This window comes from Phascolarctos cinereus, unplaced genomic scaffold (genome assembly GCF_003287225.1).
Source record: "Phascolarctos cinereus isolate Bilbo 61053 unplaced genomic scaffold, phaCin_HiC Scaffold_4;HRSCAF=312, whole genome shotgun sequence".
Taxonomy (NCBI): domain Eukaryota; kingdom Metazoa; phylum Chordata; class Mammalia; order Diprotodontia; family Phascolarctidae; genus Phascolarctos; species Phascolarctos cinereus.
Window position 1 is genome coordinate 724,040,363 of NW_027555847.1, and position 142,763 is coordinate 724,183,125.

General features: G+C 46.2%; 4 protein-coding genes and 1 long non-coding RNA gene across 5 annotated transcripts in view; 3 read left to right on the top strand and 2 right to left on the bottom strand.

The window, feature by feature from the left end:
- The window catches only part of LOC110215196 (uncharacterized), a 12,311-nt gene extending 11,487 nt beyond the window's left edge, over nt 1-824 (bottom strand). Inside the window, exon 1 of the mRNA XM_020996454.2 lies at nt 745-824. Coding sequence (XP_020852113.1) covers nt 745-804 — 60 coding nt within the window. The 5' untranslated portion in view covers nt 805-824. The remainder of the gene's footprint in view (nt 1-744) is intronic.
- The window catches only part of LOC144457155 (uncharacterized), a 5,630-nt gene extending 4,205 nt beyond the window's left edge, over nt 1-1,425 (top strand). The window contains exon 2 of the long non-coding RNA XR_013486513.1: nt 492-1,425. This is a non-coding gene — a long non-coding RNA (uncharacterized LOC144457155). The remainder of the gene's footprint in view (nt 1-491) is intronic.
- A 14,123-nt stretch (nt 1,426-15,548) lies between these two features.
- LOC110215199 (uncharacterized) lies at nt 15,549-76,598 on the top strand. The gene is given in 7 exon segments (XM_078154477.1): nt 15,549-15,723; nt 17,362-17,458; nt 18,468-18,594; nt 19,049-19,144; nt 26,901-27,897; nt 70,072-71,162; nt 71,165-76,598. Coding segments are annotated over 6 exon segments (2,685 nt in total). The 5' UTR covers nt 15,549-15,723; nt 17,362-17,422; the 3' UTR covers nt 71,503-76,598.
- Nucleotides 63,340-68,550, top strand: LOC110215198 (zinc finger protein 69 homolog B-like). The gene is made up of 4 exons (XM_020996465.2): nt 63,340-64,204; nt 66,539-66,665; nt 67,196-67,291; nt 68,406-68,550. The coding sequence occupies exons 1-4, from the start codon at nt 63,968-63,970 to the stop codon at nt 68,489-68,491; spliced, it is 546 nt and encodes a 181-aa protein (XP_020852124.1). The 5' UTR covers nt 63,340-63,967; the 3' UTR covers nt 68,492-68,550.
- Nucleotides 76,599-95,474: 18,876 nt separating the features above from the next.
- CCDC188 (coiled-coil domain containing 188) lies at nt 95,475-110,255 on the bottom strand. The gene is made up of 12 exons (XM_078151852.1): nt 110,091-110,255; nt 109,934-109,982; nt 107,926-108,094; nt 105,225-105,338; nt 104,917-105,015; nt 104,124-104,201; nt 101,396-101,455; nt 100,788-100,852; nt 100,416-100,473; nt 99,074-99,105; nt 97,128-97,348; nt 95,475-95,623 (listed from the first exon to the last, which is right to left on the bottom strand). Exons 1-11 carry the CDS (start codon nt 110,110-110,112, stop codon nt 97,153-97,155), a joined length of 942 nt encoding a protein of 313 aa, XP_078007978.1. The 5' UTR covers nt 110,113-110,255; the 3' UTR covers nt 95,475-95,623; nt 97,128-97,152.
- Between the last annotated feature and the right edge of the window lie 32,508 nt (nt 110,256-142,763).

Sequence of the window (142,763 nt, forward strand, 5' to 3'; positions counted from 1 at the left end):
GGGGTTTTCCTGGCAAAGATACTGAGTGGCCATGCCCTTCTCCAGCTCATTTTACAGATGAGGAAACTGAGGCAAACAGGGTGAAGTGACTTGCCCAGGGTCACCCAGCTAGTCAGCATCTCAGGCTGGATTTGAACTCAGGAAGACGAATCTTCCTTATTCCAAGCCTAGTGCTTTATCCACTGGGCCACCTAGCTGCCCATTTTTGAGAAATATGGTGAGGAAAATAGCCCTAGACTTGCAAGTCAGGAGATCCCAAATTAGGTGCCTGCATATTCAAAGGCACAGTACTCATTTTCCATTAATAATCAAGTATTACTTCTACATAACTAACATTTAATTTTTTTTTAATTAACAGGCATTTAATTTCTCTCCCCTGTAAAATGAACTCTTAACCTGAGTTCTGTGACCTTGTTTTTAAAAATATTTTGATAACTGCATTTTAACATAAAATAAAAGAGAGGATTACCAAGGATTCCTTTTTATTTCAGGATGGGACGCAGATCCAACATTACAAGGATTCCTTCTCAATTCTGAGAAGAGGTCTGTGGGTTTTACCAGAATGCCAGAGAGGTCTATGACGAGGAATGGGTGAAGAACCCCTGGTCTAAGTGGTCTCTGAATGTGCTTCTGATAGGAGGTTCACCCCAGTTTGGGGGGTTATGGACTGTGATAAAGATGCGTGTCTACACTCTGAGGATAGCTCCAGAACGGCATTTCTCAGAAGAGGAAAGTCCCACTTACCTGGGGGGCCCTGGCCGTTAGCAGCACAGGGGCTGCTTCCTGCCTCTTTGACGCTCCCATCCCCGCAGACTCCTCTGACGGCCAAGCTGGGGAAGAAAAGGGAACAAGGGAAGGGACTGACTTGGCTTGGGAGGCCTCGACGCCGCCAGACCCGAGGCCGAGACGTCCCCCTCCACCTGCCTGTTGGCGGGCAGGGCAACCCCAGCTCTTGGACTGCCCTCGGGATTGATGCCAGCCAGCAGAGGTGAACTAAGCCTCCACTATGTGCAGGGCCGTGCTGGGCCCGGGCTGCCAACATGGCTTTCAGAGCAGGAACCAAACACGCACAGGTAAGTCAAGGCTGGGGCACTGAGGGGGTCCCCCACGGCTGAGCCCAGGGGCAAGGCGTGTGCAAAGGCACAGAGGTGGGAGACGAAATGTCAAGTTCAGGCATGAAGAATCACAACATTATGCAGGCCCCGGCGGGGGCCACCTGTCCTGACACTCCAGGTTGCTATGGATGCCAACCCCATCACCTCCTATTAACTTTGAACTTACTTATCATAACATTTCTGTCCACCACCACCAGAGGATGTACGCTCCCCTCCCCCGATCCCTCCACCCGTGGCACAGGCCGTTTTGTTTCTGTGTCCCCAGAGCCTAGCACACAGTAGGCACTTAATAAATGCTTGTGAAAATGAACAGGCCAGGTGGCCTGAAGTCTGGAAGCCCTGGATTCAAGCCCTGCCTCTGGCACGCGATCACTGTGAACTCAGGAGGGGGTGCCTTTTACTTTTGTCTTTTCAGCTTCAGGGTCTGGTATACCGGAGGTACTTAATAGATGCTGGCTGCCAGATGGGAGCCAGGGAAGGGAGAACAGAGCTTCGGCGAGAAGGGAAGCTAAGGCAGGGCGACAGCAGCGGTGTCTGATTGGCTCATGGTCCTAGCCCCGCCCCAGCCCTGTCCAATGGCGCGGCAGCTCTGGGAGAGGGCGTGGCGACGAGGGGGCGGGGCGCACGCACTGGGCCGCTTGGACCCCCCCCTCCTCCGCTGGCCACACGCGGAGGGGAGCGGGCTGAGAAGCATGGCGCCCGCCGCCCCGCAGCCCGCCGCTCGGCCGGTCCTACCTCGCGGTCCGCCCTCTGGCTGAGGTCTCTCCAGCCAGGCCCCGCGGCCTGAGAGAAGCCGAGGTCCAAGCGGGACCGAGGCAACCACAGTGGCGCGAGGACAAAAGCGTCTGGCTTCCGGTGCGGGGAGGGACTAGACAGGAAGTCACGCGCGCATGAGGTCCCGCCTTCCTCCCGCTCTGGGCAAGGGCTGCTGGGAGACGTAGTTCGGAGGCCAGAGGCAGCTCTACGCATGCTCTGGAGAGCCCAATCCCAGTCCCCTAGTATCAAGGAGGTGTGGACGACCGCAAGTCAATCCCAGCCTGGAGACGTCCCCGGTGCCCCACCCCACCGCGTGCTCCCCATGATGTTTCCATCTGTTCACCAGGTCCTCTGACCTCCCTATCCAGAATGCCCGGTCTTCCTTCCTCCTCTGTCTCCTCTGCCTCCTCCGGCCAGTCCCCTGGCGATTCCTCCGCGGTGTACATGTCCACCGCCGCGTAGCCATGTCAGGGTCGGTCACTTCTCTGCTGATAGGGACAAAAAGTTCCCCCCTGCTCAGAAGGCTCTCCCTCCTCATCCCCACGTTCTGTCTTTCTTCACACCTCGACTCCAGCCCCACCTTCCGCAGGACGCCTTTCCTGGTCCCCTTCAATTCAAGGGCCTTCTCCCTGTTGAGGGGATTGTGGGTGTGGAGTATATTCAGAAATGAAGGTGGTGTAAATGAGTCCACAAACATCTATTAAGCGCCTGCTGTGTCGTAGGCTCTCTGCTAAGTGCTAGGCTGGCACAGGACAGAGGCTCATACCTTTCTTCAGAGAGCGCATGCTATCAGCAAACATTTAAGCACCTGCTATGTGCCAGGCCCTCGTCTGGGGAACCATCTCAAATATACATGCTGCTATTCCTGCTGAAAAACAAACCATCTAACTAAGCCTTACCTTTCTCCTAAGGATTTCATGGTTCCGTAAACTAGATCCGGGATAGGCCCAGAAAAAGAAAAGTATCCGCTGTTCTCTATGAAGGCAAGAGATGAAAGAGATGTACCCCCTATCCTCTGCTGGATCAGATGCCCTCTTTGAATTGTTATTTTATGTTTTGTTTTTTGGTGAGGCAGTTGGGGTTAAGTGACAGATGGTGAGTGTTATGTGTCTGAGGCTGGAATTTGAACTCAGGTCCTCCTGACTGCAGGGCTGGTACTCTGTCCACTGCACTGCCTAGCTGTCCCCTGAATTGTTTATTGATCCTCTCTCCTCCATCCCTCTTCCATCCCCTTCCCTCATGTGCTCTTCTATCATCTCCTCTCCTCCCCAAGTTAGGAGAATGAGTTCCAGCTTCACTTGTATTACAAATTGTTGTCAGAGAAGAACTAAGGCTGGCCACGGTGGCACACAGCTGTCCTCTTCTGCTGCTGGGGAGGCTGAGGCTGATGGGTCACGTGAGCCTAACAGTTCAGGGCTGCAGTGGGCTCAGCTGATTGGCTGAGGTGTCCAAACTTTTGTTGTCCTTCGTTCTCAAAGAGGACCAAAATGATATCACTATGTTCGAGTCAAGTTACAGTGTGTCTGACTGTCGCCAATCAGACCAATACAAGCTCGGAATACTCTACCAGAGATTGGGCACAGATAGTCCATGTGAACATTTGGGCTGGATTCTTTAAATTTGCTCATCTCATGTTTCTTTCAAGGTCCTTCAATTCTGCTTCGCTCATGGAGCACAGCACCTTCTCTGATGTGGGCACACCATGCTGGGTGGTCCTGTGCCAGTGTCTCCCATGTCACACTATCAATCCCAAAGTTCTTAAGAGAGACCTTGAAAGTGTCCTCGTATCACTTCTTCTGACCTCCATGTGAACGCTTGCCCTGTGTGAGTTTTCCATAAAACAGTCTTTTAGGCAAGAATATGTTTGCCATGTTAACAATGTGGCCAGTCCATCAGAGTTTCACTCTCTGCAGTAGAGTTTGAATGCCTGGCAGTTGAGTTAGGGAAAGGACCTCAGTGTCTGGTACCTTATCCCCAGGTGATCTTCAGACTCTTCCTAAGACAATTCAAATGGAAACGATTCAGTTTCCTGGCATGGTGTTAGTAGACTGGCCAGGTTTCACAGGCATATAACAATGAAGTCAGCACAACGACTCTTTGGACCCTCAGTTTAGTAGTCAGTCTAATTCCTCTTCTCTCCCACACTTTCCTTCGGAGTCTCCCAAACACTGAGCTAGCTCTGGCAATGCCTGCATCAACCATATTATCAATGTGCGCATCCCTGGAAAGTACACTGCCAAGGTAAGTCAACCTATCCACAGCATTCAGAACTTCTCCATTTGCTGTAACTGATGGTTCCACATACGGATGGTGTGGTGCTGGCTGATGGAGCACCTGTGTTTTCTTGGTGTTAATTATTGGGCCAAAATTAGCACAGGCAGCAGAGAATCGATCCACACTTTGTTGTATCTCAGCTTCAGAGGCTGCACTGAGTGCACAATCACCTGCAAACAGAAAATCATGCACCGACACTCCCTCCACTGTGGTCTTGGCTGGCAGCCTTTTCACGTTGAAAAATGTATTATCAATGTGGTAGCTGTCTTGACTGAAGGCATTTGACACCATGGCAGAAAACATCCTGCTAAAAAGCCTGGGAGCAAGCACCCAGCCTTGTTTCACTCCATTGGTGACTGGGAAAGCACAAGAGCATTGGCCATTGTCCAGAACCTCAGGCAAGCACGCCATTATGGAACTGATGTACAATGCTGACGATGAGCTCCTCACAACCAAATTTTGACATAATTTTCCATAAGCCTTCATGACTGACAGTATCTTCCCAGTCCTTCAGGCGCACAACATCCTGGACTCCTCACTATCTCTCACCCCCACCCCATCCAATCTGTTACCAAGGCTTATCAATTTTAACTTCCCAACATCTCCTGAATATGTACCATTCTCTTTTCTGACACTGTCTCTACCCTGGTGCAGTCTAGACTCTGGCAATAGCTGCTGGGCGGGGGGAAGGGGGGGCCGCGGCTGTCTTCATCAAATCTCTCTGCACACCAATCCATCCTCCATTCAGCCACTAAAGTGATTTCCCTAACGTTCAGGTCTGACCATGTCACTCCCTGCTTAATAAACTCCAGCGACTCCTTATTGCCTCCAGGATCAAATACAAAATGCTTTGCTTGACATTCAAAGCCCTTCATAACCTGGATCCCTCCCCCATTTCTAGGCTTCTTACACCTTACTCCCCAACACACACTCCTCAATCCATTGACACCAGCTTCCTGGCTGTTCCACAAACAAGACCCTCCATCTCTTGGCTCTGGGTACTCTCTCTGGCCATCCCTCATGCCTAGAATGTTCTCTTTCCTCTTCTCTGACCACTGATCTCCCTGGCTTCCTTTAAGTCACAGCTAAAATCTCGCTTTCTACAGAAAGCCTCCCTCAACCTCTCTTAATTCCAATGCCTTCCCTCTGCTAATTATTTTCTAGTTATCCTGTATATAGCTTGCTTTGCATTATTTGTTTGCATGTTTTCTCCCCTATTAGACTGTAAGCTACATGAGGGCAGGCACTGTTTTCTTGTATTTTCTGCACTTGGCACAGTAACTGGCACCTAGTAGGCATTTAATAACTAAGTGCAAAGCACTGTGTATACAAGAAGAAAAATAAGCTAGTCTCTGCTGTCAAGGAGCTCAACATTCTAATGGGGGTTGGGGAGACAATACAGAGGTTTTTAGCTGCAAGTGGAATGGAAGTTCTCCACATCCTTAGGGTATAGCTGGAAAAGCTAGTAATGCCTTTTCTTTAGTGTCATTTCCACTGATAAAATCATGACTCAGTTTCTGATGTTGAAACATTTCCTGGGTCTTCAAGAGCCGAGGCTGCAGTACTCACAGACTGTTGCCAGGTTGCATCTCCAGGAGGGTCACTTCTTAGGTTGATGGCTGGGGGGAGGGGGGTTGAAGGGTCAGTGCTGCCACTGTCAGGGTTCTTGGGCTTCCCTGCCTGTACTTGCAGTGGTGCAGACAGCAATTCCCTTCTCCCCAGGGACTGTTCCTCTCAATGAATGCTGCCAAGGTTAGAAGCAGGGCCAGTGGGGTACAGCAAAGGGGGTACTGCTGCCCGTAAGACCCTCGAGTTCAGGGTCCTGGGCTTCTTCCATGAGGGTCTAAAGAGAGGAGGTGGCAGTGGTTCAGCTTATCTTGCAGATTTCTCTTTCACAAAGCTGTTGCTTCAGCCAGGTGACTTGCCTGCCGGGAGCAGCAGCTGGTGGCCGGTGGCTGTCCCCTCATCCCCAAGAGTGGCTTCCCCATGGGGCAGCAGGCCTGGGCTGGTGGCAGGCCTCACCGTGGTTCTACAGTGGCCGCAGTCTCTGGAGGGCCTGTTTGCAGTCAACATGCCCACACTCTGACTATTCAGACTTTTCCAAGGGTGACCCAGTGGCTGCCAGCATCCAGAGGCCGTTTCTTCTTCCTCAAAGCTCCTGCCTATCAGGGCTGGCAAAGCTGGGGTCTTAAAGGAAACCTAGGCCTCAAAATCCACTGCAGAGGGATGGAAGGGGGCCCGACCACAGTGGTGTCATTCCCCTGACGCAATACCAGAAGATCTCAGCTTGAATCCCGCTGAGCTGTGTGACCCCGGCCATGTCACTCAGCCTCTGTCTTCCTCCGTTTCCTCAACTCCAAAATGAGGATAATAACATTCCTCCTCTCCCCGTACTGTTGTGGAGACCAAAAGAGATCATCTTTGAAAAGCATTTTATAAGCGCTATTATAACGATGATTTATCTTTATTACATGGTCAGAGTTGGAACAATTTCTACCCTCCAGGGGCTTCCAGTCCATCATGGTAGGCAGCTTCGAGTTCGGGTCCTACTTTCAACCTCCCTCTCGGACGTCGCCCACGTTCCAACACCTGGAGCCCGGGGAGACTACGTGGCTACCAGGGACAGGTGAATCGGAAGTGGAAGGCACACTTCCGGTGACGCAGGCCACCGGAAGTCACGGGGCGGGGTCTCTTCCTCCAGGCTGGGCAGCAAAGACTTCTGGGAGAGGTAGTTTTGAAGCCAGGGGCTGTGTGTGGTCATGCCCCGCACAGCCTGGTTCTGCTCTCTAGTCCAGGGACTAATCCTGAATAATGTAGATTTCTTCCATCACAATCTGTTCCCATTCCCCAGAGGCCGCCAAGAAACGGGGAAACTGAGGCCTTTCAGGGATCCCCTTCCCCTAACTCTGTTTCGCCTTTGAAATGTCCCTTCTGAAGTGTTTTCAGATTGGCACGTCCTCTATGGACAACTGGGGCCATCATGAAATCATGATAGAGAGAAGGTGCGTAGAGATCCCCAGACCCAACCAGCCTAAGCCCCTCTGCCCACCAATCAGTTATTCAATCAGTCAGCAAGCTTTTTGCTGGGGATACAAAAACAAAGGGAACTTTGAGCGCTAAACCCTGGAGCTTGGAGTCTAGCCAGAGGAAGCAACATATGCGTAAGGGGGTTCAGCAGGGGCAGCTTGGACTGGGACCTGCCTTGCGTGTAACAGCCTTAGAGAGATGAGATGGCCACATGACGTGGGGAAGACTAGAACTCAGCCTACCACTTGACTCCTTGCTCCATATTTAATGTTCTCCTCCACATCTTGGAGAGTTTGTAGGGAGCATTTCTGAAGAATAAACTTGCAACTCCTCAATTAATCATCAATTAATGATTTCAAGTTCCCACTCTAATTAATATTATCCTTTTAAAGAAATGTATTGCTTTCATTTAAAATCGCCACAATATCCCTCAGTATCCCTCCTTCCCCTTCGCCCCTTTTGAAATATATATGTAGATAGATAGATAGATAGATAGATAGATATAGATATAGATATATATGTTCCTATATAACAAATACTGTTTTAAAAGACAAAAATGTCAATTATTTAATGAAATGAAGTCACCTTATTCCTCAGTGATTATCTTTATATTTAAACAAACATTTAGATGGCCAATTATGTATAATTTATTGACAAATGGAATTAAAGAAAGACAAAAACATATATAATTATGAGAAATATTTTGGCTGTAACTAATATCACCACCAGAGTCACTTCAAACCTTCAATATATCATCTATCTCTTAGGGTTGTTGTGAGGCTCAAATGAGGTAATATTTGTAAAAGCACTTAGAACAGTGCCAATCACAGGAGTGATTATAAATGCTTATCCTGCTTCTGGCCTTCACGTGTCAGTAATTGATTCCTTTTCAGTTATCTGTGAACTCATTCTCAAATCATTGAACTCATTTGAGATCATGATTAAAGTATCTTAATATTTCTCCTCATTATCAAGGGGTACTGATAATTCTTCTAAATTCCTTTCTAATTCAACATATACTATTCCAAGATGGCCCCACAGATAGTCCTTTCTCTTTTTTTCTTCAGGAAGAACAGGAAAGTCTTTCCAACAAATACTATACTGCTAATTCCTCACAGATTCTTCATAAAGTTCTCTTTAAAATGTTTCTTTAAAACGTATAATATCACAATTAAAATAGTTCTAACAGGGAAAAATTTCTTCTTACCTCCTTCCTGTATTCTCCACAGAGTCTTTGTACATTCACATGGATCAATGTAACCATGTAATTTCCCCCTGAATCCAAAGGAAAAAGTACAAATAGTACAAATACTTTATGGATTTCCATAGATCACAGAAAAAGACACGGTCTCCCTCATTCCATATAGATGTGCTTCAAATCAAGACATTTTTGAACTATAGCTTCCACGGTCAGCCTCCTCCCCCAAAAAATTCTGATTGAATTTTAAAGGTAGAATATCAACAGTAGAAGTTTAATAAATGCTTGACTGGCAATATCTGTAGTTTTTATAATCTAGACATACAAAGATTACAGTCCTCTCTGCTGCCAATAAAGTTTTGGCCCCCTGAAAATAATTGAAGTGTATATCAAATCTGTAGAAATCTTGCACTAACATTGCAATATATAATACACATTTGTTGTTTCAGCTGTGTTTGACTCTTTGTGACCCCATTTGGGGTTTTCTTGGCAAAGATAGTGAATGGTTTGCCATTTCCTTCTCTAGCTCATTTTACAAATGAGGAAACTGAGGTAAACAGGTTTAAATGACTTGCCCAGGGTCACAGATATAATACATAAATGTTAATGCAAAGTACCACTTCACACACAGCTTTAAACGTAGAAGAATAATGAAGGGCTAGCCCTAGTAATGGGCAGCTAGGTGGTACAGTGGGTAGAGTGCTGGGCCGAAGTAGAAAGTCATGAGTTCAAATCTGGCCTCAGACACTTACTAGCTGTGTGACCCTGGGCAAATCATTTAACCCTGTTTGCCTCAGTTTCCTCATCTGTAAAATGAGCTGGAGAAGAAAATGGCAAACCCCTCCAGTATCTTTGCCGAGAAAACCCCAAATGGGGTCGCAGAGAGTCAGACAGGACTAAAATTACCGAATGACAACAGACCCTAGTAATAATGATGATTGTTAAATAGAATTAAAAATACAACATAAGTAATTTTAATCATAACAGATAATAGGATGTTTATAAAATACTACAAAATAGTATTTATATATGTCTATATCACATATACATACACATACATACATCTACATACAAACATACATATCTATATATGGATATCTCTATCTATAACACTGACATACATGTAGCTGAAGGAGTAACCATTTCTCCTACACTATTACAACCTAATGTAGCTGTAGTTTGGGTTAGGTCTGATTCTTCTGGACTTACTGAACTTTCTAAATCTTTCTCTAAAGGGCTCAATGTTATGAACTCACTATCTTTTTTTTAATCTCTTATGGCTTTTTTTCAAATTGGGAAAGATGACAAAAAAGGAAAATGGCCAATGTTCAAGTGATCGTGGGACAGCAGACACATTGATGTACTGTTGGTGGAGTTATGAATTGGTTCAGCTGTTCTGGAAAGCAATTTGGAACTATGACTTCACATTTAGCAAGCTGATGGCCTTTGATCCAGCAATACTCTGAGTAGGCGTATGCCCCAAGGAGATAAAAGAAAAAGGTGCTATATGTTAAAACAAAAAAGAAATAATTCTGACAAAGATGAGAAAGAAGCGTTGTCAAAAGAGTCTAGTCAAATCAAGTCAAGAAGCATTTATTAAGCACTTACATAATGCCAGGCATTATGCTAAATTCTAGGAATACCACCAAAAAAAAAGGGGCAAAAGTCCCTGCCCTCAAGGAGCTTACAATCTAATGGGAGAGCCAACATGCAAACAATTATGTGCAAACAAGATGTAGACAGGATATATTATCGATAATCTACAGTGGTAAGGCACTACAATTAAGTGAGTGTGTTATTCAGCTGGGCACATGATTTACACTTAGGGGCCATCTCCAGTCATCCTGATCTATATCTTGCCACTGACCCAGACGATTTTGGAGGAGAAAGTGAGGCTGGTAACTGCACAGCCCTGCCTCACTTAAATATGATTCACTTGCAAGTCATGGCGTCATCTTCCTGATGTTATGGTCCTCTTTAAGAATGAAGGACAAACAATAACAACAATAATTCACATTTATCAAAGGTAGCCAAAACACAAAAACAAAAGCGAAAACAAAAAAAAATAACAAAAACAAAAATGGAGACAGTTCACATTGTCTTTGATGATCAGATCCAATCAAAAGGTTTTGATTTGTTCTGTCAGGTAGCTGTCCGGGGTTGCTTAATAAAAGGCATCTCACTCTTTCAATACTGAACATGGCTTTCCTTTAATTACAGCTTTCACTCCACTCCCTCTCTCGGTTAGCTGGTGTCCTATCCTGATAGGACATTTGGGGGGTGTACTTGCCTGACACTGCTGTCTCTGAGTCCAGACTCTTTCTACCACTTAAAGCTACACCCTTACGTCTCAGACACCGCCCAGGACTAATGCTCCAGATTCATATGGTTTCTAAGTGGCTCTTAGGAGGTTTATAAACTATAACAAGCATCAATCACAATAGGATTTTCTCTCATTTGGCTTCAGGCTGTAGCCAGGAGTGAGCCCTGGCAAATTAGACAGAAAGCCTGACCTTTTGTTTTTTTATCGCCTTCTGCCACACATTATTTATTCACTTCCCCCCTTCCCTTCTGTGTTCTTGACAAATAACAAAAAACAAGACCAGGAGCAGTGAGGATCCATTCTTTGCCTAGATTGCTTTGATGCTAATTAAAACCACCATTTGCCCTCAGACACTGTCAGACGCAGCCCAGGACCCTGAACCAAAGAGCCTTGGCAGCAGCCATACTTCTAACCCAGTGCCCCAGTCATCACTCTGGGGAGCCCCTGGGAAATGCAGCCCAGCAAATATTCCTGAAGGGCTGTAGCCATAGTCCGGAAGACCCACCAGTTTCAACTTGATTGACTTGTACTTGTGGTCAGAAGTTTTTACTGTTTCTTTGATTCTGAGGCTGAGATCCGGTTTTTCTCTCAGCCTAGTAAATTCTGAAAATGATGTGCCATGAGTAGATTCACAGGTGTTCCTCTCTGCTCTAATTTGGACCATATTTCCCCCCAACAGGGTCTTGCTCATTTCATCACCTATTTTATCCCTGTCCGTAATTCCCCAGATAGCTGGGATTCCCATCATTTTGCCATCTAAAGGCATCATTTCCTGGATTCGACTTTCCATTCTGCAGAGAGGATGCGTGTTTCACTTTGGATCTTACGTTCTCACTCAGTCTTAAGGCTAGCATAGCCTTATGGTTTCTGCCCTTCCTAAAACTGAAAAGGATGCATCATTTTTGTCTGTGCTCATCCACGTTCTCTCTTCATTTGCTCATGCGAATGTAGTGGCCTCAGCCTTTCCAGATCTTGATTCGAGACCAAGTGCACACATTCAACCATGGCCATTTTTAATGACAATGGCATTCTCTTAGACATGGTCTTCCAAGGTTTGACTGTGCTTTTGTTAGGTGAGCCTTCTCCTGACTTCTGATGTGGAAGAGCCTGAGGAATCTGCTTCTGGAAGAGTTGTAATGATAAGTAATGGAAGCGCCTTGGGGAGAACTGAGCATGTGTAGACATCTTGTCACTGGTTCTGGTCTGCTGGAAGTCTTAGGCATGAGCTAGGCAGCAAGAACTGGAGTTGCCTTCAGAAAGCACCAGCCACCAGAGCCTCTGCTTTTCCCCTTCAACTGCTCTTTCTCAGTTTGACTCTTTTGCTGAGGACATCTGGTAAGAGACAATGCTGTAGGGGAAAGGCCCTGGACCCTTCTCACTGAGGCTGCCATGTGGCACCTCAAAATGGAGCTCAATCCTTTGCCTCTGCATGGGTGCTATTCAGTTTTAGGCAAAGGGATTAGAAACCATCATCTCATGAGTTTCAAAAGCTCAGGAGAATGAGCACGTGGGAGTTCAGGTGTCCCAGCATCTGGGTCTTGAAGCCAGCTCAGCATTGATGCCTTGAAGAACGAGATACCACCTTTGGGACTCAGCCCAGCGGTAGCCCTGGGGTGTTCAGAGAGGACTAGCCTCTCTGGTGGCAGGGCTGCCGAGCTCTTTCTCAGGGCTGCTCAGCCACCTCTGGTATCCAGCTGCCATTCAACTCTTACCTGTGGCTCCAAGAAGTTGTAGCATGCACAGCAGCCACACCCTGGTAAAACATCTTGGCAGATGAGCTAAACCAGGCTGAGGGTAACCGAAGGGCCACAAACCTGTTGGCTAGTTAGGGGGGTTGTCTACCCCAAGCACGTGCAGATTTCCCCTAATGGAATGGGCAAATGAGAAAAATTTGTTCCAATGGCCACGAAGGCAGCTGAAGCAGGCACTGGGAAGCACTTAGAGCCTGGTCAGACATCAAAGATGCCAAGGTCATCCATTGCATCCTGGGCCATCTCCAATCATCCTGAACTTATTACTGTGGTAGAGAGAGTGAGGCTGATGACTTTGTACAACTCTGCCTCCCTTAAATCCAATTCATGTGCACGTCCTCACATCCTGTGATGTCATTGGTCCTCTTCAAAAATGGATAAACAACAACAGTGAAAAGGAAGATTCATGTACCGTTTACATCCCATCTGTTTGTAAACTTGATGGGATGAACGATATGCAGAAAACCTGTGCTCACGGTCAGCATGGTCTCTCTAGAGGCTGAGGGGGTTAGGAGAGAGTATGACCCAAGGCGTCGGGAAGAATGTTTGTCCTTTTATTATTGCACGTTTTATCATTGTAAAAGCTAATTGATGTTTTTCAATATAATTTTTATTGATATCTTTTTTTTTTGCATTGCCTAACTTTCCTCCTGAATCTGTCTTCTTCCTACCCTCCCATAACCATTCTATATAACAAAATAATATTTTAAAAAGAAATCAAGAACAGGAATGATAGAAATAAATTAGAAAAATGGATCCATATCTCACAAAAATCTGAAAATACAGATAATGTTCCATGCCTGTCTGGGTTTGCTAGGTTGCACGCAGTGGTTAGAGAATTGGACCTGGAGTCAGGAAGACCTGAATTCCAATTTGGCCTTGGGCACGTACTACCTGTGCGACCTTGGAACAAGTCATCTAACTCTGCCTCAGTCTCCTCATCTAGAAAATGGGGATAATAATATACTTGTCTCCCAGGGTTGCTGTGAGGATCAAATGAGATATTTGTAAAGTGCTTAGAGCCCTGCCTGACATACAGTAAGTGCTATATAAATGTCAGTTATTATTATTCATATTTATTCTTTAGTTTGTCACGTATTTATTCTTTAGTTTGTCACGAGGAATTTTATAATAACTTAGGAAACAAAGGCCAAACTATGTGATTTATTAGCAAAGCATGTAATTGAAGGACAAATTGGGCACAAGGACCCCAAATGCAGATTTTACACAGATACTTATACATTAAAAGAAAACAAAGAGACAGGATGTAAGTCTTGAGTAACCTCATCCCTTATTGGAGGAAAGATTTGGGACTTTTTGAGATGGTGAGTGAATGAGTATAATACCTCGAAATCAGGTGTTTTATAGGAAAGTGAAAACGAAGTCTCTAGATGGAGGCTGTTCACAAAATCAAGTCAGTTTGGTTCTCACCTGAGCCATAGCTGTTCGTGGTCATTTTGTAACATTTGCTTTCCATGGTTTTGTGGTGGCTGTCTCTCCCATTAACATTGTTGAAGTCATTGCATAGACTGTTATATTATTTTCTTGGCTCTGCTTACTACACTCTGTATCAATTCTCTGCACTTGTCATATTTGTCATTTTCATACAGCACCATCATATTCCATAACATTCACGTGCCATACTTTGTTTAGCCATTTCCCAGTTGATGGGGCATCTACTTTGTTTCTAATTCTTTGCCAAATATTTTGATGTTATGTAGAGACTTGCTTCACATCAGTAAGGCAGTTAATCGATGCAGTAGCATGCTGGCTCCGGGGTCAGGAAGACCTGAGTGCAAATCCAGCCACAGACACTTACTAGCTGTGTGACCTTGGGAAAGTTACTGAACCTCTGCCTCAGTTTCCTCATTTGTGAAGTGGGGATAATAATAGCACCTACTTCCCAGGACTGTTGTGAAGGTAGAATAAGATATTATTTGTAGTTTTTGGCATATAGCAGGAACTGTATAAATGCAATGATGCTGCTGATGTTGATGGTGATGATGATGATGATGTCAGTAGCCTCCTTAGAGCATAAACGTAGTAATGGAATCCCTGGGTCAAAGAGTAGGAACATTTACTCACTTTATTTGCAGAATTCCAGTTTGCTTTCTGAAATGGTTATATAGTTTCACAGCTCCACCAACGATGTACTAGCGTGCCTATGAATATGCTGGAGCCCATTCAAACCACCTTAAGAAAGCTGATTGTTAAATTTTCAATGTGAAGTTACATCTTAGAAATGGCCAACACTCCAAAACAGGGCTTGATTTATTGTTTTGTAGATTGTCTAGAGCTAAGAAAGTAAAGGAGAAAATGTTCATGATGCAGATTAAACTGAAAAGTGTATCGTGGTTTCTAGAAAGTCAGTAGTTAAAACATTTACCAGACTTCCCACAGGCCTCCCACACTGACTATTCCATCTTTTGTCATCTGTCAATTTGTAGGGTTGGAGATGAGACCTCAGGGTTGGGGAGCCTGTTATCAGTGATGTGGAGCATTCTTTCAGATGGCAGTTCATATACTTGAAGAATTTATCTCTCTGGTCGTATACAGGGTGACCCCAAAGTCTTTGTATCATTTTAAGCTCTAATAACGCTAATAGCTTAGATGTTAATTTAATAATTGATAAATAAGTTAATCGTGATCAATCAGTATTTAGTAGTTTAAACATCAAACTTCCATGGCTGAAAAGTGCACTAAAACTTTTGGGACACACTGCATCTTGGCCGGGAAAGGTTAGGGAAGAGAAGGCTGGGAGAGCACGTGGAGGATTCCGCAGACTCACCTCTGATTGGGCCAATGTTCTAGCCCCGCCTCCCGCGCTGGCCAATGGGCGCTGAGCAGCTCGGGCTAACTGACGACCCATTTACCACCTCCAGGCTGTTCCTGCCATCCTGGAAGAGTAAAAGAGACTCAAGGCCGCGGAGCCCAGGCCCCACCTCCCACGTGGTGCCCTTCTAGGCCCCCAGGTGGGGCTCTCGGGAGCATGCGCACCAGCTGCCCGCGGCCTCAGGACTACGTTTCCCAGAAGGCCTTGCCCGCCCGAGAGGACAGGAGGCGGACCCCACGTGGGTTTCCGATCCCTGGACGCCTACGTTACCGGAAATCATGCACGCCCCCTGCCTGCGCGCCACCTCAGCTAGGCGCGGCTGCCGAGTGGCAGAGGCCGGAGTGAAAGCGGTCAGTGCGGACCTCTCCGGACCTCTCCGGACCCGCCCGAGACCCGAGCCAGGCCCTGCCGGCGGAGCACGGCCCCGCCCCGTCCGGACCAACGTGGTGAGCTGCTCCTCCGGGCCAGGCCGCTGGGGGCGGCGTCCAAGCATCCCGGGAGCCCCGCACGGGCTGGACCGGCGGTGTGGAGCCCGACCCCCGCCCGGCTCGGGACCCCCGCCTGGGGCCCCCCGACCCTTGGTCTCCCCGCCCTGAGCGCCCTCCTTCCCGGGACCCCCCCAGTCCTCTGAGCCTCCCCAGAAGCCCCCTCCTCACTGGATCCTCCGAGCCTTTTTCAACCTCCCCCCCCTCCCGTGCCCCCTCGATTAACTGGACCCTCCGAGCCCCCTCTCTCCTGGCGCCCCTCCCTCCAAGAGTCTTCCCTTGTATATCTCCCCAGGCCCCTCTCAATCTCCTGGACCTCCCCAGGGCCCCTCCTTATAGGATCTCCAGGAGCCCCCTTCTCCCGCCCTCCGCGGACCACCCCAATCCCTTGCACCCTCCAGGAGCCCCCTCCCCCTCAATCTCCTGGACCGCCCCAGGTCCTCTTCTCATAGGATCCTCCGAGCCTCCTCCCTCCAGGAGCCCCCTTTTCCCACCCTCCGCGGACCACCCCAATCCCTTGCATCCTCCAGGAGCCTCCTCCCCCTCAATCTCCTGGACCTTCTGAGCCCCCTTCCTCCTGGAGATCCTCCTTCTTCAACTCTCCTCCCCTTAGGACACCGTTAATCTCCTCGACCTCCCCAGGCTCCGACCCCCCCCAATATCCTGGACCTCCCCAGGGCCCCTCCTCCAAACTTCCCCCCAAGATCCCTTCATTCTCCTGGACCTTCCTCCCCTTCTGCTTTCAGGAGTCCCTTCCTCCAGGCCTCCTACGAGGAGCTCATTTCTCCAGAACCTCCCAAACTTTTTCCCTCAGTCCCGTCCCCCAACTCCTCCAGCCTCCTCCCCTAAAACACCCTTTCCCTCACCCCCAGGCCTCCCTGCCCCCTCGATGCTCCTTAGTCCTTCCTTACTTTCCAGACCCCTCTCCCCGGGACCCCTTCCTCCAAATCCCCTTCTCCCAGGCTCCCCCCCTAAAACCCCCACCCTAGTCTCCCTCAGACACCCCTTTTTCTCTCCCCAGCCCTCCCACCTTGGTTCTTCTCTGGATCCTCTGAGCCCCCTTACTGCAGGACCCAGGCTGGAAGAGACCCCTCCCCCCTCCGGCTCCCCAGCCCCCTGGACCTCTCTTCCTTAGGCCCCTCCCACTGGGACCCCTCCTCCCTGGGAGGAGCTCAACTCCTCCCATCTAGATTGGAGGCTGTGTGAGTGGGAGGGTGAGGATGGGGTGGGTCTGAGCCTGGGAGCTGGAAAGCAGAGCAAGTCTGTCACTACAGTTGTCCCTTCCACATCTTGACTTTTTCTGTTGGGGTTTCAATATATAATGGGTAGGCATAAGAAATTAAATGAGAATTTTTTGGGAATGTTGTGGAAGCCCCAGATGACCCAAGACCAGCAGATGACATAGAAAAAGTTTAGAAACTCAGAAATGCACAAAATATATGTATAGTATTTTATAATATCAACATGTTTTATCTTATAATGCCATAATAATTCAGATTTATTTGGTATGAGGGGAACCTAGATTTTCCAGATTGGGGGATGCCATATCCCCAATCCTGGAGATACGGAGGGATAATTGTGTTTTCTTTATTTCTGCAGGCCTCCCTGCAGCCACCTTTACCTTCTCATGACAAGTGGTGGGACCTTAGTGGTATAAGCAATGGCCTCTGACCTCCTGACAACCAGGTTCCACCAGGTGAGTGGGAGTTCCATCTTTGAAATGTCCTGTCTGAAGGGCAGTCCTGGTGGTTGCCCTTTGCTGTGACCCAGGACTTTGGGGCTGTTACTTGTGGACTGGACACACTGAGGGAGAAGGGAGTTTAGCAATCTCGAGGCCAATTCCCACCATCAGTCCTGAAGCATTTATTAAATAAATTTTCTTGAATAAACGGATTCTACCTTCAGCATTCCAGTCTTTCCAGAAAGAATACTTTGGTTAAACTTCGCTGTGTGATGTTGGAAGCTAATCAGTCTGCTAAGCTTGAGAGTAAGAGGGAGCGAGCAGTTCTGTTCCTGGCTAATTTAAACATTGTCTTGGAATTGTGGTACTGTCACATGACAATGGGGGCAGCTGGTAGCTCAGCAGATAGAGCCCTGGAGTCAGGAAGACCTGAGTTCGAATGTGGCCTCAGACACTTGACACTTACTAGCTGTGTGACCCTGGGCAAGTCATTTAACCCCAACTGCCTCACCAAAACGGGGGGGGGAGAAGAAGTAAGGCGAGAATCTTGCTTGGACTAAGCTAAAGAAGGGATGAGCCCCCCTGAGAACAGTCCGAGGTAAATGGAAGCGTGTGGGGGGGGTTGACGTCATGGGGAGGGTTTATGCCCTGATTTTTAATACTTAGAAATGAGTTCCTTTAAATAATTCTTGAATTATTTTTTTGGAAAGTGCTTATGACTCCCATGTGCCACAGAATCAGAGACAGAGCTTTTTTTTTTTTTTGGCTAGGCAGTGGGATTAAGTGACTTGTCCAGGGTCACACAGCTAGTAAGTGTTATGTGTCCGAGGCTGGATTTGAACTCAGGTCCTCCTGAATCCAAGGCCAGTGCTCCATCCACTGTGCCACCTAGCTGCCCCTAGAGACAAAGCTTTTTGACAAAGCTGGTTGAACCACAGCCTGGAACTCTCAGCGAACTTGCTTCTCCTCTCGGGCTCACGTTAAGAGTGACCTTTGGGTAGCATGAATCTGTCTGGTGTTTCAGGAATTACTGACCTTCCGAGATGTGGCTGTGGGCTTCAGCCAGGAGGAGTGGGGGCACCTGCACCCGTATCAGAAGGCGCTCTACCGAGACGTGATGCTAGAGAACTACCAGAACCTGGTCTTTCTGGGTAAGGGCAGGGTCAGTCTTTTCTTGCCCCAGAGATGGGAGGCATGGATTCTTGAGGTCCAGGTTCAGCTTGGAGGGGCCACTCCTGATGGGGGAGGTGGAGGACAGCAGCAGCCGCGAGTGGGTGGTCAGCTTGGCACCTGGATGGGGTGAGAAGGTAAGACATGGCTGCTTTCTAAGGCCAGCCATTGGATAGGGCTGGCTGAGTGGGCTGATGGGCTCTCACTGGTTAGTCATCAGAGATGAAAGGAGCTAATTTTCTGTGTGAGCCTCAGATTTGGTCTGTGACCCTATTCCTTCTGCTTCTAGGAACAGACAGCAGAGCATCTCTGAGCAGTCCTTTCTGCCACCTCTGGGGGCTCCCAGCATGCCTGCTCTTTCCCCAAACAGTGAGGGAACTAGGATGGGCTCCCCAGCTGGCTCTGAACCAGCATTTTTCCATTTCCAATGAACAGGGCTTGTTGTCTCCAAGCCAGCCATGATTGACCAGTTGGAACGAGGAGAAGAGCCCTGGATTGCAGAGGGAGATGTCCCCAGAGGCCCCTGTCCAGGTAAGGCAGTAACAGCGGGGATGAGTCACGACCAGGAGGGAGAAGGGCCTTTTTGAGTGTCCGTCCTGCTCCCTCAGGCTGGAGGAGGGCCGGGGCCCACTGCCCCCTACTCTGTTGTCCTGCCATGGCGGCGTCCTCACAGAAGCCTGTCCCCCTGGGGTTTTTTTGCTTCACGCCATTTCATAAAGTCTCTTTGTAGTCCTCACACTTATCCAGAATAAGAAGCAGATGGTAGCCTTCTGTGACATCTTGTCAAACGTTTGGTGCAGCTTCTGCCTTCTCTGGGCTGCTTCCAGCATCTGCAGTTGCAGAGAGGTTGTCTGGCTTCTCTCCAGCCCTGTGTTTTCTTTGAACAGCCATGCTCTGCACCTGCACGTCTTACAAACAGTGCTGCTGTCTCAGCCTTTTCACATTTGAGTGCAGCTCTTTCGAACTAACCTAGGATGTATTCCTGGCAGTGAACGTGAATCAAGCGGCCCAGTTCTTATTTTTGTAACTTATTCAGCAAGAACTTCTTAAGCATTTGCTGTATGCCAGCCTCTGGGCTGAGCACTGGGTCTGTAAAGACAGTCCCTTGCCCTCATGGAGCTTCCACTCTAATTGTTGAGACAGCAAATAATTCCCTCCCTAGATGCAGAGTAGTAGATGAAGGTAATCTCAGAGGGAAACATTGCCTGCTGGGCTCTGCAGGAGGTGGGTGGGGTTTGAATGGAGTTTGGAACAAAGCCAGGGAAATGAAGAGGTGGAAGCCATGGGGCAGAAGAACATTCTAGGCATGGGGATGGGCAGTGCAAAGGCATGGAGATGAGAGGTGGAGTATTGTGTTCAAGAAACTGCAAGTGCCCCAGTGTAGGTGCAGCCTAGAGGGCGGGAGGTCAGGAAGGCAGGCTCATCTCGGATCCTGCACCAGAGCCCATTAAGCAGGGGTGGGGAGTGACCTGGTCACTCCTGTGCATCAGGAAGATCATTTGGGGTGGTGAGAGACTGGAGGCTGCAGGCCGAATGAGGCAGGTGGTTCTGTGAGTGGAGAGGAGGGAAGTAGAGGAGAGGTGCCGTGAGGGGAGGAGCGACAGAGTGCCAACAAATGGGACGTGTTGGGGGTGCGGGGAGCAGTCCAGGATGGCATGGAGGGGGCAGACCCGGGTGATGATCTTCAGAGGAATAGGTTCCAGACTTCTCGCCAGGCTTTACCAGCGCCGAAGGAGAACGAGTTTGTTTTGTTCTGGTTTTTGTCCTCTTACAGGGAATAGTGAGTTTAAGTGGATTTTCAAGTGATTATTAACGATTAGCCTTTCTTTCTCTGAAAGTTGTCCCTTCATATTCTTTGAGTATTTATCCATCATGGACTAGAAGTTATCTTTGTAAATTTGTAACGGTTCCTTATATGTTTGACAATGCCATCCATCCCATCCTATCTGTGACTGCCGCCATGGTTCCTGTGACTGGGCTGTAAGAGTTGTCCTCTAGCCTTTGGCAGCTGGTTGTGAGAGAAATACGTTTCCACGCTTTGAAAAATTGCCATTATACATTTTACATGTCAAATTGATACATTTTGTGCCATCATTTGCATGGATAAAACATTAATATTGAAAAGACAGGAAAAAAAAAGAAAAAGAAAAGACAGGCCTTTGTTTCAGTTAAAAAAACCTTGTTCATTTCCTAAAGACAGTCTGCTCTGTTTTCCTCATTTTCAGTTCTGGGCCCAACTTAGTATATCCATCTGTTAGATCTATTCAAGACATTGAATATGTTGGTGAATTCTTTCTTGGTGGTCCGTCTAACTGTACGCCATAGTCTGGACAATTGCTGTTATTCATCCATTAAGAAACTAGATCTTTCCCCCTCAGATTCGTTTTGTTGTTTTGTTCAGCTTTAGAAGTTGTCCTTTTGGCAGTTTGAGACACTGCTGAGTTTGTAAAATAGTTTTGATAGTGCTGCCACTCTTCTCTTGTTGGCGGGTCCTAACCATTAGCCATGAAGTCGAGGTGTTGGTAGCATTTCCCCTCAGGATTGCTTTGGCTGCATCCCCCAGATTTTAGTGTGTTGTCTCATCGTTTTTATTCCTTTTTATATAGGTGTTAATTGTTTCTGTCATCAGGAGATTCATCTTAAATCTCTATTTAGCTGTATACATTTTGCTTATGTCCCTTTTATCAGTTAAACTGTTCTCTCCTGCTTCTCCTCTTGTCAGGCCACTTCTCAGTCTCCTTTCCTTATTCTTGATTCATGTCATGCCCCTAACTGGGGGTGGGGTGGGGTGGCATTCCAAGGTTCTGTCTTTGGCCTCCTCTTTTAATTCTGATTGTCTCACTTGGTAATCTCATAAGCTTCCTTGGGCTCTCTCCAGTTTCTAAGCAAATGATTCTCAGATCTATATATCCACCTTAGTTCTCTTTTGAGTTCTGGTCCTTCATCTTCAGTTGTCCTTTGGGTTGCTGAAACTAGATGTCCCCATAGACATGTCAAATTCAACTTGTTCAGAACTCATTCTCTTTCCTCTTCTTCTTCCCCTCCCCCCCCTTTCCAGATTCCCCTGTTATTCTCAAAGGCTTTCTCTCCTGAAGGAGAGTGAGAAGTAGAAGATGGGGCTGAGGCTGGGAAGATGGTGGAACTTTCCTCAGATATAGGGAAGCTTGATAGCTAGAGGAGGAATAGCTTAATTTTAGATAGGTTGAATTTAAGATGTCTCCAAGGAATGCAGTTTGAAATGTCCAACAGTGAAATGGTGATATGAGCCTGAAATTCCTGGCAGAGCCTGGTGCTAAACATGTAAATCTGGGAGTTATCTGCATGGTGGCGATAGTTAAACCCATGAGAGCTAATGAGGCTACCAAAAGATCGATTGTGGAGAGGGAAGAAAAAAAGACCTAGGGAGCATGTGAGAGTAAAGGAAGGGGCCCCTGTGAGTTGTTTAGTGGAGGTAGAAAGGAGAGGCTCTCCCTAAAGGCTGGTTCTGTGGGGCAGTCTGCCCATTCCCCAGAAGTGTTCCCCTTTCATGATTAGAAACTGACATTTCCCAGTCTGATCATAGTCTCCTGTCTTAGATCCACGTATCCTTGTGGCTCTTCCCTCCTGCATCTGTTCTTTGGAGATCATCGGAATCCATGCTTTCTCCACCTCTCATTGCTTTCTTTGGCTCCGACTTCCTGGGCCTTCTGTTCCACCCTAACCCTGTGTCCATTCATTTTCTCTCTCCTGTCCTCTGCTCTTGAATCTCTTGCCTGCTTAGCTCATTGCTGCTCTTCTCTTGCCCTAGATTACTCCACCATCCACTTCCTCTATTCTACTCTGGTGAATGAACGTGGAAGAAATCCTGCCACCATGTTGACTGGGTGCATTACAAAGTCGTGTTATCCAGTCTTTACTGGGGTTCTCACTTCAGCAAGGCAATCCTTTTATTCCTTTCAAAATGATTCCCTATCTCACTCCCTATGGTAGCTATTCCAGATTTCTTCTGTACTAAAGATTCTTCCTGCCCCCATTCCCTCCTTTACTTCTCTCAGCTGAGAACCTTCTCTTACTTTACTTTAAAAATACACACACACACACACACACACACACACACAACACACACACACACACGGAAGCCATTCAATGTGAGCTCCCTCTTCTTCCACTCTTGGTCTCAAAATCCCCCAGTCTCTGACAGTGAGGGAGCCAGTAAACTCTAGTGGCTGCATGTTATCTCTGAGGTTAATTATCAACTCTATTTGGCTTTTTTATTTCAGTTTTCCTCAATTACCTGTAAAAACAATTTTTAAATTTAGTTTTTTAAAATTTCGAGTTCCAAATTCTTTTTCCTTCCCTACCCCCCACCTTGAGAAGGCAAGCAGTTTACTCTAGATTATACATGTACAGTCATACAAAATAGATTTCCGTATTAGCTATGTTACAAAAACCCCCCCAAAACCCAAAACAACCAAGAAGAATAAAGTTTAAGAAGTATGCCTGAATCTGCTTTCAGATTCCATTAGTTCTTTCTCTGAAGTTGGATAGCACTTTTCATCATGAGTCCTTTGGAATTCTCTTGGATCATTGTTGAGAATTGAATGAGAATGGCTAAGTCATTCACAGTTAATCATACAATATTGTTACTGTGTATGATGTTCTCCTGGTTCTGCTTGCTTCACTTTGCATCAATTCATGTAAGTCTTCCCAGGTTTTTCTGAAAGCATCCCACTCATCATTTCTTGTAGCACAGTAGTATTCCATCACAATCTTATACTACAACTTGTTCAACCATTCCCCAATGGATGGGCATCCTCTCAATTTCCAATTCTTTGCCACCACAAAAAGAGCTGCTGGAAATAGTTTTGTACATGTAGGTCCTTTTCCTTTTTCTTTGATCTCTTTGGGATACAGACCTAGTAGTGCTCAAAGGATATGCAGAGTTTTTTAGCTATTTAGGCGTAGTTCTAAATTGCTCTCCAGAAAGGTTGGAACAGTTGACAACTCCACCAGTTTTTCCGTATCGCCTCCAACATTTGTCATTTTCCTTTTCTGTCATATTAGCCAACCTGATAAGTATAAAGTGGTACCTTAGAGTTGTTTTAATTTGCATTTCTGTAATCAAGGGTGATTTAGAACATTTTTTCAAATGACTTTAGAGGGCTTTGATTTCTTCTGAAAACTGCCTGTTCATATTCTTTCACCATTTATCGATTGGTGGCTGATTTGTGTTCTTGTCAGTTTGACTCAGTTCTCCATATATTTGAGAAATGAGGCCTCTATCAGAGACACTGACTATAAAAATTATTTTCTATTTCCTGCTTTCCTTCTACTCTTGGTTGCATTGGTTTTATTTGTGCAAAAACTAATGTAATCAAAATTATCCATTTTACATCTGGTAATGCTCTTTGTCTCGTTTTATAAATCTTTCCTGTATCCATAGATCTGACAGTTTGAAATAATCTGTATTTCCCTAATTTGCTTATATTGCCTTTTAAGTCTAAATCATGTACCCATTTTGATGTTATCTTGGTATGTGGTGTGAAATGTTGGTCTATACTTAGTTTCTGCCAAACTGCTTTCTGGTTTTCTCAGTAATTTTTGTCAAATACTAACTTCTAGTCCTAAAAACTTGGATCTTTGGGTTATCAAACACTAGAATACTATGTCATTTTACTCTTGTTTATTGTGTACCTAATCTATTCCACTGACCTACCAATCTATTTCTTAGCCAGTACCAGGTTGTTTTGATGATTACCATTTTGTAGTAGAGTTTGAGATCTGGTACTGCTAGACCACTTTCCTTTACATTTTTTTTCATTGATTCTCTTGATACTCTTGACCTTTAGTTCTTCCAGATAAATTTTGTTACTATTTTTTATAGCTCTGTAAAATAATGTTAAAGTAGTTTGATTGGTATGGCACTGAATAAATAAATTAATTTAGGTAGAATTGTAATTTTTATTGTATTGGCATGGCCTACCCCATAAGCAATTAATATTTCTCCAATTGTTTAGATCTGACTTTGTATGAAAAGCATTTTGTAATTGTGTTCATATATTTCTTGGGTTTGTCTTGGTAGGTAGACTCCAAGTATTTTATTTTTGTCTATAAGTATTTTAAATAGAAATTCTCTTTCTAGCTCTTGCTGCTGGAATTTGTTGGTATTATATAGAAATGCAATAATCTATGTGGGTTTGTTTTATATCCTGTAATTTTGCTGAAGTTGTTAATTATTTCAACTACTTTTTTGGTTAATTCTTTGGGATTCTCTAGGTATGCCATCATATCTGCAAAGAGTGATAGTTTTGTTTCCTCCTTGCCTATTGTAATTGCTTCAATTTCTTTTTCTTCTCTTGTTGGTATAGCTAGCATTTCTAATACAGTATTGAATAATAGTGGTGATAATGGGCATTCTTGCTTACCTCTGATCTTATCGAGAAGGCTTCTTCTTTATCTCCATTATAGCTAATGCTTGTTGTTGGCTTTAGATATATGCTACTTATCAATTTAAGGAAAACTTCATGAATTCCTATGCTTTTTAGTGTTTTTTAATAGGAATGAATGTTGTATTGTGTCAAAAGCTTTTCCTCCATCTATTGAGATTATCATATGATTTCTGTTGGTTTTGTTATTGATATGGTTAGTATGCTGATAGTTTTCCTAGTATTGAGCCAGCCCTTCATTCCTGGTATAAATCTCACCTAATAATAGTATATGATCTTTGCAATACATTGCTGTAATCAACTTGCCAGCATTTTATTTAAAATTTTTGCCTCAAGATTCATTGGTCTGCAGTTTTCTTTCTCTGTTGTTGCTCTTCCTGTGTTAGGTGTCAGCATCATATTTATGTCACAAAAAGAATTTGCTAGGACGCCATCTTTGCCTGTTGTTCCAAATAGTTTGTAGTAATGGAATTAGTTGTTCTCTAAATGTTCGGTAGAATTCACTTGTGGATCCATCTGGTTCTGGGGACTTTTTCTTAGGCAGTTCATTGATGGCTTGTTCAGTTTCTTTTATTAAGATGGGGTTATTTGGATACTTCATTTTGTTTTCTGTTATTATGGCAATTTATATTTTTGTAACTATTTATCTGTTTTGCTTAGATTAACCAGTCAGATATACTGGCATGTAGTGGGGCAAAATAGCTCCTAATAATTGCTCTAATTTCCTCTTCATTGGTGGTGAATTCACTTTTTTCATTTTTGATAGTGGTAATTTCATTTTTTAAAAAATCAGATTAACCAGTGGTTTATCTATTGCTTTTCCCCCATAAAACCAGCTCCTAGTGTTGTTTATTACTTCATTGTTTTTTTTTTTACTAAAGTTTTATTAATCTCTCCTTTGATTTTCAGGATTTCCAATTTGGTGTTGAATTGGAGAGTTTTAATTTTTTCCTAGTTTTTTAGTTACAAGCCCTATTCATTGATCTATTCTTTCTCTGTTTTATTGATATAAGCATTTAGATATATAAATTTTCCCCTAAGTACTTTGGCTGCATCCCATAAATTTTGGTATGTCATTGTCATTCTATCTTCAATGAAATTATTGATTGTTTCTATGATTTGTTCCTTGACCCACTCATTCTTTAGGATTATTTAGTTTCTAATTAATTTTTAATTTATGTTTCCGTGGCTCTTTATCGAATGTAATTTTTATTGCAGTTTGTGTTTCCTTCCATGTATACATTTTATATTGATTTTTATCCTCTTCTTCTTAAGTCAGAACTTTCATCCTATGATTAATTAGTTTTGTATACATTACTTTCATCCCCACACTTTTGTAGGCTCTGATGTCCTGCTGGATGGGATGGAATTAAATGATCTCTTGAGAGATGCCGCTAACATTCTGTGTTTCTATGTGGTTGCCTGTCTGATTTGGAAATTTCTGATGATTGGAATGTTGTGTTTTTTTTTCGTTGACCTGAGTGTGGCTTCTCTCTAACTTTTAAACTTTGGTTCTAATAATCCCCTTGTATCCACAGATAATAAGTGCTCTCTTTTGTGCTTCAGCTGAGCTCAAGTGAACTTGGTTTGAGCCCCGCCTTTAGTAGCAGTGTGACATTGTTCTGGTCCATGAATTGCTCTCATCCTCAGTTTCCTCATTTGGAAAATGTAATAATTGACTTCATACTGATATACTTCATAGTGTTTTGAGGACCTTGTGAAAACTTACTATGCAAGTACAACATGGTCTTATATGTTTTATATTTTAATGTTTGACAGCATTTTTTATTGATAAAGGAGATAGCATATTTAAGTGTGATATGGGATGAAATGGGATATTTACATATTTTAATCTCTTTCAGGTTGGGAGAGTTGGCCTGAAATCAAACAGTCAGTTCCAAAGCCGGGCATTTCTATGGAAGAATACCAGGAAAGACTCACAAGTTATGGTCCCCAGACCTCCCATCTGGAAGAAACCTTAGAAGGTGGGGCTAGGTTAGAGAGGCCACAGAATAATGAGGAAAAACCTTTTGAATGTAATGATTGTGGGAAGACCTTTCGCCTAAGCACAGCTCTTGCTATGCATCAGAGAGTTCATACTGGAGAAAAACCTTATGTATGTAATGAGTGTGGGAAGGCCTTCAGGCAGAGGGCACATCTTACTCAACATCAGAAAATCCATTCTGGAGAGAAACCTCATGAATGTCAAGAATGTGGGAAGGCTTTTCGCCTAAGTGCAGCTCTTGCCATGCATCAGAGAGTTCATACTGGAGAGAAACCTTATGAATGTACAGAATGTGGGAAGGCCTTCAGACAGAGGGCACATCTTACTCAACATCAGAAAATTCATACAGGTGAGAAACCTCATCAGTGTAAAGAATGTGGGAAGGCCTTTCGCCTGAGCACAGCTCTTACTATGCATCAGAGAGTTCATACTGGAGAGAAACCTTATCAATGTAAGGAATGTGGGAAGGCCTTTCCCTTCAGCACAGCTCTTATTATGCACCAGAGAGTTCATACTGGAGAGAAACCTTATCATTGTAATGAGTGTGGGAAGGACTTCCGCATGAGTACAGCTCTTACTATGCATTTGAGAATTCATACTGGAGAGAAGCCATATGAATGTGATGAATGTGGGAAAGCCTTTTCCAGGAGCACAGACCTTACTCACCATCGGAGAGTTCATACAGGAGAGAAACCTTACCAATGTGATGAATGTGGGAAGTCCTTCAGGTGGTGGACACATCTCACTCGACATCAGAGACTTCATACAGGAGAAAAGCCTTATCAATGTGAAGAATGTGGGAAGGCTTTCAGCCGCAGGACACACCTTACTCGGCATCAGAAAGTTCATAGTGGGTAGAAATTTTAGGAATATGAGGCTCTCTGCCAGAGTACACACCTGACTAAACATTAGAGTTTATTCTGGGGAGAAATAATGATTGTGGGAGACTGGTAGCAGGATCACATACCTCACTTAATGACAGAAAATTCATACTGGAGACAAATGAATTTATCATATGTGAGATCTGCTAGAGCATAGCTCTTACTCAATATCAGAGAGTTCCTACTGGAGAGATGCCTTACTAATGTGATGAATTTGGGAAAGCCTTCTACCTGACCTCATCTCTTACTCTACACTAAAGATCTTATTGGATAGAAATCTTATTGGTATAAAGAATCTGCAAAGGCTTTCTGTTAGGGCTTAACTTTGACTCTGCATTAGAGCTCATACTCAAGAAGTCACCTTCTGAATGTGGAAATGCCTTCTGTCAAAATAAGACATCTATTTGACCTCAGATGATTCATGCTAGATAGAGACTTTATGCAGGAAGGGCCTGCCAGAACACTTCTCTGAATTTAATACTCAGTAACAGAAGTGCTGATGAAAAAAAAAAAAACCTGAGTAGCTTCCTAAAGAAGAAATCATGAGAGATTAAATTTTTTTGGACAGGTTTACTACAAAGTCATCCTTTCAAATGATGCAAGATACAATTTATTGAGATTTTAATTGTTTGACAGAGTTTCTCATGTTCTTGTGCAAAAAGTGGAGAGCTCTAGATAGATGATGGTGCTGATAGATGGTGTCAGGACTAGTTGGATGGCCAGACCCCACATATTGTCATTGTTAGATCAGTAGCTGCCTGGAGGGAACTCTAGTGGGGTGCTCCAGGGATTTACCCTTGGCTTTGTGCTGTTTAGCCATTTTGCCACTGACTTGGCTGACAGCATAAAATGGCATGCGTATTACATCTGCAGGTGACACAAAACTAGGAGGGATAGTTAATACAGTATGTGGCAGAGTCAAATCTAAAATGTTCTTCGTGGGGCTAGGATGAAAGATGAAATACTTCCGTTAAGGAATCTGTTTGCCCCACAGGGACTGGGATCTGCAGCCCCTTCAATAAGGGGCCCTGTTTACTCTGGACTCAGGTATTCCATCTGTACAGGATTTAGTCTAGGGAGAGCTTGCCCTCTCCCAAGGGAGTCTATATTCCCTTTTCTCCTACTCTTAAGTCCCAGCTCTGGCACCCCAGGGACAAATTACTTAAAAGTTAAGATTTATGCTAATGTTTAGGTCTTCCAGGAATAAGGAAGTAATAGTCCCAATTTTCTTTGCCCTCAAACCTCATGGAACATTGTGCTCAATTCTAGGTGCCACAGTTTTTAAGAAGGATGTTTATGGAGGAGGGTCATCAACGTATGTTGATTGCCTGTTGTTGATTACCAAGTCCTTTTGTCCATGTCATGGGACGATCAACTGAAGGAATTAGGTATATTTAGCTTGGAGAAGACTGAGGGGACAGACATCATCGCTGCCTTAAAGTATATGAAGGGCTCATGTTTGCTGGAGGGATTACACTCTGATTGGTCCCAGAGGCTGTGAGTGTAAGTTGCAAAGAAGTCAATTTAGGCTTGACGTCAGGAAGACTTGTGGCAAGTGGAAGTGCCTTGAGAGGTGGCATTGCCCCCCTCCTTGGAGGTTGAATGGCTGGTGGAGGATGGACAGCTACTTGTTAGGTCATTGAAATGGGAAGTCCTTCCATACCTGCTGAGATTTCTACCAACATTCAGAACATTCTGTGGAAGAAACAGTCTGAGCAATGAATGACGTCTCTCAGAGCCCAGCTTTTACTCTACATCAGAGAATTCATGTGTGAGAGAAATCAATATAATGAAAGTGGAAAAACCTTCTGAAAGGGGACAAGGCATTCATTGGCAGAGTTACGCTACAGAGAAACCTTGTGAATGAAATATGGGTGGGAAGTTTTTCCATAAAGTTGTAAAACTTAGTAAATGTCTGAAAATGTACACTAGAGAGAAACTTCATGAATGTAGGGATGGTTTTCAGTGACATACTCATATTGTCATAGAATTTGTTTGGGAGACAAATTGATGATTGTAATCATTGCAAGAACATCTGCCAGGAGATGGGGTTTTTCTCACGTTAGTGCTGGAGAGCCTTTGTGAATGCAGTCTTAGATTGTGAACATCAGAAGAATTTTGCTCTAGTAAGCACTTAAGTAAAACATTTAGATTGCAAACTAAAATGAAACCTAAAAATAAATCCCTAGTTTCCCTTCCTAGTTGTTGCAAACCTTTCCCTGTTCAAGTTCCTAAGGATTTCCCTCAGTTCCCATATTTGTATTAGAAGACTTGGGGTTCTCTGGGGAAAATTGTGGCAATCTTCTAAGTGCTCATCCCCCAGTTTCGCTCTTCTAAACTACTCAAAGTCATCCATTGCCTGCTTGCTTCCATTTTAGTCACAGAGGAGAGGTTATGAGGTTCTAGATTTGGTGCTAGAAAGAACCTCAGGAGATCCTCTAGCACAATCCTTCATTTTACAAATGAAACTGCTTTACAGAAGTATGAGTCACTTGCCCAGCGTCACACAGGAAATGGCCAAGACGCTTCAGCCTGATCTCCTCTGACTCGAGCCTTTCCGTGGCAACACTACATAATTAATCTTAGCTAAGGTGAAAGTCTCTGCTTCTGCCCTTGATTCTATCCCTTCCATTCCAGAACTTACTCCAATAATAATTTCCCCTCATACATCTTCAGTCTTTCTCCACTGGCTCCTTACCAGCTACTTACAGACCCATCCCCAATTCAGCTTTCCTTGGTAATTGTTGTAGCCAAGCCCTGATAACTGACACTTGTTTGAATGGGAAGAAGCAGTAAAGGAATTCAGCCTTACCCCACTTAAGTCCTGCCAGCACAGGGGTGTTTGGGGGAGTGGGGAGGAAGTAATTTCCATTGCCAGGTAGAACACATTACTGTTTTATGGTGTCCCTAAGGAATCATGTAGAGTGGCTTGGAGGAGACAACCTCATTTAATAGCGTCTGATCCCCCATTTCCTAACCGGACTACTCAGGGCTGCCAGTAGGAGGTTGTATCATACTTGGCCTTGATTATAGCTTTGGGAGAGCAGGCAACTAGAATGATATTCTATAGTTTGACAAGAAAGGGCCTGTAGAGTTTTTCCTTTTGATGGTTTTTGCTTTTTTTTTTTCTAGCTGCCTATAGAGAAAAAAGGAGCCTATCAGCTGTGCTTGTGAATAGGGTAGGTGCCACTAGACACCCCTGTTCTCCAACTTCTACCCTTTCTCTGAATTGACTAGAGAAATGGAAGCATTTCTCTTTTTCCCTCTTTCTTTCCAGTCCTTTCTCTTGTTTTTGAGCCAGTGACCAGAAACTTGACCTTATTTTCATATCTTTATAAACATTAAGTGTTTATTAGGCACCAGGCATGTGTTCACATTTGCTTTTTTTCAAATGGTAATTGGATGTTGGATAAATATCCCTCTCTCTAAACCAATAGCTTGTATTTATTTTGTGGGCTTCAATCTTGCTGGTGTGATATGAACATAGCTTAATGATCCCAGGAGTCTTTGTACTCCAGCAGATTGTGGGGTATAGTAGTTAATAGCTAGTGGAAATTGGGAGTTTCTTTTCCAGCAGGCTTGGTAATGCTTCCCAGTACTTTAAAAATCATCAGCTGCTCCTCATGACTGTTCACCCTTTCTCCTACCATTCCTTTTCTTTTTCTGCCCTTTACCTCCAAAACTCTATACTGAATGTCTTCAGATACCACGTTCTCCCTTCCTTGGAATCTGGTTTCCACCCCAGCCATTTTACTGAAACTGCTCCAGTGATCTAGTCATTCAATATAATAGCATTTTTTCCTTCTTATCCTTACCTCTGGGAAGCTTTTGACATTTGACCCTTGATTTCAAAGGTGCTGTGCTTGCTGCTTCTACTTCTTTAACAGCTTCTGTCTCCTTGGCTTTTTCCTGACCATTTAAGGTAGATGATGCAGTTGGTGCAATGGATAGAGTGCTGGGCCTGGACTAAAGAAGCCCTGAAGTCCAGCCCAGCTCTGGACCCTTGGTAGCTGTGTGACCCTGGGCAAACCATTTCACCTCTCTGGGCTTCAAGTCTCCTCATCTGTAAAATGAGAATAAGAGCACCTACCTCCCAGGGTTGTTGTGAGGATCAGCTGAGATATTTGTGAAACACTTTGCAAACCTTAAAGTGCTATATAATATAATACTAGCTGCTATTATTGTTATTATTATAATTATTATTATTTTTATTGAGGTTTGTCATTTTTCCCTCTTCTTCTTTTATACTTTCCTGTTGAGAATTTCATCCATTTAGAGTAACTGATACATGTTACTTGCGACAGTAATGGCCATACTCGTGTAAGATGTCAGGTTATTTCTGACGTATTTGTTGGTTTTTCCTTTTTTTTTTTTTCCTCTTCCTGGATCTGGGAAAAAGGAAGGGGGCTTGGACAAGCAGCCTAATGACCTTCATAATTATAACAATAAGCTTGCTGCCTTCAGCCATACATACATATACGTTTGTGTATACAAATATGTATATACATCTATGTTAAATATATGCATGTATGCTTTATTGATGCCTTTGTTTTTTATACTATTTTCCCATATATCCTCCAGTATTTCAGACCTTCCCTTATAACAAGTAGAAGTTACATAAAACTGTTTCTCACGGCATAGTCAGTATTTTGAACAACAGCCCCCACTTCTCTCTAATGGGAAAAAAGTGTTTTGTTGTCTTTTCTCTAGGCCAAAGATTTGTCATTTTTTCAGCCTAATTTTTAGGGGCATTTGGCCCTGTTATTCCTCAGATGTACTTTATCTCAGGGAATACAGCAGATGACAGAATTGGAGTCCTGGAAATGGTGCCTCAGAGCAGACTCCATGGACGTCAGCAGGTGGGTGGCAATTCATGAGGAGGTCCAGAGGCCTGGGACTAGAAAAAAGCTGTAAGGACGTGAACTGAGAAAAGGATGCACTAGGGAGGCTTTGCCGTCCAGGATAACAGAAGAAATTGATAGCGTGAAACCTGGACTGGGCACATGCTTGATAATGCATATGTATGCCAAAGATGTGCTAACGATTGGAATAAACCAAGGTTGGACATCCTGGACCATTGATGTTTGGAGAAGGTGAGAAAGGAGTCATGCCTATGAATGTTGTGGGGGTGGAAGGAGGGTGATGTGCTTTATTTCTAGAAGAAAGGGAATTTTTTGTCTGTTTTAATGTTAGAAGCTTGTTCCCTAGAGCTGCTAGTTAGAGCTAAGTGGACACACACACACACACACACACACACACACACACACACACACTCACACTCACACTCACACTCACTCACATACTCACACACTTTGGTTTCCTTCCCCAATAAAGATATGAACAAAATTCTCAAAAGAATTACAAATTATTAATGGCCATATGAAAGGATACTTCAAATAAAGTCGCACATCAAAACAACCCTGAGATTTCACTTCACACTCAGCAGATTGTCAAAGCTGACAAAAATAGTCAGTGTTGGAGGGGTTGGGGAAAGAGGGATACTAATGTATTTGTTTTGGTGGATATGAATAGGTACAAGCAGCCTGTAATGGAATTATGTGATTGAATTGTTAGGTCAAGAAAGTCTTGTCTGTCTCAAAATAAAGTAGCAGCTTTTGTGGTAGCTAAAATCCAAAGTGAAATGGCTGCTCCTTGATTGCGGAATGGCTAAATTGTGATATACGAATGCAATGGAATAGAATATTTCTGTACTGTTAGAAATGGCTATGATGAATTCAGAGAAACATTAGAAAGTTTAAACTGATGCAAAATGAAGTAAACAGATCCAGAAAAACAACCTCCACAATGACTACAACGTAAAAGATCAGAACCACAAAACCCCAAAGGAGTACTGCAAAGTTAGAACATGCTTGGTCCCAAAGAAGAGGGATGAGATGCCCCCACCCCCTTTTGCAGAGGGGGGAGTCATCGTGTGGATTATTATATATCATATATATTTTTTGATGTTAATTGGTTTTGCTGAGAAATTTTCCTATTTTTAAAAAAAATTCTTTGTTATAAGGGATGGACCTGGGAGGGGTGATGGGGAGGGATAGGGGGAAGCCTTAGCAATACATACACTGTATCAATAAAATGATTTTAAATAAGAGAATATGTGTTGGACGAGTGCTTAAAAGAACATCTTGGTCCCTGAGCCCAAGACTCGACTTGAGGAATAAGCCCGAAGCTTCATCTGTGACTTTTAATCAGATAACTTATACATGGCCAGTTGGCTAGAGGATATCGTAACCTCATTTCTGTCAGTGGCCTCACCATTTATGTCTGTATTTCAAATCTTGCTGATATATTTCAACCCTTGTTCTTAGGTCTAAATAGCTACTTTCTCATTTCATATCTCTAGCATCAATACCCTATAATCTGTCACAACCTCATTATTGACACTAGATTTGGGAGAACCTTAAATGCCAGCCAAAGGAATTTGAAAATTACTCTAGCCAATAGTGAACCACTGGAGATTTATGAAAAACAGAACAATGATTTGATCTCTGCATCTGACTTACTAGTTCTAAGTCAACATCACTCTTTGTTTCCTAGTAACTGGAATATCTATATGATTCTAACAACCACCTTACAGTTTTTTCCATTCATCCACTTTTTATCTCCCCTCAAATTCCATCTCAATCTATCATTCTTGCCACTGCCAGTCTAATCTTATTTATCCAATCCAACCAAGATTCATTAGCTATCTATTCTGTCTCAGGATTGCTTAGGCCCTAAGAACACAAAGATGAGAAGTAATTGGTGTCTGCTTTCCATAAACTTTGCATCCTGGAGGGTACAACATGTGCAAAGTAATTTGGGAAGAGAGAAAGCTAAATACTAGGAGGGTGAAGGGTGAGGATATTCAGTAAAATCTTGGGTACAGAGCAGAACATACGAGGATTCAAAATATATAGCAATGAATTTCCATTTTTAGAAAGCCTATATAATACTACATGTGGTGTTGAAAGCTGTCCCATCTTTGCTTTCTTGTAAGTTTTCTTTTGTTCTGTGCTGTATACTTTTTATTTTGCTCTTTCCCCCCTTCTTCCCCACCCTCCAGAAGGTTACAATTAATTGTGGATATATGCATACATGCATATATAAACATACTTTCCCTAAGCTGATTATTTAAGGGGGGAAAAAAACAACTAGAGATTCTGAGATGGATATGAATCATGAATGCATTTCAGAAGTGGGGAAAGCCTTTGAAAAGTCATGCTGTTAGAAGATGGAATTTCAAATTCAGCTGAAGGCCAGTTTGGATGGAAAATGAAACATATGAAGGAAAATAAGATGAAGTGAGTCTGTGAAGGTCTTCCTTGTTTCTCTCTCACTCTGACCCCCACCGCCATTTTCACTCCTCTCTCAGACAGGGAAAAGGTGGGGAGGAGATCCCTGGGATCCCAGTCTCATCTGAACAGGCCAAAGCAGGGTCAAACACACATAGCCATATATAGTTTAGGGGGTAGAGCATTTAACTCAGCACGGAGAAAGGGAGAGGCTTAGCTTCAGGGAGGGATGAGTTCTAAGAAAAACAAACCCCAAACTTGGAGTGGGGAGTCGCGATTTGAAAGTAAAGCAAGGCAGAGAGCCTGGGGTGAGGAAAGGAGAAGGGCGAGGAAACACCACTCCCTGCAGGCCTCCCCCCGGAAGGCCCCTCTGCCCTGGACGCCCCCGGGCAGCCACGTTCACTCTGCTCATGAAGAGATCTCCAGACCTCCTCCTCCTCCATGCCCCCTCCATTCCTCCGTTCAGCTTTATTTGTTCTCTTCTCCATTAGAACGTAAACTCCTCGAGGGCAGGGACCCTTGTATTCCTAGCACATATCACAGCTCCTGGCACGCAGCAAGCGCTGAATCAATGCTTATTTAATCAATGCCTAGACTTGAGTCAAGAACACCTAAGGACTGAGAGCCTCCCAGGGGAGACCAGGGAGAAACATGGGCAAAGACGCGGAACCGCCTCCTGGCCTCTGATTGGGTCACAGTTCTGGCCCCGCCCCATCCTGCCGGGCCAATGGACGCAAGACATTCTTGGAATCGTGGGGGGCGGGGCGGAGAGGTGCTTGTACGCATGCTCCACAGAACTTCGCCTCCCTACCTAGCCTGGGGCGTCACAGAAACCTCTTTCGGATAATCCAAACTCTTTCGCTCGAAGCCGGGAGGAATCCGGGAGACGCACGTTACAGACGACACCTTTTGGGGGAAACAGATGGATGGGTTGAGTGGGGCCCCTCCGGAGCATGCGCACTACCTTTCCCATAGCTTGCTGAAGAGCAGGCGGGAACCGGAAGTGCGTCACTCCGGAGCTCGTCCGCTTGGCGCTAGGGGCCCCTCGTCCTGCCGGAAGCCCCTCCCGGAACAGAATGGGAGCTTGTGAAGCGGGGGAGGGGTGCGGGCAGCCATGCTTCCCTCATGCCCTTGAAGGCTCATGGCCGGCCCCGGGCCGCAGCCACTCCTGGAAGCGCAAACAAGGCCGGGAGGAGGCCCCTCCCCTCCCCCAGCTCGGAAGTGGGGTGATTTAGGCGTGGTCCTAGGCCCGGGTCTGCAGGCCGGGAGGCGGGCGCACGTGCTTCCCCTTGTGCCCTTCGCTGCCCCAGCTCCGCATGGGCGGAGGGGGGGCTTTGGTGCTGTTCAGTCCTGTCCAGCGCCCCCCGCCTTGCTTCACAGGTGACGGGCAGTCTCCTTCAAGGCCACGTCAGCTCTTTGTCAGGCCTGGGGGCCTTGGACCGGAGTGTCAGTCCCGCAGCCTCCCGCGGAGCTGGGAGGACTGGGGTCCTGCCCTGAATGCCATGCCCGCGTGTGGCAGTGTCGCTGGCCGAGAGCAGCTCCTTCCCCTCCTACCCCTAACAGGCAGAGCGAGTGTCCTGATGGGCTCCATTGCCCCGAGTCAGTGTCCGGTCAGCTGGGTCACGGGAGCCCGATTCTGCTCTGTGACCCATTTCTGTGGGTGTCCTAGGAGTGGCACAGGGAGCAGTGATCATCGATACCGTCCCCGGGGCCTCTCAAGCATGCCCTCTGTGCCTCAGAGAGTGAAGGGTCGAGCACTGACTCAGGCCGACTCCGGAACCCATCACTCTTTGCATTTCCAGGGCACTGGACTTGTAATTTCCAAACCTGATCCAGTTCTACGGTTTGGAATGAGGGGAAGCACCTTGGATAGCGAAGGGAAATGTCTCAAGAAGCACCTGTCTGGGTCAGTGAGGGGAAACAGTGCATAAGTCATGACAAATAAATCTCAGCACTGATGGGTCATTCGGGGGAAAGGACTTTTCAGATGTTGGACCCAGGCAGCAGCCCTTCAAACTCCCAGGACCTGCCGGTCTGGCAAGAGAGCCTTCCTAGAGCCGCCTTGACCCCCCTGAATCTTCCTGTTCCATGTTACATGATATCTGAAGGCTCTCTGGTTGTTTCTTTTGTTTTGCTTTGTTTCACAAATGCTTGTCCAGATTTCTTTGTGTTCTTGTAGTTAGCCAGCTGAAGAAGTAGATGGTAGTGGGCTATGGCATTAATTTGGTGCAAAGGATTGATTTCTCCATCCACCAGATGCAGGTTGCTTCCAGTTTTTGCAGTTACACATCACATGTTTTGATTTTCGTGGGCACCAGTGGTTTCTTTGTTCTTGGGAACAAAAGGTTTGGAAGCTTCCTTCACCAAAGCAGATTGGTTCATTACAAATAATGCTGCTTTGACAACTTTTGTCAAGATTAGTTTCTTTTGGTTATTTTTGATAATAAACCAGGGTATATACCTGACAGTGCAATTGAATTAATAGTTATTTTTATAACTTTTATTGCCTATTGCCATGTTGCTTTCCGTAAAGCTTGAATTTAATTTCTTTTAGTTATTTCTGACAATTTTTTGAGCATACAGAACCTCAGAATTGTTTTAATGTGTACCTTTCCATTTTGAAAATTGTGTTTATATTGTTAACCATTTATCCATTGTGGGCTGGGAGTCATCTTTGTAAATTTTAACACTTCCATATGTGTGTGTGTTTAGGTATACACATCCACACCCACTTTGTGTCTATGGGCATTATCAGTTATTTTCTCAGGCAGTTAAGACTCTTAAGTTAGAGATGTGTTGTGGCTGGAATTGATGGAGGGACTAGCTCTCAACCGTATAACATCATAGGTCTTTGAGATATTGCCATTATGTATTTTATATAGATGTGCCAGCAATAGCACTGATAGAATGTAAATATTAAAATGGTGAGCCTTTGTTTCCCAAGGCAGTGCAGTCCACTTTCCTCCTATTTTTCAACTCTAGGCACAATTTATCATCCATCTTTTGTGTCTGTTGAAGATATAGATGAATTGGGGAATACATTCTATACTTTGTTCATGTGACTACATCTACTAGCTTGGACGATGGATGGTTTTCATCCGCTTGGTTTTCCCTGTGTGGATAGTTAGGCCAGACTCTGAATAATTACTACAGACGGCTAGATGGCACACTGGATAGAGAATTGGACCTGGAGCCAGGAAGACCTAAGGTTAAATCCAGCCTCAGACACTAGCTTTGTGGCCCTAGGCAAGTCACTTACCCTCTGTCTTCCTCAGTTTCCTCGTCAGTAAAATGTGAAGAATATTAGCACCTATCTCCAGGGTTGTCATGGAGATTAAAGAAAATAGCATTTGTAAAGTGCTTAGCACAGTGCCTGGCACATAGTAAGGGCTTAATAAACTATCATTTCCTTCCTCCCTTCCTCCCTCCCTCCCTCCCTTCCTTCCTTCCTCCTTCCTTGCTTCCTTCCTTCCTTCCTTCCTTCCTTCCTTCCTTGCTTCCTTCCTTCCTTCCTCCCTTTCCTCTTTCACTCCTCCCTTCGTCTCTCTCTCTCTCCCTCCCTCTCCTCCATCTCTTCCTCTCCTCTCCACTTCAAGCAATTTAGGCAAGAGGTGTTAAGGGCCTGAACTAAGGTGGTAGTTCTGTGAGTGGAGAAGAGTCAGATCCAAGAGATGCCGAGAAGGTAGAAATGGTAAGTAAGATTTGGCAGCTGATTGAGTATGGAGGTGAGGGAGAATGAGGAGCCAAGGCTAGTGCTGAAATCCCCAGCCTCAGGCCCTGCCTTTGATAGTGATAGGCCAGTGTGGAAGTGGGAAGGTTGGGGGAAGGATAGTGAGTTCCGTTTTAGTTGTGTTGAATTTAAGATATCTCCAAGATAGACAGTTTGAAATGTCTAGCAGGCATTTATAAAAAAAGCGAGAAAAGAACCCCTTCAGCAAAACTAGCGTGGGTGGTGTCAGAAAAGTTGAGCAGTTTTCCATTGGGGTTCCCCTGCCTTTAAAGTGAAGGAGAGGGAGGTGCACTTTCTTAACTCATTTCTGGAGCTAAGTTTGGTCTTTATAATCATGCATTGTTCAGCTTTGCTTTATTAAGTGTGTTATTTTCCTGCCGTTACTCTGTATGAATTTTATAAGTCTTCCCCCACTTCACTGACACCTGCCCATTGGTCATTCCTCACAGAGCAGTAAAATGACCCATATTTGGGGAGCTGTCCCCCAATCTGTCAGCGTTGGCTTTGTGTCTACTTTTTTTGCCATGAAAAGTACTGCTATGGATATTTTGGCATATTTGGGGTCTTTATTTCTGTCTTTTATCTTCTGCATGTTTAGCTGTGGAATCACTTAGTCAAAGGGTATGGCCATTTCAGCTGCTTTTTAAGGACAGTTCCATCAGATTTGGACCAACCAAGTCTCCTCCCACAGTGTATGAGTGTGCCTGCCTTCCTGTAGCTACTCCGGCATGGGCAATTTCCGTCTTTTGTTCTCTTTGCCAGTTTTCTGGGTATGAGCTCAAACTTGAGAGTTTTATTACATTTTTCTTATTATTAGGGATTTGGAGCAGTCTTCACATAATCAGTAAGTGTTTACATTTCTGTTGGCACAGATTTCCTCTGTAGATCCCCTTTCCCCGAAAATTTGTCTAGCTACATTAATAATGCTCATGCAAACATGTTTCCCTTTCATACGTTTCATGATTTCAGAGGTGCCATGATGCAGAGGAAAGAGCACTGCAGAGTCAGGGGATTTTACCTCGCTTTGGGAATGTCATTGAGCCTCTCAGGGTGTTATTTCCTCATAACCAAATAAAGGGGTTGGTCTGCACATCCTCTGAGGTTCTAGATCCCATTGTCCTAGTCCTTATTCAGGAAATCTTCCCCTACACACGGTGATGGAAGGTACTTGATCTTACTCTTTGTTTATGTTCGGGTCACAAATTCATCTGGAGCTTATTGTGGTCAGATATGTCAGATGCTGGTCTACGCCTAATTTCTACAGGCTGTTTTCCAGTTTTCCTACAAGTGCTTGTTGGGCAAGGATTTTTTTCCCAAGTACTATCTGTTTTAGGCTTTATCAAACATTTCATTTCATTTCTTTGTTTGATCAATATTGGTAGCATTTCTAAAACCATATCAAATAATGGGAAAAACGGGAGAATACTTGCCTTCACTTGTTTTTTTAAGGAAAGGTTCTAATATTTCCCCAGTGCAAACAGTGATAATTCTTGTATTTAACTTTCTTCCGATATTTTTTCTTCCCTTCACAGTCGAACTCCTGGGGAAAAAAAACAGTTTATACTCATTGCCTTGACTTCTCCATTCAGCCACTAACGTGATTTTCTCTCGCTCTCTCTTTTTTTTTTAGCTAGGCAGTGGGGTTAAGTGACTTGCCCAGGGTCACACAGCTAGTAAGTGTTATGTGTCTGAGGCTGCATTTGAACTCAGGTCCTCCTGACTTCAGGGCCGGTGCTCTATCCACTGCACCACCTAGCCACCCCTGTGATTTTCTCTAAAGCTCAAGTCCGGTCATATCACCCTCCCAGGAAACTCCCAAGGGCTTCCTCTTATCTCTAGGAGCAAATACACAACCTCCTGTTTGGCCTTCAAAGCGCTTCATGACCTGGCCCCCCCTTCCTTGCCAGTCTTCTTACACCTCTCTCTCAACACGTCCTCTTCCATCTGGTGACCCCAGCTGCTGACTGTCCCATGAACATGCCGTGAGCTGTGGGACCCCAGGCCTGAAATGCTTTCCCTCCTCTTGGACTCCTCGCCTTCCTGGCTTCCTTTCAGCCCCTTCTACAGGAAGCCTTCCCCAGACCTGCCTAATGTCGTGCCTGTCTTTGCCTGGCATGCAGCTTGATTTGGAGAGATGTGTTTTTATGTTGTCTCCTTCGTTAGAGCGTAAGCTGCTTGAGGGCAGGGACGGGCTTTTGCCTGTTTTTGCATCCCTAGTGTTTAACATGGTGCCTGGTACATAGTTGGTGCTTAATAAATGTTGATTTATTTATTGATTACTTTCTTCTCACTTATTCCTCAGCCCCTTGCAGTGTGGCTTCCGGCCTTATTGACCCACTGGAAATGAAAGTCTGTTACAATGAGTATTTTTTCTTTTAACAGAGGTTGCCCCACCCCCACCCCAGGGCCAGTGTTTAATGTTTCACTAAGGACTTTTTACAATTACTGTTCCTCTCTGTGCCCTTTTGCAGTGTTGTTAACCTTTTCTCCATCGATTGAGATGCTGTGTGATGTTGTATGTGTGCGCTTGTTATCGATACTGTTTTATGGTCTGAGACCTTGAAGTGTAATGTAGGTCTCCTGTTAATCTCTCTGACGTCGTGAATTTGTAGTCTTGCTTTATCTGGTAGCTTGATTGCCGCTCCCTATTTTTGGTCATTACCTGATGTCTGTTGATGGTTTTTCAGCCTCTCATTTCCTTCTGCATGTCTCCATTTTTTTAGCTGACCAAGTGTTGCCGGTGCCACCAAAGGCCACCTCCCCCAGACCAGGAGGGATCGGCCTGGGGCGCTTCACCCGAGAGCTGAGGGAGTGGAAGGGGCATCGCCGCAGCCTTTGCCGCTGCTTCTGAGGACCCCTGGGCCCTCCCAGGTGACCTGCAGCCGTGACCTGCAGCCGAAGCCTTCGGCGTGTGTGGTCTGCACCCGGCCGAGGGCAGGCTTTGGCAGCAGGGACTGTCGGGGTGTTTCTGGTGTCGTTTGTTCTTCGTTCTTGAAGAGGACCAATGACATCCTGAGGTATTCCCAGGGCTTAGCACACAGTAAGTACTTAATAAATGCTTTATTCATTCATTTATTCTGTGCTGTAACTTCTGATTTTATGTTCATAACTCTGTCATCATTCTGTTATTACTCTTTTGTATTGTTTAACCCATTTTTAATGGATTAAATTAATCCATTGTTTAATCCATTCTGTCTGAAGTTATCTTTGTCTCCTTTTGTTTTCCTCCATCCATGCCTTTTGTAGTTATTTTTAACCCTTTCTTCTTCTAAATCAGACCTTTTTCTCTGTGGTTCATTTACTTAGATCCCAACACTGGCTAGGCCATGGTGTCTTCATGGATAAGTTTGAACTCTCAGTCTCTGTTTTCTCTCCATGTGCTGACATTCTATGTGACAGCTTTTATTCTGGGAAATTCTAATTACCTAAATATTTCTTCTTTCCTTTAGTTACAAGTGACCTGTAGCTTCCAGCCATTTGCTCTAGTACTGACCTTGACAACTGTGCAGAATACATGTCTTCCCTTGGGTATGGAGACATCGGGGTATTGTGGGAAAAGTCCTTGAATTGGACCCAGATGACCTTGATATGAGCCCTGTCTTTGATAGCAGTGTGACCTCGGGCAAATCTATCAATTGCTCTGATCCTCTGTTTCCTCCTTTGAAAAAATGTAATAACTGACTTTCCTACCTCACAATGTTGTTTTGAGGATCTACTTTGTAAATTACAAATGACCACACAAGTATAATAGGGTGTTAGGTTTTGTATATTTTAATATTTGATGGTCTTTTTGTAGATGAATGACATGAAAAACAGGGTTAAGTGGAATAGAAGAAAATGGGATATTTATATATTTTTAAAATCTCTTTTAGGTTGGGAGAGTAGGCCTGGAATCAAGCAGTCCGCATTTCTGTGGAAGAATTATTCCAGGAACGACTCCCAGTTGGTGGTTTCTGGGTCTCTCATTTGGGAGAAACCTTGGCATTGAGAACCAGGGTAGAGAGACAGCAGAACCCTGAGAAAAAGTATTCTGTCTGGAACGAATGTGGGAAAGCCTTCCACCTGAATATGGCTCTTACTAGGTGTCAGAGAATTGATACTAGAGAGAAACTTGATGTAGTCAGAATAAGTGTGTTGCCTTGACATAACTGACTCCATTTTGAGTTAGGCCACCATTTTGTGATGAGATGTTTTAATGTTTATTTTTCAATATTGGGGATAAGCGTTTGCATAATATAGCCAGTTCATACTTAATGTAAGTGGGCTGTTCTGCAGACCTCTCCCCCTGCTCCTGGGGCTCCACTGGGAGCCGCCCCCTCTGTGGCAGCCAAGAGCAGGGACCCTCAGTGTGGGGCTGCGCTGCCACCGCGGCCGTCACCTGCCTGGGAGTTGAATTTGTGTAACGTGAATTTATGCAAAACAAGAACTGAATGTGTAGTTTGGTGAACGACGTGTGTGTTTGTAAACAACTGATAGACATACGGGATCCTCAGTTAGGACAGACCACCAGTGGGAAAGTTTGGCAAACAACCTTGTCATTAGCTTGTGTCACTGCCCACCAGTGCACACTCCTAGCTAGACCTAGAAAAGCCGCGTGGAGGCCCCGGCATTTGGCCTGCTCCTGGCTGTGACTAGGAGCTGGCTCCTGTATTTCCTCCATCCTCCCCCCACTTCCCCCATATTCACCTGAGGGCAGTGCTGTCGAATGGAGACTCGCCTGAGGACCACCTCAGAGGGAGCCACGTGGCTGAGGCTGAGCGGAGAGAGTCCCTGGCAGACTGAGGGCTGCTGCTGGAACGTGCTTATCCTGGAAACCCCTGGGAAACAGGGTGGCGGCCTGCTCCTAGAAATGACCGTTGTGTTGTTGGGAGTGTGATTAATAAAGGCCTGATTGCCAACAATGAGAAGTGTGAGTCTAATCAGGGTTTACAGTGCACTAGTTAGCGTGCGTACTGGTCTCTGCATGCACTAGGTGTTACGATCAATAAGCATTTATTAAGTGACTGCTGTGTGCCAGGCACTGTGCTAAGTGCTATGGATGCAAAAAGAGGCAAAAGACAGTCCTTGCCCTCAAGGAGCTTGAGATCCACTGAGGGGGGAGACAACATGCAAGCAAATATAAGCAAAGCAAGCTTTATACAGGATAAATAGGGGGAAATTAAGAGAGAGAATTCACTGGAATTAAGAAGCATTAGAAAAGGTTTCCTGTAAAAAGTGGGGTTTTGGTTGGGACTTAAAGGAAGCCAGGGAGGTCAGTCGTCGTCGGAGTGGAGGAGGGAGAGCGTTCTAGGCACAGGGGACAGCCAGAAAAAAATGCCTGGAATTGGGAGATGGAGGCTCTTGTTTGTGGGACAGCCAGGAGGCTGGGGTCATTGGATTGAAGGGTATGTAGTGGGGAGTAAGGTGGAAGAAGACTGGAAAGGAGGCAGCAAGGTTATGAAGGGCTTCGAAGTAGGGAACCATGAAAGTTATTGAGTAGGAAAGTGACTTGGTAGGACACGAGTTTATGAATATACGTCTTATACCTTATGAATGTCATGGATATGGGAAGACCCTGCATCCCATCTCTTATTAGACATCACAGAGTTCATACTAGAATGAAACCTTATGAATGTAATGAATGTCAGAAGGCCTGCTAGATGAAATGTCTTAATCAACTTCAGGAAGATCGTACTGGAGATAGACTTTATGGATGTAGGAATGCTTTCTCCGTGAGCATAGACCTGGCCCAGCCTGAGAGAGTTCATACTGGAAAGAAGCCACAGCAGTACGGAGAGTCCTTCAGCTGGTGGACACACCTTACTCAACATCAGAGTTCACACTAGGCAGAAATCATGAATGTGTAACGCAGCCAGGCTAGTTGCCCAAACTGTCTAGTGGGGCTTATCCTTGGCAGCTCTTCCCTAATATCTAAACATCTGCTCACTCTCAGGGTGTGGCTTGCTGACTCCAACTTGCAGATGTGAGTTCCCAGACACATACCACCCCACAGTTACATTCAAATTCTCTTAGGGTCCTAGAGGCAAACCTTTTAAGTGGAAATCCTACTCACCACTCTAGCTGTCGAGTCCCCAGTGATGTGTGTCTATTTACACAAATGCAATAGTGATGCTTTTATATCTTAAACGTAAGCATTATGACAAGGCAAAATAAATATGGTATCACAGGCACTCATTTTTAAAAAACGAATATATAAATAAATTGCCCACAGATAAACCTGGGTCCCACTTTCCCTACATATGTGGTATCTGTAGAGGAGAATGGAGACACACAGGAACCTGACAGGGAAGCATGTTTGGAGTGAATCACAACTCTACACTGCAGGGTTTGATGTCATGATCCCAGTCCAGACCCTCCGAACCACATAAAACCATTTTTGTGCTAACTGCTTGTCTGTTGGTTTTCAGTTTCCAGTTGGACAGTTCTTCCTCTTTTCCGTGTCTGAACATAATATTTGACTGAATAATCACATTTAGATTGGAATAGTATTTCCCTTTATCAAAAACCAGGCCATGAGTCCGGTCACATTAGCCAAAAGAGCCTTGTTTAAAAAAAGAAGAGACAAGAGGAAGATGCTCTAAGCACTACTCCCATTCTTCATGGAAAAAACTTTACGTTTTTATATGAGTTTAAAGAGGGAATGGATTAAATAATAGAAAAATTTAAGAATCATGATGTTCTGTGATATCCGTGTTTCACATTCTGAAAGTTTTTACCTTATGAACATCCTTGTGATGTTTAACAATGTGCTTGTCACAGTGGTTCATATTGTCAGGGTTTCTCCAAGGCAGAGACTAGTTTTGTTCTCCCTTTCCAAGTTCTCTTTTTTGTCCAAAGCAAGTGACTCTCTTGCCAAGTTAGCACTGCTGACTTCATGCAAAGGTGTATAAGCATAGAAAATAAAGTCTTACTGTATTTAGAAATGAAAGAAAAGTCTTAGCTGGAGGGCTGTACAAAAGCAAGTGGCTGGTGGTCGTAGTTTGACAACTCCTGCACCAGGGAGTGGTTTGGGGAATGATTACCATGGGCTGTGAGTATAGAAATTATTTCAAGGATATGAGGTCCAGTTCACAATGACCAATCCATTTTCTGTGGCTACATTGCCACAGACAGAATAGAACTGGAGTAGTTATTATGGGCTCTGTGAAGCTGATCACAGAAAACCCACTTGGTTGATGAAATGTAGGGTGGAATCTAATCCCGGGGGTTAGATTGAAGAGCAAAGTATCAGGGCCAGAAAGTCTGCAGTGACAGAGATGGGGGAATAGAGGAGTGGCTTATAACGTAACGTAATAACACACTGACGTAAAGGAATGGGGATCAGCCCTCTTCCTAAGGAGTCCCATCAGGACGCTAAGGGGAGAGTGAGTCGTGGAATTCCGCATTTTGTTTCCATGGTACTGCGAGCCTCTGCCTCATCATTAGTGGGAAAGCTGGGATCGATTTACATAGGATCTCCAGTAACTTGCAGTATAGGGTCATTGGGGCCTTCAGCAACTAGCTCTAAAGCAAGGAAGGTCAGGTCAGTGATAGAGCCGACAGCTTAGTCAAGTTGGCTGATGAGATTTGAATGACCTTAGAAAACACAGCTGGCCATACACTTTGGAGTCAGTCAAGCGTTTAGTTGTATGTACTGTGCCAGGTACCAGGCTAAGAATTGGGATACAAAGAATCACAAAAAAAACCCAGTTTCCGATCTCAAGGAACTCACAGTCTAATGGGGGAGACAACATAAAGACAACTATGTACAAACAGGAGGCAGCTAGGTGGTGCAATGACTGGAGCACTGGGCCTGGAGTCAGGAAGACCTGAGTTCAAATGGGGCCTCAGACACAGACTCGCTGTGTGACCCTGGGCAAGTCACTTAACCTCTGCTTGCCATAATACCCCGGAGGAGGAAATGGCAAACAACTTTAGTATCTTTGCCAAGAAAACCCCCTGGATAGTATGACAGGGTCATGAAGAATCGGACATGATTCAGTGACTGGACTGGGAGATTAACCAGCAGCTATTGCCGTAGTCCAGATGATGAGGTGATGACGACCTGCACCATATATGAAAGACGCTGGGCATTGAGCAGGTCTTGGCTGTAGAGTGGACATGGGCTGAGAGAGAATGAAGATTTGAGGATGACACCTAGTTTATGGGCCTGAGCAACTTGAGAGGGGGGTGATCCCTTGATGGCAACAGGAAAATCTGGAAGAAGGGAGAGGGATTTAGGTAAACAGATAGCTGGGAATCCTCAGCATAGAGGTGATCATAAAATTCCTGGCAGCTGATAAGATAAACCAGTGAAGTAGAAGAAGAGCAGAGGGCCCAGACAGAGCCCCCTGAGGGACACTTACAGTGAGAGGGCGTGACCTGGAGGAGGATCCAGCAAAGGAGACAGAGAAGGAGCCCAGGTCAGAGAGGGAGGAGGAGAACCAGGAGAGGGGGATGTCCCAAAAGCCCATCGAGAAGAGCCCAAGGAGAAGAGGGTGGTCAACAGTGTCAAAGGCTGCAGAGAGGTCAAGAAGGGTGAGGATGGAGAAAAGGCCATTAGATGTCAAGATGAAGAAATTATTGATCACTTTGGTGAGAACAGTTTCAGGTGAATAATGAGTTTGGGAGCCAGACTTGTATAGAATTAAGAAGGGAAGGAGAGGAGAGGAAGTGGAGGTGTCCATCATAGACTTCCTTCCCAAATAGTTGAGCCACTAAAGGGAAGAGAGGAACAATGAGGGAGGTGAAATGGTAGCTGGTGGGGATGGATGAATTGAAGGCAGAGCTGGAGAGTCCAGTGGAAGTATGAACCGCTACCTCATCTCAGCCTGATGGGTGTAGAATCCTGCAAAATTAAGCATGAAGGGAATAAATAAATAGAGAAAAGCAGCAAAAAAACAAAAACAGAAACAAAAACAAACCACCACACAAAACAAAAAACAGCCCAGGAGCCATCTGGTACCACAATGTTGGGAAGGTGGTCTGTCTACCTATTGTCAACAGCCTGGGGGGAGGCTTCCTTTCCCAAAGCAATTCCCTGCTTTGATAGCCCCTTGAATAAACTCCCAAGAGGAGGCCTGGTGTGTGCTGTGAAGCGTGTATCCTGTTATTAACACCTGTAGATTTGACAGAGGTGGAAGTAGTATCTGGCAGCATCCTTTCTTCTGAGGCTCCCTTTGTGAAGGTAGTTTTTCCAATTAACCCGGGCTCCAGGTTTCAATCAGTGGGGGGAGACCTTTGGTGGTGGGGCCCCCAAGCAGCAAAATTAGTCTGGGCAGCTTTCATCAGAGTCAGTTATTGAGGAAGGCACTGGAGAAAAGGCAAAAGGAATGAGTTGTTTCATAGCGCGACAAACGATGTGATTATTAAGGGGTAGATGTGAGTGTCATGAGGAAGGGTAACAGCATGTCTGGCCAGGGGAGAGAAAAGTCGTCACATAGTCTGGCCAGGTCACATTGCAGAAGTCCATCCCCTTTGTCTGCTTTTCCACTGAGCTCTGAGGGTGATAAGAGCAGGGGGAGGTTGGAAGCATGGGAGACATTTAGGAACTGTTGAGTAAGTCTTGCTGTCCTGTAGAATGGGTCCCCAGTCACTGAATACCTGATGTGGAATTCCCCAAGCAGGAAATATCCTTTTGAAAAGCATCTGGGCTGCCATTGTAGCTGTAGCCTTTGAGACAGGAAAGATTTCCACCCAACCAGAAAACACCCAAAATGCACTCATCCTCTTTAGATGCTGGCAGGTGCAAAAAGTCTAATTATATGTATTCAAATGGACTGTGAGGAGGTTGTTTCTTTCCCATCCCGCCTTGCCAGATTTGCTGGGCTTCTGCCTGTTGCAGATAGAACAGTCACCTTCCTCTCTGCAGCAGAACAGCTATGTCCTTTTCCACTTTCTAAAAGTCTCACCCACACTATTTTGGGGTTAGGCTATATATAGGGCCATCGCTAATGAGCGTATAGTGGAGTCAGGGTTATCACACAGCTGCTCCTGGATCATCTATCCGGAGTGGTCCTCACAAAGAAACTAGAGGTCTGTGTTTGGAAGGGGTGCTTCAAACAGGTGTGGTCTGGGGAGAAAGGCTGCATCTGGGAGGGCAGAGCAGCCACGGGGAATCCCTTCTACTGGTGAGGGTCGTTAGATTGTGAGCTCCTTGAGGGCAGGTGCTACCTTTTGCCTCTTTAAAAGTGTTTTCATTTATTACTCACTTATTTTAAACATTCTTGTCTTTTTAAATTTTGAGTTTCAGATTCTTTTTCTCCTACTCCTCCCCCTCCCACTGAGAAGGCAAACAATATGATATCAATTTTACATGTGAAATCACGCAAAACATATTTCCAAATTAGCCATGTTGCAAAAGAAAGCAACTCAATTCGCACTCAGAGTTCATCAGTTCTCTCTCTAGTGGTGGAGAGCATTTTTCTATCATGAGTCCTTTGGAGTTGCCTTAGATCATTGTATTGATCAGAATATCCTTGGTCAAAGGAATTTGCTATGAAACGAAGGAGGACAAAGTGGGCTACTCTGATCCACAGCTGATCATCATTACAATATTGCTGTTATGGTGCACAATGATCTCCTGGTTCTTTTCACTTCACTTTGCATCAGTTCATATAGATCTTGCCAGGTTTTTCTGCAACTTTGTCATTTCTTATAGCACAATAGTATTCCATTACATTCACATACCACAACTTGTTCAGCCACTCCCCAGTTGATGGGCATCCCCTCAATTTCCATTTCTGCCACCACAGAAAGAGCTGCTATTTCTGCCTCTTTTGGGGTCCCTAAGCACTTAGCCCAGTGCCTGGCACAAAGCAGGTGCTTACTAAATGTTTGTTGACTGATTGATAGATGGATGGAAAGAGGGTAACAGAGTATGCACCCCCCCCACCTTCCAACATTATGGACTTAGCAATTCCTGGCATAATAACAATAAGAGTCATCATGAAACATTTTGCAGTCCTCCTGCCTTGGTCCGAGGAACTTGCTATGAAAGGAAAGGGGACAAAGTTATAACCAGAGCAAAACTTCTGTTGTGAGAGATGATCCATTTTGGATCCCTACTCAAAACTCAAATCAATATTAGTTCAGTATGATTTCATAACAGCTAAGGATTATAAGCAATGATTTTACTATACTCATCCGGTAATACACATTCAGTCACCTAACAGGAGGTATAAGAATAAACACTGTATTAATCCATAATTTATACAAATCACATAGGAATATTTAGATAAAATAGGCCCTTATGGAAGGGCCCCTATAATAGGCCTTAAACTTTCATGTACTGTTCACCACTTGTTTACCAGTTATGAAGCTTACTTGTGTAACTACAAGAATGCTGACATGGATATATCCATTCTGTTTTGCTCAAATTCCTTGACCAAACCAAGGATGGGCATATGGTACAGAAAGTCCCCCCAGTCTATTTTTGGAAAGTATGTATGACTTGTACCATCTCCTCTTGCTCAACGAGGGAGGAGCCCATCCATCTGATGATCAGCGAGATATTCCCTGCTTCATCCAACCCATGGCCCCCCTGCCAACCTACCATTTGTAGCTGATGCATCATTTTTGGCCCTCAGAGCAAGGCCTGTCAACCAATTCTGTACTCTGCATAGCTCCTCTAGAATGTTCAAGAATTACATTTGGTATCAAGCCTTATAAAAATAAGGTCCCAGAAAAAGGGGCCATCTCAGGCCATGAGGAAGGTCTGGGGTCCCCTTCAGTAGAGGGGGCCAGGTCCCTTTAATAAAGTGCTACTGGCTTGGAGCTCTGCCTCAGTAGTTCTCTTTTTGTCATTTGGGGTGTTAGTGTCCCCATGTTCTTGGCAATCTATATGAAGGGATGGGAGGACAGGACTCTCACCTCCTTCGGCTCTCCCACCTGCAAGGGACCCAGGAAATAGCACATACCCTGACAAGTTTCCACTGTTGGCTCCCCCACGGATTTGAGCCCTGGGAGGTTGGACTCCCCTAAATTCTCCGAGCCTGAGGTAAGTCTGTCCAACTTGCAGATTGGCGAGTCTGCCTTGATTTATTTCCACATTCTTATCTTTCAAGTCCTTAATTGAGCTGAACGGGACTGTTCAAATTTATGGTTGATTTGTCTCAGTGTATAAGCCCTGGAGGGCTTAAAATATCTCATGGCCATGATTTTACTTTTTGAAACATAGACCAGTATTTCCTTTCCCATCTTTCTTTCAGTTTGCTAAAACAAACTCTGCTCAGTGAAATCAGCAGAGAATGTTCCTTTTTTTTTTTTCCTAGCTGCCTAGTTAAAAGACTTTCTTTTTGACAGAGTTGAAATAGACTAATTGCTTTTTTCTTTTTAAGCTGCTACTAGTAAGTAGTAAAACTGGGTATTTGGGAGTTCTGCTCTGAGAAATTGACATTAATCTTGTTGAAGTGTAATTGCCTTTAAATGAAGGATAGTTTATAAGCGTGGTCTCTGGATCTCGTCAGTGCACATAAGCTGGCAGCTGCACCTGTGACTGTGATTGCAGTTGCCAAATGCCAGGGCTATCCGTGAAGCCCTAGCGCCTTTTACTACAAGAAAACGTCCTTAGTAGCTTTCCGGGTCCCAGGGCTGATTGCAGCCATACCAAAGCCGTCTTGAGCAGTTTGCAACGATAGCGGCTTTGAAGACAAGGGTGGCCAGTCTGAAAGCCGTGAAAAGCCATAAATGAGCATAGCCATAAATGATGAGACCACCAGTTAGGCCTCCTTGCGGGTCTCTTAGTTTTATGAGCCAGGACACCAAGTCTGTGACTAGATCTCCAGAAGGGCGTTGAACTGCGTGATTCTCCAGGACAGGGATTCCAATTTCTCAAACCTTAAAAATGTAGTGAACAGTCTAGTTTTGCATAAGAGTTTCCAGGGACCAACTACCTGGTTCCCAGTTACTGATAAAGGACTTTGGGGCTCTAGTTGACTGGTCTTAAAGTCTTAAAGGTTTGGTCTTAAAAACGAAAAATTTGAAAGTATTTGAGAAATTTGCCAGGACGGAGCCTTAAAATTGTTGAGTGTTAGTTGTAGGAGAGAATTCCCATGTGGGTGGAACTCAGGCAGATAGAAGATTGCCTCCTACAATCTATACTCGAAGAGGGATCTTCAGTGGGGAACTTCTCAGACAGAATAAGCCAAAAGGTGGGTACCTCAAGAGTCTAGTCCAATTCTCTCAGAAGAATTCCTCTGAGGAGGGCCACTCCTATTTGGGGACGCCCCCAGGGGAGATGGGATCAGGCCTAAGCATTCCTACAGGATCCCCATTAGGCAGCCTGGGATAAGAGTGGACTCCCTCTCCAACAGGGCATGACTAAGGATAGAGCTATTAAGCTGTGTAAAATCTGGTATGAAACTACGAAGGGTTTAGGGGAATGGTTCTGGCCAAAATATGGAAGTTTCGATCATCCCACTCTTAAAGAGTTGTAGAACTTTATTGAACAATCTCCCCAAATCAGCTTAGAACAAATGAATTGTTAATATTGCTAAATCCTTCATCAGCCTCAGTTTTTCTTCTTGTGAGTATACTTTGGCAAAAAGTCTAGAGAAATGGAACTTTAACCTGCTCTTCTATCTATTAGGGACTTGTTCTCAGTACAAAGTGCACTTTAAATGGGTGAACCTAATTGGTAAATCAGACTAAAGCAATTTTATATTGTCACTGAATTACATTTTTATGACATTCTAAAAGCATGAACATAATTAGGAAACAGAAGAATTATCTCAGTCTGACTGCAGGACCGCAGCCACAAGATGGTCCTAAGTATTATATTAAGGAGACTGGTGAGATCCTCACTTCAAAATCTCCTAGAGGAAAAACTTAGAAATTCAGACCTGACTTAATGTTGTGTCTTGTTATGTGTTCTATGTGTGTCTGTTATGTAAATGATGAAACTAAGTTTAGGAATAATGGGTTTCTTACTTCTGACGAAAAGGGACCTTAGACAATTAGGAAAATCTTTAAGAAAATGGGAAATAAGTGTCTGTTATGTCCGTGTTAGGCTATTTGTGCTTTGTGCTAGCCCGTAACTTTTACCTGTGCCTTCTTTTGGTGTGATCGACCAAAAGGAATGGGTTGTAAAGAAGTAAACTTTCAAAAACACCTTAAAAAAGGACGGATCTCTCTTTTCTCTCTGTATCCAATACTGTCTGTGTTGGAGAGTGCTCAGATGAAAAACAGATGCAGAAAATTAATTGAGAACTAATATACAAAAAAAAAGATTGGAATCCAAATAAGTGAAAAAGGAATAATGAAATTCCTTTCATTTCTAAATTATAATTTGTATATTTTACAAAGTATTTTGATGAGCTTATAGGGTACTGGAGAGTTTAATGAAGATGACAACAAAAATTTCACAGATCAATTATTCCTTAAAAAGGACCTTGAAAATGACTAGGGATTGATTTAAAGGGGTAGTTTGAATTTTAAGAACTAGCTTATTTTAAGAACTAGATGTATTCAGGAGAGATTCAGTGAAACAGGAATTCAGGGAAGTGTTAAAATAAGAAAAAATTGGGAAATAGGATAGGAGAAATTAGAATAAAACTCTTGTGAGCTTAAATAATCTCATAACTCAGAATTTGAAAAGGAGACCCATTTGCTGAGCCTGAAGAAGTTTCAGCTAGCCAATCTCCAAGTCTGAAGTTTTGGGGTATCAGTCTGTGAAATTAGTTTTAATTTTTGTGTGGAATAAAGGTATAGTTAAAAATGTACTTAAAGTTGGGATAAATTTATGGCAGGGAGGAATCTTTATTTTTTGAAGGCAGAATAAGGAAATTTTAGACCATCTTCAGAAAAGAACGAAAGTGGGCAGATTTGGGGTTCATTTGCCCTTCTGTTGTTTAATGCTTAAAACAAGCAACCTGAGGGCACTAGGCAAGTCCTGACTGGTCCTCCTGATGGGTGGGGAATCCCAAAGTGCTCCCAGAAAAAGAAAAGCTTGTTTTGATATCAGAGAGCAACAGAAAGTAAGTGATTTTAATGATACTACTGTAGTTTAAATCAATTATTTAGGTAAATTATAACACAGTAAAACTTGCTTTGAAATCAATTGGTTGGTGAAAATAAGTTCAAATTGTATAAATATGGCTATAATGAGTTAGGGAAAATTATTGAAGATAGAATTAAACAAGAATATTAAAAAGATAGATAAAGGAATAAATTAAGTGCATGCACATCTAATAGAGAGTACTCAGATTACAAAAAGATCATTAAAATGATCATATGGCTTATAAAAATATAAAATACTGAAATTTTGAGAGGGAAAACAGAACTTGCAAATCATTTCAGAACAAATAAAGATTTTATAGGATGAAATAAGGAAACCCACAATATAAAAAAAATTCTTATCAGTTGGAAGCTTGCAAAGTCATAAGCAGATAACAATTTGGAATCTCTACTGAATGATACCTTATGACAGGTTAGGCGAAGAAAAAATAAAATAAATGGACATAATTTTTGAGTAAATTGAAAGGAAATAGGGAAAAAACTACACCCTGAGGCCTTCAGAAAAGTACAATCTCCATCAGATAGTTTCCAGTAGTGCAATTCCTGTTAATACAATATGAAGCCAAAACTGTATTTTAATAAAAATAGAAACTTTAAATCGAGAAATTATATTATACTACAAATAAAAGGATCTTTTAAATTCAAACTATATTAAAGCATGAACATGTTGATGATATTGGACTCTGAAATATGAAATCTTGGCAGTTAACGGCCTTTGTGGAAGTTGAGATTTTTAACTATTGGATTGTTTTTCATTTAGGTGAATTCAAAGTTAAATTAGTGTAATCAAGATTTCTGCTGATTTATAACCATTAAGAAATTAGCTTCTCTTTTGATGAGAGGCAAACAAAATTCCTAACACAGGAACCTACAGTTTTGGAAACTACCAAAACTTGGTAAAAGAAAAGGACGATTAGAAATCAGGATCATTCACAGTCAACAAACAGCAAAAGGGAAATGCCTTTGAGAAAGCGGGTCAGTGTTTCATTAAGAATGCACAGTCAGGGCAGTGGATAGAGCACCAGCCCTGAAGTCAGGAGGACCTGAGTTCAAATGCGGCCTCAGACCAGACATTTGACACTTACTATCTGTGTGACCCTGGGCAAGTCACTTAACTCCAATAGCCTGGAAAAAAAGTGCATCATCAAGAAAAGGGTAATTATAACTAGCTACAGCGAGAGGGGTAGCAGAGACTCTTTAAGGTTCCAGTATCTGTCATTCCTCTGCCATAGTTGGGCCCTAGCATTGCCAAGTGAATTCCTTTGTGAAATAGCTGGATAAATGCTTTTCCAGCATACAAGAGGCTGACTTTGAGAAGGAGACAGAGGATTTCTTCTCCAAAGTCATCCTGCTCGCTGAAATCTGTGACCCCTAGAATGAGGAACTCATGCTGAGTGAGCTGTTTGGGGGTCTGTTTGCCCATCACTTACCAAAGCTATGTGACTGTAACCCATTCTAGCTGCCCACAAGCCCTTAAAGAAATTGGGATGAGTCGTGCATTTGTGACCACAGGGGAACCGAAAGGGGTGACAGCATTGTGATGGGCTGGTTTTAGGTGATGGAACTTTGTGCTGCCGTAGAGAGCAGTACTGAAGTCTCAGTCTTTCACACCCACACAGATGTAGTCTTCCCCCCACTGAATGTTGCTTTGTACGAGTTCCTCATGGGACAGTAATTGGTGTTGTTCCAAGTCTGATTCCAGGAATGGTCCTCACGGAAATTACCTGAGGAGTCTGTTTATTGAATTCTGGTTCATCAAAGATAATTCATGAGCAGGTGCAGTAGGGACCATTGGAAAGCCAGCTTACTACGTTAACGTGCAGAGTGGATGGAGCACAGGGTTTGGAGCTGACAAGACCTGAGTTCAAATTCTGCCTCAGACGGCAGCTGTGTGACCCTGGGCAAGTCACTTAATCTCTGCCTTAGTTCTCTCATCTGTAAAATGGGGATAATAATAGCATCAATCATTCCCAAGGTGATTTTTGAGGATCAAATGAGAATATTTGTAAATTGGTTTGTAAATCTTTTTAAAGAGTGATATTATATGTGCATACCCTTTGACCCAGCAATAGTACTTCTAGGGCTGTATCCCAAAGAGATCATACAAATGGGAAAAGGACCCCCATGTACAAAAATATTCATAGCAGCTCTTTCTGTGGTGGCAAAGAATTGGAAATTGAGAGGATGCCCATCCATTGGGGAATGGCTGAGCAAGTTGTGGTATGTGAATGTAATGGAATACTATTGTGCTATAAGGAATGATGAGCAGGGGGACTTCAGAAAAACGTGGAAAGACTTGTATGGACTGATGCTGAGTGAAGTGAGTGGAACCAGGAGATCGTTGTACACAGTAACAGCTATGTTGTACAGTGACTAATATTGATAGACTTAACCCTTCTCAGCAATACAAGGATCTAAGGCATCTCCAGAGGCCTCGTGATGGAAAATGCTATCCACATCCAAAGAAAGAACTATGGAAGTTGAATTGCTATTTTTTTTTCTCTTCTGTGGAGTTTTGTTTCCTCTTTCTGATGGTTCCTCCTATTGCTTTTAATTTTTACTTACAACGTCACTAGTGTGAAAATATGTTTAATAGGAATGTAAATGTATAGCCTATATCAGATTGTGCACCATCTTGGGGAGGGTGGTGGGGAGGAAGGGGGAGAATTTTAAACTCAAGCATATGAAAGTGATTGTTGATAAATCAAAATAAATTAATAAAAATAAAAATAACGTTTGCATTTTTTTAAAAAAGAGTGATATCATGATATCAATGCTAGCTTTTCTCATTATTAATTACAGAGAACTTAGTGGAGTATATCACATCTTGAACATTAAAGCTGACTTTCTCCTCCTTTTCCCTGTTCAACCAGGATATGAACCTTGAATAGTTTCCAGGTAGATTAGACAAGACTGATATACAAATCAATTTTTTAAATGAGAATTGTGCAGAAATGTGTTGTAAAAATCAAGATTTTCTGTTGTTGTGGCAGTTGGGGTTGGGTGACTTGCCCAGGGACACACAGGTAGTAAATGTCAAGTGTCTGAGGCCTGATTTGAACTGATGTCCTCCTGACTCCAAGGCCAGAGCTGTATCCACTGCACCACCTAGCCGCACTGGAAATCAAGACTTTTACACTGTATTTTGTAACACTGTTTTTACTAAGAATAACCTTTATCTATTTCTAAACTGAAAACAGTAAGGAATTGTAAATTCAGATTTATTGCAAGTATGTATTTTTGGAATAAATGCAATATCCAGTAACATCCTTAAGTAAACTTCTTATTGCCTGTAACCCGCTCCCCCCATTTGTGTGTGTGTGTGTGTGTGTGTGTGTGTGTGTGTGTGTTTGTGAAGGACCCTTCATTCTAAGTTCCTAATTACTCTAGTCTCCAGTTAGAATTCACAAGGCTCTCATTATTCATGCACACATACAAACATCTGGTTGGGTGTGTGTGTTAAATGTCAATGTGAGAGGTGTTTCTGAACACAGAGATCAAATTTCACATCATAAATCCCTTCCTTCCCCTTAACACTGAAGCCATTGAAAAGTCCCTCATGCTTTGGGGGGATGAAAGAGAGGTCTGGGTATATTTGTACGCAAGGTTGACAAATTCTAATTTTAACAACCCTGGGGTAATGTTCCTCCAACAGCCAAACCCTGCTTGGATATTTCTTAATTTGGAAATCTGCATTAAAAAGATTTTGCCTGCAGCACAACATTAGTCTTTCATTTCCAATGCTATATATTTATGCAGACAGAGAAGGGAAAATTCTGGTCCATCTTTCTCAGCATCCTCAACTGGCCAGATTTAGGAATTCTCACAAAAGACTAAATCCTTTCAAAATTTGGAAACGTTCACCTTAAAACTCTTATCCTTTTTATAGAACTCTGTCCAGATGACCAGGCCACAAAATACAAGCAAACATTACTAACAGCATAGAAAGCACAGCGGGGGAAATGAAGGAGACCAAAAACTCTTTCTTTTCTTAGAGACACAGGATGGCATTTAACTTAAAGGTTAAGGTTTGAGGGTTAAGATTTAAGGTCTAAATTCCCTTTATTTGGGGGGCAGAGGCATCATGGGATTGTTGCTGTTACCCCCCCATTTACACAAGAGATGACAGTTTAACGAAGAGCTTCCACAGAAAGTTAGATGGACACCGAGTGTCACAGAGAGACACACACAGGGAGATCAAAGGCAGCCAGAGGCGGTCGGCTGCCTCCCTGGGGCTCAGCAGAAGCTTGCCAGTCCTGCCAAGGGAGGAGGGTAATAAGATCTTGGTAGAAATGACCTCAAAGGGCATCACGGCCTAATTTTAGAGCTGAGCCCCAGGTCCTCCGATTCTAGGGATTAGGGCCTTTCTGTGGTAACTTGCCCACACACCTTTGCCAAGGCTGAATTCTGTCCCTGTGCCCTTAATTCCGTCCCTTCCCCCTCCACCGGTCCTTAGTACAGTCTTTGCCTGCTGGCTTCTGAGCAGCTGATTACAGCATGTGACAAGCTATGCCTGTGATTCTTAGGTTCTTTCTCTGTGATTTTTCAGGTCAATTTTTAAAATAACACACACCTTCCATATTCTTCTGGCTTTTTTAATTTTTTACATTTTATTTTAATATTTCTTGCATTTTCACTGACTGTCCCCCATGCCTGGAACGTTCTGTCTCCTCATCTCCCCCTCCTGGCTTCCTTCAAATGCCAGCTAAAATCCCCCCTTCCACAGGGAGTCTTCCCCCTGCCCCGTTTTAATTCTAGTGCCTTTGCTCTGTTAGTTTCCATCTGTCCTGTCTAGAGCCGACTGTTGTTGTGTGCTTGTTGGCATCTTGTCTCCTCCATTGGACTGGGAACTCCTTGAGGGCAGGGACTGTCTTTTGCCTTTCTTTGTATCCCGTGCTTAGCACAGGGCCTTGCACTTAGTAGGTGATTAATAAATGCTTATGGACTATTTTGTGGCGTTGTTATTTTCTGTTGGCCCATTCTAATTGGCTATCCTATTTTTATACTGTATTTATGTGTGTATATGTTATACACACATATTAATCTTATTTTTAATTTTGAACATAAAAACTAAAAAAGAGCATTTTCATACACATAGAAACCACAAATTTTTATTACACAATACTTGCTTTTAAAAAAAAAGTACATAATAAGTCCTACAAGTTTCTCAGAACTACCCAGCTTGCCTGTGATTCCTTCCAAACTTTTTTTTTTTTGGCTAGGCAATGGGGTTAAGTGACTTGTCCAGGGTCACACAGCTGGTAGGTGTTATGTGTCTGAGGCTGGATTTGAACTCAGGTCCTCCTGAATCCAGGGCCAATGCTCTGTCCACTGTGCCACCTAGCTGCCCCTCAAACTTTCTTTTGTCCGTTTCAGATATAAGTGAGGTTTATCTGAGGGTGATGAAGATGATAGTGACCATTTACACACAGGACCAGCAGCTGTGTGGCCTCATTTATAGTTATAACAATAAGCTGAGTAGCTTTAGCCATACATACAACCACATTTACCTTTTCCTGATGCCTTCATTCTTACACCAGTCATTTCCAAATATACACTCCCAATGTACTGAACCTCACTACCCCAACAGCTACAGAAGACTGACTTTCTGATAGAGCATTCAACGTTCTGTACCCGCAGCCCCCTCTGTCTTCTATGGGAAGGAAAGTGGGCTTCTGTGTTTGTTTTTCGGACAAAGTCATCCGTCACTCTTCAGCTTAGTTTCTGGTGTGTGTGGCCCCACCATTTTTCAGAAGTATTTTACAGGCAGTGGAGGCGATGACAGGATAGGAAGCCTTGAGGTGGAGTCTCAAGCTAGCTGTACTGGACCTTGGCAGGCAGAAACCCCCAAAGCCATGTCACTGCCAGGGAGCAATAAGGCCAGTCCAGGCCTGACCTGAGGGCACCGTGCCCCCATGCCTTGTGGCTGACCAGGACAAAGAGGAGTTGGTATCCTTTAATCTGGCCTGGGTGTACGGGTATCTGCTAAGGCAAGATCCGAGAGCTTGTCTCTTCATCCCAGAGCCTTGTTTGAAGGACATTGGGAAGGGGAGAGGGAGGAACCATGCCTAGAACCTTGAGAGGGAGGGGAGGAGGTGGGAGGGCAGCCACGTCTCCCAGGAGAAGCTGAGATCCGCTTTATGCTTCAGGCTTTCTCACCATAGCTACTAGTTGGAGCTAAGCGGACTAGTGAAAAAAGAAAGAAGGAAGGAAGGAAGGAAAAAGCCAAATGGGACACAAAATAACTCAATTTGTTACTTTATTAAATATAATGTTTACTCAAACTATATGTAACAGACACTTAGTTTCTTGTATAAGCCTATGAGTGCTGGGCCTGGAGTCAGAAAAACCTGAGTTCAAATCCAGCCTCGGACACATAGTAGTTGTGTGACTCTGGGCAAGTCACCACTTCTATCTGCCTCAGTTTCCTTATCTGTAAAATGGGGATAATAATAACACCTACCCCTCAGAGCTATTTTATGGTGAGGCTCAAACAGTATAATACATCCTTTGCGAATCTTAAAGCACTGCATAAATGCTATCTGTTGTTATACTGAAATGTGTGTGTGTGTGTGTGTGTATGTTTGTGTTTAAGACTGGGTCTCCCTCTCTCTCCTGGGGGCTGTTCGTTCTGAACAGCAGGGGAGCTCTGACCTGCTCCGTTTCCACTCGGGTTAGGCTGCTCCTTCCCGCTCTGACCACAACCCCAGGGCCTCACTATATTAGTTTCAAACTCAGCTGCTTAGCTCACCCTCTCTCAGAATTCCCAAGCTCAAGAGATCCTTCAACCCCAGACTTCCTGGCAGCAGAGAGTACAGGCATGGACCACCACTCTCAGATTGTGTGTATTTATTTATTTACTTTTACATAAATTTATTTTGAGTTTTCAACAATCACTTCCATACACTTTTGAGTTTTAAATTTTTCTCCCCTCCTCCTCCGCCCTCCCCAAGATGGCGCACAGTATGATATAGGCTCTACATATACATTCCTATTAAACATATTTTCACATTAGTCATGTTGCAAGGAAGAATTAGAACCAATAGGAGGAACCACCGGAAAGAGGAAACAAAACAAAACAGGAGAAAAAAATAGTATAAAGTATGCTTTGATCTGCACTCAGACTCCATAGTTCTTTTTCTGGATGTGGATAGCATTTTCTATCTTGAGACTTTTGGAGATGTCTTAGATCCTTGCATTGCTGAGAAGGGCTGTCTGTCAAAGTCAGTCATCACACAACATGGCCATTACTGTGTACAACATTCTCCTAGCTCTGCTCACTTCACTGAGCATCAGTCCATACAAGTCTTTCCAGGTTTTTCTGAAGTCTGTCTGCTCATATTTCTTATAGCTCAATAGTATTCCATTACATTCATATACTACAACTTGTTCAGCCATTCCCCAATTGATGGGCATCCCCTCCATTTCCAATTCTTTGCCACCACAGAAAGAGCTGCTATAAATAATTCTGTACATGTACGTCCTTTCCCATTTTTATGATCTCTTTGGGACACAGCCCTAGAAGTATGTCAGTCATTTATTAAACCCCATCATTTGTCTGGCCACAGATCATGCCGGTCTGAAGGATTCTGTGACCTGCCTATCAATCAGGGGGTGGGTTGTCATGGAAGTGGATCTAGTCTGGAAGCCATTTTAACTCCCTCAGGATAGTACATTTCACTTAGGCCTGGGAATATACCTAGTGTTTGATCTGAACAAAGTTGGGCTTGGGTCTGTTCCCCTTTTTTGTGATCCTTTGCCCAGAGATCCTTCTTTGCCTCTCCCCCACAAGGGTGCAGGTGCCTCCCAGACGTCATATCCTTGAGCTATGGGACATTTCCAGGGTCTGTCTGACTGTAGCTGACCAGGTCAATATGAACTCAGAAGGCTTTTCCACAAGTCAGGCACAAATAGTCTGTATGAACGTTTGGAATAGAGATGCCTCTAAACTCGTGCATCTCACATTTCTTTTGTATACCAATTCTCCAAAAGCCGCCCACTCTTTTCTAATCTGCTGTTGCCGACTGTGTGTCGGCTCAGTTTTCCCTCCAAGAAGGCAACAAAGTGTTCTCACCTGGAGAAGCATTCTAATCTGCTAACATTCAGTCTTCTGGTAGTTGTCTTTCTGTGGAGCCACCACTTCTGTTGAATGCGGAGGTTCAGCTTGGGGAGGATAAGTCTATGATTGGTCTAGCACTCTGTGCCACACATTACCTTACTCAATCTCACATCCTGTCTCTTCTCCTTACAATGACATAGTCTATGAAAAGCCAAAAGGGTGCCTCCACACAGTTTTATCGCATTTAGGGATGACAGTGCTGGTGATGAGATGGTCACGAGATGCACGTCTTCATTAGTAAGTGACTATTTGTTTCCAACTCCTTCCTTCCAAGGACTCCCTGCCGCGTCTGATAGTCTGAGCCTCTTCTAGCATTAAAGTCACCCAGAATCATAAGAATGTCCTCTTTAAGCACATTGATGAGGAGGGTCTCCAGGTCTCCATAAAATTTTTCTTCAACCTCATCAGGGTTCATCATAGTGAGAGTATAGGCACTTCATGAAGATGGTGGTATGGAGCTTTCCTGCAAGCAGCAATCACATTATCATGAGCCTGTCATTCATTCCTTTTGGGAGGCATACAAGCTTGTTGACTAGATTAGTTTTGACTGCAAATCTTGCCAGCTTCACAGCACTCCCCATCACCATGGCCCCGCCAGAAAAACATGTACCCAGCTCCAACTTCGGTAAGCTGGCCTTCATTTGCCGGCCTTGTTTCACTCAGGGCTGCTCTTTGGATGTGATACCTGCCGAGTTCTCTTGCAACAAGAGCTGTTTGTCTTTCAGGTCTGCCGGATTTTGTGTGATCTGTAAGTGTGCACACATTCCATGTGCCAATGGTGAATGGAATCGTCTTTGCATGTTTTTGTGTGTGTTTCGACCACAGGGTAGGAGACTCACTTGCCGAGGTAAGCAGCCAGGGTTGGGTGAAGCAGACAGTTTAGAGACAACTTTTCTAGCCTCTTTCTCACACCAGGAGGTGAACAGTGTAGTGTGGTCCTTAAAAGGCTGCTCAGACACCCCGGGGCTGCCCAATCCCACTGTTGCTTCAGTACATCAGGAAGACAAAAGTCAAGACTACTGGCTGGGTTCAAACCCTGCCTCTGCCGGACATGTCACTGTGAGCCCGGGATGGGGGTGGGGGGGTGGGGTAAGACCCTGGCATTCAGAAGAGGGAGATCAGGACCCAGAAGACCAGGGAAGACAAGGCTGGGAGATGGGCTGGGCAGCAGCCTCACCTCTGATTGGGTCACAGATGAGACCCGCCCCCGCATCCTGGCCAATGGGCGCTAGAGCTGTGAAACTGTTCAGAGGCCAGGGGCAGGTTCCGCGCATGCTCCACAGAGCCCCTGCCCATCCTGGCTTAGGGCCCTAGAGAGCCCCTCTGGACAATGCATCCCCATCTTTCTGAGTCGCGAGGATGCGGGGGATGTCCAGGCTGCCCGGTCCCCTCTCGCTCCCCAGATCCTCTGCCCCTGACGTGATCGGCTTATTTTGTTGAAGCGGATTTGTCGCCTGGGCCGAGGCGGGTGGCTGCGGAGCATGCGTAAGAGTCACTCCTGGAGCCCGAACTACGCTTCCCAAAAGGCCTTGCGGGGCAGGACTTCGCGTCCCACGTGATTCCCTTCGCGCGCTTTTTACCGGAACCGGAAGTTGCCACTCTTGAGCTGTGCACTTGCTTCGGATCTTGCTGTGGGAGCCCCAGAGAGGGTTACCCCAAAGGGGGCGGCCCCCGAAGACGCCGCCCGTGGTGTGGAAGCATGTAAGATCCTCGAGGGGAGCTCCAGCGCCCTGGGAACGGCCCCCAGCCCGTGTCCCCTTCACGTCAGCAGCTCCTGATTCCTGCCGCCTAGACCCTGGAGCCCCTCCCCCTTGGGACCTCACCTCCCCTTTGGCTCCTGCCCCGGGGCCCCGCCTTCCCGGACCCTGCATCTCCCCCCTCCTCTCTGGGCCCCCCAGCCCCTTCCCCATGGCCCCCTTGGACCCCAGAGCCCCTCTCTCCGAAGCCCGAGTGACGCCCCCCCAGAGTCCCCTCTGGACTCGATGCGGGGGGAGCCGCAGAGATGGGTTGGGTCTCAGAACCGAGGGGCATCGAAGTTCCTCTCTGTCCCCTTCTCATCCCCAGCGCTGTCGCCCCTCCCCGGCTGCTGGGAGCTCTGAGGAGGCAGAAATGGCCTCTGGACTCCTGACAGCCAGCGCCCGCCAGGTGAGTGGGAGGAGCCTCCTTGGAACGTCATTCCCTGGTGTCCTGGGAGGAATTGACTGCGTACGGGACCCCGGGGCCTTCGCGGCATCGTTTACGTGGATTTGGACAGGACGAGTCAGTCCATGCGTAGCCAGTGTTCTGCCCCTACCGTGAGCCAGGCTCGGTGCCGGGGCAGGGATCCGAAGGGAAAAGGGAGCCTCTGTTATGGAGGAGTTTTAAATCTTGGGAGGCACATGCAAGTGTGAAAGGACTTGGGTCCTTTTTAAGCCAAGATTTCATCAGTCAGTCAGTAAACGTTTATTTCAACTACCATCGCTTTGTTCCTGGCGTTTTCTCTCACTGTCCCCATGCCTGGAACGCTGTCCCTCAACTCTGCCACTAGGTTCCCTCATTTCCTTTAAGTCCCAACTAAATTCCTACCTTCTACTGGAGACCCTTTCCCAGTCGGCCGTATTCAAGTACCTTCCCTCTATTAATTATTTCCTATTTATTCTTCCTAGATCCATCTATGCATGTATATGTGTGTGTGTGTAGACACACACACACACACGCACATATATATGTATACACACATATATATGCATGTATGGGTATATCTCTCCACAGACACACTTTATATCTTGGTTGTACACAGTTGTTTTCATGTTTTCTCTCCTAATCGATCGTGAGCTTTTCAAGGTCATGGATTGTATTTTGCTTCTCTTCATTTCCCCAGTGGTTAGCATAGTGCCTGGCTCATACGAGGTGCTTAATAAATGCGCATTGAATGATTGACTTTGATTTAGTAAAAGTCAGCGATGTGACATGGTCAAATAAAAGCTAATTCTGGTACTAAGAGACGTAGTGTCTAGAATGGCAAAGGTCGTGTGTTTATGCTTTGTCTTGGTCATGTCACATCTAAGATATTTTTTCATTCTGATCAACTGTGTTTTAGGGCAGGGGTCCTTAACCTGGGGTCTGTGATTTTTTTCAAAATATATTTTGGGGGCAGCTAAGTGGCGTAGTGGATAGTGCACTGGCCTTGGAGGCAGGAGGACCTGAGTTCAAATCTGGCCTCAGACACATGACACTTACTAGCTGTGTGACCCTGGGCAAGTCACTTAACCCCATTGCTTAGCCAAAAAAAAAAAAGGTCAGCTAAAAATATATTTTGATAACTGTTTCAATACACTTGGTCTCCTTTGTAGTCTTATGTATTTTTCTTTATGTATTTAAAACATTTTGAAAATAGAGGTCCATAGGCTTCACTGTAGATGATTCAAAGTAGGAGAGGTCCAGGACACAAAACACGGCTAAGAACCTTTGTTTGAGGGTGTTCTGTTTTAGGAAAGATAGAGAAGCCTTTGGTGGAGGGCATGATAGGCGAACAGCTGGTCCCCTATGTGAAGGGCTGTCACATGGAAGGATGAACCTTGTTCTCCCGGGCTGCAGAGTGAGAGGCTAAGAACGTTGGCAGGAAGCTGTGGAGAGGCAGGTGAAAGATGTCAGTTGGTTAAAATCAAGATAAACATCCTGACAGGGCCCTCCAGAAGTTCAGTGGGCACTTGGGAGGTGTTGGCAGTCCTCTCCAAGCACCCGCTCAGCCAGGGACTGGAGGACCGTATCTTGAAGAAGTCCCAGGAGAGGATTTTGGTCAGGTTAGGCTAGAGGGCCTCTCAGCTGCTCGTTGGGATGATGAGCGCCCATGCCCGTGTTTGGTGAGGCTGTTGTGAAGAAAGGACTTTGTAATCCACAAAGTACAATCTCTCTACTAGCAGCTTTGATGCTGCTTCTGCATAGCTTCCTTTGATGGTCTGTGTTCCAACCAGAATGTTCCCGCAAGAATTCCAGAGTGTAATGCCCTTCCTCATCATCTCCACCTCTTACACTCTTTCTTCAAGACTCAGTTCAGGCTTTCCCTCCTCCACGTGCATGTAGCTTCCTCTGCAGATTTGCCAGGTACTCGTGCTTTCCCCTCTGAAATTACTGAGTTTTTTGAGTTTTCATTTCTGTCAGTATTTAGGGTGCAGGCATCCCCTTCTCCTCCAGGATGATGAGGCTGCTTGCAGACAGCTTTTGACTTGTTTCTGTCTTTACATCCCCAGTGTGTAGCCCCGTGCCTGGCACTCAGGCCAGACCAGCATTCAGAATGCTTACTGAATGAGCAAGTGAATAAATGACGCGTGATTGACAGTCTAGTTCAAACTTAGGTACATCGTAGGTGCTCAGTAAGTATTTGACTTGGAACACATTGAAGTTTGCACATTGAGAACCTCTCCTATCAGTTCCTGGACAACCACATCTTTCTTCCCTAGGATAGTCCTTGAGGACCCACAAATGTGTCCAATGTTTCAGGAATTGTTAACGTTCAGAGATGTGGCTGTGGTCTTCACCCCGGAGGAGTGGGGACACCTGCGCCCTGCCCAGAAGGAGCTGTACAGGGACGTGATGCTGGAGAACTACAGGAACCTGGTCTGCCTGGGTAAGCGCGGTGTCCCCTCTGCCTCCGAATCTGCCTGTTGGAAGGGCTTTGCTTTCTTCCTTAGTACATGTTCTGGGCTTTCTGGAGTGTCCTTTACTTCACATCTTGCCTAACAGTTATTAATCCTTTTGGCCAAACGCCAGGGTTTTCGCCTGTTGCCAGGGAAGAGGCCTTTGTTTTATACAGCCATCAAGTGGTTGGTTGTATGACCCTTGAGGTTGTACCTCCCTTTACTCTGTTCCCTCAGGTCAAAGTTTCTCCCCCGGGGAGTTCTCTGAAGACATGAACGATGTGTGTTCTGTTAGCATGATACAAATCTGGTCTGTGACCTCCTTCCCCATGCTTCCAGGTAACAGGAAGGGAGCATCTTCCAGCAATCCTTTGTCGTACCCTGTGGGCCTTCCTGGCATGCTCACTTTTCCCAAGAGAGAGAGAAAGGACATAGGAGGTGCTTAATAAATGTTTGTTGGGCTGGATTGAATTCTGAGATAGTTATCTGAACCCGGCACTTTTCTGTTTCCAATAAATAGGACTCGTCATTTCCAAACCAGATGTGATAGATCAGTTAGAACGAGGAGGGAAACTGTGGATGCCAGAGGGAGATGTCTTAAGAAGCACCTGTCCAGGTAAGTGAGTGAGTGACCATAACGTACAACATCACGACCGGTTGTTAACAGGAAGCACGTTTAAAATGTGGATCCAGGAAATTGCCCGTGATTCCCTCCCCAGGAATGTGGGGAAGAGCTGACCTCCGGCCGGAGAGCCTTCCTAGAGCCCCGTTCCTTCTCGCTGTTTTCCTGTTGTGTATCCATTGTGCGTTTGTACTACCAGGAGTCCCTGTTGCATCTCTCTTGCTTTGCATTATTTCATAAAGGCTCGTCCACATCTCTTTGTGTTCTCCAACCAGTCAGCTTAAGGAGTGTGGACTAGCATTTATGGTAACAATTTGCCCGACATTACTTAACCATTCCCTACTTGGACATTTCTTTCAGTTCCCAACACTTTGTGTTGGTTTTGTTCCAGTTCAGTGATATCATTTGATAGGAAATTCCTGATGCTGCATCTCCTCCATCCCTGCAGTCATGAGAATCTTTATGTAGCTAGCTCAAAAAAACAAGTTATATACCGAACACTTATTATTTTGTCACTTTCACTGCATATTGCCAGAGTACTCACCTTACAATTTCTACAAGTTTTAAATTCTACCATAAATGAATGAGTGTACCAGTTTCTACAACCCTGGCATTGAGTTTTGTTGCTTCTAATTTTCTCTGCCAATATATTGGGCATAAGGATCCTCAGAGTTGTTCTAATTCGTGCCTCTGATTAAAAGTAAAGTCGAGCAGTTTTTCAGTTGACTTTTAAGTTTGTCTTTCCCCTTTTGAAATTTTCTGTTCATATTCTTTGACCATTTATCCATTGTAGACTGGCAGTTCTTGTAAATTTTTAATATTTCCTTATGCATTTAATAATACCATATATCTGACCCCTGACAGTTACTAACTATGTGACTGTGGGCCTTATCAATTTTTCTTTCTCAGCCTTAGGCAACCAATATTCTTAAATTATAGATGGGTTGCAGCCAGTATTGGTGGAGGAAAGTAGTTTCCACACTTAATGAAATAATAGGTCTTTGAGATATTGACTTTACATATTTTACATGTGAAATTATTCTTCTTGTATGTGCCATCAACAACACTGTGAGAATATTTGAATCTAAGATATGAACCTTTGTTTCAGGGAGAAGTTTGAGGACATTAAGAGAATTTTTCGTTTCCCAAAGTCTTTTCAGCCTTTTCTCCTTTTCAGTTATTGGCCCAACTTAATATCCTTTTGCTGTGTCCATCCCTCCAAGATATGAATAAATATGTAAGGTCCCAAAAGACTTACTGTAGTTTTAAGCTTTAAAGCTGTATTGTTGGATAACATCTGTAGCTCGTCCATCTAACTGCGTGTTAGGGTGTGGATGATAGGCGTTCTTCATCCACCTGGTCTGCCCTGCATGGGTAGGTAGGCCAAACTCTGAAATGATTAAGGATCTTATCCAGGAGTCTCTCTAGTATTCTGGGACTTGATGACATGAGCACATGTGAAAAAATGAGCATCTAGAGTGTTTCACTGTTTATAGAAAATCCCTCCTCAGCTTGGTCTTTGCTCTGGGTCTCCCCCACAGTAGTAGCGAGCCCTTTTGACAAGCATTAGTCTCCCTCTTCTGCTTGCTCTGCTACTCACAGAATTTCAGAGTTGGCAGGGACTTCAGCAGCCATCTATTCTAATGCATGTGGGAGAGGAGACCTCACCACAACATGTCTGACAAGTAGCCAACTCTTTAATAATTGTATTTCCTGAATAAATGTATGTTTATGAGTTTTCTAACTAAAAAAAGACCTCCTCTCCATTACATCCTTCAAGGAAAACAATCGTCTTATTTTTATTGATCCATTTTATTTTTACTTCATATTTGTTTCTGAATAAACCTCTTCCCACTTCTCTACCAAACAAGCTTTCCCTTATAAGATGAAAACAAAAAGGAAAAAGAGCAGTTCACAACTAACATTCTTACCCTTTGGTATCATATATGTATATACTATTCCACACCTGGAATCTCCCACCTCTTCAGTACAGGGAGGGAGGTGCATGTGCTCAGCTCTTCTCTGGGGCTGTCGTTGGCCATTCAAATTGCACGTTAGGTTGCATTTTTGTAGTTACTGTGTGTTTTGTTCTCCTTACTCCCTCTAACACAGGCCTGCACAGCTTGTGCTTATGGCCCTTGGGGCACTTACAGGATTTCCTCTGCAGACAAGGGATGTTTTCTTCTACATTTTTCAGGGTGCGTGGCATCTTTTGGTGTGCTGCAAGCGGCCTGAGGGCTGTAAGTTGTGCAGACCTGCTCAAACGGTTCACATACTTCTCTGAATTCTTCATGTTTGTCATCTTTTACATGAAGTCAGATCCTTTTATAGGAATGTACTTCAGCCATTCCCCGGTAGAACCTACTGATTGTCTTCCGTCAGAACAATGCTGGTGTGCTTATTTTGAGAAATGATGAAATGTCCTTTCTGTCTTTGACTTTCCTGTGAGTGTTGGTTTAAGCATCAGTGTAAAAGCTTTTCATGATACACAAAAATAATGCTGCATCATATATTGTGTATTTTATTGTTTGGTGGTCTTTACTGATGGAGGACGTAGAAGATAGGACCAAGTGTAATGCAGGAAGAAATGGAATATTTACACTTTTCTCTCTTTCAGGCTGGGAGAGAAGGCCTGAAATCAAACAGTCAGTCCCAAAGCTGGACATTTCTTTGGATGAGTTATTCCAGGAAAACCTCGTAAGGGATGGTACTTGTGCCTCCGAGTTGAGACAAACCTGGGAATGTGGTTCCCAGTTAGAGAGGAAACAGAGCAGTGAGGAAAAATCTCACGGATGTAGTGAATGTGGCAAGGCCTTCAGCCGGAAGACGCATCTAACTCAGCATAGGAGAATTCATACTGGAGAGAAACCTTATGGATGTAGTGAATGTGGGAAATTCTTTAGCCGGAGGACAAATCTTACACGCCATCAGAGCATTCATATTACAGAGAAACCTTATCAGTGTAATGAATGTGGTAAGGCTTTCTGCCAGACCAAAGAACTTACTCGACATCAAAAGATTCATACAGGAGAGAAACCTTATGAGTGTAATGAATGTGGGAAGGCTTTCTTTCAGAAGAGAGACCTTACTCAACATCAGAATGTTCATACTGGAGATAAACCTTATACATGTAATCAGTGTGGCAAGATGTTTCGACACAGTACAGTTCTAATTGGGCATCAGAGAGTTCATTCTGGAGAGAAGCCTTATGAATGTAAGGAATGTGGGAAGTCTTTTACTTGGAGAACATATCTTACTCGACACCTGAGAGTTCACACTGGAGAGAAACCTTTTCAGTGTAATGAATGTGGGAAGGCCTTCTTTCAGAAAAAAGAACTCACTCGACATCAAAGGATTCACACTGGAGAGAAACCTTATGAATGTAATGAGTGTGGGAAGGCTTTCTACCGGAGGACAGACCTTACTCAGCATCAACGCGTTCACACTGGAGAGAAGCCTTACCTGTGTAAAGAATGTGGGAAGGCCTTTAACAGGAACACACACCTTACCCAACATCAGCGAATCCACAAGGGAGACAGACCTCATCAATGCACACAATGTAGGAGGGCGTTCTTTCAGATAAAGGAACTTGTTAGACACCAGAGAATTCACACTGGAGAGAAACCTTATGAATGCACAGAATGTAGGAAAGCCTTCTTCGAGAAAAAAGAACTTAACCGACACCAGCAGATTCATTCTGGAGAAAAACCTTATGTGTGTGTAGAATGTGGCAAGTCTTTCCTCCGAAAGACACATCTTAGTGTGCACCAGAGAGTTCACACTGGAGAGAAACCTTATCAGTGTGGTGAATGTGGGAAGGCTTTTTGTCAGAGCTCAGCTCTCAATCTACACCGGAGAATTCACACGGAGAGAAACCTTATCAGTGTAGTCAATGTGGGAAGGCTTTTTGCCAGAGCTCAGGTCTTCACCTACACCAGAGAGTTCACACTGGTGAGAAACCTTATGAATGTAATGAATGTGGGAAGGCTTTCTGCTTGAACACAGCTCTTACTGTGCATCAGAGAGTTCACACAGGAGAAAAACCTTATGAATGTAATGAATGCGGGAAATCCTTCATTCGGAGGACTCACCTTACTAGACATCAGAGGGTTCACAATGGAGAGAAGCCTTATGAATGTAATAAATGTGAAAAGTCTTTTAGCCAGAGGTCACATCTTACTAAACACCAGAAAGTTCACACTTGAGAGTTTGATGAATAATGAACGGGATGGGGAAAGCCTTCTCTTAGGAGTATAGTTTTTTGTTTACACTAGAAATCTTTTGAATGTATAAGGAATGTAGGAATTTGACATCATGTAATACTGGAGAGAAGCCTTAATAATGTAAAATCTTCTGAAGATCATGGATGTCAGATTTTAAGCATTGCACACACTTAGCTAAAATTAGTAGAGCGCTAAGGAAAAGGAAACCTCAGAGAGAGATCTCAAATTTTCCATAGTGGTTGTTCTATAGTGGTTTTGTCTGCTCAAGTCCTCAAGCACTTCTCTTCTCCATTCCCATGTTTATTTCAGGTGGCAAGCTATTTTCTTAAAAATTTTGGTAAATCCCACAAATTCTCTCTCAATTTCTCTATAAATTCAGAATCACTGTCTGTTTTTTTTCCCCCTTTTTATCACATAGAAAGCTGTTTTAGATTCCTAAATATAGGTAGGAAGGGATCACAGGAATCACATGATTCAGCCCTCTCTTTTTATAAGATTGAGGACACGGGCCCAGAAGGTTATATGACTTTTTCAAGGTCACATAATAAGTGGTAAGAGGTTTCAACTCCAGGTCCTCTGACAGCCCATGGTACCACACAGCCCCTTCTCTTTGGTAAGGCTTCTTTGCCTATGCCCTTGCTTAAATTTCTCCCTCATGTTCTAGACCTTATTCTAGAAATAATTCCCTCTGAAGCATCTTCAGTCTTTCCACTGGCTCCTTGTCAGCTGCTAATAGACATGTTTTTGTCTCATTGCAGGATGTCCTAGCTCTGCCTTCCTTGGTTAACAATTGATTATTTCTAGCTGTTTGAATGGGAGGAAGCAGTAGAATAGTTCACCCCTCTCCCACTTGTCTCCTGCCGGCATAGGAATGTTGGGATGTGTGTGGCTGGGTGTCCCCGAGAGATCCCGGGGACTGGACTGATAGAGGCTGACTTCTGTGTCAGGCTGTGCTTTCACTTGTGTTACCTCCTGGCAGAGCTACCAGCAGGAGGTTGCAAATGCAGAGAGGGAGGTGTGGCATTGAGTTACAGCTTTGGGCCTTAGCATTAGAGCAGGTGGCTAGAAGTGTGTGACCTAGTTTGACTAAAAGCAATAGGTAGGGCTGCTGTAGTTTTTCTCTTTGGCCTTATTTCATGTCTACTCCCTGCTGTCTGCTGAGGGAGCAAGAACTCAGTGACTTCCCCTCTTCCTTGTTTACTTGCAAGGTCAATGGGCACGTGGAGATGCTGCTTCCATCTTCTGAGCTGAGTGGAGAAGTAGATCTGTTTCTCATTTTCTCCCTTTCTTTTCCTCTGCTTCCCTCCTTTCTTTCCAGACTCCTCCTTCCTGCCCCCAACATGAATCCTCTCTACCAGTTCTGGAACCATGATCGAATCTGCTCTGGCATTGTTCTGGCCTCCAAGGGCCAGTGTGCTCCCCTCTGGCACCATTGAGCTCTGCTGTAACCAAGGTGCCCCTTTGTGGCCACTGCCCCACTATATGTGCTTTCTCAGTATCCCACTGGAATGTAAGCTTGTTGAGGGCAGTGTCTCTTGTTTTCTGAGTTATCTTCCCAGTGCATAGTATGGCACTTGGCATTTAATAAATGCTGTTTCATTCATTCAGTTCCCCATTCCCTTGAGGTAAAAGTTTCCCAAGTTCCGGCATCTGGCTCTCGTATTCCATACTTTCTGTTGAGACTCTCCCATAGTTAAGGTAACCAAGGTATATACTTGTCTAAGGGGCCAGGATTGAGGAAGAAATCAGGAAAGGGGCTTGGACAGCAGCTGAGTGATCTCATAGAGTCATAACCCAAACCTTCCCAACCTCAGCCATGCACACACAGAGTTTGTTTTAGTGATGTCCTTTTTGCACTAATTTCTCTACACACACCACACATCGAACCCTCATAACAAAGGACGAGCAAAAATGAACGCTTCTGAGAGTGTGTTCAACGTTCTTCACCTGCAACCCCTCCCCCTCTCTACCAAGGGGAGGAAAGTGGGTGTATTTTGTTGTTTTCTCCAAGTTTTGCCATTCTAAAATTTCTGTCAGAAGTATTTTATCTCAGAAAATACAGATAATGGACTGGTAGTCCTTGAAGTGAAACTTCAGACCAGACTCAATGGTTATCAACAGGCAGGGTTCTTTTCCCCGGGAGTCCAACTGGTCACAAAAGTAGGGAGCAGTTAGGATGATCAGTGCCTGAACTGAGGAAACTATTCACAAGTATGGTACTCCTGACTAGAATAGCAGAAGTTGTATTGTTAAAAGTAGACTGGGGCAAATCCCAGAATATGCAGGTGTGTGCCAGAGCTATTCTAATAATGAGAAATGGTGGAAGCAGGGTATCCTGCATCATTGAGTTACCTTTGGAAGGGGTGAGGGAGGAGCCGTGCATGTGGACGAAAGAATGGTAGAATGGTAGAGAATACTGAATGTGAAGTGCTGTATTTTAAAGGAAGAAATTTTATGTATGGTTTATGTTGCAAGCTTATTCCTCACTGCTGCTAGCAGGAGCTAAGTGGACCAGGCACATACTTAGATAAATCTAGGGTTCATCTACATTATTCCCTGACCTCCAGTAACCTTGGTTAAGGAGGAACAAATCTCAGGTTCCCCTGTCACCTTTCAGCAGAGTGCTTTTTGCTGTATGGGTGTAGGAGATGCCTGTTGAAACTCTTGCTCATGCAGTGGTAGTTCTTTTGTAATAGTAATCTTAGAGAGTTGCTTGGGATGCTGAATGCATAGCTGACTTGCTCATGTTTGCACAACCAGTATGTATCAGAGGCAAGAGTGGAAGCCAAGTCCTCCAAGGCTGGTCTTCTGTCCCCTACACCAAAAAGCATGGATTTTTAAAAGATAACAGTTAAAAGTTGAATCCTCATACTCTGTGTAATGAAGGTGAGTATCTTTGTGCTCGTTCACGAGGTTAAGATTGAATTATCACTGTCATTGTAGGCTGTGTGTTAGTGTTGTGTTGATTTTTCCCAACAATAATGCAACAGGATTTTATGGGTGGAAAACCACCAGTTAAAACTGTGAATGGTAATGGTCTGAATTCAACCTGAAAAATGAAGCAAGTTGCAGGATACATAAGAAGACAACACTATATTGCTTAAAAATAACAACTAAAACAGAGATTTATATATACAAATAATGCTTAAATCTGGTTTGCCTCAAATGAATTGTAAACAGCGGGAGTTGCAATCATCACTTCTGATAAGGCAAAAAATTGTTCATGTTCTAATGCATAAAGAACTCAATCAAAAGTAGAAATGTTAAATACTTTTTAAATCTTTCTTATTTGGACTTGTGATTTCCTCAGAGAATTCCTTAGTGTGTAAACTCCCTCCACTAAAGCAGATTGGGAACTCAGCTGTAGTTTGTAGTGGCTTGAGGCAGAATTTAACATTTGCTCAGAGTCACTCAGCTAGTGTGTCAGATGTAGGACTTGAATCCAGGTCTTAACTCTAAGACTGTCTCTCTATCCATGTTTGTCTCAGATCATGACACAATTAAAAATTATAACTGACAAGTTAAAATATGAACAAAGGGTATAGACTTAAATGGAACTTAATGACAAGTATTGAGCAGGTCAAAGACCAAACCACAGAAACAATAAAAACATTGTACAAGAGTGACGTGGGCATGTGGTGAGAACAGTATCCGAAGACTGTCCCAGGCAGATTAGGCCAGCTCTTCCTTCCAAGTTATTGACACCGCCCTCAATTCAGTTCTCTCAGAGGACTAAGGCTTTGGCTGTTGATAGAACTTTGAAGTCACCTTTGTGCAAAAACCGTCCAGGACACTTGGAGCTATCAGTCTTCCCCCAGGATTCTGACTACACCCACAGAGGAGACCTGTGCCCAAAGCTGTAACCTTGAAGAATAATTTTCCCCTGCTCTGAATGCTCTTCCCTTCCTGTGGCTAAGTAAATCTATTGTTAACTGTTGATGACCTTCCGGGCTCTCCTTTTGTCCCAGTCTTGGACCAGAACCGCCACCGCAGCCTGCCTGTAAACTCTGGCCTGTTATAGACCACGTCGCACGATTTGTGTCGGATGGCTAAAGCTTCCCACCTGTCTGCCCCAGCCATTTGGTGGTGCTTCTTGCTCCCCCAAGCCACAACCTGCTGACACGGACTAGAATTCCCCTCCCTCCCTTGGCTGCATTCCGTTTCCACCTGAAGTACTCGTCCCCAGTAGTTGTCTCTGATTACGGATAGTAGAGCTCCATTCTTTTACCTTCATCCTTAGAAAGGAGGTCAGCTTGTACTTTGTGCTTGGCCGTAGTTACCTTCCTTTGGGCAGAACACCCTCAGGTAAGGGAGAGGGGAGAGGAGGACGAGCTGAGTTTTCCAACTGGAAGTGGCCAGCTGGGTCTCCATTCAGGCAGCTTGGACTGCTTACAGGCTGTGGTTTGACTTTTGTTCTTGAAGAGGACCGTGACATCGGGGAATTGATGATGTGACTTGAAATTGACTGATTAGTCCCCTCCCCTCCCCTCTCCTCTCCTGTCCTCTCCGTTACCTGAGGGTGTTCTGCCCAAAGGAAGGTAACTTTTGATGGCCAAAAGCTGCCTAGTTACTTTGGGGTTTACTGGTTAGATTTCTTTCTCAAAGACCGAGTCTTAAACCTTATTCAGTCTGGATCTCATGAATTGGACAGCAATAAGTCCCTGCCCAAGCACCACTTAATGGTTACTTTTGGGGCCCTTCTGGCTCACAGTTGTGAGAGATGGCCTGAAGTGCAGTTTCCTCAGGCCTAAGTTTCATTCTTCTAGAAAGCCCTGACTTAAGCTTCCCTTCCTCCAAATCCATGTCAGCACAGGCTACTCCTGGTCACTTTTGCTTCCTGGTACATGCATGCATCTAAGCTCCCAAATATGGGTATGTTTGCTTCTGTTGGGTATTAGTTGCCACGTTTAGATTGTCCGCCTTGAGTACCCAGCCAGTGGGGGAAAGAGGTAAGAGAGTGGGAGGGGGCACGTTAGGACTATAAAACTTTGCTTTTCACAGCCAGCAGGCCACTGCTTGAGCGATAGAGGCTGTGCCCTTTCTCATGAGAAAGAATAAAGACCTTTTCTGATCTCTGATTCAGACTCCAAACTCTTGATTTGGGTGGTCACCATCCCACACAGAGTGAATGTAAATAGTAACTGTTTCTTTTTTGCCCAGCAACCCTAAGGATCTTCCCCTCCCCATATTTACTTATTTATCTATCTATCTATCTGTCTGTCTGTCTGTCTATCTATCTATTAATTAAAAGCCATCCCTTAACTCACTTCTTAAAGAGGCCTGTTCACCGAATGGGCGTTGCCTCACTCAAAGTGAGAACCTGAAAAGACCTTGCTTCAAATGTCCGGGGTCTCCCACTGCATCCTGGGCCATCTCCAGTCATCCTGATCTGGATCTGGCCGCTGGACCCGGATGGCTTTGGAGGAGCGAGTGAGGCTGGTGACCTTGCACAGCGCTGCCTCCCTCAGATCAAAGTCAGTTGCAAGTCGTGTCATCTGCCTGATGTCATGGTCCTCTTGGAGAACAAATGACAGGTTACCTGCAGCCACGACTTGTACAGGGGCGTCTGGTGGTGCAGTGGCGAGAGCACTGGGCTTGGGGTTGGGGAGATCTGAGTTCAGCTTTGAGGCCACACTCGCTGTGTGACCCTGGGCAAGTCACTTAGCCTCTGCCTCAGTTTCCTCAGCTGTAAAATGGGAATAATAAAAGGGAGCTCCTAATAGTACCTGTCTTTCAGGGGTGCTGTCAGGCTAAAATGAGATTTTTTTAAGTGCTTAGCACAGTGCCTGGCACAGAGGATAAACGCTATACAAATGCTAATTCCCTCCTCTCCCTTTCCCTACTTCGTGCTTATGTCATTGTTCATGGCATCTACAGAGGATGCATTCTGAAAGTTACTGCAAAATTTCGTGCCCTCCTTCTATTGCTTGGAGCAAGATCTTTCCTCTCCTCCTCCTTGGTAGAGGTCTTGTTACCTGAAAGCCTCATTTCCGCTGCATGAGGCCACTTCATTCTATTGTTTTGTGAATCGATTTTTTCAATGACTAGGAATTTATGGGTTTTTTTCTTTTCTCTCTCTCCTACCTCTTCTCCAACTGGGAAAAAAAAAGAGAAAGGAAAACCCTTGTTACAGATACTCATGTTGACCAAAAATGTGTGTCTCACAGTGCACATTTAGTCCATCACCTCTTAGGTGGATAGCCTAATCTTTGGTCCTGTGAGATGTTTTCAGGTCCCCCAGGTATGACTGCTCTCTCTCCAACTCCCCCCCCCATTACTTTGAATTTACTTTGTATACACTTAGCTAGAACAGAAGCTTGGCGTCAGGAAGACGGAATTCAAATTCTGCCTCAGTTACTAATTGTGTGATGATGGCCAAGTCACTTAGCTTCTGTTTGCCTCAGTTTCCCCATCTATAAAATCAGTGCAATAGAAACGCTAACTATTATTATGTAGCACATCTCCCCTTCCTCCTTCAGATCTTAGCAGAGATCATACTGTCCCTGCTGGACGGTGAGGTGGAGTCCTGTGGGTACGTGAGTTCCTCTTAACTATCATGTTTTTCAGCCTCTTTCTGGCCTGCATACTCCCACCCAGGTATAGGTCCATTTCTATGACTCTCTTCGGCTGGCATGCACTCATTGAACGGTGTGGGGGTGGGGCGATATATGTAGCCCAATCAGAAGAGTGGCTGTTGTTTGCCTACCTTGACTCTGATGCTGGGGAAGGAGCAAGGTGCCATTGATGCCTGCCTCTCTCACCACTCCCCCCTCCCCCCCTTCAGTATTCATTGCCATTTAAAGAATTATAACATGCATGGTCCAGATCTCTCAGTGGGAAAACTCCCTTTACATACGTCATCACCTTGTTCTCCATTCACCCAACAAACACTGGAGGCCTGTTATTTGCCAGGCTCTGGGGATGCAGATATAAAAGGGAACCAATTCTGCCCTCAGGGAGCTTTCATTCATTTGGGGGAGACAGCATTGAAACACAAAAGGAAAGATGGTATAACATGTAATTTTGAGGGGAAGGGCACTAGAGAGGGGGGATCTGGATAGGCTTATTTTATTATTTATCCCCAGTCCTCCAGATGTCCTTATTTCTATTGAAGGGACCGTTGTTTTCCAAGTCACAGCCTTAGAGGCCATCTGTGTCACCTGCCATGTAAAAGTGAGGGCTGTTGAAATGATCTGCTAATGGGATTCCCTGCTTCCAGCCTCTTCCTTCTCCAATCTACACAACAAACCTGCCAGATCAGCTCTCCCCCCCACCCCAGGTAAAGCCTTTTAACCTCAGCCTGAAGTTTTTTTTTCTTCTTCTTTTAAAGGGTATCTTATTTACTCCAATTACATGTAAAGGCAGTTTTTAACATTAATTTTTAGTAAAATTTTAAGGTCCAAATTTTCTCCCTCCCTCCTTCCTGAGAGAGAAAACAACTTGATACAGGTTATATATGTGTAGTCATGTAAAATATTTCCATATTAGTCATGTTGTAAAAGAAGAAACAGAACAAAAGGGAAAAAAACTATAAAAAAAAAAAGTGAAAATAGTATTCAGCCTGCAGTTCTTAGGGCTCTCTTCCTCCTTAGATTATTTTGTCTTTCTTGATCTAGTGGGGCTTTCCTCATTCCTTCCCTTCTTCCTAGTACAATATCAGGCTCAGGGCAGAGGCTGTTGCTGTATTTTTCAACCCAGTGCGCAGTAGGGTGCTGTAAGTATTGTTGACTTGAACAGACTTAATATGAATAATTGTAAAGTTCTGTGCTCGGGTCCAAACAAGCAGTTTCCCAAGTACAGGACGTGGAAGATGTGCCTGGAATGGGGGAAATGATGTCCACAGTGCCACCATCTCCATTGGTTGGGTGAGATCTCAAGGTCACTGTTTACTGCTGAGGGCTACTTTTTAGGAAAGTTCGATGAGAGCAAAGTCCAAGAAGGGCAACCTGTGTGAAGGAGCTGGGAAGGAACCAGCCTACGAAGAGACTCGGGCTGGGGCGTGGGAGCATGAGATCTGTCTTCAAGGATCTGAAGACCTGTTTACGTGGACGGGGGATGAGATATGTCCTGGGTGGCAATGGGGGAAGTGACAAAGATGCAAACTGAGGCTCAAGGTCAGGGAAAAAAATTGATTAAGCACGTCCTAGTGGCAGCTAGGTGGCAGAGTGGATGGAGCAGTGGACCCATTCAGTCAACTAGCATTTATTAAGTGCCTACTGTGTGCCACACACTGTGCTAAGCACTAGAAGTCGAGAAGATCTGAGTTCAGATCTGGACTCAGTGGCTCTAACACTTTGGAAATCACAACCTCACTCAGCCTCAGTTTCCTCATCTGTAAAATGGGGATGATAATGGCCCTTACCTCCCAGGTTGAGGACCAAAGGAGATACTATTTGTGAAGTACTTTGTAAACCTTAAAGCATTATGTATAGAAACACCAGCTGTTGTTATAATTGTCATTGTGATGATGATGAAGAGGGGGAGGGGGAGGTGCTGGGAATACAGAGACAAGCATGAAACTCGTCGGGGAGACCCAGAGTCCAGTGGTGGGACAAGCCACCTCCATTCCTGCTTTGCTGCTCTGTTTAGAAATCGAGTTCAGATTCAGGCACAAGCATCAGGGTCTTGACAAGGCCAGAAACTGTGAGACCCCCTCTCTACCATCCCTGTCTACTTCAGCTGTCTTGCCAGCTCTGTGTGAGGGAGGAGTGGCCATAAGATATGCCCAAAGAGACCTGGTTTTTTAGGAGTTGGTGACAGTTGAGGACATGGCTGAGAAGCTCACCTAGGGGAACGAGGGTAGCCATGCCCTTCTCAGAAGTTGCTGAACAGGGATGTGCTGCTGTAGAACCACAGGGACCTGGTCTGCCTAGGGAAGCACAGCTGGCCCTGGGCCCCCGAACTGGAACGTCTTTGCTTCCTTCCTTAGGAAACACCATGGGCTCTCTCCAGTGTTTAGTGGTCACTGTCTGGCCTGTAGAGAGGAGTGAATCTTAATCCTTGAGTGGCCACGTGACAGGATATTTCGCCCTATGGCCTGGTGAGCTTTGGGGTTGTATAAATTTAAGGTGGACATATGATTGTGTTGTCTCAGTGTTATCACACTCTGTGTTCCCTCAGGTCAGATATTTTCTCCTAAAGTCCCAGGGCAGTTGCCTGAAGCTGTGGAAAGTGCCCCTCCCCTCAGCAGGGCCTGGGGCATATGAACCAATTTTCTATGTAAACCTCCAACCTGGGCTGTGATCCATTTTCCTTACTTCCTAGGATCAGAGCGCAGAGCAGCCTTCCAGGGGTCCTTCATACGACCCGTTGGGCCTTCCCAGAAGAGAGGGAAGGACTAGGGTTGAGTTTTGAGGTGTTTCTCTGACCCCAGCACCTTTTCATTTCCAACGTACAGGACTTGTGGTTTCCAAGTCACACGTGATCTCCCACTTGGTGTGAGAGGAGATACCTGGGATACCAGAGGGAGATGGCCCCAGAAGCACCTGTCCAGGCTAGCAAGTGAAAACCAGGTGGGTTAGACTTTCTAAGCAGCCCGAGTCTTCTCTCTTCAATCTGCCTGTGCTCTTGCATGCCTTCCTGTATCTCCTTTTGTCCATAAATTCATTCCACAAGCATTTATTAAGCACCAATTATGTTCCAGACACTGCCAAGCACTGGGAAATACAAAGACAAAAATAAAGCATTGCCTTCCCTGGAAGACTTTACATTTGTTTAGGGGCAGGAAGGAGGTAACACACAGACACAGACACACACACACACACACACACACACACACACACACACACACAATTACTTACAAGAAAGGGCAAGTTTTTAGATGGGCTTCCTATAAGAGGTAGCACTGGAGCTGGGCTTTGAAGGGAGCTCTGGATCCTGTGGGACAGGGGAGAGGCAGCAGTACACTCTAGGAATGGGAGACAGTCTGTGCAAAGGTGTAGAGAGGAGAGATGCGATAGCCTAGCTGGGAACAGCAAGCAGGTCACTCTGGGCGATGTGAAGTGTTTGAAGGGGAGTGAGGCAAACCAAGTTTGAGAGACCAGCCAGGTTAGGAAGAACTTGAAAAGGCCAAATAGTTTATATTTCATCCTGGAGGCCAGAGGGAGCCATGGGAGCTTTTGAACAGGGGAGCAACATGGTCAGACCTATGTCTGAAGAAGATTGATTTGGCAACTTTGGAGGATGTATTGGAGTACTCAGTGCCTAGAGGAAGAGAGATCAGTTAGGAAGCTATGGCCATGGTCCAGGTAGTAGGCCAGGGCTCACTCATGACAGTCTGATAGTTCAGCTTCTAGACTGGAATGAAATGAGACTCTGGTAGTTTATCCATCAATGACCCAAAAGAAGTTTACTCAGCTGTAGCGTGGAATGGCTATTTAGTAAAGATGCAACATTGATTCATTTAGTGTAACTTCTTCCTCAGTGTTACCTATTCTGGTCTGCTGGTCAGAAGACTGTGAGAGGAATTGCCTTTTCCTGGCTTTCTTGTACCTGAGCCACCAGGAAGCTGTGTCCATGACCTGAACCTGAGGTTACAGTTAGGTTACAAAGTTGGTATCAGTACCTTTTAAGGAAAAACCAACCTAGCTTGCATGGAGTAAGACCTAAGGATATCACCCCTATCAAACCTGGGATACGTCCATTCAGGGATGGGAGGAGTGTGATGATGCAGAAAAGAGAACTGGGAGAGAGCAATGTTGGGAAAACCCAGGGAGGAAGAACTGTCCAGGAGAAATGCTGACATACTGAGAAGAGGTCAACGGTGGCAGAGGCTGCAGAGAAGGCAAGAAGGATGGGGATGGAGAAAAGGCCAGTGGGCTTGGTGTCGCCGTGAAGCGACACTTGGGAAGTCAGTCTCTGTTGTTAGTACTTGGATAGTTGGGGCTATTCTCCTCTGAACCAGCCACTGGGAACGTGAGTCATTTCTGGCCTTTTGCTACTGCAAAGAAAGTGATTGTCCTCAAGTCCATGGATTTCTCTATTTCCTTTCTAGCATCTTTGGGGTACAGACCCATGTCAAATAGCTTTGTGGGCTTTGCTCTGTTCTGATTGTGTCACAGTGACCTGTTTCTCCACAGCTTCACTAACATTGGATTTTAACATTCCGTATCAGTTATCCCTTCACATCGCAAGGGTTTAGGGGCACTGGAAAATCCACCTAGAATTTTTTGGCCCTTGCTTCATACTAGAGAAGATGTCCGAATTAGTATGGTATTAAAAGATAAAATATGTTGGTATTATACAATATTGTACATATATTTTATACATTTCTGATTTTCTAAACTTTTATGTGCGTCATCTGCTGGCCTTTGCATGTCATCTGTGGCTTCTGTAAAACTCCCACAAAATTCCCATTTACTTTCTTATGCCAACTCATAATATATTGAAACTGCAATGGGGAAAGTTGCGATGTGGAAAGGATAACTGTATTTTGTTTAATTGGTGGTGTGTTAGGGTTGTTTTCATTTACATTTGTTTGCATAATGGGGAGTTTGAACATGGCATTTTTTTTGTTTCCTCTAAGAAATGGGATCTTTGGTAAATTTATGCCCATTCGTTTTACATTTTCAATGTCAAAATCTCTTTAATTTTATATAATCAAATTCACCATTTTTTCTGTAGTGATTTATGGTTTGCTGAATGGATCAGAGTTTCCTTTGTCTCCACAAATATGATAGATGTGTCATTTTGTCTCGTAATAATTTTTATCATGTTTTTCTTGTTTTATATATTTGTACCACTGATCTACTTGGAAGTGTTCTAGTATCCATAGCATCAGATGGGGATCTAATCCCAGTTATCATTTCACAGCTGGCCAATTTTCACAAATATTACTGAATAATGAGTTCTGTGCACAATGTTTTGTCATCTAAGATTTATTAAATACTCCTCTGCTGGAAACTTTTTATTCTCTTTTTGGAATGTCTCTTCTGCTCCCCATATATATTTTTCTGGCTTTAGACACAGATAGTTTTCACGATGACAACTTTGTAGAGGGAGGTGAGATCTCTTAGGGCAAGGCTTTTTCTCTTCCTTCCCGCTCCCCAGTGCTTCTTAATGTCCTCATCTGCTTATGTGTTTTCCACATAAATTTTGTTGTCACTTTATTTCTGTAAGAGTGCCTGTTGGTATCTGGATTGGTGTTATATTAAATTTATAAATTAATTTGAGTGGTATTCATCTTTCTGACAGTTTGTTGCAGCTTTCGTTAGTGGTTTCTAGAAACGCTGATGAATTTTTGGCTTATCTTACACCCTGCTGTCTTGATGAAGCTAGTTGTCATCTTAATGCATTTTTTTTTGTTCAGTCTCTTGGGTTTTCTAAATATATACCATCATATTTTCTGCAAATAGAGCTATTTTAATGTCTCTGTCTATGCTTGCTCCCTTAACTTCTCTTTCTTGTCTTTGCTGCAATAGATTGAATTCCTGAAGCTATGGCAAATGATTTTGAATGAAAAAGCATTTATGTGCATTTACGTTGTGCCAGGCATGGTGCTGACTGCTGGGGTTAGGAAGCAAAGCGAGCCCCTGCCCTCCCAGAGCTCTTATTCTAAGAGGGGACTGTACGTGTTGGAAGATTCAGCTATAAGATGGAAGAAAAGGCCCAGTGGTCATAGGGTGCACCATCAGGTCAAACGGCAAAGCCAGGTACACTTAGGATGCATCAATCAGGTCAGATGGCAGTGCTCAGGGGTCTGGAGGGCGGATGGGGCGGCCCCAAGAACCTTAGCATGCAGCGGCAGCCCAGATGGCGAGGCCTGCCTGGTGGCCCTCCCATCTCACCAGCAAGACTGTCATCGGTGACTCGGCTCGTCCAGGCCTCGTGAGTAGCCATGTTGCTTTTCCACCTGGCTGCCCTGTGGGGCCTGGCTACCCTGTGGGTTTGAGGCAGGACAAAGGAACATCCGACTGCCTCATGACTAGGGGTTGAGAGAGGGGTGAAGGGAAGGGAACTATCGATTATCGTTTTAATCTCCATTAAATGGTTGGCTGCCTCTCACTTCCATCAAGATGCTTTTGTTTTCCTTTAGGAAGACTCCATCCATTCCTGGGAGGATGTGGGTTCAAATCTCCGTTTTTGCTTCCTGCCTGTATGACCAGGGGCAAGCTCCATGATCTCTCTGGGCCTCGGCCTCCTTATTGTACAATGAGGAGGCTGTGCTAAGTGAGCTCATGGTCTTTTCTGCTTCTGTGTCTAAGCTCCTGTTGCTGATCGTAGTCTCTCTTCAGGGCAGAAGAAAAATGGTGGTGGAAATATGAGGACAAGTTCATTAGTTCTCTTAGAAAATGAAGGATGAACAACAACATTGTACTAGCTGCTCTTATCGTCATTAAATGGGATTTGAACTCAGGTTCTCTATCCCTAAAGTCACCGTTTGTTCTCACTTTACCAGTTCTCCTGCCACGTCTTTATCTGCTTCATTTCCTTCTTCCTCCGGCTCCTGGTCTGTCTCCCCACATCTTCAACATGGGTGTTTCTAGATGTTCCACCCTGGGCCCTCTTCTCTATCTACTCTCCCTGCTGGAATCAGTCTTGTTGTGTAACTAAAGAGTGAAAGAAAACATGTTAAGAAAAATGTCAGACGCCAGAGCCTGAGAAGGTGGCCTTGGGTGGCAGCTCCTCTATAATTTCTTACAAAAAACTTAGCTAGTTTCAGCTTTATTTTAGGGTTATTTAACCTCATTTTTTAAAAAAGCAAGCCTTTAGGGGCAGCTAGGTGGCGCAGTGGATAGAGCACCGGCCCTGAAGTCGGGAGGACCTGAGTTCAGATGTAGCCTCAGACCAAACACTTGTCACGTACTAGCTGTGTGATCCTGGGCAAGTAACTTAACCCCAATTGCCTAAAAATTTTTTTTTTAAAAAGCAAGCCCTTTATCTCAAGGAGTAAAGGAGGAGCCAGTATAGGAGACTCAGACGGGACCGAGGCGGTGTGGGCCCATCCCACAGGAGGTTAAACAAGTTGGATTAACCTTGGGGTAAACAGAGGTTCTTTAAGCTCATTAAGACTGTGCACAGGATGACAAAGGCATCTACTCCCCAAGCCTGGACTATGCCAAATGTTTTTTCCTAATGATGGTAATGATGGTAAAACAATAATCCTGGGCCATTGTTTCAGTGACCTTTGGGAAGGGGCAAGGGAGGAAGGAAGCCAGTGAGCCTCATGATTGGGAAGGAAGGAGGGAGTAAAGCATGTCTCATTCCTCAGTACAAAGTCTTGAGTTTCTAGAAGGGGAACTTTTTTGATATTTCGCCCCAAAGGACGCTGGCCAGTGCTCTGTGGGCCAATGAAGTCGATAAGCCCAGATTCTCTTTGGCCACAAATGGAAGTGGTTCAGGGAACAGTGAATCCTAAAGCTTCACAGGTCACCTCTAAGTGGATGACTCAGCGTCCAGCCCTGCCTGACCATATTATCATCCCTAGCTGTCCCTCTGAGGATAATGTAGAGCATTAGGGGGTTCAAAGATGAGAATGGAACCATCCCTGCCTTCAGAGAGCTAACATTTCATAGCAGGGAAGGTTAGGATAAAACCCAGAAAGGGATAAGTAACTACAGAAAATCTGAGGAGAGAGAAAGTGCTAACGAGGGGCATCATGGGAGGGCTTTGAGGTCGACGAGCTAAATCTTGAAGGAAGCTGGGGATTCCCAGAGGCAAGTGAGAAAGGGATGTACACAGGGCGAGGGCGAAGCACAGATGGGGGTGTAGCGTCAATTTGGTGAATGGGCTAGGTCAGTCTGTAACACAGAAGGTTGGAGGAGGAGTCGTATAAACTGCCTTTGGACAGGTACATGGGAGCCAGATTGTGGAGGGCTGTCGATGTCCAGGCAGTATGGAGGTACTGCAGAATCTGAGCAGAGAGGAGTAACGTGGTCAGAACTGGATCTTAGCAATGCTGTGGCAGCTCCTTGGAGTGCTGATCGTCTGTGGTAATAGTAATAACGGCCAGCATTTATGTAGTACCTGAAGGATCTGAAAAGCACTTTACCACGATTATCTCATTTGGTTTTCACAAGCGGTAGGTACTATTTTAAGTCCCGTTTTACCGATGAGGAAGAGATTCAGTGACTGGCCCCAGGGTCACACAGCTAGTGAGAAATTCCATGAGGCTGGATTTGAATTCAAGTCTTCCTGACTCGAGGGTTCTACCCATTATGAGAACTGGTTGATGGAGATTAGAAATGGGGAAACAATTTAGGAGGCCATAAATGAGATAAATACAGGCATCAATTAATCAGCAAACTTGTTAATCATCCTCTTCGGTGCCATCTGCCCAGTGCTGACTCCTGGGGATGCGGAGGAGCTGACGCTCTGTCGTATGAGGGTAGCAGATGTGGGGGATGCTGTGGAAGCAGGCTCAACCTGACCCCGGCCCAGCTTTCCAGTGTCACGTATGACACACCCCTCTTCTCCACGCACTCTGTGGTTCCGTGTTATGTGATGCTCTATGTCTGCCCTCCGTGCCTTTGCCCTGGCTGCTCCCCTTGTCTGGAAGGCACTCCACGCCCTGCTCACTTCTACCTCTCAGACTCCCTGGTTTCCCAACACCGCACCCCTCCCCCAATAGCTTAGGCCTCTCCTTTCCCCCGAGTTCACCTGGCATCTGTTTTGCTTGTTTTGTCTAGAACTGGATGCATATTTCCCGTCCCCTGCCAGCGTGCAGGCCTGGGAGGGCAGGGACTGCTGGGTTTTCCTTTGTGCCTCCAGGGCTTGGTGCAGGCTCGTTTGTTTCTGCCCCGTTTGGGGTTCTCTTGGCAGAGAGCCTGCAGTAGTTGGCTGTTTCCTTCTCCAGCTCATTTGACAGATGAGGAAACCGAGGCACACAGGGTTACACACCTAGTAAGCATCTGAGGCCAGATCTGAACTCAGGAAGATGAGTCTTCCTGACTCCAGGCCTGGTGCTCTGTGCACTGTGGCGCCCCCTAGCTGTCCTGCTTCATATGTAGTAGACAGTTAATAAATGCTTATCGATTAATGAGATGGCAGATCCATCCCAGTATCTAGTCGAAGTAACAGGCTGCTCATTCAAGGGAATACTGTAGATAAAACTCACCCAGATTGGAGCACAAGGTGTGGCTGAGTCTCTCGTCAGGTGCTTGTGGGTCACGTGGCAAGACGCCGGCCAGCAAGAATATGGTTGGGGGATTTGAAGCTGATGAAATGGCTCAACCTTAAGAACGGTCATTAATGGTTCAGCATCAGGTCGGAAGGTGGGCTGCTTGGGTCCCTGAATGGCCCCGGGAGATTTGACATTTTTATCAGTGACTCAGACGAAGGCGTAAGAGGCAGTGCGCTCGTTAAGTTCACAGGTGACTCCCAGGAGGTGGCCCCAGTCTGTGCAGACACAGGAGGCCCTGGCGTGGCTCCGCTGAGCTGTGCTTTCCTCCTGATGCCTGTCTGCCAGGGGGCATTTGCCCCTGCCAAAGAGCTGCCAAAGGCTCTGGGGCTTCTGGGAGGGGTGAGCCCAGTCTCAGGTCTACATGGGGTTCAGGGCTTCTCCTCCAGGAATGATGGGAGCCAGCTGAGAGAGCAGCAGCAGCAGCAGCAGCGAGCATGTGAGGGTGAGAGGAGGGCTGTGGAGCAGCACCCACCTCCTGGTCTCTCTGAGGTCTGATGTGGGCAGCCAGAGCACTATTCGCATAATAGCTCAGCCTTCCTTAAGCCTCCTGAGCCCCAGGGCCTGGGACCTGGCCCTCAGCCTCCACCCTGCTGGGCTGACATGAGGCTGGGTGAGATGGGGAAGGGAGGAGGGATCCAGCAGGGGCCATGGGAGCTCTCCAAGACACCAGCTCCTCCTTGGAGCAGGATCTCCTCAGACTCCCTGTCTCTGTCTCTGTTTCTCTGTCTCTCTCTCCCCCTCTCCCTCCTCAGACTCATCATTCCTGTTGTTTTCAGAGCCCTTAGGTGTCTCAGCTAGTGGCAGAGGGGGCGATCTTTGGGGGTCTTCTGACTCCCTAAAGTCCAGGTTGCTTCCCTTGACTACCTCAAAACCCTTGCTCCAGACTTCTTTCCTTCTTCTTTCCGTAGTTCCCAAACCTTCTCCAACTCTAGACTCTTACTGGCTTGTGGCCATGAAGTTGGCCTGGCTCCTGGCCCCAGGGAACAGCTGTACCTAATCCCTCCCTGTCTTCCCTCTTCTCTCTTTCATGGCTGCCACCATCCCTGGCCCCCCTGATTCCTGCCTCAGTGCCCTTTGTCTCTTTTCTGTACCTGGAACCCCATACTCCTTTTTCTAGGGTTTGTTCACATGGGAAAAGTCAATCACAGAGGGAACAGCAAAAAACAGGAATGGACTTGCAGGGAATCCAGATGATCCAAGAATTCTGTGACTGAGAGATAGCTGAGACTCCTGGGAGCAGAGACCAGGAAAGAACAGAGCCAGGGGCCTAGCAGAGATGTGCCCGGCAGAAAGTATCCCGAGGACATCAGAAGAAAGGACAGAAAGGTGAAGTGGTCTGGCCACGTGTTCCCTCCTGGGAGTTCCTCTGTTAGTGTCCTCTCTGGGGGTGTGGTCTTTTCCCTGATGCTGCTTGTATTTGTGATTGAGTGCGCCTCAGGTTTATGGGAGAGGTGTTTTGTTTCTTCTCTTCATACAATGCCATTTCATTAAAGGCCTTGTGCTCAGTGTGTCAACTGGTTGACTGTTGGAGGCAAAGGCATTGGTAGGGGCTTGTGAGCTCTACTTTTCAGAGTGTGGACAAGAAGAATACCTGGTAAAGTAGAAGGCTGCCAGCTTTCTCTTCATTGTAGCCAGGCCTTCGATGAGCTGATTTCTGGTTTTTCCCAACTACTGCATGCCCCCCTCTATCTAAGGATCTGTTTGTCCATGAGAAGCTGATGTCACAGGGGCTTTGTCTCCCCATTTATTTTCTCTTAAACAGCTGGTTTGAGAGAGTGTTTAATAGATATTTACCCATGCTTCTTAACTCAGGGGTGAAGTTTTACTGCTTATGCCTTGGAGAGAGTAAAGAGAAATGTGATTTGAATGCTAACTCTGACTTGGCCTTATCCTCCTCTGTAAAATAGGGATGATGATTCTCACACTCCATTCCTCATAGGCCAGAGTTGGGACAGGGTTCTTATATCAGTGGGTTTCCATTTGTGGTAACCTTCAGTCCCCTGAAGAAGAGAAAAGACTGTCATAGACCTTGAGAGAGAGAGAGAGAGAGAGAGAGAGAGAGAGAGAGAGAGAGAGAGAGAGAGAGAGAGAAAGGGGGAGATGGAGGGAGGGAGAAAGGGAGAGACAGGCAGAGAGAGAGAGGGAGAGAGAGACAGGGAGAGGGGGAGAGAGACAGGGAGAGGGGGAGAGAGAGAGACAGAGGGAGAGAGACAGGGAGATGGAGGGAGAGGGGGAGAGACAGAGATAGAGACAGAGAAGAAAGGAGAGAGGTTGGTGGGGAGTACCAGCTTGTCCTACCCTCAGAATTAGATCAGCCCCCTTCCTGGGGTTGCCAGGTCTCTGAGAAATGAAGGTCATTCTCCCAGAGCCTGCTAGGCAGCATCCCTGGCTCTCCTAGAAGCTTCTTATGTCCTTTCATAAAAGACACCTTGGTCTGTGGATTTGAAAGATGTGGAGGCAAAAACAAGATTTGGCAGCCGATGGAATACATGGGGTGAAAGGAGCTGACCATGACACCGAGGTCACAAAAGATAAGTGCATTTCTCGCCCTCCCTCAGCTTTCAGTGCTCCCCCCACCCCAGTTGTCTTGTATGTATTTGTACGTGCCTAAATACATATCATTTCTCACACCACAAAAATGTAAGTTCCTCAAAGACAGGTACTGGTTTTTGGGTGGTTTTTTTGGGGAGTCTGAATTCCTAGCACTGGACGCAGTTCCTGGCACATGGTAAGTACTTAATAAGTGATTGCAGAAATACTTGTTTTATTTCATAAATTAAAAATAAAATTTAAAAATGCTCACGGACTAATTGATTGTGTCAGCTTTAGGGTCACTGTCCAGACATGCCCCTTATCCCCCCATTCCCTGAGGTTCAGTCTAGCCCACAGCCCAGGGCCAGAGCTGGGGAGGGGGTTGTTCTCGCAGCACGGAGCTCCTTCTTGACTCTGCGCTTTCTCACTATTACTAACATTAGCAGCTGGATGGAGCAGTCCTTTGAGAGCCTCCCTCCTCCCTGCCCCCACCCCAGCACCAGCCCCCTGCGTTTTGGAGCTTAGGAAACTGAGCTAGTGATTGAGGAAATAAGATCCCCAGATGTTTACCCTCTATTGTCCCAGCCTGGCCCAGAGGACTCTCCTTCTGACTCTGGAAAGCCCCTCAAACACGTTCTTTTTCCCTTAAAAAAAAACTTTAAAAATGAGCTTAACAAACATCAAGAAACATGAACATTTCAACATCCAGAGGAAAATAGAAGATGATGTTTGAAAGTGTAAACTGTTAATGTCCATTTTTTAAAGTGCCTAGTGCTTTGGGGGCAGGTGTTAAATTGAGCTGAGCTGGGTTCAAATTCTGTCTCTGACCCATGCTTGTTGGGTGACTTGGAGCAGGTCCCATGATCTTTTAGTGCCCTGGGCACCTACCCTGGCAAAGGGATGAAATCACAGGCATGGGACTCTGGAAGCTGGCCACACTGATCTCCCCAGGATGCTGTTGACCATGCTTCATGTCTAGATTACTCTTCCTTTTCATATCTCAGTCCTGACCTCCCTGGCTTGCTTCAAGACTCAGCTAAGATCCCACTTTCTATAAGAAGTCAATCAATGAACATTTATTAAGCACCTCCTGTGTACCAGGCACTGTGCTAAGCACCAGGGATACAAAGAGAGGCAAATTCTGTCCCTGACCTCAAAGAGCTCAGTCTAACAGCAGACAAGGAGCAGTGACTCCATACAAACAAGACAAATAGGAAATTGTCTTAGAGAAGGTGGTCGCGTGGAGGGGGTTTGGGGAAGGCTTCTTGGAGAAGGCAGGATTTTAGCTAGGACTAAGGGAGTCAGAGAAGTCAGGAGGCTGAGATGGGGGAGAGTTTTAGGCATGGGGGACAGCCAGAGAAGGGGCAGATGGTCTTGTTTGAGAGGTCAGTGTCCCTGGATCTTCAAGAAATTGGTGGGTTAGTAAGTGGTATAAAAAGACTGGAAAGGCAAGAGAGTCCTGGAGGGCACTGGGTTGGTAAAGGCTTTAAAAGCCAAAGAGCAGATTTTATATTTGGTCCTGGAGGTGATGAGGAACTGATGGAGTCGATAGAATAGGGGGTTACATGGTCAGACCTGCTGTTTGGGAGAATCACTCGAACCCCTGTGTGGAGGATGGGCTGGAGTGGGGAGAGGGCTGAACCTGAGAACCACCAGGAGGTTATTACAGTACTCCAGGCTTGATGTGATGAGGGTCTGCACCAGGATGGTAGCAGTGTCGGAAGAGAGGGGGGACTGTATGAGAGATGTCCCGAAGGCAAACATCGACAAGCCTTGGCAACAGATTGGATATGGGCAGTGACAAGACAGCTCCAAGCCGGGAGCTGAAGGATGGTAGTGTCATTGCTAGTGATGGGGAAGTTTTGGGCTCCGTGTAGCTTGTCTGTAGGACACTTCATTTGAAGTGTCTCCCCTCATTGGATGGGAAGCTCCTTGAGGGCAGGGACCGTCTTTTGCCTCATTTTTTATCCCTGGCACTTAGCACAGTGCCTGACCTATAGTGAACCCATGACACATTTTTGTTGTTCAGTTATATCCTACTCTTCATGACCCCATTTGGGGTTTTCTTTGTCAAAGATGCTAGAGAGGTTTGCCATTTCCTTCTCCAACTCATTTTAGGGATGAGGAAACTGAGGCAAACAGGGTTAAGTGACTTGCCCAGGGTCACACAGTATGTGAGGCTGGATTTGAACTCAGGTCTTCCTGAGCGCCAGGCCTGGCATTCTGTCCACTGCATCACCCTAGTTGGCCCAATTGCTATGCACCTGGTACATAGTAGATACTTGTTGGCTGACTACCCATTAACTCACCCCTCCACCATCCTGCTGAAGTTCTGTCTTAGAACTAGTACAGTTAAGCAAAGCAAATCCACACTTCGCGCACGTCTGAGAACCTGTGTCTCATTTTCTGTCTCTAGAGCTGGGAGGCCAGCCAGGTCCTCAGCATGAGCATCCCCCCTTTCCAGCCCAGAGGCCAGCATGGGGGAGGGGGAGATGAAAGGTCTCTGAATCACCTCTTTGACAGTGATGGCATCTCAAAGCCAGCAGCTGTGGCCCAGACCAGACCTTCCTCTGGAGCGAAAATAGCTGGGGGCTGAGTTGGGAGAAGTCTGTCCCCTGAGGAGGGGCGGGGGGAGCTAAGAGACAGGGCCAGCTGGCTTTTCCTCAGGATCTGAGGTTTCCAAGTGAGCTTTCTCAGAGGTTTGTCCTCAGCAGTGGTGGCCAGAGGCATCAGCTTTATCAGCAAATGGGGGCCACCTTCCTGCATCCTGGGTATATCTGGCAAGGACAGTGCCCACCACCTTCCTCGGCTCATTTGCCAAACCCCGGTGCTTTAGACTGGCCTTCCCTATCCCCCTCCCCCCCACTCCAGGCTTTGGGGTCTCTGGACATAAAAGAGTGTCAGTTTACAAGGTGGGCTGGGGAAGGGGGAAGGGACCCCTCGTTCACTCTGAGCCAGGGCTGGCAAAATCTAGGAGGCCCCCCTTGTGCAGTACTGCTGTCTCCCTCCTGCAACTCTCTCCACCCATCCTCTAGGGGCCCATGCATCTCCCTTTAATCATTTTCCCAGCTCCTTTTGGCCAGGCTCCTGACTCCTGCGGGTACAGCCCAGGAGCCTTTTAACTATTGTAAACCAACAGCTGGGGTCCCAGGGAACATACTGAGCCTGGGGTATGAGGGAGGGCTGGGGGAGCTTCCTGGGAGCTAGGCTCTGCAGCTTTGGGGCCCTCACACTTCCCTTCAGACAGATCCCCTCTCCCCAGGCTGCTATTCCCACTGGAAAAAATATAACTGCCTTCCTTTCTCACGCCAGTTTGAACACTGTACAAGGTTTAATACCCTATAGATGCCTAAAGGAATAAAGTGATTTATCTGCTCCGCCCCAAGCAGCGGGAGCCCAGCGGGGAGGAAGACTGATCTCAGGCTCCTTTGACTCTGCTATTTTCTCTGAGCAGCCTGGCTCCAGGGCCCCCTTGGATAAGCTTGGTGGGGAGAGGATGTGAAGCCCAGGTGTTCCCAGAGAGAGGGAGGAGTCAGGGTGCAGTGGGGTGCACACTGGGAACTCAGGGATGTCTGGGTGCCTTTTGACAATCCTGGAGGCCCTGAAGTCATGGTGTGTGTGTGTGTGACTGTGAGTTTATGTATGTGTGTGTGATTATGTAAATGTGTATGTGTCATTGTGAGTGTGCATGTATGCTTGTGTGTGACTGTGTGCGCTCATGTGTGCATGTGTGAGTGTGAGTGTGTGTGTGTGTGTGTGTGTGTGTGTTCTCAAGGGCACCAGTGCAGGGGGAACCTTGGGTTTGCATGAGCTGAATGAATAATAAATCGATTTCCACTTTACTGAAGCCCAGAGTGACACTTGTCAGACTCTGTAACCTCATCCTAAGTCCTTGCTTGGAAACATCACAGCTCTGAGGCTCTGGGAGTCCCTTCTCCTCCTCTACATCTCAGTTTCCTCAACTGTCACATGGGTATAATGAAACATTTGCTAGCTCCCTCCCAGGGAGCGCTGCTAACTTGGCATGCTAAGAGGCTGGTTTGCTCTCTTCCTTTCACCCTCTGAGGGCAGAGAGGTCTGAGGGACTCATCTGCTCCCTCCCACATCGTGTCCTTTCTGGCCCTGGTCAGAAATGGGGAGAAGATGAACATGGTGAAGCCTGGGAGTCAGGGTCCTGGAGAAAGTCAGTGCTTCATGGCCCTCGTAGGGGAGGGCAGACAGCTGGGATGGGGCAGATCCCATTCCAGAGGACAGCTCCAAGCACCCCCTTTCCTTGAGCTAGGGAATTCAATTTATGGAGTGGGTGGATATTGAGCACTGGCATCCCTACAGACCGTAGGCCTAGGTCTCCAGAGGAAGAATAGTGTCCAACTTCTAATGACAGAGAGACAGAGATAGAGAGACAGAAAGACAGTGACAGAGAGTGACAGAGAGAGAGAGAGAGAGACAGAGAGAGAGAGAAAGCGAGAGAGAGAGAGAGAGAGAGAGAGAGAGAGAGAGAGGAGGACAGCTAGGTGGCGCAGTGGAAGAGCACTGGCCCTGGATTCAGGAGGACCTGAGTTCAAATCTGTTCTCAGACACATAACACTAGCTGTGTGACCCTGGGCAAGTCACTTATCCCCATTGCCTAGCCAAACAACAAATAAATAAATAAATAAATGAACAAATAAATAGAAAAATAGATGAATAAATGAATGAGAATAATGAATAATGAATGAATAAATGAGACACAGAGAGAGAGAGAGAGAGAGAGAGAGAGAGAGAGAGAGAGAGATGCTCATGTCCTGTTACCAACTCTTCAGCCCCAAAGCCGTCTTGTTCCCTCTCTCTTCTTTCCATAAGGGATATATGTAAAGAACCCAGGCTTGGGAGCCAGGCTTCCCTCCCACTGCCCCCCCGACCCTAATCCACTCTGTGACCCCCAGCATTCCTGCATTCTGGGCCTCAGTTTCAATCTCAGGAAAAGCAAGGAGACTGAGCAAGGCTTAGCACTTTTGAGAAATGGGAAGCAAAGGCCTAGAGAGGAGAAGGGACTTTCCTGGGCTCACCCAGCAAAGTGGAAGCCAGGTTTTGTAACTCCTAAGACCTTTTGATGTTGCCGCCATCTCTTCCCCTTCCACCTCTCCACCTTGGCCTTTCACCTCACTAGCCTATTCTCTGGGGCACCTATGCCCTGTGGAGATCGGGGAGAGGAGGAATCGAGAGAACCTGGTCAGGAATGCGGAGGCTGGGAGCTCGAGGAGAAGGGGAGGAGCAGGGACCTGGTGGCTGTTTCCAAGGAGAAACACAAACATACATCATCTCAAGTATCAGAAATCTCTATGTGATGCTTTCCAGGGCCCAGCCCTCCAACAGAACAGGATTGACAGGGCAGGGTGTCCACAGCTGGTTCCCATCAACTGCAGAGAAAAGGCAGGCAGCCTGGAGAGAGGGGCCATGTCCTCTTCTTCCCTGGAAAAGTGAGTCAATTTTGCCTCCTCTCTGACCCCAGGGTCATTTTGCTGCTCACCCCTGCCCACTCTGGTGCCGCCAGCCCCTCCTGGGGCCCGGCCAGAGGCTGAAATCCAGCCAGCCCCTTAGAGACCCATCTCATCCAACGCCCTCATTTTATAGAGGAGACTGAGACTCAGAGAAAGGTGGCTGGGTGACCTTAGAGGTACCTCAGCCAACAGCGTCATTTTTCTTTCTGCCAGCAATAGTTCCATTTTGTATATTTTGTACAAAATTACATCCTCTTCTTCCAATTGCAAAGTGTTTGCCTCAGAATTCCCCTATGAGGCACGTGGGTTAAGGAGCATTACCCCTATTTTGCAGAGGAGGAAACTGAGGCAGGGGGGAGAGAAAGAGGGAGAGAAAAAGAGAGACAGAGAGACAGAGAGAGAGAGAGGAGAGGAGAGAAGACAAGAGACAGAGTGAGAGACAGAAAGAGACAGGGAGAGAGAGGAGAGAAGACAGAGAGAGAGAGACAGAGAGAGAAAGGGAGGGAGGGAGGGAGGGAGAGAGAGAGAGAGAGAGAGAGAGAGAGAGAGAGAGAGAGAGAGAGAGAGAGAGAGAGAGAGAGAGTGAGAGAGAGAGAGAGATAGAGAGAGAGAGAGAATGGCTTTTCCAGAGTCACAAAGCTAATTAGTGTGAAAGCTGTCTCAAAGTCTCTTGATTCCAAACCTAGATCTTTTCCTTTAATCCTCCTCACCTTCATGAAGACCCTTCCATACAACTCCCTCCCTCTGTTCAATTGGGCATCAGGCCCAGTACTTGTGCCTCCCTGGTAGGGACAGGCCCCTCTCTCCCCCAAAGGCAGGCTTGGTTGTAAAAATCTCTTCTAGCAAGACTACTAGCCTGAGTATCAAAAGACTCAGTGTTCAGGCTACCTGCTGCCCCTTACTTGCTGGTTGGGGAGGTGGGCAAGCCATTTGCCCATCTGGGCCTCAGTTTTTCCATTATTTTATAGGAGAGTAATGATCACTGCTTTGCCTCATTCACAGGGCCATGGCAGGATCACATGTCACTGCAGAAGGTGGAAGGGTGTATTAGAAATGGTGTCCCTAGGAAACTCAAGGCTCTGGGACTTGGAGGGGCAGGAGGATCTTCCAGACAAAGTTTGTTATAGAAAGCTCAATTTAGAGTTCAATGAACTGGATTTGAATCCAGGTTCTGACACTTAATGCCCACATGACCGTGGCAAGTTTACTCTCTGTGTCTCAGTTTATTCATCTATAAAGTGAGCGGCTTGGATAAGAGGCCTCTTATGTCCCACATGACTTTAAGATACTGATCTCCTAGTTAGAATCCTGCTCCTGCTATTAACAGGCTGTGCTGTGTGGGCTCCAGCTTTTGCCCTCATAAGGAAAGGGGATGGGGGTAAAGCCTATTCCTGCTGTGACTTCTCTGGCAAAGGCAGTCAGGTGTTGCATGCTCATGAGGACGAACCAGCATCATGTTTGGGGACATAACTCACCTCTCAGTGGCATGAAGCTCTGGGCCTAAAATGGCAGGAAGTCATCCACTTCCACCCTGAGGAAGGGGTTGCACCAGGTTCGGATGCTCCAGACTGTTTTCTGGCTAATGATCAAGGGAAGAAGACTCTCATAGGGATTGGAGTTCACTACACAGAGGTAAAACAGAATGCTGCAGACAAGCAGGCACAAACCCGCCTTGCTCAAGATTGTCCAGGATTTCCTGAGGGGAGAGGAGAGAAGAGTAGAAGAGAGGAGGTAGGGAAGAAGTCCCTCCTGGACACTGCTGTCCAGGGAGGGCACACTAGCATGGTGTAAAAAGCACAGGATTTGGATAAGAATCCCAGCTCTGGCATTAATTCCCTTTGTGACCTTGGGCAAGATGCTAAGCCTTTCTTTTACATAAAGTAAGAGACTTTGAGTAGATGATATCTAAGGTTCCTCCCAGCTCTGACATTCTATGTTCTATGTACTAGTCCTTACATTCCAGGTTCTAGGAGCTCCTCCAGCCCAGATATTTTTTTGTTCTGAGGTTTCTTCTAACGCATCTGTGTTCCAAGGCTCCTCCCACCACTGACATTTTATGATCCCTTAACTTTGTGGGGTTTGGGGAAAACTAATTGAATTGTCAAAGAAGAGACTTGCAGACCCCTGCCCCCAATACTTCCTAGGTACACTAGAGATTGGGCTAGGAGTTTTGGTCCTAAAGAGGTGAAGAATTGGCCCATGGGCTACGTTCTCAGCAGCCACCACCAACTGCTTAGAATGCTTCCACCACTGAACATTACAGCTTTAGCATTTCAGAGAGCATCTGGCCCAACCCTCCAATCAATGAAGTAATCCTCTCTGAAACCTTCATTCCACAGAGGGTATCAAGCCTCTAAATGGAATCACTCCAGTGACAAGCAGCTCACTACTTCTAGAGGTAGGCTATTTCCTTACTGGAGAGCTCTAATCATCAGAAGGCTCTTTTTCCTTTTAATTAGGTCTCCCACCTTTTAACTTTCATTTGATACTTCTTTCTGTCCTGTGGGGCCCAGCAGAAAAAGGCACATCCTTCTTCCACTTAATAGTATTTTAAATACTACAGGAAGCCAGCTACCAGGACCTCTCCTTGTACTAAAAGTCTAGGGGTAAATGTGCCCAATTCCTTAAGTTGATCCTTCTATAAGATGGTCTCAAGGCCCTTCACTTAGCCTGCATGCCCTTTCTGGACACTTTGCTGTTTATCAATATCCCCCCTAAAATGTGGGGCCCAGAACTCCAGAGGTGACCTGAGGAGGGCAGAGGACAATAGGGCTATTACCTCTTTATTCCTGGACACTCTGCCTCTCAATGCAACCTAAGATTCAATTAACTGTCTTGGTTGCCACCCAATACTGCTGACTCATATGAACCTTGCAGTCCACTGAGACCCTGAGATCTTTTTGAGGCAAACTGCTGTCTCCCCATGTTCAGCTTGTGAAGCTGATTTAAAAAACAAACAAACTCCCAAACCCTCAAGTGTATGATTGCATTTTGTCCCTATTAAATGTCCTTTTGTTAGATTTAACTCCATATTCTAGCCTGCCAGAGTCTTTATTTGGATCCTCATTCAGTAATTCAGTGCATTAACCATCCCTCTAGTATTCTGTCCTCAGCAAATATCATCTATGGTTTTACCCATGTCACCCATAAGAATGTGAAGGGCCAAGAGTAGATTCCTGGGGCATTCCACTGGAGACATACCCTCCCCAGACCCTTGCACTGATATTTGTGAGTTTTATTTAGCACCACTATCACCCATGGGTGTCAAGGTCTGTTGAATGGCTCCAGTGACTGGAAGTTGCACTGCTGTGATGCTGACCCCACCACCCTTGAGTGTCATTGCTCTTGGGGATGAGTTTCCCATGGAATGTAGAACTTGTGTGTTCCAGGAAGACCAGTTCCACCTACCTGGACATCTGGTCATCTGGACATCTGGGGGGGCGGCTGAGACGGCTAAGGCAGAAGGAGAGGGGGGGGAGCTTAGTGGGGGAATCCAATTCATCCTCCTACATTTTGTCTGAGGCCTGCAGACATCAGGTGTTTGAGGATCCCAGGATTAAGGGGTTAGAGTGGAAAGGAGTTTAGAGATCATTTAGGTCAACTTGATTTTACCAGAAACTTGGGCTCAGAGAGATGATGGCCCTTTGACTTGAAGCTTGACTTCCCAGTTGGCCATTACTCTGAATGTCCAAGTGCATGTCAAATTCCCCTTTACAAACAGATAGCTGATGTGCTCATTATAAATCACACTTACTAATTCATCAAAACCAGCCCTCTACGGGGACACCATCCAAGTAGAAAAAGGGTATTTCTCACTAAAAGCCAAGGTTAAAAACTGGGCATCTGTGAAAGGGACATTGGTCTTAAAGTCAGTTTCACTTCCTAACTTTGCAATTGACTACAACAGTCTTGGGCACGCAAGAGTTTAAGGGATTACGTGATGTTTGGCAAGTCACTTGATCAGTCTGGGTACTCAGGAATCTCAGACCATAGAACAGAGATCAGAGCTGAGAAGGGGCTTAGAGATCACTGAACTTAGTGATTCTCAATCTGTGGAATATAAACCCATATATATATATATGTGTGTGTGTGTGTGTGTGTGTGAAGGTTCAGAGAGCTAGTGCTAGGGGTCTGAGAAGCCGTATGGGACCCAAGCTTTATCATTTGAATTTTACCCAGAACCAATAAAAACGTGTGCTGTGACTTCAGCTCTGTGTGTGTGAGTGTGGTTCATGAAGCTTTCTGACATTAAAAGGTGGATCTCCAGGGCTTCATACTTGAAAAGGTTGGGAAATAATACCCGAACTTTCCCGACTTCCAGAACTCTTTTTTTTTTTGTTCAGTTGTTTCATTCATATTCAACTTTTTGTGACCCCATTTGAGGTTTTCTTGGCAAAGATGCTGGAAGTGGTTTGCCATTGCCTTCTCCAGTTCATTTTACAGATGAGGAAACTGAGGCAAACATGGTTAAATGATTTGCTCAAGGTCACATAGCCAGTAAGTGTCTGAGGCTGGATTTGAACTTGGGTTTTCCTGACTCCAGACCCATTGCTCTATCTACTACAGTGCCACCTGGCTGCCCAGAATTTTACTGATGGGGAAAACAGGTCCAGCAAGGCGGAGTTACCCAAGATCACGCAGTGAATTAGTGATGGCGCAGGCCTGATCTGCTCTTTTCCCTGAGCCCACCTGCCTCACTTAAAAATATTTGGCTTCCACCGAATAAAATGTTGGGGGCAGGGAGGGATGGAAAGTATGCTCACCTTCTTCTTCTGCATAAGCAAGCCTTTCCTGGTCAGAGTGTGGTACCGGGCCTTGTCCCTGTGAAAATCCAAGATAGCAGAGATTGTTCCAGAAACCCTGGGAAATCTAGTGTTCCATGGGCACAGTTCTGCTCTCCCTGGATGGGGGAGGGGGGTTGGGATGAAGGTGGCAATGATATCTTTCATGCTGCACCCCCTTCCCCATTTCCTTCACTCTCTGAATCTGATTGGGGTGGGTGGGGTAGCTAATAAGGCAGAGCAGCTCCTGCTCTCCAGTTCTGGGGTGGGGAGGGGGGAAGCAGGAGGGAAGGGGTGAAGTTCTGGTAGGCTTATTACTACACTCAGCAGGGGTGCTGTTTGCCTCTCATTCACCGAAGAATTTCCATTCGTATGTCTTCCACCTCCTTTAACACATCTCCAATATCTTTTTTGAGATTCTGAAACCCAGAACAGAGGAAAGAGCATCTCTATTTTCTCAGTCCTTGCTTGTCCCACTCCCCACTGCAGCTGGACACTGACCCTCAGCTTCCCCCAATCTGTTTGTACCTATCCCACTTCTCCTACCCCCAGCCCCCACTTTGTCTCTTTCTCCATTCTACTGCCCTCTGCTGGCTGTCTGACCCCATCCTTCTGCTGTCTCTCCATCCCTCCAACTCAACTTCCTCTTTCATTCCCTCAGGCCATTGTCATCTGGTCCATCAGCACATCCCTCTGCCCTAAATGCTTTGAGGATGTGTGTGGGTGATGCTTTTCTGAGCTGCTCAGTCTCTGAGGAAATGAGCTTGGAATGTCCTGGCTTTTATGGAGGAGGAAATAGTTCTCCTGATTCCTGGATCTGAGCAGGCCCCAAGCTTGGGTCCTGTGTAGCCCTCTCTGCCTCTACTCCTGCCCTACCCTGGCTAGGGGGCTCCCCAGAGGCCTGGCTGTGGCCAATAGAGCTCCCCCCACCTGGTTGCCACCCAGGAGACAAGTCAGCCTACCAGAAGTCCTTCAGTCTGGTCAGTCAAGGACATGTGAACTTCACTCATGCCATCCCACACCTGAGCAAGGAGGAACAGCAGATCTGACCACCTCATGGAGCTGACCCAGCTCTTCACCCCTCTTCCACACCTGCCCCCCCCATCATGGTAGGCTCTGCACTGAGTAATCATTTGTTCACAGGAAGCCTGAAGACAGCATGCCCAAGGACACTGTTCTACCAGTCAGAAGGGTTAGGGATGATACTTGGCTCTGACAGCTGTGGGACCTTCGGTAAAACCCGATATCTGTAAGCCTCAGTTTCCTCATCTGTAAAATGGGGATAACTGCCTACTTCCCAGAGCTATTGAGGAAAGTACCTTATCAACCTCGAACTGCTCTAGAATTGACAGTTATCTTTTCTGTCACTAACACCATCCTTCCTATCCCCTCATTCTGGTAGAATGACAACAGGGCTCTTTCTTAACTTAGAATGAGGAATTGTAGAGTTCAGTCATTTTTCAGTGGTGTCCAACTCTTCGGGACCCTGTTTGGGGTTTTCTTGGCAGGGATCCTGGAGTGGTTTGCCATTTCCTTCTCCAGTTCATTTTGCAGATGAGGAGATGGAGGCAAACAGGGTAAAGTGACTTGCCCAGGGTCACACAGCTAGTGTCTGAGGCCGGATTTGAACTCAGGGAAATGAGTCTTCCTGACTCCAGTCCCAGTGCTTGGTGCACTATGGCACCGCCTAGCAGCCTCAGAATGGGGAAACTTGGTTCAAATCCTGCCTTGGCAATTCATGAGCTATGTGACCCTCATCAACCTCCTTTTCCTCATATGTGAAAGGAGGACTAGGTGATCCCTAAGGCTCTTTCCAGCCTTTGGTATCCTTTGGTTCCTTCGAGGCGAGAGGAAAAGTGAATCTCTGCTGGAGACTGGGATGGCACCAAGAAGCTGGGGAAGGGGCAGTTCCCAGCATGGCCACCAGGGGGCGCAGTAACTCCACACTTGGCCATGCCTTAAGGGGCCGACTGATACCAACAACTGCTCCCTTTTCTAGAACAATAACAATAATAATAAATAATAGCCAACATTTGTATAGCGCTTGCCAAGTGCCAGACACTGTCCTAAGTCTTTACAATGATTATCTCGCTTGATCCTCATAAAAGCCCTGGGGGACAAGCGCTATTATCATCCCCTTTTTACAAATGAGGAAACTGAGGTTAAGTGACTTGCCCAGGGTCACCCAGCTGGTAAGTGTCTGAGGCTGAATTTGAACTCAGGTCTTCCCGACTTCAGATGTGGTGGTCTATCCATTGCACCACCTAGCTGCCCCTCTGATAAAATACTTCCTCCACGAGAAGTAATGCAAAGATCATTCTTCCCATTCTACAGATGAAGAAACTGATGCAAACAGAGGTTAAGAGACTGTCTCAGAGTCACAGCCAGAAAGTGTCTGAGGCAGGATTTAAACCCAGGTCTTCTTGATTTCAGGCCCAGCCCCAGATGGTGGTTCATCCCCGACCACCCTGCTTCCTCACTGCATCACATTGAATTGCTTTAAGGTATCTTAGAATTTTATAAACAAAGTATCTTAGAAGCCGAAAGACAAATATTTTTTAGAGGGTTTTAGATGATAAAAACAGTGTTTGCAATCCTTAGAAAAGTACTATCAGAGTGTTAGAATCTTGTGATTAAGCTTACAAATTAGAGACAAAATATCCTATATCCCTAGAAACAAAGTATCTTAGAACCTGGCAACAAAGTCTAATAATCCTAGAAATTAAATCTTAGACTTTTTGTAACAAAGTAGCTTACTATAAGCATTCTAATGCACTGAGTTCTTGAGTGACCTTAACATTCTAATCTTATAGAACAATGTTTCTTAGAATTTTAGAAACAAAATATTATAAATTCTAAGAAAAAGGTATCCGAATTTTAGAGACATACTATCCTAGGCTTTTAGAGACTAAGTATTGTAGAAATAGTATCAGACTTTTCCAAAGGTTTTACTCTTTAGAAACATAGTGTCAGATCCTTAGGCTTAAGACTGAAACCCTTCCAGACAGAGGAGCAGAATTTAGGAGAACATTTTAGGCTTTAGAAACTGAATCTTAAATGGACTTAGAAGACTTGATGTTGCTAGATATTCCTATGGGCAAATCACAGAAGACTCTGAGCCCCAGTTCTCAGAGTCTGTAAAATCTGTAAAATGGGAATAACGATATAGGTGTCTTCACTGGATCATGGGTTTAGAAGAAACCTTATCAAGAGATGTCAACCTCCTTCACTTTTATAGATGGGGAAGCTGAGGCCTGAGAAAGGGAGGGGCTTGTGCAGATGCACACAGCTCTGTTCCATGGCTCATATGCAGGATTCAACCTCAGATCTCCTGACCCCAGACTGTGTGAGGCTTAGTACCCTCTACTGCCTTGAGCGCTTTTCAGTCACAGAGGCTTGGCAAACCTTGAAAGCACTTTAAAATGGGAGCAACAGCTGTCACTGTTGTGGCTATTATTATTTCTAGTATTTCAGAGGAACTCAGGGGCAGGGGAGTTCCCAGGAACAGTAAGGATTCCAGCTCCAGTTGCCCCCTGGCCCAAGTCTAGCTGCTGCTTTCCTTCCAGAGAGCCACACTGGGAACATGTGGACTAGGTCAAAGGCTTGGGGGGTGGAGCTGGGGCTCAGCTGGCATCAGTTTGGTGGGAAGGCTGGGGAAGGGACTGGGTGACCCTTAGAGATCCCGCCCACCTGACAAGATTGGTATATTACCTCTGTAATAGATGTCTTCTTTCTCTCAAAGGACAGCCTCATCTGCTGCAGCTCTTTCTGGGGGCCGGGGAGGGGGAGCCTTAGGAGGGCAGCTCAGTGACCTGAGCTATGGACTGCCCTTAGGTGGGGGCCAAGGAAGAGAGTGCCATACGGGGCAGGGGGGAACAGGAATTTCAAGGAGGGGAAGCCATACCTTATATCACTGGGCTTAAACCTGGCCTCATCTTCATTATCCCTTGCCCTGTGCCAACCCCATCCTAAGCTCTATGCCCTTCCTTACAGGCAGATGTGGGTGAGGTGGGGGGGAATAGAGGAGAATCAGGAGGAGCAGACAAACAGCTGGCAGTAGACAGTGCTTGCAGGTGAATGGGTCCTTCCTGCCTGGCATGGGGCACAGAGAGCCTATAAGAACCTCTTCTCCCCCTTTCCCCAGAGGATCCCAGCACCCAGAGTTCCCAGCCCTGGTACTACTTCCCCGAGGCATCTCTGTGGAGGGACCCTTAGGAATGTAGGACTGTGAGTTGGGGGAGACCCTCCAGCTTCTGTGGTCCAACTCTGAAGAAACTGAGGCTCAGATCCTTGTCCAACATCACCCTGGTATCATCAGAGCTGTGACTTATACCCGGAGGTCCTAGAACTGAAGCCCCAGGGCCCTGGCTGCCATTACTGTCAGAGCCTCCTCTGGGATTGGAGGCCAATGGGGACCAGCAGCACACGCCAGCCTTGGCTGGGCCAAACGGCCCCTGCAGATTCTGGGCTTCCTTTGTCTTACCTGGGACTTTTCCATGAAGGGGTCCTCATGAGGGCAGATTTTTTGTTTTAGCATCTGTACTAACCTTGAATCATCCATCATCTGGGGACAGTCCTTCTCCTGGGACATCCCAGGGAGCCCCCAACAAAGTTTATCTACCATAGCTGGGCTGGGGGGGGTGGGGTGTCCTTCCATTCTGACTGTATCTCCTCCCCCAACCTCTACCCCTCCCCCAGTTTCTTCCCACCACCCCAGATCCCCCTCCAGCTGAAGAGTCCTGGCCTCCCTCTCCCATCCCCTCCACAGCTGCTGGCACCCCAGGCCCTCACCCAAGACAGGATCTGTAATTGCTGCTGATGGTTGGGGCACATAAAGTCATGCCTCATCTCCCTTGGCTCCATGATGTCTTCGAGCTGCTCCCTCAGCTCCTGGTTCATATCCTTCTATAATGAGAGGTTGGGAAGATGCCAGGTAGAGTCAGAGGACCCAGGTCACTGTCCTAGTTCTACTCCTCACTATCCATGAGATCTTAGAAGCAAATCCTGGAGGTGTCTGGGCCTCAGCGGCAAAATGAATGCGTTGGATTAGATGACCCCGGGCCCCCTTCATCTCTAAAGCCCATGAAATTGGAAGAAGCCCAGTGGGCCCATTTTTCTGACGGGAACACTGAGCCTCGGCCCTGCCACGAGTCAGATCTGAGGAGCTGTTTCTATCCTTTCTTCTTCTTGCATTTCTCTGTGTGGCCATGGTCAGGACAGAAGCAGAAGACCCACCGCTAAGATCTACCCACAGTCTGGCTCCGGGCTCTGAGCTCAGGTCCCCGCAGCAGCCTTGTCCCTCCCTTGTCCCCTTACCAGCAGCCCTCCTGTACATCAGAGGAGGGACTCTCCGGAGCTGTTGTTAAGGGGAGGGGAGAGGGCAGCAAGCAAAGAGAGAAAGGAGGCGGGGGCCATCGTGCATCTGAAGTGGGCTATCTGTGACTGAGTAAGTCCCAAGAATGCCCAGGCCTGGGAAAACTGGAAGGGATCAAGATTCAAAGGACAGAGCTCCCCCAATCCACCCTTCTTCACTTGCCAACATTATGAATACAAAATTTAGAGCTGAGAGGACACTTAGAATAAAGAATCAGAGCCAGGAGGGCCCTCAGAAGAGGGAATGTCAGAGCTGGGAGGGGCCTCTGATATCTTTAGTCCAACCCCTCTCTACTACTATCTCCCTCTCTATTGACTCCTTCCCTGCTGCCTACAAATCCACCCACATTTTCCTTATCCTTAAAAAAAATTACTAGACTCTACCATGCCTGCTAGTTATCATCCCATATGTCTCCGTCCTTTCTTAGTCAAATGCCTTGAAAAAAGGCTGCCTTGCCTAGGGCCACACACACAGCTATCGAGTGTCTGCAGCTGGATTTGAACTCAGGCTCATCCTGACTCCAGATTCAGGTCTCTCTCCACTTCACCACTTAGCAGTCTCTCCAGAGTTACCAAAGATCTCTTAATGGCCGTATCTAACTGCCTTTTAAAAATCCTCATCTTTCTTGGGCTCTTGGCAGCCATTGCCATGGTTGGCCACCCTCTTCTCGGGGATCCTCTCACCTTTCTTGGCCTCCCTTGGCCCCCGTCTTCCCTGCCTCTCAGTGTACTTTGCTATCATGCTCCAAGGCCACATTTCCTAACATTTCCTATATTGCCCAAGGCTTTTTTCTGGGTCCTCTTCTCCTTCTCGGCACTGTTCCATTTGGTGATATCAGCTGTCCCCAAAGGTTTAATAGGCATCTCTGAGCAGATGACTCCCAGATCCATGTGCTTTCCCCTATTTATGGAACCTCTTAGCCTCAGTTTTCCTTACCTGTGAAACAGGGAAAATCATAATAGCGCCTACTTCACAGGGTTATTGTAAGGATCAAGTAGGATAACACAAAAACTGGAAAACGCTGGAGAAGTGTGATGATGATGGTGACGCCACCATCCCACCGATAATGCCGGTTGGCAGCCTCCGTGTCAGGCTCATGCTTTCTCATGCCAGCCACATCTTGCTGTTTCTAGCTCCATAACACAGATTGTGTTTACCCCTTTGTCTCCCCCACTGACCCCGTGGCTGCCTGCTTGAGACCCTCATCCTTTCTCCAATGGACTCAGCTCCCAGCCTCTTATTACCCTTCCTCTCTCCAGCTGCCAAATTATTTTCCTAAAGTGAAGAACTGATCGCCTCACCCCCTTACTCAATAAATGCCAGTGGTTTCTTATTACCTTGAGGACTGAATATAATAAACTCCTCTGTTTAGAATGTAAAGGTCTTCACCACCTGGCCTCAGCCTGTGTTCCCAACCTTATCCTATATCACTTCCCCCTAGGTGCTCTGAAGTCTAGCCAAACTGGTCTTCTTGGTGTTCGTCATACCAGATATTCATTTTCCCATCTCCATGCCTTTGCCCAAGGGCATCTCCCATACCTGGAATGCCCTCCCTTCTCCTCACCTTCCCTTCTGGAAAGTCTTTGTTTTCCTTCAAGACTCCACCAAAGTACCACCTCCTACATGAAGCCGTCCTTCCTTTATCCCAAGGCAGCTAGTGCCCCGCCCTCACCCCAGGGTACCTTGTACATACACTATACTTGGTACCTATCCACATGTTGCCTCCCCTGCTGTAAAAAAAGCTCTTGAGGACAAGAACTGTTTCACTTTCGACTTTGTATCTTCATCCCTTAGCATAAGGCCTACCACACAGTAAGTGCTTAATAAATGCTTGTAGATTGATTGGTATACTTTCATCTTCCAGGCCAGAGTATTTTTGTATTTTCCTTTTCTCACATTCCAGGGTCCTGATAGGATCTTAAATGAATAGCTTTAGAGATGTAAGGAACCTTAAGCCCAATCCTCTCATTTGTCATATGGGGAAACTGAGGCAGAGAGAAGTTAGGGGACTTGCCCTGGGGAAGTTTAACTGAGTTCTTCCTGTATTCTCTATCCATTACCCAGTGCTGTTTAGCACAGGGACGGTTTAGGGGTGCTTTGGGATCAGGGGGCCCCTACCAGTTTTTGGTTGGCCTGCTCTAACTCCAAGATGGTGTTCCTCTCCTCAAAGGGGTTCAGGTTTACCACTGAGCATTGAAGAAGCCGGGGTTGGCCCGAGACCGTATGCGGCTGTGTAGGTCGTGGGGGTGGGGGTGGAGGCGGTGGATACCCGTGTAATCTCTGTCTGCTGTTGGAGGAAGACAAAGACACAGGCTAGTGAGTGCCCAGGACCTGACATTGGTCTGGGGCCATGCTATGAAGAAGAGACATGCAGAAGGGGTAAGGTGTGGAGGGGAGGGGAGAGGAGAGACACCGTGGAGGCCCAAGGACATGGTGTGTGTGTGTGTGTGTGTGTGTGTGTGTGTGTGTGTGTGTGTGTGTGTGTGTGTGTGTGTGTGTATATATGCATGTGTGTGCGCATGTGTGTGCATGTGTGTGCTTGTGTGTGTGTGTGTGTGTGTGTGTGTGTGTGTGTGTGTGTGTGTGTGTGTGCCTGCTAAAGAGATACAGTGCGGACTCAGGGACACAGTGTGAGGTTAGGTACTTGGCAAGGTGTGGAGCTCAGGAATGGCATATAGTGGGGCTGAGAACTGCTGGAGAGTAGAAGGGAGGGCAGGAGGTATGTGAGGTCTTCAAACCTGCTATACACATGCGCATAGGTAATTTGGGAGAAGGGCTTTGCTTTTGATTTCCTTAAAGGCAGCCCCCTCACATCTATCCCTAGGAGCAAGGCTGAGTGTTCCAGACTGGAGTGCTCAGAGAACTGACCTCTGATATCCCTGGGCCAGTGAGCAGGGCAGAGGGCAGAGGGCAGTGAGCAGGCTGGGGGGAAGCCTGAGATAGGCTCTTCTGGGGAGAGACACCCCTCTCTATAGGCTGAGAAAGATCCAGGATTGGAATTCCCATGAACTTAGCCCCCATAGAAGATCTGGGGTCTGCCTCCTTCTTCACTAACCAGAACCAGTCCCCTTCCCTCAGTTTCCCCCATCTTCTTCCTCTGCCTGTCCTGTCTCTCCTTTTCTCATTGTCTTTTCCTGTGTCTCTCCCTGGTGCCTCTGTTTTTATCTCTCACATCTGTTCTCTCTCTCTCTCCTTCCCTTTCTACCTCTCACCTCTGTCTCCAATTCTCTTTCTTCTCTTATCTCTGCCTGTTTTTGTCTCTGTCTCTGGGCTACTTCTCCCTCCTTCTCTGTCTGTCTCTGTTTTGCTCTCATCTCTGTTTTTGTCTCAGTCTCTGTCTGTTCTCTGTGTCTCTCAAATCTATTATTCTCTCCCTCCCTTTCTCTTTGTCTTGTCTTTTGTCTCTGTCTCTGCATTTCTATGTGTTATCTCTCCCTTTCTGTCTCAGTAGCTAGACTCACAGTGGCAGTAGTTTTTTTTTTTTAAACACTTCCTCCTGCCCCTCTCCACAGACTTTGGACAGAGATGTTGGTTTCTGTCTGCCTTGTCCTCAAGGCCTCTGTCTGGACTCTGGGTTTCTGCCCAGATCCCCACAGTTTTTATGGCTGAAACCAGCCCCAACCTCTTCCCCTAATGCTCCTGAGACAAGGAAAGGTAGAAGTCTTTGAACAGATAGCCAGAGTTCTTTGTAAACAGAACATCTGAGTTGGAATGGTCCGTAGAGATTATATAGCCCAACACCTGCTTCTGTTTTCCAAGGATGGGAAACTGAGGTCACCTTAAAGACCATATCTAGTCTAATGCCCTGTGGATGAGGAAATTAGTTTAAGATTACAGAGCTAGCAAATGAAAGAAGTAAATTTGAACTCAGGCCTTACTGACTCCAAATCTGGTTCTTCCTAAATCTCATCTGGCTAAACTAGAGCTGAGGGGATTGGGCACAAGCTGGTCACTCTTAGCCTCAAATCCTATACCTTCCTGATCTTACAGGATGAGTGAGCTGAGGGTCTCCCTCCCCTCCTACCCATTCATTCTGCCCCATGGTCTGGGTTCCAGGCCCATCTGAGCACCTGCTCCCCCCCTGCCCAGGTCTAGGGGGATGGAGCTAGTGACTTAGGTTACTTACAAATCCCTATTTGGGTTAATCCAGGCATCATTGTCCATCATGTATCCTTCTAGGAGAGAGACAGATGTGAGCTGCTGTTTAGGAAAGGGGAATGGGGGCCTGGGCAGGACAGGGGGAGCAGAGGGCTTCCAGCCTGGGGAGAGCTCAGTTTCCCTACTTTTCAGCTTTAGTCTCCCCATTTCTAGAGTGTCAAGGGTTCTCCTCACTCCCTTTCCCGTCTTGACCTTGATGTCTGACCTCAGTCCTCCTCTTCCATATAGACAATGCAGTTCAGGCCTAACTGTGGCTGCCCAGGCCACAGTTGATAGCCTGTCATAATAGGCTGTGGAGGCAGGGGCGGGGCCTGGGAAGGCTGGTGGGGAGGGGTCACAATAGGCTCAGAGCAGAACAGGGAAATCTCTCAGTGTCTTCTCCCCAGCCTTGCCTGCTGCAGACAATTCCACCATCAAACCCTTAAAAACCTGTCTGGAATCTTTAAGACAGCATCTCATAAGCTCCTAAAGCCAGCCAGTCAGTCAACAAGCATTCATTAAGCACCTACTGTGTGCCAGTCATTGCTAAGCACTGGGGATACACAAGAAAGGCAGACAATTCTTCACTCATAGAGTTCACAGTCTAATGGAGGAGACAAGCAAACAACGGTGTACACACAAGGAGACACCTATACAAACAATTACACATACGTAACCAGTTAGGGGTGACCAATAGAATTGAGAGATTGGGGAAGGCTTCCTATAGAAAGCAGGGTTTTAATTGGGCCTCAAAGGAAGATGAAAGGCAGCGATGAAGAGGGAGAGGGTTCTAGGACTGGGGGACACAGCCAGAGCAAAGGCTGAGAGTGAGAAGATGAACCAGCCAGGAGCTCAGTATCACCAGATCGAAGAGGGTCTGCTGGGGAGTGAGGAGTGAGAAGACTGGAAAGGGAGGAGGCGGCCAGATCGTGAAGGGCTCTGAAGGCCAAACAGCTTGTTGTATTCGATCCTGGAGGCGATAGGGAGCCCCGGGAGTTTACTGAGTAGGGGGTGGGTGACATGACTGGACTCTGCTTTGGTAAAATCGCTTTGCGAGCTGAGTGGAGGGTGGACTGCAGTTGGGAGGGACTTGAGACAGGCAGACCCTCAGCAGCGTCTGCCCTAGAGAGAGAGCAGTGTCAGAGGAGAGAAGGGGGTGTGGTGTATGCCGGACATGGTCTGAAGGCCTTGGCAATGGATATAGGGATACGGTGAGTGGAGATGGGAGACTGAAGAATCCAGATAGACTCCTAGGTTGCAAGCTGGAGCAATGGGGAGATTGGTGCTGCCCTCTCCAGGAACAGGGAAGGTAGGGGGTGGGGTACGTTTAGGGAGAAAGAGAGTGAGTTCTGTTTTGGAGATGTTCGATGCCAACTGGTCATCCATCAAGATGTCTGATAGGCATTTAGAGACTGGATGTTAGCAGAAGGCCTGAGGCTGGACAAGCGGATCTAGCTAGAGGTAGAAGGGAACTCAGAGGCTCAGTCCAAACCTCCTTCATTTTACATATGAGTCCCAGGGAAGAGAAATGACTTGCCCAAAGTCACCTAGGTGGTGAACATCATTTGGCTTAATCCCCTCCTCACTATTAAAAAATCTTTAAATCTTTTGTTTTTACATCAACTTCATTTCTGAATATATGGTCCCTTCTCCCCTACTCAGAGGGCCTCCTATCATAGAAAGAGAGAAAAGACAGAACCAGCAGAGCCAATCAGTTGTGACCCATGCCCACCCTGTGCAGTATTTCCCACTCAGAGCACCAGCTCTGTAGGGAAGGGGGGAGCAGTCAGTTTTCTCCCGTGGGGCCTCAGGGACTAGCTTTGCCATGATGACAACACAATGTTCTTTCATTTAACTGTTCTTTCCACGGACATGGTGGTAGCCAATGTGTGTGTGTGTATGTGTGAATAATTTCTCTCCCACTGGATGGCTTTCAAGATGAGGAAACAGAGGCCTGGAGAGGGGAATAATAGTACCTACCTCCCAGGGTCCTGAGCACAGTGCCTGGCACACAGTAGTTCCTTCCTTCCCTCCTTCCCTCCCTCCTTCTTTCCTTCTTTCCTTCCTTCCTTCTTTCCCTCCTTTGTCTTCCTGCCTTCCTTTCTGCTTTCCTTCCTCTCTTCTTCCCTCTCTTCCTCCCTTCTTTCCTCCCTCCCTCCTCCCTCCTTCCTTCCTCCCTTCCTCCCTCCCTCCCTCCCTCCTCCCTCCCTCCCTCCTCCCTTCCTCCCTCCCTCCCCCCTTCCTTCTTCCTTCCTTCCTTCCTTCCTTCCTTCCTTCCTTCCTTCCTTCCTTCCTTCCTTCCTTCCTTCTCCCTCCCTCCCTCCTTCCCTCCCTTCCTTCCTCCCTCCCTCCCTTCCCTCCCTTCCTTCCTGCCTTCCTCCCTCCCTTCTTTCCTCCCTCCCTCCCTCCCTCCTCTCCTTCCTTCCTAGTTGTGTCCCCTATTACAGTGTGGACTCCTTGAGGACAGAGCCCTTCCCCCCCTCCCTTTGTGTCCCCAGTGCTCAGCACAGTGCCTGGCAGATACTAAGCCCTTGACACATCTTGTTGGATTTTGCATATGAGGAAAGTGAGGCTCGAGGTGAGTTTGGCCCTAGGCCTGACGCAGGTTTTGAACCCAGGTTCTCTGATTACAGAACGAGGGCTCTTCCTGCTCCGTGTTCACTTGACTTAGTAGGAACTGCTTGTCCTCCGCTGGCAAAGCCTTCAAGAAAACCCAGGTTTTCTACCTCCTTCCTCCCCCTCCCCCTTGCTACATCGAGCTGTGGGGGGAGGCTTCTTCTGAGACTGAGCAGGAGTGGTATGAAAGATGTCTTCAGATGAGTGGAGTCAGGGGGAGCCTCAAGGGGGTGCTGGAGCCAGCTCTAACCAGCTCACAAAAGCTGATTGTTAAATTTTCAGCGGGAGCATTTTGATCTTGGAACTCGGCAAATGCCACAAATCAGAGCTTGATTTATTATTTCGTTGATTGTCTAGACTTAAAGTGATAGAGCAAATGTTAACAGTGCAGATTAAAAATTAAAAATGAGTTAAATGTACATTTCTCCCCCTGGAGAGCCAGTTATTAAATATTTACAAGCACACCCCTGGTCCATCCTGGATGGTGGGGGTGAGGAAAACAGGGACCATATGTGGGCTGCAGTTCCAAGGCCAGCTGAGAGAAAGGTAAGCATAGCTGGGAAGTGAGTGAGGGAGAGGAGCAACCAGGACTGCAAGCACTTTCAATACCCTCTAGATCTGGCACCCTGGGCCAAAACCCCTTTGTTCCACCCTAGTTCCTGCTCTGACTTCTGTGAATGAATCCTTTTTGTTTTGGGCAGGACCTGTGGTTTCCTTGGTTTAGGTAACTCTTAGGGGAGGAAACTCAGAGGAGCCCTTGTTCTGCAATTTAGAATCTTAGATCTTTGTCTGGTGTCCTGAGAGGTTAAGGGATTAACTCATCTTCACTCAACCAGAATGTGTCAGAGGTGGGGCTTGAACCCAGGCCACTGATAACCCAAGCCTAACCCTTCATTGGAGCAAAGGGCCCAAGCTCTAGAGCCAGGAGGGACTGTTGACTTCATTTGGTCCAATCCTCTCATTTTACAGGGGAGGAAACTGAGGGCACTTACCCAAGGTCACTGAGGTAACCAAATGGCAAAGTGGGGATTTGAGCCCAGGTCCTTTGACTCCTCTTCCCACTGTATCTGGCTGCCTCAGTGGTCCAATCCTTAGCCCTTTTCACCCACCTCTGGACACCTTCCAGCTTGTCACTGTTGCAGATGTGGACACAATGTGGCCAAGGCGGGGAATTCTGATAACATCCACAAGATGGCAGTGAATCCTTAGGGAATTGGACCATGCTTTGGGAAGGGGACAGGTGAGGAGGAGCAGGAAGATGAGAGGAGGACCAGGGCCTCGGAGGGGCCATTTCCTCAGCCCAAGGGTGGCCCAGAGGCTGGGGGTACTAGCCTAGGGCATAGAGAGAGGTTGGAGGAGGGCGGAAGGTGCAAAGTTCTAGATGTGGGGATTTGAATGGGCGGTGAGATAAGAATATTGAACCTGGGGGCAGAAAGACCTGAGTTCAAATTCTGATGCACGTGTATTAGCTATGTGACCTTGGTCAAGTCACTTTAACCTCTCTGTGTCTCAGCTTTCCACACACAAAACGGGGATAATAACACCTCACCGAGGTGTAATGAAGGTGAGATACATGCTTTGTAAATGTTAAAGCATTATATAAACAGTAGCTATTATTATAAGCCCTATGCAGGCGCCATTGAAGGGATGGACTCCCCTGGGGGAGCAGAAGGATAGAGCGCAAGGTTCAGTTTGGTCAGGTTCTGGAATGGTCCACCCCCTGGCTGCGTGGCACAGGTAGGCCAGATAGAAGTCAGCCTACAGTTCCTGGGAGGCTTCTTTGGGACCCCTGTTCCCTGAGGAGAGGGCATTTGGGAGAAGCCAAAACCACCACAAGAAGATTGAGAGGATCGTGAGAGGCCTTAGAGTATGACTAGTCTGTGATTCACCATGCCAATGTGTGCAAAGCACCATGCGGTTCCCGTACCTCCCGGGCCCTGGGGACTTGGGGCTTCTCTGAAGAAGGCCTGTCCTGGAGGCTTGGGGCTCTTCTTTCTCCCTATAGGGGACTGCGAGATGGTGCCCACAGATAGGGCCTCCAAGCCCTACTGGCCTGGAAGTCAGCCGATCTGGGCTTCGATCCCAGCTCTGCTGCTCACCAGCCGGGTCACCTCAGGCACTTGCCCTATAGGAGCTTCTTTCTCTAATCAATCAATCAATCAATCAGGTTTACCAGTCCTATACTGTAAGTGCTGTGGGGGTTTTTTGTGTTTGCTTTTTCCTTGTGTCCCCAGAACTTAGCATGGTGCTTGGCATATACAGTGAGTGATTAATAAATGCATTAATAAATGATTGATTGATTAAGGCTACGTCAGTCCACAATCGCCCAGGAAGAGTTTACCATTTGTCAGGCACTGTGCTCACCTTTGAGGATACAAAGAGGCAAAAACATAGTCCTTGTCCTCAAAGAGCTTACACTCTCCCAGGGGCCACTATATGCACATGAGCCGGCATCCACCGGGTACATACCAAGAGGGGGTCCGATAACCTCAGACAGTAAAGACAGAATGATCCCCTTGGCATTCTCTGGCTCACTCAGCTGTTGTGGAGCAGCCATGGCAAAGGCAGGTGGGGCCGGGGCCTTCCTCCTGCTTCTGTTACCACCCACTGGCTGTGTGAGCCAGGAGTAGGCCCCTTCCTTCTCTGAGGCTCAGAAAAATCAACCAATCACGAGCCCTGACGCCGTGCCCAGGCCCTGTGCTGGAGGCTGGGGACACGGAGACAAAAGTGAGGATGAGATGGGCCTGCCCTTGAGGAGCTTCCAGTCTAAAACAAGAATATCGAGGCTTCTATCCCCTACCTCACAGGGACATTTTGAGGAAGGCAAACTTTGAAGGCAGCCTGGCAGAGGGGATGGAGAGCTTGCCTCAGAGTGGAGAAGATCTGGGTTGGTGAGGAAGGCCTGCCTCTGACACGTCCTGGTTGTGTGACCTTGGGCAGGTCACTGCAATTCCCTCTCAGTAATTCTCTAAGACTCGAAGTTGCAGAACAGGTGCAGCCCTAGACACTGGGAATTTCCACACCAGGAGTTTCTACTGAGGAAGTCACAGATCCTGCCCTGCCTGCCCCTGCCAAGCCCTGCAGAAAGAGCCAGCATAATGGCCCTATTAATTCTCAGGGTGACCTTGGACAAGCTCCTTCCCCTGCCTAAGCCTCGGTTTCCCCATGGGTGAATCGAGGGGCCTCTGAGCTCCTTCTGCATGCTCTGATTCCTCTTCTCTCTCTTCACCTTCTCTCCTTCCTGCTCAGCATCCTTCTTCAGTTCTGAGAAGTTCCAGTTGCTAAGCAGTGTCTCCCTCTCTGGACAGCCCATTGCCATAGCAGCCGCTCCCCTGCCCCTGGTTGCCATGACGCCCTGGGCACACACCTGCCCGCTTGGTGGGCGGGGCTGGGAACCTCTGTCTTCCCCATCCCCTCCTGGCCCCCCTCCTTGCAGAGAGGAGGGGGCTGATGTGTCTCTCTGCTGTGCTCATTGCCTGCCTTGGAGGCTGGGTCCTGGGCTTCTGCTGCTCTGGGTTCCTGGATCCTGCCTGTGACCTAGAGTGTTCTCCATTTTCTGGTCCAACTGAACGAGTGCTGGGCTTGAAGCCAGGGAGGCCTGGGTCTGAGTCCTCATTCTGCTGCTCAGTAGCAGTGTGATCTAGGGCAAAACACGTCCTCTCTCTCCACCTCAGTTTCCCTCATCTGTAAAATGGGGCTAATTCCCCACGGATGGGGAAAATGCTTTGTAAATCTCAAGGGATCAGTTAGCAGCACCGCTTCCTCACAACAATCCTGTGAATCAGGCAGTGTAGACATGGAAAGGGCACTAACTCCAGGCTCAGATGACCTGCATTCAAATCTCACCTCTAGTGACATTTTGGTCATTCCGGGCCTCTGTTTCCACATCTGTAAAATGAGGGAGCTGAACTAGACACATGACTTCCAAGGTCCCTTCTAGCTCCAGAGCTGTGGCCCTCGGATTCTTTCCAGATCTGCCGGAAGAGAGGAAACAAACAGTTATTAAGTGTCTACTATGTGCCAGGCACTGTGCCCAGTGCTTTACAAATATCATCTCACGTGGTTGATCCTCGCAACAACCCTGGGAGGTAGTTGCCATTACTATCCTCATTTTACAGTTGAAGAAACTGAGGCAGGTGGCAGGGAAGTGACTTGCCCAGGGTCACACAGCCAGTATGGGCCAGGTCTTCTTGGCTTCTTAGTCTCTCTACCACACTACCCTTCACTCATCACTATTATTATTCTCCTTTTACAGAGGAGGACATTTTGGCTCACACAGGGGGAAGGAGTAGGGCCGGGTGGCAGAGCTGGGTCTCAGAGTCCTGGGACTCCAGGACTCACTCTCCTGCTGGCACACCAGGGCGTCTGTGTGGACTGAAGCCAGACCTCCTTATTCTTAGGAAGAGCTACCCACCCAAGGGCTTCTGGGGCCCAGATCACCCTGTCCCCAGTACAGCCCTTTGAGTCAGTCAGGGAAGGAGGGCTGCTCTGTCTGCTCCCGCCTGGGGAGGAACAAGTTAAAATGGCCCTCATGGTCACAAGTCACAGGGCCATGGAATCACCACAGAGGCATTGCGTCTAACCACTCCTGAACAAGAATCCTCCCTGTGTCATCGTCAACAAGCGGGCACTCAGCCTCTTCTTGGAGGCCTCCAGGTATGGGTGGCTTACTACCTCCAGAGGGACAAGTCTCATTGTTGGGAAGTTACTGCTGACATCATGGTGAAATCTGTCTCCCTACGACTTCTGGGGCAGCTAGGTCACAGAGTGGATGGAGTGCTGGGCCAGGAGTCAGGAAGACTCACCTTCCTGAGTTCAAATCCAGCCTCAAACACTTGCTATCTGGGTGACCCTGGGCAAGTCACTTCACCCTGTTGACCTCAGTTTACGCATCTATAAAATGAGATGGAGAAATAAATGGTGAACCACTCCAGTATCTTTACCAAGAAAACCCCAAATGGAGTCATGAAGAGTCAGACATGACTGAAACAAGAGAATACAACCACCAACAACATCACAGCCTTCACCTACAGGCCCTGGTACTGCAATCCCTCTTCCACACCCATAACAGCCCTTGGGAGGCAGCTTCAACAGGATTCTGTCTAGCTCATAGATTTGGGACCTTAGAGTTCACCTAGTGCATCCCCCTCATTTTATGGAGGAGCAAGCCGAGACCCAAAGAGATGAATTCACTCGTCCAAGGCCACGCAGGAGTCAAGAGAGCTCGCCTCAAATTCTGCCTTTGATTTTTACAAGCCGCAAGGGCCAAGGGACTTCTTCTGAGCCTCAGTTTCCTCATAGGAAAAATGGGCACACGAGCTAGGAAAATTCTCTGCCAACTAAAAAAGAATTCAAATTCTGCAAATCAGTGCTATTTTTTGAACTATTAAATGTGCTGCATTGTGTTTTATTTTGACCAGTATTTAGAGCAGTAGAAGGGTCGCGCTCGAGGCAGTGACTCAGAGTGTTATATCTGGTAGGCCACCAGGTGGTGCCCCAGGCTCAGTCTTCTCCAGCATACCCTCCAGAGCGCATGCCTAGGTAGAGACTTACCTGGGATCAAACTCCCAAAGTTCTTTTCGTGCCAAGGCCAAAGTCTGGTCTTGTCTAGAATGGGTATGAAAACATCTCCACGATAATTCACAACCTCTGATTTGCTTGGATCAATCCCGGTTCCCAGTAAGAATCTCTTCAAGTCGTAGAAAATCAAAAGAATGTTCATTCAGACCATCAGAGGCTCACATCTGGATTTAGTGTATGTTAACCGGGCATTGAGCAGAACCTGAAGGGTGGAGGTTGACTTTGCCTCCCGGATGAGGGCTCCCTTCTTCTTCCTACCAGCTTTCGGCTGCCCCACCTGCTCTCTGTCTCTGTACCTCCAGCATGGAGCACAGTGCCTGGCACTTAAGAAATGTTTGTCGACTGACTTATCAATTGATTGCTCTACTGGCGGGTCATAATCCCGGCTGAGTGCTCGGCAGAGCCAGGTGTCTGTGGAGTTAACGGCCGACTGCTGGAGGCTCTGAGGTCAGGAGCATTAATGACTCAGTGGTACCTGGGAAGAGGAGTCCCCCTAGCCATCACTCCAAGAGAGCCCTATAGGAGCTTCCTCTGCAAACTGCCTGTCTCTTTCTGTTTTGCTTCTTATAAAGTAGGTGACTCTTTTGGGTTTTCAATGTCCTGCTGCAGCGTGATATTAAATAACCTTAAACATCTCCTTCTGTGTGAAAAGTCCCAGGCAGTCCAGCTCCGTGACCCGTTTTTCTCGTCCTTGTCTGGCAGCTAAAAGATCCAGGAAATTGCAGGGGAGAAAAACCAAACTGTTTCAAACAGGATTGCATGATTACAGCTATCGTCTGAAGGTCATGGCCCTCACAACAGTGCCTTTGTCTCCTCTCCACATGGTCCAGCCCTGGTCTCACCAACCAGGTAGTTGCTGCTGAGCAAATGTTTCTTGAATGTGCTAACATTCTGTGTTTTAAGGTCCCTCCCAGCTCTGACAGCCCATGTTTTATGTTCTAAGATCCCTCCCAGCTCTGACAGCCCATGTTCTATGTTCTAAGGTTCCTCCCAAGCAGCCCACATTCTACACTCTTAGGATCCTCTCAATTCTACTCTCCCCTCCTGACTCCTCTTCTGTACTGCTCCACTTCTAGAAACCCAGCACTTAGTAGCTGGTGAATACTTAATAAATGCTCTCTCTCTTTCCCTCATCTCCCAGCTCTAACATTCTGTGTTCTAAAGCCCTTCCCAACTCTGACATTTTTTGTTGAAAGGAAGCACAAAATACCAAAAAAGAATGAACTGGGTTTGAACCTGTTTTTAACATTTGTTGTCACTATTCAGTCATTTTCAGTCATGTCCGACTCTCTGTGACCCCATTTCTTGGCAAAGATACTGGAATGATTTGCCATTTCCTTCTCTAGCTCATTTTACAGAGGAGGAAATTGAGGCAAGCAGAATTAAGTGACTTGCCCAGGGTCACACAACTAGTAAATGTCTGAGGTTGGATTTGAACTCAGCTCCAGTCCCAGAGTTCCATAAGCTATGACACTATCTAGCTGCCCCTTTTTTTACACTTACCTAGCTGAGGGTAAGGGACTCTGGGCCTCAGTTTTTCCTTCTGTAAAATAGCAATAGAATATTGGTCGCACCCATTTTACAGGGTGTTTTCAAGGCTCAAATGAATTCATATATGCAGAATGCTTTGAAAGTCTTACAGTGCTGTGTTGACTAGAAAGAGCTAATTACTGTTATTGTTGTGACGGGTCCTTTCTGGTCCTTATAGGTAAGGTAATAAGAACATCAGGGAGCGGGTTGATTACACTGGGAATTAGGAGCCCTGGAGTCTCATCTAAGCTTTGCTGCAGATTCCCTGCATGACCTTGAGCAAGTCCTTTCCCATCATTGGTATTCAGTTTTCTCATCTGTGGAATGGGGACAGTAATTTTGTCCTATCTTGGTATAAGAAAGCAAATCTTGAAGCACTCTAGGAATGGGGATTGTTATCCTTGGGAGAGACTTTGAGGGGATTTGAACAAGGTGGGCCCATGAGAGGAAGACCTGGCCTCCAAGGGGATGAGGTGCTTGGGGGGAAAGATGAGAGTGCCCAGCTTGTAGAAGGACCTGCCAGGCCAGACAGGAAGCTTTGTGAGACAATGGACTGGCCTGCTCTGCCCGCCCCCTCTACCTCTCCCTGGTCCTAGGGAGTCCCACTGCCCATTCCTGGTACCACCACCCATGTACAGGCCAAGGGATCCCCAGAATGGGTGCTCACCCTCCAGCCTCACTTCTTGCACAGAGGCTTGCTCCTTACCTGGGCTGATTCCCTGGGTGGGAACAGCTCACATTTTTTATTTAAGAAATGAGAGAGATAATAAGAATGTCAAGGAAAATTGATTTGGGGATTTTTCAGCCCCTAATAAATTACAGTAATATGTTTATCAAGTTATCCTTTCTCCAGAAGGCTCTGGCAGGAAGGGGTGTGCATGGCTCTGGGCAGACATCCTGCTCATGGGCCCCTGGATCATCTCAGGCCTTGGGGAAACCTAGAGATAATCCACCAACATGGCCCGACAAACCTAGAAGATGGAGTACTTGCTGGTGCAGAGGCCTGAAGGGGGCACTGGGAAAACCCGGAGGTTGATCAAGATCTAATCCCTGTCTTCATGGGGAGGGGGGAGAGGGGGAAGAAACACAAGCCATGATAGCTGCGACCTTGCACAGTCAGGCAAACACGGCTCTGTGAGAGCAGGGGGCAAGTATGTGGTTATCATGGATGGAGTGCTGCACGGGAAGTCAGGATGACCTGAGCTCAAATCCTGCCTCTGAGACTAGCTGTGTGACCCTGAGCAAGCCCCTTTCCTTCTGTATGCCTCAGTTTCCTCATCCGTAAAATAGAGATAATAACAGCATCTACCTCACGGAGTTGCGGTAACGATCAAATGAGATGATGTATATAATGTGATTTGCAGACCTTAAAGAGCTATATTCTTCCTCTTCCCTTCCTCTTCTTCCTTCTCTTCTTTTTCTTCTCCCTATTATTCTTTTCTACTTCTTGCTCAGTGAGGGATGAAATAACTGCCTTTGGTTATTGAATAAGAGCATTGGGATGCAGGAGCTTTTTTTTTTTTTTGCATGGAGGCTTGCTCCATGCCTGAGCTGATTACCTGGGTAGGGAAGGTGTCTTTGGGGCAAGTCCCACAGCAGAGAGGGTGATGGGCAGAGTGTGCACCCCAGCTTGCTCCTAGATGCTTTGAATTTCTTTCCCAGGTCTTGGTGTTTTAAAGCTTCCCACTCCGTAGATTAGAGGCGATGAGTCTTTGGCATGGTGACATCTGCTAAAGATGCTTTCATGTTTGTATGTGTCTGTGTTATGTCCAAGGAATTGTGGACATCACTCTGGTCAGATGTGATTCTCTGGTTTTGGTGCCATTGAATGAGTTACTTTTTTTTAAAATTTTATTAATTTGTTGTGATTTATCAACAATCACTTCCATATGCTTTTGAGTTTAAAAGTTTTCTCCCCCTTCCTCCCCACCACCCTCCCCAAGACGGCGCACAATCTCACATAGGCTATACATTTACATTCCTATTAAACATATTTTCACATTAGTGAAGTTGTAAGTAAAAATTAAAGCCAATAGGAGGAACCATCAGAAAGAGGAAACAAAACTCAACAGAAGAGAAAAAAATGATAGCGATTCGACTTCCATAGTTCTGCCTTTGGATGTGGACAGCATTTTCCATCCTGAGGCCTCTGGAGATGTCTTAGATCCTCGTAATGCTGAGAAGGATTCAGTTTAACAATCTTAGTCACTGCATAACGTGGCTGTTATTGTGTACAAAGTCCTCTTGGTTCTGCTCACTTCACTCAACGTCAGACCATACAAGTCTTTCCAGGTTCTTCTGAAGTCAGTCTGTTCATCATTTCTTATAGCACAATAGTATTCCATTACATTCATATAGCACAACTTGCTCAGCCGTTCCCCAATGGATGGGCATAATGAGTTACTTTTCAAAGCTCTTTTGGAGTCTGTATGGGTAGAATGAGGATTTGACATCTGCTAATTTATGAAGGATAGAGTGCAGCTGGCATAGGATTTGGGCCACCTAATTGTGTCTTTCTAGGCCTTTGGAAGGTACTTTTTCTTTTCTTCCAGCCTGCATGTCACTGAATGAAAAGTCGGCATCAGTCAATAAGTTTGGGCTCCTCAGGGATTTCTGTAATTTCTAATAGCACTGGCCTGGAATCATAGTCAATCAATAAACATTTATTAAGCACTTACGTGTGCCAGGCACTGTGTTAGGCATTGAGGATCAAAGAAAGGTAAAAGACAGTCCCTGCTCTTGAGGAGCATATTAGGATCATCGATTTAGAGTAGGAAGGGGCCTTAAAGTCCACCCCTGTCCCCATTTTACAGATGAGGAAACTGGGATTCAGAGAGGTCAAGTGACTTGCTCACAGTCACACAGCTAGGGAGTATCTGAGGCATAATTTGAACCCAGGTCCTCTTTACTTCAAGTTCACTGTGTTACTTATTATCGTTGTTGTTGTTGTTGTTATTATTGCTACAACCTAGGCAGGGTTAAGGACAGTTTCCTGGAGAAGGCAGAATTTGATTTGGGCTTCAAAGGATGAATAAAAACCAATCAAGTAAGGATGAACAGGAAAGACATTCCAAGGAAAGTCAAACTGCCCTGAAAGGTCCAAATGCAAGAGGGCCATTGTATGTTAGGGGGCAGTGAGAAGTGGGTGATGGTCATTCACTGGACTGGAGGGAGTAGTACACAGAGGAGATAAGCCTGGAAAGGACAAGTGGGATCAGGTTGAGGAAGGCCTGGAATGCCAGGCAAAGAAGTTTGAACTTTACTAGGCAAAGATTGTTGAAAAGAAATGTCACTGGGTTTGTACACAGCAAAGGTGATTCTGGCAGTATATAGGGTACACTGGAGTAGTGCGATACGGGAACTCAAGGGCTTGACCCAGAGGAGAGTGTCAAGGAGGAAACGAGGGGTACCTGGAACCCCAGGCTCCAACAATCTTAACTAGAGTCTCTGTCTAGACATGCTGTCCTAGAGAAGGCAACAGTGGCCCTGTTAAGGTACAGCTGATGTAGCCAAGGGGTCTGGCTGGGGGCCCTCAGAGGCACGGCCACAGGGATTGTGTGGCACAGTCCGGGTTTTAGAGCAGCTGCACTCAGCATGGACCCAGCCCGCTGTACCTGTGGGGCACTAGCTTTGCCTCTCAGATGTCTCCAAAGTGCGAGTGTGGTCCTTGGGTCTCTCCCTCCTGCCTGGGATCTTCCCGGACCTCAGATTTTGGGAGAAGTTAGAGTTTTGGCTGCTGGGGCCTGCCCGGGTCTCTTAGCAGCAGGAGCTGTTAATGCTGGGCATTTCCAGCGCTAGCCTCTGGCCCCGATGTAATGCTTAGCCAGCTTTGCATTATCGCCTCGGGCTCCATTGTCAGGGCAATGGGCTCCTTCTATCCTTCTCCATCCTTGGGGGTGTGTCTGCTCCTGGCTGGAGGCCTCCTTTCTTACTGGTCCAGGAGCTCTGATGACCCAGGCAATGGGGGCTGGGAGGGAGAGGAGAGAAAGTCTCCCCTCCCTCCCCTCCTTGCTGCCCTCTGGCTCTGCAAAGAGCTCCACCTCAAAGAAGTAAGTGGTCCCAAGGAGTCTTCCCCCGCTGAATAGTCTGTCTGGTTCTCTTGTCCAATCACAAGATATTTCCCAAATGGTGTCAGTTGCTTTAATCCAATGGCCAAGTCCCTATAATCTTCTCACCTTGACTAAGGACTAAGGAGTCACAACTTGTTGCTTAAGGGATTTTAGGGAAACTCTTTGCAACACCTTAATACCACGTGATTTTCAGCCTTCTCTGACCACAGCAAATGAGGAGGGCTGAGGAACCCTCTCCCTTTGCACCCATAGCATTTCGAGCCTTGGTGGGCTGGCTGGGCAGGTGGGACTTTCACTCTTTTCTGTCAGAAAAAAAATGTTCTACCAATTAGAATTGTTCAATAGAAGGAGGGATTCTTGAAAGTGAGCTGCCCGCCACTGAAGAATGCAAGTGGAAGCTAAACGATGTGGGTGTAGAAAGGATTCTTGAGGCAGCATAGTGGCTGGATGTGGGCTTGGAGCAAGGAAAATCTGAGTTCAAATCCAGCCTCAGACATTTACGAGCTTTGTGACCCTGGGCAAGTCACTTAACTCTGTTTGCCTCAGTTTCCTCATCTGTCAAATGAGCTGGACAAGGAAATGGCAAACCACTCCGGTATCTCCGCCAAGAAAACCCCAGGTGGGGTCACGGAGAGTCAGACGTAACTGAAACAGCTGAACGACAAAGGCAGCAACCTTCCTTAGCCTCCCGAGCCTCAGTTTCTCCCTCTGTAATATGAATAATAATAACGAGGTGAATAATGCCTGAAGTACCCGCCTTACAGGTGGTTGTAGGGCTCCAGTGACACTGAGTGAGCAGAGCCGTTTGCCGAAGTTACTGAGCTCTGTCAATGCCAGCAGCTGCTGGCTGGGGCTGGGTTAGATTGGATGCTCTCTGCGGCACGTTCTGCGCCTTTGTGAGAGCTGCAAGGGCCCTTGGAACAGAGAATGGAGACGAGGCCTGAAACGAGTGCCAGTCTCCCTAGTAAGCAGGCGCTCCCGGGCTGGAGACTCCGAGAGACTGGGCTTGGGGGGAAAGCGGGAGCGAGGGAGAGGGAGGGTTCTAGGGAGAGAGGAAAGCTGCTTTCCTTTAGATGGCCACAAGAGGGAGGAGCACGCAGCTCCCAAGCAGAAAGAGAAACTGCCCGGCCGGGGTACTCCAGGGAGGTCCCGGAGGCACTCGTTCACAGGAAGCAGCCGGGTCCCTTGCTGTGATGTCTGACAGTTCACACAGCCGTCCCTCCACACGCGTCATCTCATGGGATGCTCACAACCCTCCTGGAGGAGCGGGGCAGGGCAAGGGTTTTTATCTGCACTTTACATGGGGGAGGCTGAGGCTGAGTGACTCTCCCAAGGTCACACAGCAGGTAAGTGACAGAGCCAGAGACTGTCTCTGTCCACTAAGCTACATCGCTTGGTCTCTAGAGCTGGAAGTGCCTCAGGTCATAGGATCCCTGCTCTAGATCTGGGAGACCAGCTAGTCCAACCTCTCCCCCCACCCCATTTTATAGATGAGGACACTGAGGCAAACAGGGTAAAGTGACTTGCCCAGGGTCGCGCAATTAGGGTTAGGGTTAGTGTCTGAGGCCAGATTTGAACTCATGAAGATGAGTCTTACTGATTCCAAGGCCAGTGCTCTAGCTACTCTGCCGCCTAGGTGATCACTGGATGCAACTCCATTGTTTTACAGAGGAGAGTCAAACCCAGAGAGATGGGAAGGGACTTCCCCAAGGTCACACAGCTCAGGATTCAAACCAAGCCTCGGGACTCCAGGGCTCTTTCCACGCTACCGTGGTGGCTCCCCATAGGATATTAGAGCTGGAAGCACCTCTAGTGCTTTGTATTGTATCGTATCCTAAGCCCTACAGTGTGTGGATGAAGGTAGCTGCTCCCATAACCAGGCGAAACTGGCTGCTTTGGGATCACAGGATTTTAGAACTGGGTGTGTGGTCTATGTAAGGTCTGTACCTTGGAGAGATCTGGTTCAGTGCCTCTGTTTTACAGATGAGTGAACTGAGGCACTGTCAAGTTGATTTCCTCAAGATCACAGGAGAGTCACTGGCTGAACAGGGATTTGCTCCCCTCCCCCGTCTCTGGTTGATCCCAGTCTCCTGTATCTCTTCTTCTACTCCTTTCCTCTCTTAGCCATCCTGACCTTGTCTCTATTTGGCTCCTTTAAGCAGGTACTTCCCTCTCCCCAGGAATCTCTTACCCCATCGTGTCCTAATCCTGGTCCTTCTACTGTTTTCATCTTCAGCCTCAGTAACTCCTACTATGCACCTTCTCTTCTCCTCCTCCTGAGCTGCTGAACTAACCCTACAGGACCAGTCACAAAACCCTGGTGGCTCACGATCACTTTCTCCTGCCTGACCTCAACTGGGCAGTCACTGATGCCTGGCAGTCCTGACTGACTTCCTATCACACTCTCCTCAGCTGCTGTGGCAAATTGTCCCAGGTCATGGCCATGATGGGGACCTTAGCTTCCCAGGAAATTAGTTACTTCCACCAAATGGCTCTGTGTTTAATGGGAAGAGAAATGTATTTCAAACACCCGACAGTGATTCCTATCTCCTACCTTACTCACTGTGGGACCTTAGAAAAGTCATTTCACTCTGGATTTCATTTCCCTCACCTCTAACATGAAGATGTTAATATTTGCGCATAGCAGGGCTATTGTGAGAAAATTGTCTTGTAAACCTTAAGTTGTTAGAGAAGTGGGAGCAATTGTAATTCTTATTATTGGTGGAAATATATCTTATTTTAAGTGAAATCCACTGATCTCTGGTACGGAGCCTCTGACTTTTTCAGTCACTTAGTTGATTGGCTCTCTGTGTTTTGAGACCTATGACCCCAATCCCTTATTACTTGGCCCACTTCTTTTACTGATGCTCAACTCCATGGCATTCCATAAAGTGTCTACCCCCACCTCAAAGGGGCTGATTACTAAATTTGCAGAGGGAATATTTACTCCTCAGAAATCAGCAAACACTACAAGTGAGGGCTTGTTTTGTTGATTTTCTAGGCTTAAGAAAGCGATACAGAAAATGTTGATAATACAGATTAAACTTAAAATTGTGTCCTGCCCACATTCCCCCTACTCCCTGAGAGATGGTTGTTAAACATTACCAGCACATCCCTGTTCCTCTTTCTAAACCAACAAAACACAAGCACTCAACATAGCTTTTCAAAAAAAAAATTACTTTATTTTTCTTAATTTATTTTTCACTTTCAACATTCACTTCCATAAGCTTTTGAGCTTTAAATTTTTCTCTGTCTTCCTCCTTGCCTCCCTCCCCAAGATGACATGCAATCTGTTAGAGGCTCTGCATACACATTCCTATTCAACATATTTTCACATTAATCATGTTTCAACATAGCTTTTAAGAGCTTTATATGCTGATTTGTCTTGTCCTTCATAGAAAAAGGGTCTCAGTAGAGACGGTAGTTATGAACACTGTATCTGAATTGTTGTTCATCCTTCATTTCCAAAGGGGACCATTGATATCATGGGGAGATGACTTGTGCGTGAATTGGATTCAAGTGAGGCAGAGCTGCATAAAGTCATCAATCTCACTCTCTTCTCCAGAGTCACTGGAGTCCAGTGGCAGGACAAAAGTCAAGGTGATTGTGATGGCCCAGGATGCAGTGGGTGGCCTTGGTGTCTTCGGTGTCTGACCAAGCTCTAAGCACTCCACAGCTCTTGCTTCAGCCACCTTTACGGCTGCTGGAACAAATTGTTCTCATCCACTCATTCCATTTGGAGAAGTCTTCACATGTTTGGGGTAGACACCCTTTCCTTCAGCTCACCAATGGGTTTCAGGTCTATTGGCTACTTTCAACCTGGTTTGGCTTGTCTACCAAGATGAGGGTATGGCTGCTGCTCATGCCACAGCTTCTTGGTGTCACATGAGAGTTGGGCGACAGGTGGACACCAAATAGATCAGTTGGCTATCTTCTACAGCAAGGAAGGTCCTTGCCTAGGCTAGCCAAGTCTGTGGGCCCTCCTGCCACCTTCTCCAGCCTCCTTCCATTGTCTGCACTTACTCAAATGAAAGTGTGAATGGGCTTCCTTTCTCGTGCAGCTAAGGGCATCTCCTTTGTAGCTCAGACTCTCTAGCTTCTGATCAGTCCAATGTCTGTTGTATTCTTACACACTCATTGCTGTTCTAGCCCCTTGTAAAAGCCACAAGAAGTTGAAAGACGCAGTTTCTTCTTTTAGGAAGCTTGTGCTTTTATTGGGAAGATAAGATAACCTGTGAAGTAATAGTGAGTAATAAAAGACAATCTATAAGTGGTAAATTGTGTAATATAGAGAAGAGAGAGAAATCATCAAGGGCTATGGGAGTAGCTAAGGAAGGCTTCATGGAAAATGGAAATGGTTAGTTGGGAATAGAAAGATGGTTCACTTTGAGAGACAGTAGGAGGAGCTTTGGACTTAGAAGCAGAGGACCTGATTATAAATTCTGGCTCTGCCAACTGTACAGCCTTGGGTAAGTCATTGGACTTTGCTGGATCTCAGTTATCTCACTGCTGAAATCAGGAGGTTGGACTAGAAGGCTCAAAATTCCCTTCAAGTTCTAAATCTATGATACCGTGATCCTTGTATTTGAACAGGACATGGGATAAAGGGCAAAATCAAAGAAATATAGACACCTAGGCACAAGGGAATATCTTGCTCACTGATTAAAAATTTTTTGCTGGTTACATTTTGAGTTCTGAGTTCTCTGCCTCCCAACCCCACATTAGAGATGGCCAACATTTGATATAGATATGTGTGTGGAACCGTATAATCCATGCTTCCACACATTAATTCTTTCTCTAGAGGTGGAGAACATCTTCCTTCATAGTTGATGTAAATGATCGTATTACTCAGAATAGCTTAATCATTCACAGTTACTCTTCCAACAATATTGCTGTTACTGTATGCAGTGTTCTCTGGTTCTGCTTGTTTCATTCTGCATTGTTTCATGCAAGTCTTTCCAGGTTTTCCTGAAAGCATCCTGCTCATCATTTCTTATGGCACAATAGTATTCCATTACATTCATATACCACAACTTGCTCAGCCATTCCCCAACTGATGGACATCCCCTCTATTTCCAGTTCTTTGCTAACACAGAGACCTGCTACAAATATTTTAGGACATAGGAGCTCTTTTCTCTTTTTCTTGATCACTTTGGGAAACAGACCCAGTAGTGGTATTGTCGGATCAAAGGGTATTAATAGCTTTATAACTCTTTGGGCATAATTCCAGATTGCTCTCCAAAATAGTTGGATCAGTTCACAGTTCCACCAACAGTATATTAGTATCCCAATTTCCCCCTCCAGGATTGGTTATTTCCCCCTTCTATCACTTTAGCTAATAGGTGTGAGGTGGTACCTCAGAGTTGTTTTAATTTGCATTTCTCTAATCAGCAATGATTGAGAGCATTTTTTCATATGACTATAGTGAACTTTGATTTCTTGTTTCAAAAAATGCCTTTTCATATCCTTTGATCATTTAGCAATTGGGGAATGACTCATATTCTTATAAATTTGACAAAGTTCTCTGTGTATTTGAGATAAGAAGCCTTTTTCTGAGAAACTGGCTATAGAATATTGCCCCTCTTCCCCAATTTTCTGTTTTCTTCTAACCTTGGCTACATTGGTTTTATTTGCACTAAACTTTGAAATTTAATTAAATTTAATATCATCAAAGTTATCCTTTTTACATTTCACAATGCCCTCTCTCTCTTGTTTATTCATAAATTCTTCTTCTATCCATAATCTGATAGGTAATCTATTTCATGCTCCTCTAATTTACTTATGATAGCTCTATGATACTGTCTAGGTCATGTATCCATTTTGACCTCATCTGGTGAATGGTGTAAGATATTGGTCTATACCTAGTTTCTACCAGACTGCCTTCCAGTTTTCCCAGCAATTTTTTTTTACCAAATATTGAGCTAATAACCCCAAAGCTTAGATCTTTATATTTATCAAACAGGAGGTTACTATGGTCATTTACTCTGTGTCTTGTGTACTTACTCTGTTCTGCTCACCACTCTATTTCTTAGCCAGTACCATATTGTGTTCATAATTACTGCTTCATAATGCAGTTTACAATCTGGTACTGCAAGACCTCCTTCCTTTACATTTTTTCATTAATATTTTTGACATTCTAGACCTTTCGTTCTTCCAAGTGAATTTTGGTATAATTTTTACTAGCTTAATAAAATAATTTTTGATTGTTTAATTGGGATGGCACTGAGTAAGTAGATTAGTTTAGGTAGAATTGTCATTTCTATCATATTGGCTAGCCCAACCCATGAACAATTAATGTTTCTCCAATTATTTAAATCTGACTTTATTTGTATAAAAAATGCTATATTAGTTGTGTTCATATAGTTTCTGGGTTTGTCTTGGCAGGTAGACCCCCAGGTATTTTATATTGTCAGAGTGGAGTGGAACAGTGAATAGAGTACCGGGTTTGGGATCAGGAAGGCTCATCTTCCTGAGTTCAAAGCCAGCCCCAGATACTTATTAGCTGGTGACCCTGGGTAAGACATTCACCCTGTCTGCCTCAGTTTTCTTATCTCTAAAATGAGCTGGAGAGGGAAACGTCAAACCACTCTAGAAAACCCCAGATGGGGTCTTGAAGGGTCAGCAGCACTGAAATGAGACAACAGCAACATTTTATATCACCTGCAGTAATTTTAAATGATTCAATTTAAATTCACTCACTGATTTTCAATTGACATGGATCTACCTTTGTTCCCTACCCCTCCCAGCCTTTGGAGGAACAGATTCCCCAATCAGTAAACACCTTTATTAAAAAACAGCACCCACAAAACATATCCAGGTCAGGAAGACCAGTGAAGAGGAGGCTCTCAAACAAACATTCTTTCTCCCTCCTTCCCCTCTCCAAAGTGAAAAAAACAGCCAAGCAAAACTCTCGGAACAAACAATTGGTCAGGATGGAATCTGTTTTTCTTTTTTATGCTTATTTGTCCCAAGAGTTTTCCTTTTCTTCTTTTCCGGAGGTAGGAGACAGAAAATAAATGCCTGTTAATTGAAAAAATTAATTAAAAAAAGTAGAAGCTCTTTTAGGCAAGAGACTAGGCGGGTTTGGATTAGAGTGGGGGGCATGTGGGTGGGAAACAGGGGCAAATGCCCGTGGAGGGAGATCTTAGAGACACTGCAAGCTGACTTGGGCAGGGTGCGTGGGTCAGTAACTGGCTGTCATACGTGTCCTCTAAGGCTTGGCCCAACTCTGAGGCATTGTGACTTTGAGACCTGGGCGTGGCTTGGATACTTCTAGACATCTGGGGGTCAAGAGCATGAATAGTTTCTGACTCTTTGGGAATTTGGCTAAGTAGACATTGCTGGAGGGCTGCAGGGCTCCAAGCAGGGAGGGCTCTTCTTTTCCCCACTGGTTTGGGGTTTTCCCCACTGGTTTCCTCTGCCCCAGGTCCTCTTCCTCTGGGGGTGAGAAAGTGGGCAGAAAGTCTGGAGAAAGGAGCAACAGTCCTAAGCTTGGCCTGAAGCCTGTGGTAACCTTGAAACGAAATCATTGCACTTTGAACCTCATTCATTCAACCTCCTGGTTTTATGCATGAATAAATCTGGACTCCAAGAGATGAAATGACTTTCCCAAGGTCATTCAGCTGCTGATTTTTCAGGATCTGGATTTGAAATGAGAAGGTCACAGATCTAAGGTTGAGCATTTATGAAGTACCTACTATGTGCCAGGCTCTGGGCTAAGCTGTGAGGATACAAAGAAAGGTCAAAGGCAGTCCTAGGTCCTCAAGAAGGGTGGAGATGTCCAGTTGAGGCTTTGACTGAGCAAGTATATATAATGCATATATGTATGTGTATCTATACACACATGCATGTATAATACACACTTATACCGTGAACTTCCAGTTTCCTTATCACTAAAATGGAGACACTAATCCTTCCTCACTGGGCATTGTGTGGAGGAAAGTGCTCTGAAACCTGTAAGAGCTCTCCACTTAAGCCTAGTGATTGCGGCATCCTACCCTCTGTGGGTCCCGGCTTCCTTCAAGCCCCAAGGAAGGCAGACAGGACCCAGACACTGGCTTCTGTGGCCAGCTAGAGCTTCCTCTGCCCCAGGGCAGACATCCAGCTCTGGGGCTGAGAATTTGGAATGCTAGCAGCTTTCAGGGCCCACCCTCCATCCTGGCCTTCATCACCGTCACAGAGAGCTCCTCATCTTAGGACTGTCTCCTCCTTTGGAGGGAAGCTTGGGTGGTATAGGAGCCTCCCCTTGGACTTCTGATCGCCCTAATGACTGACTCACCATGTGATCTGTGAAAGTACTCTCCTGCTCTGGTTTTCTCTCTTTTCTGTTCTACAAAATGGGAGAGTTAGATTGAATGATGTAGCACTGGCCATCCTGGCCCCCACTGGCTGATGGCCAAGTGTGTTACATTTTACCCCTCCCCCAGTGTTCTCCCAGACCTTCAGGAGGGTCTGGGGGTTTCCAGGCTCTCTGCCATTGTCTCTAGCCTCCACCCACCGATGGCATCTCCCCAAGCCTGTGGGGTTCCTTGCACTCCAGTTCCATATAACTACTAATAGTTGGTTAGATTTTTACAAAGAAATTATTTCAAGGGGATGAAACGAATATATAAACAGCTTAGCATAGTTTCTGTAGAGTACAGACTGAGTTCCAAGGCCAACCCCCCTCCCCCAGACTTGAATCCCAGGCACCTGTATTCTCTGGGCTTCCCCGCTGGGTTCCTGGCTCCTAGGACACCACGGCTCCACTCTGGGTCTGGTGGGGATTGCCTTTGTCACCTAAAACTGAGGAGGACAAATGAGACAGGACAGGTACAAACAAGGACAAATGAGATAAATGTCTCAGAGCCAGGATAAAAGAGGGAGCAGGCCCCCCAACCCATTCAGTTCATGGTGGCTATGTTGTGAGTGAACTGAGATCTTCAACCTCCTGACAGAGCAGAAAGGAGACAGACTGTCTTGGTCCGGTCAGTTTTAAACACTCAAAGAAGGCTGCACTGACCCATGTGGAATCCAGGGAAGCACGGACCTCCATGTTAGGCTATCTGGGCATGCCCAGGGCAAACCCTTTTCAATGGGTGTTTCCCAGCCCTGACATTCCCTGTTCTCAGGTCCCTCCCAGCTCTGACATTTCCTATTCTAAGGTCCTTCCTAGCTCTGACATCCCCTGATCTAAGGCCCCTCCCCACTCTGACATTCCCTGTTCTGAGGCCCCTCCCCACTCTGACATTCCCTGTTCTCAGGCCTCTCCCCACTCTGACATTGCCTGTTCTCAGGCCCTCCCCACTCTGACATTCCCTGTTCTAAGGTCCCTCCCAGCTCTGACATCCCTTGTTCTGAGGCCCCTCCCAGCCCTGACATTCCTTGTTCTCAGGCCCCTCCCAACTCTGACATCCCTGTTCTAAGGCCCCCCCAGCCCTGATATCCCCTGTTCTAAGGCACCCCCCTGCCCTGATATCCCCTGTTCTAAGGCTCTTCCCAGCCCTGACATTCCCTGTTCTCAGGCTCCTTCCCACTCTGACATTGTATATTCTATGTTCTACATTCTAAATTTCTTCCTGTCATTTTCTGGGCCTACCCTTCTATAGTTTATGACTCTAGACCCTAAATCTTTCTCTAGGAATAGTCAAGGGCGAGGCCTAGAATGCTCGAGGAGGAGGAATTTGGCTCCAACATGGATGGCTTGAGATAGCTAGGGAAAGGATGGGGTCATTCAGTTAGTGAGAGTGCCTTTGATGTCACCTGTTTCAAAGTCCTTCCCCACCTCATTTTACAAATGAGGAAACTGAGGCTAGGTGACTTGACGTAGTCCCACAGGTGACTGAGGTGAGATCTGAGCCCAAGATTTCAGACTTCAGGTGCAGTGATCCTGCCCCTCCCTCCCTCCAGCCCCTCTGAGGAGCTGCTGCATTTCCAGGGCTCTTTTCCCCCAAGGCCTTCCCTCAGGCCCTCACATGCTCTTAGAGGTGATGTCTGGTGGGAGGGGAGCTCACAGGGCTGGGATGGAGCATGTCAGCATGCCTGGCTCTGTATGTGTGTGTGTGTGTGGCTATATCTTTCTCTTCCCTCACTCTAAGGAGCAGGGGGTGGGGCCCACAGACAAGGACTGTGGCTGAGGAGCCTTGGGCCCACTGAGGGAGGGGGTAGGGGCTTGTAAATGGTGCAGTCAGTTTTCTATTAGAGGCTGTTTATTGATCCTTTCATTTCCCAGGGTAAGTGATTCATACAGAGAGACAAGTGTATCTGTCAGAGAATGCAAGGCAGGGCCAGAGGCCAGGGCACAGATCCCACAGCTGGGACCCCAGAGCTCACAGGGCAATGTCTGTAAGCCTGGACCATGGAGTAAATCATTTGGAACATGGATTCCCAAATTCCATAACCTGGAGCCCAGAAGCCCAAGACTGAAAGCTGGAGCCTGGATGATAGAGCTGGAGTCTGGAGTTCAGCCTCATTGTATCATTTTCCCGCAGGCAACATGATAAACGCTCTTTCTGGGAAGGATGGCTTCATCCTCTGGGCCCACCCATCAGTCAATTAACAAGCACATACTGAGTGCCTGCTGTGCTCCAGGCACTGTGTTGGGTGTCCGGGGTCCCAAGACAAAAACGGAAGTATGCCTGCCCTCAGGGAGATCCCCTTCGACTGAGGAGACAACATGTGAACAGGGCATGTTGTGTATCTGCCTAGTAAGATGTGGCAGCCAGACAGCTGGCTTCCAAGCCAGGAGGACCTAGGTTCAAAACCTGCCCCTGACACTGAAGTGCAGTGTGACCCTGATCAAGTCACTCTACCGCTCAATGCTCCAGACAACTTGCTGTGAATTAAAGAGAAATAAGTTGGTGCTCTTCATTGGGGGAGGAAAGGTCCTAAGTCTTGACCCCAACCCTGACAAATGAATAGAAGGTGGGGAGAGTGGGGTGGGCGTGGCAGCCAGACAGCTCCCAGGTTCCCCAGGTAAGAGGTAGCTGACTCTGGCATCATCTCAGTCTGGAGCATGACCACCCAGAGGGATGGAGGGATCTGTCAGTGGATGGGAGGGAGTCAGTAACACTCAGCCCCATCCAAAGGATGCCCCAGGGCTCACAGCCGCTGCCCAGGGGCTCAGAAAAGCTCTTCTAGGAGCCCAGGGCTCTTCTCTGCTGCTGCTGAAGCCTGGGGGGGGGCAGCGCCACAGTCTGGTGCCAGGACATTTAAGGAGACCTGGGCCAATATCCTCCAGTGACCAGGCATTCAAAGGCTCCATCAGTGGAATCCAAGTTTGGGAAGGTCCACCAAGTTAGAGAGGCTTGTGAGGATGGGCCAGCCTGGTTCCCCAGCCCCTGTGCCCCAGTCAATGGCCTCCAGGAGAAGCTATGGCTGAAAATTCGTCCCTGGCCCTGACAGCTGACTGTCCCAACAGCTGGGCAGGCCTTGGAAGGCAGGTGAACAAGTGACACAAGACTGAAAGTCTTTCGTCATGAACTGAAAGTCATGGGATCCTCAGAGGCCGCGGAGATCATGAAACTGCCCCAAATAGGGAAGGGACTTGGCCAGGGTCACAGGACCCTAGATCTAAAGCCATGAGGGACCTTGGAAGACACCCAGTGTGACCACCTCTTTTTAAAGTGGGGGGAAACTGAGGCTTAGGGACATTAAGTGACATAGCTAAGGTCACATAGTCAGGAAGGGTAGGAGGCAGGGCTCAAACTCTACTGTCTTAGGCTGTGTCCCCTACACCGTGCAGCCTCTTGAGTCTGACTCCTTTATTTTACAGGTGAGGCAACTAAGGCCCAGACAGAAGAACTGATTACTTAAAGACACACACACAGATTATGTGTATATAACTCAGGTATGTATGTGTATCTATGCATACATATACACACAACACACATGTATATAATGTATATGCGTGCATACACACATCACATACAATAACACATGCACACATCTATACATGGGCAGCTAGGTGGCACAGTGGATGGAGTGCTGAGCCTGGAGTTAGGAAGCCCTGAGTTCAAATCCAGCCCCAGATACTTATTAGCTGTGTGACCCTGAGTAAATCATTTAACCCTGTTTGCCTCAGTTTCCTCATCTGTAAAATGTGCTAGACAAGGAAACCCCAAATGGGGTCATGAAGAGTCAGACATGACTGAAAAACAATTGAACACCAACATATATACACATACATGTATTTTACATACATACATACATACAGAAGACAGAACACTAGGGCTGGAGTCAGGAAAGCCTGAGTTCAAATCCAGCTTCAGATAAGCTGTATGACCCTGGGCAAATTATTTAACCTCTACTTCAACCAATCAAGAACATTTTTAAGGACCTACTATGTGTCTGACACCAAGCTAAGCACTGGGGATACAAATTCTTGTTTCCTCAACTGTAAAAGGGGGATAATTTTAGCACCTACCTCAAAGTACTGTGATGATCAAATAAAGTAATGTTTGTAGAGTGCTTATTACAGCACCCGCACATAGTAGGTGCCCCGCAAATGCTCACTCCCTTCCCTTATTCGTATATGTGTGTATATATGCACACACAAAGACACACACAAATGCATATATGAGCAGATAGAAATGCGTTATGTATAAACGTATGTATACTATGTATATGACAGTAAGGGGCATCTGGTTCGCTCTGACCTGGGCCCACTGACTCTACATTCAGGGCCCGTCCCACTCCCATTCTTAAATTTGTTTTTGTGGGGTTGATTTAAAAAATACTAAGAAGAGTAGCGAATATGGCCCCTACTAAGTGCCAGCCAGGGATCCACGAGGGCATGTGCTCCCCTAGCATCGCCTTCAGAAGCCCATGCCCATCTCCAGGCTCTGATGTCTGTGGAGGATGGCAATTGCAAACAGGTCTTTCCTTTATTTTTAAAGAAAAGAACCTGACACATAAATCTAAATGTACATGACACACTAGTGTAAATGTCACACCAGTGAAGGCATCCAGGCTCTCTCAAGGCTGGGAGCCCTCAGCCAGGATCATTTCCTAGACGGCGAGAAACTCTACCAGACCCTCTCCTAGGCTGAATGAAGCTGGATCCTGACCCCGACATTGTGGGTGTGTGGGTGGGTTATTGCGAGACAGAGCCCTTGGGCAGATGTGACCAGATCTTAAATTTGTTTTCGTGGGGTTGATTTAAAAAAATACCAAGAAGAATAGCCAATATTTATATGGCCCTACTATGTGCCAGGCACCGTGCTAAGCACTTTACAAATATTATCGCATTTGATCCTCGCAACAACCCTGGGAGGTAGGTGCTATTATCATTCCCATTTTACAGATAAGGCAACTGAGGTGATTTGCCTAGGGGTTACACTGTTAGTGTCTAAGGCTGGATTTGAACTCAGGTCTTCATTAAGGGCCTGTGAGGTGCCAGGCACTGTACTAAGAACTGGGGATTTGGATTCAAATAAGAAAGTCCCTGCCTGCAGGGAGCTTATAATCTAACGGGAAAGACAAGAAATACACGAGAGATGGTGAAAAGGTGGGAAGATGTTGATGATGGAACGTAGGGAGTTGCCTAGGAGGTTCTGAGGAGTCTCTGTGAAGGACAGCTTTGGGGGGAGGCTCCTGTTCCTGCCCCCTCCCCACCTTCCCATCCCATCCCATCTTCTGCTCTCTGGAGAGTTTTATTCAAATCACAGATACAAATGTTGAATCATCCAAGGCCAAGGACAGATCCCTGGGGCCCTCTTTTAGAGAATTCCTTGCATGCTGGCCATCGGCCCATCAATAGACAGTCTTTGGGTCTATCTGGCCAAGTGGTTCCAAATCTCCCTAACTGTGCTATCACGCAGTGTTCAGAGAGCTGGGTTTGCAGAGAGGACCCAGGTTCAGATCTTAGCTCTGCTACCTGTGTAACTTTGGGCAGATCGGTTAACCTCTCTGGGCCTCAGTTTCTCCGTCTGTGAGATAGGGATTTGATAAGGATTCCATGAGTTCGGAGGTCTCCTTTCATCTCTAAATCTACAATCCTTTAAAGTCCCTATGGAGCCCTGGTTGAGTGTATTTGTGTGAATGTGAATGTGAGCGTGGGGGCATGTGTGTGTGTGTGTGTGTGTGTGTGTGTGTGTGTGTGTGTGTGTGTGTGTGTGTGTATGAGGGCATATGTTTGTCCATAGTAGAGTAAGGTCACACACCATAAGGAACAATGGATTTGTAGTAAGGCTTTCATGGGTGACATTTACCACTGTCATATATGTTTAGATTTATATGTTGAGTTCTTTATAAAAAATAAAAAATAGAATTGTTTAAGGTGACTGTCCTTCACTGACACCCTTCTCTAACGCCTCCTCAGAGCATGGAGGAGGGCATTGGTTTCCAGAGGCAATGTGGGCAGATATGGAGTCAAGGGACCTAGGTTTGAATCTAGCCTAGATGTGTGACCCTGTGTAAGTCACTTTACCTCTGTCTGCCTCAGATATGGGGATCAAAATAGCACCTACATCTCACAGTTATTGTGAGGATCAAATGAGATAATTGTAAAGTGCTGTGCACAGTGCCTGGCACATAGTACAAGCTTAGAAAGAAAGTTCTTCTTTCCTCCTTCCCTCCCTTCCTCCCTCTTTCCTCCCTTCCTTCCTTCCTTCCTCCCTCCTCTTTCCTTCCTTCTCCTCCCTCCTTCCTCTCCTTCCTTCCTTCCTTCCTTCCTTCCTTCCTTCCTCTTCCTTCCTTCCTTCCTTCCTTCCTTCCTTCCTTCCTTCCTCCCTTCCTTCCTTCCTTCCTTCCCTCCTTCTCTCCCTCCCTCCCTCCCTTCCTTTCTTCCTCCCTCCCTCCCTTCCATCACTTTCCCACTCTTTGAGTCTAACCCAAATGTACAAGATACAGATATTTTTTATTTACGTGTCTTGTGGAGGCTGTGTTATTTCCTGAGTTCAAATCCTGACTTTGCTACTCATAATACGTATGACTTTGAGTGACTTGCTTAATCTCTCTGGGCCTCAGTTTCTCCATCTGTCAAATGAGATGGTTGGACTAGATGACCTTGAGGGTTCTTTCTAGCTCTATGACTCTCATCTTCCTATCCTTCCCTAAACTCTGATTCCCTAGCCCCTCTGGCTCAGTCAATGGCTTCCGGGGGTAGCTATGGCTGGCAAGTTCATCTCTGTCCCTTTGCTTTCTCAGGGAAGGAGACTGTCCTCCAACCATATGCTCCATCTCTGGACTCTAGGCATTCTCTCTGGCTGTCCCCTGTGCCTGGACCGCTCTCTCTCCCCGGCTTCATCTACTGACCTCTTGCTTCCCGTTAAGTCCCAGCTAAAATCTTGTCTTCTCTGGGAAGCTTTTCCCAGCCCCTCTGAATTCTGGTGCCTTCCCTCTGTTCATTATTTCCTGGTTATCTCACATACAGCTTGTTTGTACATGTTTATTGTCTCCTCCATTTAGGTGGGGAGCTCTTTGAGGGCAGGGGTTATCCTTTGCCTCTTTTTATATCCCCAGGACAGTGTCTGGCACATCGGAGCTGCTTGATGAACGTTCATGACTAATCCAAGAGGCACTCAGTGTTCAAAGGAGATCAGGTAGACGACAGCTATTTATCACCACCCCCCCAGTCCCCAAATGGAATGCTTGAAATTCAAAAGACTCCTAACCACACACTGATAAATGTTCAAACATCATGTAAATAACAAAGTGTGAACAAGTATTTCACCTACACTTTGGCTGTACACCTTTCAAGGAAGCTTACATTTCCCCAGCCTTTCTATTCTGGCCATCTTGGCCCGCACAGCTCCTTCTGTTGGTAATCATCTTCTGCCCTGACTGAGGAACTCAAGAACTCCTGAACTTGGAAGGCTACCACCATCTTGAAAAGTCCATTTCTGCTGGTGGCTGTTTGGCCACCTATGCTCAGGGAATGAACCCAAAGTAGGAGAGGCTGCCGAGGCCTTGGGAATCTGGGGTCAGGCTTTCCTAGACAGTACGCGCTCTCTGCCATGTTGGGTGAGGAGCTATCGTAGCTGCTGTTGGGGGTAGGGAGGATTCTCTCCCCTCTCACTCTCTGCTCACACCTGAAGTCCAAGGGAAAGGATCAAAGGGCCCCCCACCCCCATCAGATAAGAAAAGAGAATGAAGGAGAGTGTTTTCTCTAAGGATGGAGTCACTCCTGTTGGTGGGCAGCTCTGGGACCATTCCCTTGTAGTGCAGCCTCCAGACTCAGGGCAAGGCAATGGTGTACATGGAGATCACCCAGAACAGGGGTGGGAACCTGCAGCCTTGAGGCCACAAGTGAAGCCCCTTGACTGAGTCCAAACTTCACAGAACACATCCTTTTATGAAGGGGATTTGTTCTGTGAAGTTTGGATTCAGTCAAATGGCCTCACTTGAGGACCTGGAGGGCCACATGTAACCTCAAGGCCTCAGGTTCCCCAATTCTGACCCAGAAGCCCCTGGTTGTACGTGTTCTTTACCAGGGCCAGCATGAAAGAGGCCTTTCCCCACCAATGCTCTGGAATGGCCGCTGTTACAGGCCTATGGTCATTTAGTCCCTGCCTCTCCATCACATCCTGTGAGTGACCTTAGCCAGACTTCCCACCTTCCATCCCTGCCCCTCACCTCGGGTAATATCAAGGCCTCCCTTCAGCCTGTGGTGAAGCTCTGGGATCCCCAGAAAAAGCTCTGGGGTAAATGAAGTGATACAGGGGCTGACCCCTATCTCTTTTGCTTTTCACCAATGTTAGCAATTTCTACTTCATTCTAAGGGCTTACCAAGTACTTACTATGTGCCAGGCCTTGGGGAAAAAAGACAAGATGAGAATAGGGTCCCTTCATTCTCTTGGGGGGGGAAGGAGCCTGTACCTGCTTAAGTTAGAATAAAACATAGACAGAGTCAGTACAAAGTGGAGCAGCTAGATGGCACAGTGCACTGGGTCTGGAGTCAGGAAGACATGAGTTCAAATTCAGCTTCAGACACTTACTAGCTGGGTGACCTTGGTGGAGTCACTTAATCCTGTTTGCCTCAGTTTGCTCATCACAAAATGAGCTGGAGAAGGAAGTGGCAAACCGCTCCAGTACCTCTGCCAAGAAGACCCCTAGTGGGGTCACAGAGAGTCAGACAGGACTGTAAAACAACAGCAAAGTACGAAGTGGTTCCAGGTGGGGTGATCAGCCCTCAGTAGCTGGGGTAGGAGGCAGCACGTGGCACTGGCAGAGACTGTTCCTCACCACATTCCTGCAGGCGGGCAGTCGGAGGATTATCATTCATATTTCGCAGAGGAGGAAACAGACTCTGAGAGGGGTAGTCAGTAGCAGGTTCAGGATTCAAACCTAGACCCTCCTTCTGCATCCTTTCCCTCATAGAATGCTGCCTCTTCTCTGGAGGCCTGGCATCCAGTGAACTTTTCTTGTTTCAGGAAGCTTCTTCGCCCATTGGAAGACACAGATCCGAACTAGCCACGGAATCTGAGGAGGCAGAGTCTGGCTGGCTCCAGCCTGACAGCTGGCCCCAAGACCCCACCATTCTCCCTCATTGCGCTGGCAGCCAGGGATCCCTGAAAAGGAAGAACTGAGAAATTCTTCTTCATAAAAGGCCTTGAATCAATGATCAAGGACAATATTAATCCCATCCTGACACATTTTGAGCGGAGTCAAGCAATATAAGGGAGAAATTTGATTTATCTCTTTGGGACTGGGCACAAGTTATAAAAATGGTAATTTTTTCCAAGAGATTCAATTATGGTATTTTCATTGTTATCCCTAGGTAATCATGAGAATGGTTTTTAAAGACCAGTTGCTGGAGGATTGGGAGCAAAGTGGCAGCAGGAGGGATCAGGAGATGCTGCGGACACCCCAAGCCCCATCTGTGTGGGAAAGAAATGCTTCCTGGGGGCTTCAGGTTGGCAGATGGCGGCACCTTTGGCCTTGATCCCTTTGGTCAATTCAACACCTACTGTATGAGAGCCCTGTGGAGGGTCCTGGGGAGGGTGAGTAATAGGATCCCTTCCCTTATCGGGCTCTGAGTCTAATAGGGGAATGAGACACCCATAAATATCACTCACTCTATAGGCTGTCCCAAAAATCTTAGTGTAGCTGTGAAGCTTTAATAGTTTAAAATGACACTAAGACTTTTGGGACACTGTGTGTGTGTGTGTGTGTGTGTGTGTGTGTTGGCATCTATATAGAGCTTTCAGGTTTGCAAAATACTTAACAAGGATCTCCTTTGATCTCCTGGGAGACAGGAGATCAGGAGATTTTACAAACGGGGAATCTGAGGCAGATAGAGGGTAAGTGACTTATGCAGGGGTCCTAGAGCTAGTACGTTCTGAGGCTGGATTTGAACTCAGGTCTTCCTGACTCGAGGACTCTCTCTGTTGCAGCGCCATCTAGCTTTCTGAAAGAATCAGTCGAAGGTACATGTTCTCTTGGAGAAGCTAAAACTTAGATAAAAGCACGATTGCTGTTTTCTAACACTTAGCCACATAGAAGAAGGATGCTTGGCCCCTAGGGCAGAGCCCAGAGCCCTGGCGGGAAGGCACAAAGAGGCCCATTGGTCCTAGATGTTGGGAAGTGCTTCCCCACGAGGAGACCTGTCCGCAGATAGAAGGGGCTGCCTCGGGGTGGGGCGGGGAGGTAGGTTCCCCTCCCCAATGACCACTCGTCAGTTATGGTGTGACAAATACATTCTTGTCCAGGTAGAGCTTGGACCAAGATGCTTGGTCTGTCTGCAGTAATGTGGCAAGTTCCTGATGCCCTATTTCAGGAAGGACTGATACAGCAGAACATGTATGCAGGAGGGCATGAGAGTCAAGGGCCTTGGCGAACTGTGCTCTTCCCCCTTTCTGGCTTCTAGGTTCATAGAGGGTCTTTTCTGGAAGGAGTCCTAGAACGGAGAATGCCAGTACGGAGAGACAGACCTCTGAGAGGCGACCCTCATTTCACAGATGCAGAAATGGAGGCTCAGAAAGGAGGCAGCATGTGCCCGAGTCCCCGCCACCCCCAGCCGGATCCTTGGCACTGTCCTGAGCTGGCCTAACCTGTTTATATCTGTTTGTTTCTTGGAGATGGTTGGAGTGGAGCTGATTGGAT

Coding starts and splice junctions, on each gene's coding strand:
- LOC110215198 (XM_020996465.2), top strand. CDS start 63,968: ATGGCCCCCTTGGACCCCAGAGCCCCTCTCTCCGAAGCCCGAGTGACG. Junction 64,205..66,538: donor TGACAGCCAGCGCCCGCCAG/GTGAGTGGGAGG, acceptor CCAATGTTTCAG/GAATTGTTAACGTTCAGAGA. Junction 66,666..67,195: donor CAGGAACCTGGTCTGCCTGG/GTAAGCGCGGTG, acceptor TCCAATAAATAG/GACTCGTCATTTCCAAACCA.
- CCDC188 (XM_078151852.1), bottom strand. CDS start 110,112: ATGGGGAGACTAAAGCTGAAAA. Junction 100,853..101,395: donor ACCAGACTGAAGGACTTCTG/GTAGGCTGACTT, acceptor TCTGGGTTTCAG/AATCTCAAAAAAGATATTGG. Junction 100,474..100,787: donor ATACGAATGGAAATTCTTCG/GTGAATGAGAGG, acceptor GGATTTTCACAG/GGACAAGGCCCGGTACCACA.